General features: G+C 46.4%; 1 protein-coding gene across 1 annotated transcript; it reads left to right on the top strand.

The window, feature by feature from the left end:
- The first annotated feature begins 57,982 nt into the window (after positions 1 to 57,982).
- Positions 57,983 to 124,037, top strand: LOC115462055 (zinc finger protein 2 homolog). Its single transcript, XM_030192103.1, has 7 exons — positions 57,983 to 58,091; positions 58,852 to 58,983; positions 59,908 to 60,015; positions 120,493 to 120,645; positions 122,234 to 122,320; positions 122,620 to 123,357; positions 123,442 to 124,037. The coding sequence occupies exons 1-7, from the start codon at positions 57,983 to 57,985 to the stop codon at positions 124,035 to 124,037; spliced, it is 1,923 nt and encodes a 640-aa protein (XP_030047963.1).
- Positions 124,038 to 144,179: the final 20,142 nt, after the last annotated feature.

The following is a 144,179-nucleotide window of genomic DNA, read 5'->3' as shown; positions in this document are numbered from 1 at the left end:
GATCTTTTGGCATTCCTGGGTGGGAGGTCCACTAGGTCGTGCATGTATGACGGGGTGTCTCCGTAAATGATTTTATGAACTATCGTGCAAATCTTGAACGTGATACGTTCTTTAAGAGGGAGCCAGTGTAACTTCTCTCTTAGGGGTTTTGCACTTTCATATTTTGTTTTTCCAACTATGAGTCTGGCTGCGGTGCTTTGGGCGGTTTGAAGTTTCTTGATAATCTGTTCTTAACATCTATCATTCTATGGTGCGACCTCACCTTGAGTATTGTGTTCAGTTCTGGTTGCCAAGCCTGAAAAAAAATATGGTGAAATTAGAAAAGGCTAAAAGAACTACCAAAGTGAAAAAGGGTCTGGAACTCCTCTCATATGAAGAAAGGTTAAAAAGTTAGGACTCTTCAGCTTGGAAAAGAGATGACTGAGGAGAGATATAATTGAAGTCTACAAAATCCTGAGCGGTGTAGAATGAGTTGAAGAGAATCTATTTTTTACTCTTTCAAAAGGTAGAAAACTGGAGGAAATATATTTTCACTCAACCAATAGTTAAGCTCTGGAACTCATTGCCAGAGGATGTGGTAGCAGCAGTTAGCGAACCTGTGCTTAAAAAAGGTTTGGACAAGTTCCTGGAGGAAAAGTCCACAGTCTGCTATTAAGATAGACATGGGGAAGCCACTGCTTGCCCTGGGTTTGATAGAATGGAATGTTGCTACTATTTTACCTCCCTAGCGTTTCCTGATGTAACATTTATCCAGTCAATATTGGGATAATTGAAATCATCCATGATTTATTTATTTATTTATTGCATTTGTATCCCACATTCCCCCACCTATTTGCAGGCTCAATGTGGCTTACATAGATTTGATAACATTGTCATAGCTGGATATCAGATACAGTTAGTTATGTGTAGCGGTTAAGGAAGGGGAGAGGGAAGAAGGAAGAGAGTTGTTAAGGTAGTTATAGAGGGTGTACGATCATAACTGAGTGGACTTAGTGAGGTTATAGGTTTTCATTGTAGGCCTTGTTGAAGAAGTATGTTTTCAGAGATTTTTGAAATATAGTTGTTTCTTTGATTGCTTTCAGGTCTGTAGGTAATGCATTCTATATCTGCGTGCTCTTGTAAGAGAAGGTAGTGGCGTGCATCAGCTTGTATTTAAGTCCTTTGCAGCTGGGGTAGTGCAGGTTGAGAAATTTGTGGGATGATCTTGTGGCGTTTCTGGGAGGTAGGTCCACGAGGTTTAGCATATAGATTGGGGTGTCTGCATGAATGATTTTGTGTACAATCGTGCAGATCTTGAACGCAATGAGCTCCTTAAGTGGATGCCAGTGAAGTTTCTCTCTTATGGGTTTTGCGCTTTCATATTTGGTTTTTCCAAATATGAGTCTGGCAGCTGTATTCTGGGCAGTTTGGTTTTTTTTGATTGTCTGTTCTTTGCACCCGGCATATAGTGCGTTGCAGTAGTCCAAATGGCTTATTACCATTGATTGTACCAGGGTACGGAAGATGTATCTCGGGAAGAAAGGTTTTACTATTTTAAGTTTCCACATGGTGTAGAACATCTTTTTCGTTGTGTTATTATTACTACTACTACTACTACTACTACTATTTAGCATTTCTATAGCGCTACAAGGCGTAGGCAGCGCTGCACAAACATAGAAGAAAGACAGTCCCTGCTCAAAGAGCTTACAATCTAATAGACAAAAAATAAATTAATCAAATCAATTAATGTGTACAGGAAGGAGGAGAGAAGGGTAGGTGGAGGCGAGTGGTTACAAGTGGTTACGAGTCAAAAGCAATGTTAAAGAGGTGGGCTTTCAGTCTAGATTTAAAGGTGGCCAAGGATGGGGCAAGACGTAGGGGCTCAGGAAGTTTATTCCAGGCGTAGGGTGCAGCGAGACAGAAGGCGCGAAGTCTGGAGTTGGCAGTAGTGGAGAAGGGAACAGATAAGAAGGATTTATTCATAGAGCGGAGTGCACGGGAAGGGGTGTAGGGAAGGATGAGTGTGGAGAGATACTGGGGAGCAGCAGAGTGAGTACATTTATAGGTTAGTAGAAGAAGTTTGAACAGGATGCGAAAACAGATAGGGAGCCAGTGAATCGACTTGAGGAGAGGGGTAGTATGAGTAAAGCGACCCTGGCGGAAGACGAGACAGGCAGCAGAGTCTTGAACCGATTGGAGAGGGGAGAGGTGACTAAGTGGGAGGCCAGCAAGAAGCAGATTGCAGTAGTCTAAACGAGAGGTCACAAGGGTGTGGATGAAGGTTTTGGTAGAGTGCTCAGAAAGAAAGGGGCGGATTTTACGGATGTTGTAAAGAAAGAAACGACGGGTCTTGGCGGTCTGCTGGATATGAGCAGAGAAGGAGAGAGAAGAGTCAAAGATGACCCCAAGGTTTCGAGCTGAGGAGGCAGGGAGAATGAGAGAGCCATCAACAGAAATAGAAAACAGGGGGAGCGGGGAGGTGGGTTTGGGGGGGAAAATGAGAAGCTCGGTTTTGGTCATATTTAATTTCAGGTGGCATTGAGACATCCAGGCAGCAATGTCAGACAAGCACGCTGAAACTTTGGTTTGGATGCAAGGTGAGATATCAGGGGTAGAAAGGTAGATTTGGGAGTCATCAGCATAGAGATGGTAGGAAAAGCCATGGGATGAGATTAATGAACCAAGGGAAGAAGTGTAGATAGAAAAGAGGAGGGGACCAAGAACAGAACCCTGAGGTCCGCCGACAGGCAGAGGGATAGAAGTAGAAGAGGATCCACCAGAGTGAACACTGAAGGTGTGGAGGGAGAGGTAGGAAGAGAACCAGGAAAGGACAGAGCCCTGGAATCCAAGTGAGGACAGGGTATTGAGGAGTATGCTGTGATCGACAGTGTCAAAAGCAGCGGAAAGATCAAGAAGAATGAGGATGGAATAGAGACCTCTGGATTTAGCCAGTAATAGGTCATTGGAGACTTTAGTAAGCGCAGATTGTAGTGGGTCAAGAATAGCATGTGAGAAGAGAAAATCAAGGCAGCGGTGGTGAACAGCACGCTCAAGTAATTTGGAGAGAAAAGGGAGGAGGGAGATGGGTCGGTAATTAGAGGGACAAGTAGGGTCGAGTGAAGGCTTCTTAAGGAGAGGTGTGACCACAGCATGTTTAAAGGCAGCAGGGACAGTCGCAGTGGAAAGTGAGAGGTTCAGAATGTGACAGATAAAAGGAATAAGAGCAGGAGAGATGGCAAGAAGGTGAGTGAGAATGGGATCAGAGGAACAGGTGGTACATTTTGAGGAAGAAAGGAGAAGTGTAGTTTCCTCAATAGTAACTTCAGGAAAGGAGGAAAGGGAATGAGGGGAAGGAGAGAGAGGGGAACGGACTAGTGGAGGGAGAGGTGGCGAGGTAGAGAATTCAAGGTTTATCTTTTGAACCTTGTCGTGAAAGAATTCAGCAAGGGTCTGAGGAGATAATGAGGGGGGAGTTGGGGGAGGGGGCACCTTGAGGAGAGAGTTCAATGTGGTGAAGAGAAGTCGAGGGTTAGAGCCAAGAGAGTTGGTCAGTTGGATATAATAATCCTGTTTGGCGCGTAAAAGAGCAGATTGGAAGGAGGTCAGCAGGAACTTAAAGTGTAAGAAATCAGCAAGGGCCCGAGATTTCCGCCACAGGCGTTCGGCAGAGCGGGTACAGGAACGTAGGTAGCGGATATTAGAAGTCAGCCAAGGTTGGGGTTTTGTCCACCTTATAGGGCGGGTCATCAAAGGTACAAGAGTGTCTAAGGTAGGGGATAGAGTATTGTAAGAAGAAACAGCCTCGTTGACAGACGTGGATGGTGCCACAGTAGAGAGGAGGTTTGAAACATGGGAGGATAGAGATGAAGGGTCAATACCACGAAGATTCCTAGATAAATTAGATAAGATAAGACGGGACTGGGAGGGAGGAGATTTAAGTGTGAAAGTGATAAGATGGTGATCAGAGAGGGGAAGATCAGAGGCAAGGAAACTAGAGGGTGAACAGTTGGAGGAGAAGATGAGATCAAGACAGTGACCATTTTGATGAGTGGGGGAGGTGGAGCATAGTTGGAGATTAAAGGAGGATGTTAAAGCGAGTAACTTGGAAATATAAGAGTTAGAAGGATCATTAGCAGGAATATTAAAGTCACCAAGGATGAGAGAGGGGGAGGAAGGATCATGGAAGAAGGCAAGCCAGGCATCAAAGTCACTGAGAAATGATGAAAGGGACTTATCTGGGGGACGATAAATGACCGCTATTCGAAGAGGCAGAGGAGAGAAAAGGCGGATAGAGTGGACTTCAAAGGAGGAAAAACAGTGAGATTGAGGTGGAAGAAGGGGTTGAAATCTGGAGGAGGGAGAAAGAAGTAGTCCAACACTGCCTCCGCGACCAGCAGGGCGACGAGTATGTGAAAAAAGATAGATAACCGCCATGGCAGAGGGCTGCGACTGAAGCAGAGTCATCAGGGCAGAGCCAGGTTTCTGTTATGGAGAGCAGATGGAGGTGATGCGAGATAAATTGGTCCTGGATATAGGGGAGTTTGTTACAGATAGAGCGGGCATTCCATAGGGCGCAAGAGAAGGGCAGAGAAGAGGAGGGGAGCAGAGGAATAGAGATGAGGTTAGAGGTCGCTGTAGTCCAGTTTGCCAGCTTTACTAATTTCTGTAAACATTTCTTTACCCATCTGTTTGTTCTGTTCTGACTGATGGTAGTACAGCTCTACAAAAATACTCCTTCCCTTCATACATGGAATTTCTATCCATAAGGATTTCCCACTGCTATCTTTTTCATGTAGAATGTTTATTTTGTTTGACTAAATTCCGTCTTTAACATATAGCGCAACCCCCCCCCCCCCCATTTTGATCCATTCTATCATTGCAATATAATGTGTACCCTGATAACACAGTGTCCTATTGATTTTTCTCCTTCCACAAGGTCTTTGATATGCCTGCTATATCTACCTTTTCATTAAGTTCTATATAGTCTAACCCTCCAATCTTATTTTTTAGGCTTTTAGCATTTGTCTACAGACACTTCAAATTTGTGTTTTTTTCCTTGCATCTACAAGCTGTTGAGAAGTTGATGGGGATAATGTGCTCTGTGCTGTATGATAAAGGCTTCTCACAAGACCTGCTGGAGTCTGTCTCCCTTTTCTATACAAAATATTTGACACAGAAGATCAGAGAACTATGACTTCTGCATGAGGTCATGACATGTCAGCTGCACAGTAGTCAACTAAATTGTACATTTAACCCCTCCAAATGGTAACCAGAAATTTTTGCCTGCAATGCCTTTGCCTAGGGAGGCTATGAAGAGAAATGTCTGTATCAGAAAACCTCTATAATATAATATCTAATCAAGTGACAGGCCACTGCTGCCTCTTCTCTCTAAGCTTTGTTAGACAAATACACATACCTCAAGATATACACACACCTCCATGCACACATCACACTGCTCCATCAGATGACGAAACAGATGGAACCTCCTCATGGATTCTACAAATGCATTTTAAAAGTCATTTTCCTACTTCTTATTGACAGGTTATTCAATTGTTAATCCTGATGTTACATTCAAGATTAAAAAGGAAGATGAGAAATATTTCACTCAACAATTTGAGTGGGAGGGAAAAGAAATTCCAACAGACTTTACCAACAGTAAGTAAATGTTTTGGATTTAAGGGGCTTTGCATTTTCAGACCACAGGAGATGGGTCATTAACATAAAAATATTTGGAGATTTTAAAATCAGTTTCCTAATTTTAATATATATTTTTTTATTTGTATTTATCAACGTTAATACAGAACAAGCATCTACAGTACAAAGAAAAGCGTTATACAACAGGTATCCATAATTTCACAGCTGCCATAAGTATAACAATCATCAAAGAAAGCAGTCCCATACTAACTTTTTCTTATGTGAGAGTAAAATCACATCACCCCCCTTAGTAAAATCAAACATCCACATCTAAGAAGAAGCCAAACTAGCATACCAGCATACACACTCCTATTTCCCATCCCCAACCCTCTTCCCCCCTATCCCCGCCTCCCCCCCCTCTCAATCCTGTAGTTTCTGGAGATCTGGGGACTACACCACATCTAAGTGTCGTTACCAAAGAGATGCGTATTGCCTGTTAGACAAATTAGGGGATCGCCTACAGATCGTGCTCTCATGGTGAGCCACATCTGTCACTTTTGCCATCCAGCACGAGTATGGTGCTGGTTCCTCACTTGTCCAGAACTGTAATATTGTATTTTTGGCTACCAGCGTTGACATATAAAGGAATCTCCTCTGTGGTTGGGAGAGACCCTGGGTAATCAAGTCTGACTGACCCCCCCAACAATAATGCGGAATAGGACCACTCCACCATCAATTACAGCACCCTGTTGAGAGCAAGGAAAGCTCTGTTCCATAGGGTCATTTTTGTGCATTCTAAAAAGGTATGTAAAAAAAGTGCCAAGCCCTATCTGACATTTATGACACAAGTCTGAGTCCCACATCTTCATTTTTTTCCCCTTTCTCACGGGTGATATAAGCTCTATGTAGCAGTTTATATTAGGTTTCTTGCAGTTCTGCAGACTTAACCATTTCATATACGCGTTGCCACGTAACCTGAAAACGGTCTATGAATTGACCAATTTCCGTAAACTATTGACAACCTATCTCTTCGACAAGATATATCACAAAGATCAGCACGTGTAACTGTATAATCTTTAAAATATCCAGAAATGTCTTATAATGTCTTTTGCTTTAACACTATCATGTATTTCACCACCATGTAACCCAAAACCCTCTGTAAAACCAAATGTACATTCTCTTCTATTTCCAGTATCCATGATGAATTGTAAACCACATTGAGCCTGCAAAGAGGTGGGATAATGTGGGATACAAATGCAATAAATAAATAAATATAGAGTCGTGAACAGTGTGTAAAACTGAGGACGTGAGTAATGTGTTCCCATCTCCTAATTCCACCGGGAGAGAACGCCCTCTATCCTTCCCTACGGAATGGTCATTTTTACCACCTTATACCAAGTGGACAATCTATTCCCAGAGGGTGGCATGTTCTGAACCGCCCAGTCCAAGCTACCGTATGTCCAAGTGTCCCCATGTTTCGCCCTCATCTGCTGCCAATAGTGCCGGGCCTGCAGGTAGTGTAGCATGTGGTTATTGGTGATCTGCCAACGCTCTTTTGCCTGGAAGAAAGACATGAAGTTATCCTCACCTGGGAGGAGCATGTGTCCTATTGTACTGCAACCTTTCCCTGCCCACTGCTGAAAGACCGAAGGGCCCATACCTACCAGAAAATCCACATGTCCCACAAAACGTAAAAAAGGAGACACATAGGGGCTGCGTGCCTGTCAACTCCACCACCAATTCCAGGCCGCACGCAGTGGCCTAAGATAGCTAAACTGCCAGTTTAACTTTGTGCCTAAACCAGGTGGTGTATGCAATAAGTTTATAATCGCATAAGGTGAACACCATCTCTCCCACCAGTTTGCCTGGGTAAACTTCGACTGGCCTATAACCCCTTCAAAAACAATTCTCATCAATGCTGCCACATTATACATACGGAGATCCGGTAGATTAAGTCCTCCTCGCTCTCTACCAAGTACTAATGTTGGGTGTCCTATACGCGACCCCTTTTGCCTCCATATAAAAGAACGCAATATGGAATGAAATAATCGTTCATCTTGTCTTTTGATCCAGATGGGCATGGTTTGCAAGGGATATAACAACTTAGGGAGTAAGATCATCTTGACCAGTGCTACTCGGCCCAGCAGGGAGACCGGGAGGTCCCTCCACCTTAAACATAAGTGCTTGATCTTATCTATCTGATCCAATATGTTCCGCCTATACACCACAGCCGGATTAGTGCTGAGATATATACCAAGATAACGCATCGGGTGTTGTACCGGCAGGATGGACAGGCTCGCAAAGTGGAGGTTTTGATGGCTGCCTGAGAGGGGAAGAAGTTCAGATTTGTTGCAATTAACTCTTAAACCTGATATAGCTCTAAACTCTTTAACCAAAGTTAATGCTGTTTCAAGATGGAGAGGGGCATCTGCAAGGTAGAGCAAGATGTCATCAGCAAAGAGATCGATACGGATCTCCTGCCCTCCGACCTGAAGACCCCGAATCTTATCACTTTGGCGTATCTTAATCGCCAAAGGTCCTATAGCTAGTAAAAACAGCAGTGGGGACAATGGACACCCCTGTCTGGTACCTCTCTGTAAGTTGAAACACTCCGTCAGTTTGTTGTTGACTAGTAATCTCGCCTGTGGCCTGGTATACAAGACCCGAATCCAATCAACAAACTTACCCTGTAACCCATACTTCTCCATAACCCAGAATAGATAGTGCCATAAGATACTGTCAAACGCTTTTTCCATGTCCAGACCTGTGATGGCCTCTGTTCCCTCCTTCCCTCTATATACATGTATTGCTGCTAAGGCTCGGGTAAAATTCATGGCGGCATACCTACCAGGAACAAAACCCACCTGATCTTCATGGATAACGCTATGGAGAAAAACATTCATCCTCCGTACAAGAATAGCAGCTAAGAATTTAACATCCTGATTAAGCAGGGATATAGGGCGATACGAGCCCACTTGCGAAGGGTCCTTCCCGGGTTTGGGTAGCAGTATAATGTGCACTAGATTCTGATGGAGATCTGCCCCTTCCTGAACTAAGCAGTTATACATATTAGCCAGAGGTTGTGCCACTACATCCGACAATATTCTGGACCAAAACCGTCCGGGCCTGGAGCTTTTGTCAACTTTAATGCCTTAATATCCTGTCTGATCTCTGTTGCAGAGATGAGGCTGCTCAAAATTTGCGTTTGATCCGTGATAAACCTGGGGATCGGTAATTCTCTGAAAAAGGAGTCCCTTTGTTCTGGGTCTAATTCTCTCACTCCATATAAAGAACGGTAATATTGGACAAACTGGTGTTGTATTTGGTCTTCCTCATGAAATTGCCACCCTGCTCCATCTGTAATGGAAGTGATAACCTGTCTATTTTTGTGAGGACGCACTAGATTGGCCATGAGTTTTCCCGCCTTGCTGCCCCACTTAAACAGTTTAAAATCTTTGAAAATAAATATCCCTCTTGGCCCGACTAGTGAGCAGGTGGACAGTTTGTCTTCTTATCCCCACCATAACATCCTTAGAAGACTTGTCCAGACTGCTCACATACTGCCTTCGAAGAGACTGATATTCTTGTGATAGCATTAACAGCTCAGCCTCTAACTTCTTGCTGCTCGATGTATATGCCAGTATGTGTCCCCTTACAACTACTTTAGGTGCTTCCCAAAAAGTAAATGGCGATTACTGCACCCACATGACATGAACTTTATTTTTTATTCACATCCACATAATACCTACTCTAGACTAGATTATTTCCTAATCTCACAGTCACTATTCTCAATAGCAAAAGAGGTCCATATTATTGATAATTCCCTGTCAGACACTCTACTATATCACTTGCTATATCCTACACAACAGATTTGTTGGAGAGGGTGTGGAAGTTCTCGCCCTCACTGTACAATGATGCCATATTTTGAACCTACTTGAGGAAGAAATTGCTAGATTATCAATCCCACAATGAGACCCCAGACGTGGGCCCAGATATCCATTGTCCCCAGCTGGTGCATCACGTGGAGGGGCATAAACGCGAATGCCCATCTCCATGGGCGTCTATGTGCGAGAACGGGTACGTGAAGGGGCAGGACAGACCGTATTTTCGAAAAAAATGGGCGCCCATCTTTTTTTTCGATAATACGGTTTGTGCCGGGCAAATGCATCGGATTTGTGCGGATTTGAGCTGGGCGTAATAGTTTTTCAGCGATAATGGAAACCGAAGGCGCCCAGCTCAAAAACGAACAAATCCAAGGCATTTGGTCGTGGGAAGTGCCAGGATTCATAGTGCACTGGTCCCCCTCACATGCCAGGACACCAACCGGGCACCATAGGGGGCACTTGTAACAATTAAAAAAAAAAGGAAAATACCTCCCAAGTCCATAGCTCCCTTCCTTTGGGTGCTGAGCCCCTCAAATCCCCCCCAAACCCACTGCCCACAACTCTACACCATTACCATAGCCCTTATGGCTGAAGGGGAGCACCTACATGTGGGTACAGTGGGTTTTGGGGGCGGTAAATACCTCTCGCCTTCGACACCTTCATGGCCACACCTCTCCTACTCTCCTCCGCTCTCTTTTACTCCTTCTCTTACTCTCAGCCGGTGACGTCAATCCCAATCCTGGCCCTCCTCACCAACTATTATCCCAACTCTACAGATCTCACCGTGACCTCTCTAACCTCATCACTATTCCTCTATTCCCCTTTTCTTCTCTTGCGCCCTTTGGAATGCCCGCTCTATCTGCAACAAACTCCCATATGTTCATGACCTCGTTATCTCACGTCACCTCCATCTGCTCACCATAACAGAAACCTGGCTCTGCCCTGATGACTCTGCTTCAGTCGCAGCCCTCTGCCATGGCGGTTATCTATCTTTTTTCACATACTCCTCGCCCTGCTGGCCGCGGGGGTTGTGTTGGATTACTTCTCTCTCCCTCCTCCAGATTTCAACCCCTTCTTCCACCTCAATCTTACTGTTTTTCCTCCTTTGAAGTCCACTCTATCTGCCTTTTCTCTCCTCTGCCTCTTCGAATAGCGGTCATTTATCGTCCCCCTGATAAGTCCCTTTCATCCTTTCTCAGTGACTTTGATGCCTGGCTTGCCTTCTTCCATGATCCTTCCTCCCCCTCTCTCATCCTTGGTGACTTTAATATTCCTGCTAATGATCCTTCTAACTCTTATATTTCCAAATTACTCGCTTTAACATCCTCCTTTAATCTCCAACTATGCTCCACTTCCCCCACTCATCAAAATGGTCACTGACTTGATCTTATCTTCTCCTCCAACTGTTCACCCTCTAGTTTCCTTGCCTCTGATCTTCCCCTCTCTGATCACCATCTTATCACTTTCACACTTAAATCTCCTCCCTCCCAGTCCCGTCCTATCTTATCTAATTTATCTAGGAATCTTCGTGGTATTGACCCTTCATCTCTATCCTCCCATGTTTCAAACCTCCTCTCAACTGTGGCACCATCCACATCTGTCAGTGAGGCTGTTTCTTCTTACAACAATATTCTATCATCTGCCTTAGACACTCTTGCACCTTTGATGATCCGCCCTATAAGGCATACAAAACCCCAACCTTGACTGACTTCTAATATCCGCTACCTACGTTCCTGTACCCACTCCGCCGAACGCCTCTGGCAGAACTCTCGGGCCCTTGCTGATTTCTTACACTTTAAGTTCCTGCTGACCTCCTTCCAATCTGCTCTTTTACGCGCCAAACAGGATTATTATATCCAACTGACTAACTCTCTTGGCTCTAACCCTCGACTTCTCTTCACCACATTGAACTCTCTCCTCAAGGTGCCCCCTCCCCCAACTCCCCCTTCATTATCTCCTCAGACCCTTGCTGAATTCTTTCACGACAAGGTTCAAAAGACAAACCTTGAATTCTCTACCTCGCCACCTCTCCCTCCACTAGTCCGTTCCCCTCTCTCTCCTTCCCCTCATTCCCTTTCCTCCTTTCCTGAACTTACTATTGAGGAAACTACACTTCTCCTTTCTTCCTCAAAATGTACCACCTGTTCCTCTGATCCCATTCCCACCCACCTTCTTAATGCCATCTCTCCTGCTCTTATTCCTTTTATCTGTCACATTCTGAACCTCTCACTTTCCACTGCGACTGTCCCTGTTGCCTTTAAACATGCTGTGGTCACACCTCTCCTTAAGAAGCCTTCACTCGACCCTACTTGTCCCTCTAATTACCGACCCATCTCCCTCCTTCCCTTTCTCTCCAAATTACTTGAGCGTGCTGTTCACCGCTGCTGCCTTGATTTTCTCTCCTCACATGCTATTCTTGACCCACTACAATCTGGTTTTCGCCCTCTCCACTCAACCGAAACTGCGCTTACTAAAGTCTCCAATGACCTATTACTGGCTAAATCCAGAGGTCTCTATTCCATCCTCATTCTTCTTGATCTTTCTGCTGCTTTTGACACTGTCGATCACAGCATACGTCTCGATACCATGTCCTCACTTGGATTCCAGGGCTCTGTCCTTTCCTGGTTCTCTTCCTACCTCTCCCTCCGCACCTTTAGTGTTCACTCTGGTGTATCTTCTTCTACTTCTATCCCTCTGCCTGTCGGCGTACCTCAGGGTTCTGTTCTTGGTCCCCTCCTCTTTTCTATCTACACTTCTTCCCTTGGTTCATTAATCTCATCCCATGGCTTTTCCTACCATCTCTATGCTGATGACTCCCAAATCTACCTTTCTACCCCTGATATCTCACCTTGCATCCAAATCAAAGTTTCAGCGTGCTTGTCTGACATTGCTGTCTGGATGTCTCAACGCCACCTGAAATTAAATATGATCAAAACCGAGCTTCTCATTTTCCCCCCCAAACCTACCTCCCTGCTACCCCCGTTTTCTATTTCTGTTGATGACTCTCTCATTCTCCCTGTCTCCTCAGCTCGAAACCTTGGGGTTATCTTTGACTCTTCTCTCTCCTTCTCTGCTCATATCCAGCAGACCACCAAGACCTGTCGTTTCTTTCTTTACAACATCCGTAAAATCCGCCCCTTTCTTTCTGAGCACTCTACCAAAACCTTCATCCACACCCTTGTGACCTCTCGTTTGGACTACTGCAATCTGCTTCTTGCTGGCCTCCCACTTAGTCACCTCTCCCCTCTCCAGTCGGTTCAAAACTCTGCTGCCCATCTCGTCTTCCGCCAGGGTCGCTTTACTCATACTACCCCTCTCCTCAAGTCGATTCACTGGCTCCCTATCCGTTTTCGCATCCTGTTCAAACTTCTTCTACTAACCTATAAATGTACTCACTCTGCTGCTCCCCAGTATCTCTCCACACTTGTACTTCCCTACACCCCTTCCCTTGCACTCCGTTCCCTGGATAAATTCTTCTTATCTGTTCCCTTCTCCGCTACTGCCAACTCCAGACTTCGCTCCTTCTGTCTTGCTGCGCCCTATGCCTGGAATAGACTTCCTGAGCCCCTACGTCTTGCCCCATCCTTGACCATCTTTAAATCTAGATTGAAAGCCCACCTCTTTAACATTGCTTTTGACTCGTAACCACTTGTATCCATTCGCCTCCACCTACCCTCCTCTTTCCTCTACACAATTGATTTGTTTTCTTTATTTTTTGTCTAATAGATTGTAAGTTCTTTGAGCAGGGACTGTCTTTCTTCTATGTTTGTGCAGTGCTGCGTATGCTTTGTAGCGCTATAGAAATGCTAAATAGTAGTAGTAGTAGTAGTAGGTTTGGAGAGCTCCCATTTACCAGCACAAGTGTAATAGGTAGGAGGAGAATGGGCCTGGGTCCACCTGGGTGAAGTCCATTGCACCCACTAACAACTGCTCCAGGGACCTGCATACTGCTGTGATGGAGCTGGGTATGGCATTTGAGGGTGGCATACAGGCTGGAAAAAAAAGTTGTTAAAGTTGTTTTTTTTTTTGTGGGAGGGGGTTAGTGACCACTGGGGGAGTCAGGGGAGGTCATCCCCGAGTCCCTCCGGTGGTCATTTGGTCATTTAGGGCACATTTTTGGAACTTGTTCGTGAAAAAAAAAGGGTCCAAAAAAAGTGACCCAAACTCGCGGTAAAAACGCCTTTCTTTTTTCGATTATCGGCCGAGGGCGCCCAACTGTCCTTGGCTGATAAACAGGCCCCAGTCCCGCCTTCACCACGCCTCCGACACGCCCTCATCAACTTTGTTTGTTCCCGCGACGGAGTGCAGTTGAAGACGCCCAAAATCGGCTTTCGATTATACCGATTTGGGCACCTTTGCGAGATGGGCACCCCTCCCGATTTGGGTCGAAATCTGGGCGCCCATCACTTTCGAAAATAAGGCCGAAAGTTAACTCCCTTGTTCTCCAAAGCTCTTCCCCATGGTTTAGCTGGTTTGCAGTCAATAGTGGGATCTGCGTAGGTATTAAAATCCCCTCCCAAAACAAGTTGGTACTCTGAATGTGGGATCAGCTTGGCCACTATGTCAGAAAAAAATTTATGGTGGTATACATTAGGGCCATACAGCTTACAAAAGCCCAACTTGCAACCCCAAAGTTCACCTAGGAGTATAACATATCTGCCATCTCTATCTTGAATTATTTTGTGAGTATTAAACAGGAGCTGCTTGTGAATTAATATGGCCACTCCCCTTTGCCTAGAGTTAAATGATGAACAAACCACGTCTCCTACTCAGCTTCTTTTCAGCTTTGCATGTTCAGCGATGGACAAGTGAGTTGCCTGCAGAAAAGTAATGTCAACCCCTTCAGATTTCAACCAGGATAAAATTTTTGTATGCTTAACAGGAGAGTGTATTCCATCCATATTAAGGGATATAAATTTTAAATTCCATATCATCAAGCTGATCAATCCATAGACTGGTGGGTTGTGTCCATCTACCAGCAGGTGGAGATAGAGAGCAAACTTTTGCCTCCCTATATGTGGTCATGTGCTGCCGGAAACTCCTCAGTATGTTCTCTATCTCAGCAGGTGGTGGTCACACACAGCAGCAGCTCTGGCTAGGCCTCCAAGCCTAATCCTTAGGTTTTGTTGAGGCCTGGGGTTGAGGGCTCTTTTGAGCAAGTGCAAACCTGGTGGTGCCAGGTCCCTCCTTTTCTCCCCCCTCCCGCTGGCTCCGTTAAAAAAAAAAAAAAAATTTTAAACGTCTTTAAAGGCGTTTATTTCGACGTTTATTTAAACATTCATTGCAGCTACTCACTGGGACACCAGTTCGTTACAGCTCGGAGCGGCAAGCAGGTAATTTTACCTTTTTATAGCGGGCATGGGGTTCCCCGATTCTTCTCCTCGTGGCATATGGCGTCGGAGGGCGAGGGCGCAAAGGGTCGCTCCCCGGATCGCTGGAGCGCTTCTAGAGGGGATGCGGGGGTATTAAAGCCTGATTCGCCCTTGTTGGGTGACAGTTTCGTGACCGATGAATGTCCCGGTCCTTCCTCCGGCGTGGCGGTTTTTCCCGCCATAAACGCCCATCCCCCGCTCCTCGCCTCCGCCATCTTGGCCGGCCACGCGGCTCGGACGGCTTCTTCGTGGGCCGCCCTTGAGGTTGGAGACATTAATGCCATGAACGCCCTTAATTTGGGCGACGGCACAAAAGCGGCTAAAGTTAAGCGCCGTTCTTCCCGCGTGGCTCCTTCGCGGAGTGTCGCGCCGGACGCCATTTTGGATGCGCAGCATGTCTCTCCCCCGCTCTTGCGAGCGCCGGTTGAGAGTGCGTCTAGGGCTGTTGCCCAGGCTGCGGAAGTGCACAGTCTGGGGGGTTTCTCCCCCGAGTTTGTTTTGCTGCTGCATCAGGCTTTCCTCAGGCAAAACGCTGCCCCTGCTCCCTCTTCTGGTAAAGAGGTTGAGGTTCCCAGAGGTAAACGCCCTCGGGTTGATTTCCAGGCCTTGGAGGACTTTGTCTCCTCCGATGTAGATGAGGGCAGCGTGTCTGAGGTCTCCCAACGGTCCTTTGCGGATTCCTTGGAGGAGACGGATCCCCGCTCGGTTGGAGCGGATGACCCCTCTGCAGCGCGGCTTTTTAGCCCAGAGGATTTGCCCAACCTGTTGTTACAGGCCATGGACACTTTGAAGATTTCCTCTCCGGAGGACGTCTCTCCCTCAGCCCCTGTTGGCTCTGCCATTATGCTGGGGACGAAGCGCCCGCCTAGAACCTTCCACGTGCATGTTGCCATGCACACCTTAATTTCGGCTCAATGGGATGTCCCGAAAGCGAGCCTTAAAGTGGCTAGGGCTATGTCCCGCCTCTATCCTTTGGCTGTGAGTGAACGTGAGGCCTATCTGTGGCCTACCGTGGATTCTTTAATCACTGCGGTGACTAAGAAAACGGCGTTGCCGGTGGAAGGTGGCACGGCCCTAAAGGACGCCCAAGACAGAAGATTGGAGGCGGCCTTAAGGTCGTCCTTTGAGGCAGCTGCTTTAAGTTTGCAGGCCTCAGTTTGCGGCTCCTATGTGGCCAGGGCGTGCCTGACTATGGTGCAGCGGGCTTCCCCCTCGGATCATTCCTTGAGGGCTGATTGGCCGGCCCTGGAATCGGGCTTAGCCTATTTGGCAGACTTGCTGTATGATGTCTTGAGAGCCTCGGCTAAAGGCATGGCTCAGACAGTCTCTGCGCGGCGGTGGCTTTGGCTGAAACATTGGTCTGCTGACCACGCCTCTAAATCCCGCCTGGCTAGATTGCCTTTTAAAGGCAAGCTGCTCTTTGGGGTCGAGCTGGACAAAATCGTGACCGATCTCGGCACGTCTAAGGGCAAGAAATTACCAGAGGTCAGGGCTCGGGCTAGTACTCGTCCCGGTACCTCCAGAGGACGGTTGCAGGAAGCCCGTCGGTACCGCCCGGGCAAGTCGGGTTCCTCTGCCCCCTCTTCCTTCAAGAGGAATTTCTCCCCCAAGCAGCATTCCTTTCGCAGAGACCGCCGTCCCGGAGGTGCTCCCTCCGATCCTCCCCCAGGGTCTCGTACCCAATGACGGGGCCTTGGTCCACGCCCCAGTGCAGATTGGAGGACGGCTGTCCTCGTTTCTGGGCGAGTGGACCACAATAACTTCAGACGCGTGGGTGCTGGAAGTCATCAGAGACGGCTACAAGCTAGAGTTCTGCCGACCCTTAAGAGACGGGTTCGTACTCTCTCCCTGCAAGTCTCCGGTCAAGCTGTGGCAGTGCAGCAGACCTTGGACAATCTGATCCGCCTGGGCGCGGTCGTTCCGGTGCCAGAAAGTCAGCTTGGCAAGGGACGTTACTCCATTTACTTTGTGGTACCAAAGAAAGGAGGTTCTGTCCGGCCTATCCTCGACCTCAAAGGGGTCAATCGGGCCTTGAAAGTGCGGCACTTTCGCATGGAGACTCTCCGCTCTGTTATAGCGGCAGTGAAGGCAGGAGAGTTCTTGGCTTCCTTGGACATCAAGGAAGCGTACCTGCATATTCCCATCTGGCCTCATCCTGCGTTTTGCAGTCCTGGGACGACACTTCCAGTTCAGAGCCCTCCCTTTTGGGTTGGCTACTGCTCCGCGGACCTTTTCCAAAGTAATGGTGGTCATAGCGGCCTTCCTGCGAAAGGCAGGAGTACAAGTCCATCCTTATCTGGACGACTGGTTGATCCGAGCCCCCTCTTATGCAGAGTGCGGCAAAGCTGTGGACCAGGTAGTTGCTCTTTTGAGCTCCCTGGGATGGATCATCAACTGGAAGAAGAGCCAGCTGCGCCCGACTCAGTCCCTGGAGTATCTGGGAGTTCGATTCGACACCCAAGTGGGCAGAGTGTTCCTGCCAGACAATCAGGCTCAGGTGGACTAGTTCCTAGTAGCCTCTCCTCTTTGGGCTTGGGACTATGTGCAGCTGTTGGGCTCTATGCCGGCCACGATGGAAGTAGTGCCCTGGGCCAGGGCTCATATGAGACCACTATACTCTCTCTGCTGCAGCGCTGGACTCCGTTGTCGGAGGATTATGCTGTGCGCCTTCCCTTGGACCCAGCAGTGCGCAAGGCGCTGAGCTGGTGGCTGCAGACAGTCAAGTTGTCTGCAGGAATGCCTCTGGTGACCCCAGAGTGGATTGTCGTCACGACGGACGCCTCTTTGTCGGGCTGGGGAGCCCACTGTTTGGGAAGGACAGCGCAGGGGCTCTGGTCTCCTGCAGAGGCAAAGTGGTCTATCAACCTCCTGGAACTCAGAGCCATTCGGTTGGCGCTTTTGGAGTTCATCCCGGTACTGGCCTTGAAGCCAGTACGGGTCCTGTCGGACAATGCCACGGCTGTGGCCTTTGTCTACCGCCAGGGAGGTACCAAGAGCGCCCCTCTAGCCAAGGAGGCCATGAATCTATGCCAGTGGGCGGCAGCGAACCTGGAGCAGCTTTCAGCGGCCCACATTGCCGGGGTCACGAATGTCAAGGCGGTCTTTCTCAGTCGCCATACCTTGGAGCCCGGAGAGTGGCAACTATCTGCTCAGGCGTTCTTGGACATCACGAAGCGCTGGGGCCAGCCGAGCCTAGATCTGATGGCGTCATCGGCCAATTACCAAGTGCCGCGCTTTTTCAGCAGAGGATGGGACCCTCGATCCCTGGGAGTAGATGCTCTTCTCCAACAGTGGCCGACACAAGAGCTCCTCTATGTGTTCCTGCCCTGGCCCATGTTGGGCAGGGTGCTAGACCGGGTGGCAAAGCATCCCGGCAGGGTAATCCTGGTGGGTCCGGATTGGCCCAGACGTCCCTGGTATGCGGACTTGATCAGGCTCTCAGTCGACGATCCTCTGCGGCTGTCAGTGGAGCAGGGCCTGTTACATCAGGGTCCCGTGGTGATGGAGGATCCCTCCCCCTTTGGTCTTAAGGCCTGGCTATTGAGCGGCAGCGTCTGAGGAAGAAGGGCTTCTCAGACAAGGTCATCGCCACTATGCTAAGAGCGAGGAAGCGCTCTACTTCTACTGCTTACGCCAGGGTTTGGCGTATCTTTGCAGCGTGGTGTGAAGCAGGCTCACTTTCTCCCTTCACTGCTCCAATTTCTTCAGTGTTGGCGTTCCTGCAAGAAGGTCTGGAGAAAGGCCTGTCGCTCAGTTCCCTTAAAGTCCAGGTGGCGGCTCGGGCTTGCTTCAGGGGCCGCCTGAAGGGTGCTTCCCTGGCTTCGCAGCCAGATGTGGTGCGCTTTCTCAAGGGAGTTAATCACCTGCGCCCTCCTCTGCACTCAGTGGTGCCTGCGTGGAATCTCAACCTGGTGCTAAGAGCATTGCAGAAGCCGCCTTTTGAACCCTTGTCGAGGGCATCTCTGAAAGACCTGACGTTGAAAGCAGTCTTTTTGGTGGCTCTCACTTCAGCCAGAAGAGTTTCCGAGCTCCAGGCGCTCTCATGTCGAGAGCCTTTTCTGCAGTTCACTGAGGCAGGGGTGACTATTCGCACAGTGCCTTCCTTTCTGCCCAAGATTGTTTCTCGCTTCCATGTGAATCAGCAGCTCTGTCTCCCTTCCTTTCGTAGGGAGGAATACCCAGAGGAGTACTCTGCTCTTAAATGTCTGGATGTGAGGCGAGTCATCATCAGATACTTGGAAGTGACCAATGATTTCCGGAAGTCGGATCATCTGTTTGTCCTGTTTGCAGGTCCTTGTAAGGGTCTGCAGGCTGCTAAGCCTACAGTGGCAAGATGGGTCAAGGAAGCCATTGCAGCGGCTTATGTGGCCGCAAGGAAGGTGCCGCCTATCCAGCTGAAGGCTCACTCCACGAGAGCTCAGGCGGCCTCGATGGCAGAGGCCGGATCCGTCTCCTTGGAAGAGATATACAAGGCGGCAACTTGGGCTTCGGCTCATACATTCTCCAAGCATTACCGTTTGACGGTGGCTGCACGGGCGGAGGCCCGGTTTGGAGCTTCAGTGTTGAGGTCAGGGATTTCAATGTCCCGCCCTGGGTGAGTACTGCTTCGGTACATCCCACCAGTCTATGGATTGATCAGCTTGATGATATGGAAGGTAAAATTATGTATAATCATACCTGATAATTTTCTTTCCATTAATCATAGCTGATCAATCCATAGCCCCTCCCAGATATCTGTACTGTTTTTATTCTGGTTGCATTTCAGGTTCAAGTTTAGTCTTCAGTTACTTCAGAAAGACTTCGTGTTCAAGTTTTTTCACTTGGATTCTTCAAGAGTTGAGACGAGTTTGTGTTACAGTGAGCTGCTGCATTCCTCTCCCCCCCCGTTTTACGGGGCTGGATTGAGACATAAATTCTGCCGGCACTCCCTCCCGCTTCGTGCGGCTGTAGGGCAGCTTTGTACCCCTCCCGCTTCGGCGGTGTTAGGGTCAGTCAGCTCCTCCCGCGGTTGCGGTTGCAGGATAAGCCAGATCCCCCCGCATCGGCGGGTGTGGTGTCCCTCCCCCGCTCCGCGGGGATGAGCTGGACGGATTCCCCTCCCCCACTTGTGTGGGGATGAGCTGGGTTAATTCCCCTCCCCCGTTTCGGCGGTGGTGAGCTGGGCAGAGTGTCCCTTCGTGGGTGTAATTCTCTAAGTGCTGAGTCCTGCGGATGGAGCTTTGATATCGACATACTGAGGAGTTTCCGGCAGCACATGACCACATATAGGGAGGCAAAAGTTTGCTCTCTATCTCCACCTGCTGGTAGATGGACACAACCCACCAGTCTATGGATTGATCAGCTATGATTAATGGAAAGAAAATTATCAGGTATGATTATACATAATTTTACCTTAACCATAGCTAGTGGGCAGAGCGTTATCATGCATGCTGTACTCTCTTACTGTCCTACAGGCCTCCCAGCTGAGCCTGCTAGACTCTTTCAACCCCTGAGCAAAGACCTATCTTAAATAGCAACAACAAACTGTCCCAAGTAGACTTTCTATCCCCTTATCCCCTCTTCTGATGCCTTCCCCTACTACTACCCCATACTTGCCACCATCATACTCCCCCTCCCTCCCAGTCATCACATTCATACCATTCCCATCATCCCACCCCCTCTCCCAGCCCCTCTGGTAAAACCTCTCCTCCCTCATGCTCCAGAGAGCCATCCTCCCCCCTCCCCAAATCACACAGCAAAAAAAAATCCACCCTGCACCCTCTCTGCCCAAGTGTTCTCCCCAGTCCCTCTGAATGTCCTCCCCAACAAACAAACAAACCAAACCGTCCAGGAAATAAAAAAGTATAAAAGCTGGAGGCTCCTCGTGGCCCATTGACGGAACAAGGTTCTTCACATTCCAAACAAGCTCCCCATTCTCTCCGTCATGGCTGCTCCTCTGTAGTAGAGTTCCATGACCCATAGGACCACGATTATAGAATCTATTTTAAACCAATCTGTTGGGGATAGTATCCAGAATCATGATGAAAAAATGACCAGGCCCCTCATCTGATGGAGCACTCACTTAGCACGCTCCCTTGGCGCCTCTCTGTTAAAGTTATCCAGGAAGGCCTGGGCTGCTGACACTTCCGAAAACAGAACGGATTTCCCTGCATGCCATATCCGTAGTTTAGCTGGATACATAAGCGAAAACCGTATACCTTTTCTGTGCAGCGATGGGCAAGTTGGCGCCATAGCTCTGCGCATTTGTGCTACCGCAGCCGAATAGTCATTGAACAATAACAACTTGTGACCCTCATATTCCAAAGCCGACTTTCTGGAACGAAAGGATTTCAACAGCTGTTCCTTTTCCAGCCAGTTCATGTAGTGCGCAATGGCTGTGCGCGGTTTACTCTCATTCTCTCCTCGCATCCCAATCCGGTGTGCACGGTACATCCTTCGATGCCCAATTGCGCTGGCAACCAAGAACTAAAAAACTGATAGAGCTCTTTGTCTTGAACTGACTCAGGCAGCCTAATAACCCGCAGATTGTTGCGGCGATTCCTGTTCTCTTGCTCTTCCAAACGATCGCGTAGGGCTGCTGCCTCTTTTTGCAGTTCCACAATCTGTGACGCCATGCCATGTGCTGCTTCCTCCTGTGCCGACACCCGCTGCTCCACCTCAGCAATTCTCCAGGTCTGCGTGTCGAATTTTTCATTTATCTCATCGACCACTGACTGTATTTTGTTTAAACGGTCTTCCAACGCCGTTGCTATCATCAGTGAAATCTCCCTGGCTCAATCCCCCGGCTGCAGTGCATTCGCCTGTTGAGATTCCTGGCCCGCCGCCATCTTAGGTACTTTTAGAGATGGAGCTTTTTTGTTTTTCAGGCCTCTCTGGCTCCTCGTGGGCATACCTTCTCCCAGAGTGATCTCTCGTTCGCTCAGCCATACTTGAGCGTGAGTATACAGAGATCTGCAGACTTGGGGAAAATGCAGATATTTCACAGGTTTTTGCTGAGATTTGGCAGAGCTCACTTTCCTGCTGCTGTTCAGGTGGCAGGCATCACGTGACCCCCCCCCCCTAATTTTAATATTATCAGATTCTTGTGAATCCTTGTAAATATGTTTTCTCATCACAGGTCTTCCAATTGTAACATCTGTGTTCTCAATGAGCATTAAACAAGAGGAAGATTTCTCCTTCATGGATCATCCTGAATCAGAGATGTCTGAACAGACTCACCCTTCTGTAATGAGTAAGTATAAAACTCCTTCTACACATCTTTACTACGGTTAGCTGGGACTATTTAGGAATTCTGCACTGGTGGGTAAAAGGTCACTGTGTTTTATTGTACCTTATTTTGTATCACTTTTTTGTATTTAATGTTTATACATTTTTCAACAATTAACCAACAAATTCTGAAATTGTAAAAAGGAAACAATACAGCAATGCTGACAGAAGAAAAACTTGATATAACAGTCAATCAATTTTTAAAGAAAATAAAAGTAATATACTGCCACCACTAGTCCACAAAATTAGAAATAGAAAAGTCCTAAATCAAAAAGCCTAATTTAAACTGAAAGTCCCCATGTATCCTACCCAAAAACAGCATATAGACCCCCTACTCTACCCAGTGGCATCTCTAGACAGAAATATTTGGCTTGCCCACCTCCCCCTTACCTGGCTTGTCTCCCTGTTGCCACCCCAAAGTGACATTTTGATACATCATAATTATCCCTATACCTTTAAATAAGCTATGAAAGACACTACACGAGTCTCATTTTCGAAAGAGAAAAATGTCCAAAAAGTGTCATAAAGAGCATTTGAATGATTTTCTTCTCAAAACATCTAAATTGGTATTTTCAAAACCTAACACTTGGACATTTTACAGCCGTAATGGAACAAAACAAAACCTTTTAGGGCTACAACTTCAACGTCTTGGTCTAGACCCGTTTTTAGAATGAATAAGGAACAAAAGGATGCCCTAAATGACCATATGACCACTGAAGGAATCGGGGATGACCCCCCCCCCCCACCACCACCACCACCACCACCAAAGATGTGAAAAACAAAGTACATACCAGTCTGTATGACAGCTTCAGATGTTATAGTCATAAGTACATAAGTATTGCCATACTGAGAAAGACCAAAGGCCCATCAAGCCAAGCGTCCTGTTTCCAACAGTGGCCAATCCAGGTCACAAATACCTGGCAAGATCCCAAAAACGTCATTTGTATTATAGCAGAAAGCAGGTCCCTGGAGTATTGTAGTGGTCAGTGCAGTGCACTGTAGAGAGGAGGACTCAGGCCTATATCACACTCTACCTGTTACACTTGTGGTGGAAACTGTGAGCCCTCCCACACTCATCAGAAACCCACTGTACCCACCTATAGGTGACATCTTCACCCATAAGGGCTACTGTAGTGGTGTACAGTTGGAGGCAGTGGGTTTTGGGTTGGTTTTAGAGGGCTCAGCAGACAATAAGTCCGATATTCAAACTGTGGACCAGCATTGAATATCTGGTTTATTTTTGGCTGGTTTACAGATAATCGGCTAAGTCAATATTCAGACTTAGCTGGTTATCTTTAAACAGGCCAAAAGAATCCCATGTTTCATGCGGCCAAATATGGCCACTAAACCAGCTTTAAAAATCAATGGATAGCTGGTTACGTCGGACGATATAACTAGCTATCTGCTAGCCACTAACCAGGGATATTCAGTGGGGATAGCTGGTTAAGCGCTATTCAACCGGTCAGCAGCCATTTTGGCTGGTTAAATAGCACTGAATATCGGGGGGAATATGTTTAAATCTGTTTTATTAATTTTACGCAACAAGAAAATCACTGACAATCAACAGAACATGACAACCAGCTCTAGATGCAACAACACATGTGCAAAGCAAAAACAAAAAGGGGCTTTGGAGGACCTTTTACCCGCTGAGTTAAAAAGAGCCCTGCGCTGGTGGCTGGGGCCGTTTTTCCTGCGTGCCAGGGCCCTTTTTACCACAGTGGGTAAAAAAGACCCCAGGCACACATGGCCACGCGGTAAGAGAACCCAGTATCTCCTCTCTCTCTCTGTATCTTCCCTTCTAACTTTTGTCTAGCATCTTCTCTTTCTCCATCCAGCATCTTCCCCCTTTCTGCTTCCCATGTTCATCATCTTGCCTCTGTCTCCCTATCCCCCCTCCCCATCATTTTCCTTCCTTCTACTTTCCACCACAAGCCCAGCATCTCCCTCTATCTTTCTACTCCACACAGGGTCCAGCATCCCGCTTTGTGTCCCTATCTATTCTCTGTGCCCCTATTCCCTCCCTCACTGTGTCCACAATCCCTACCCCCATCCTATCCAATATTTTCCTTTTCTTTCTCCATCCATAAGCTAGTGTCTCCCCCCCACCCCATCCTATTGCCCAGTGCTCTGGCATCCCACTTCCCATCCCCCCCCCCATGCACAAGGATGTCTGCTTTCTTTACCCCCGCCTTGATCCAGAATTGCACCTCTCTTTTACCGGCTTCTTCCTCTGCTTTCCACAATGTGCAGCAGCAGCAAAAAAGCAAAGAGAAGCCACAAGGCCTTCATCTTGTCTACACTGCTACACACACTGCCGGTGCTGGTGACAGTTCTGGTCCCACCCTCTTCTGAAGTCACTTCCTGTTTTTGAGGGACAGGACCGGGATCTGCACCAGCCCCTTGGCTTTTCTTTGCTTTTTTGCCCCTGCTGCACATTGCAGAAAGCAGCAGTGGCAGAGGAATCGGCAGTAAAAGAACGAGCAGTGGAGGAGCCATATCATAAGTACATAAGTATTGCCATACTGGGACAGACCAAAGGTCCATCAAGCCCAGCATCCTGTTTGCAACAGTGGCCAATCCAGGTCGCAAATACCCAGCAAGATCTCACAAAAGTGCAAAACATTTTATACTGCTTATCCCAGAAATAGTGGAGTTTCCCCAAGTCCAATTTAATAATGGTCTATGGACTTTTCCTTTAGGAAGCCGTCCAAACCTTTTTTTAACTCTGCTAAGCTAACCACCGTTACCACATTCTCTAGCAATGAATTCCAGAGTTTAATTACACGTTGAGTGAAGAAAAATGTTCTCCGATTCGTTTTAAATTTACTACTTTGTAGCTTCATTGCATTCTCCCTAGTCCTAGTATTTTTGGAAAGCATAAACATACGCTTCACGTCTACCCGTTCAACTCCACTCATTATTTTATAGACCTCTATCATATCACCCCTCAGCCGCCTTTTCTCCAAGTTGAAGAGCCCTAGCTGCTTTAGCCTTTCCTCAGAGGGAAGTCATCCCATCCCCTTTATCATTTTCGTCGCCCTTCTCTGCACCTTTTTTAATTCCACTATATCTTTTTTGAGATGCAGTGACCAGAATTGAACACAATATTCAAGATGCGGTTGAACCATGGAGCGATACAAAGGCATTATAACATCCTCATTTTTGTTTTCCATTCCTTTCCTAATACCTAACATTCTATTTGCTTTCTTAGCTGCAGCAGCACACTGAGCAGAAGGTTTCAACGTATCATCAACGACAACACCTAGATCCCTTTCTTGGTCTGTGACTCCTAAAGTGGAACCTTGAATGATGTAGCTATAATTCAGGTTGCTGTTTCCCACATGCATCACTTTCCACTTGCTCACATTAAGTGTCATCTGCCATTTAGACGCCCAGTCTCGTAAGGTCCTCTTGTAATTTTTCACAATCCTTCTGCGATTTAACGACTTTGAATAACTTTGTGTTTTCAGCAAATTTAATTACCTCACTAGTTACTCCCATCTCTAGGTCATTTATAAATATGTTAAAAAGCAGCGGTCCCAGCACAGACCCCTGCGGAACCCCACTAACTACCCTTCTCCATTGAGAATACTGCAGGGGCATAGCCACGGGTGGGCCTGGATGGGCCCAGGCCCACCCACTTTCCCTCCAGGCCCGCCCGCCCATGTCGCTCACTCGCTCGCAGAAATTCGTTGTCCTCCCCGCCAGCGCTGCATTCTTTTCTTCGATCGTCACCGGCAGCACTGCCATTCACACAGGCAGCTCCGCCCCCCCTTTGCCGCGTCCATCTGGCCCTACGTAAACAGGAAGTGCATCAGAGTGGGCCGGATGGACGCGGCAGAGGGGAGTGAAGCTGCCTGTGTGAATGGCAGTGCTGCCTGTGTGAATGGCAGCGCTGCCTGTGTGAATGGCAGCACTGCCAGCGACGATCGAAGAAAAAATTGCAGGGACCGAAGCTGCCTTCTCTCTTCTGCTGCGCCGGTTCAAAGGGTTGCTGGCAGCGTGTAAGAATCACTGCTGCTGGCTGAGTCTGACCTGAAATCCTTCCCTCTGCCATGTCTTCCCCCCAACTATGATGTAATTTCCTGGGAGAAACGCGCAGCAGAGGGAAGGCTTCTGGGTCAGTCAGCAGCAGTGCAGCAGTTCTCTCTTACATGCTGCCAGCAACCCTTTGAAATGTGCTGCGGTGCCGTGATGCTGCATGGAGGGGGGGTTGGAGAGAAGATAAAATTGTTGAGCTGCTTGGGCATGGGAGTGGAGGGAAGGGAAAGAAAAGAGATGCTACACAGGGAGTGTAGGAGTGAGGGAAATTGTTAGGGAGGGGAGTAAGAGATGCAGGGGGGTGTAGGAGAGGGAGACATGCATGGGAGAGTAGAAGAAAGGGGATCATTATTGGGATATGGGGGGAGAGAGAGGGATAATTGCTGGATGTAGGGTAGGGTGGGGAGGGAAGGAGGGGTGAATGACAAAAGAAGGAGAAATGTTGGACCTGGGAGGGGAGGAAAAGGTACTGCACAGGGGAGAGAGGGATGAAGGAGAAATGTTACATGGTGGTGGAAGAGATGCTGCAAGGGGGGAAACAGATGTTAGACTTGGGATGCAAGGGTGAGAGAGAAGAGGAAAAGAGGGAACAATGTTGAACATGAGAGCGGAGGAGGGGGAAGAAGGAGGGAGATGTAAGATCCAGGGGTAGAAGACAGTGAGGGAAAAATGCTGGAATGTGGGTGGGAGGGAAGAGGGGGAGAAATGCTGGCCCCTGGGGGAAGGGGCAAGAGGAAAGAGAGAAAGGACAGGAAGATGCTAGTAGGGGATAGAGGGTGGAGAGAGGAGAAAGAGGGAGCAGATGCTGGGCGAGAAGGGTTGGAAGGAGGCAGACACTGGGATGGTGGAACCATGTGGAAGGCCAAGGGGGTGGTAAGGAAATGAACGAGAGGATGATAGTGATTACGGGGAGTAGATTGAAGATGGAAGGCTGGAGAAGGAGTTAGATGGGAGCTAGTGGGTGAAAGAAGCAGTGCATTTTTTCTAGCAAAAAAGGTGCCAGTACTCAAATGCTAAGCCACACTTCAGGGGTGGGGTGATCACTGAGGGACCCACCCTACAATAGCCAGGTCCCCTGCAACCAGTCACAGAATCTATGACAAGGCAGAATTGGTGTGTAGAGCCTGAGCTCTTTCATTAAATCTTGGGGTCCATGGGTCAATTTTAGCAGACAATGGAAAAGTTGCCGGTACTCAGTACCCCCAAGTACCCCCTCAAAAAACGCCCAGGAAAGAATGAGATGGAAATCAGATAGGTATCAGAAAAGTAAAAAGGAAAAGGATTAGAAGATGAAATTTGAGTGGACAGACAGAGAGCAGGAAAGAAAAAAAAAGATAGGAAAGAGCTAAAATGAAACAAACATCAATATGTCAGTGTAGTGAGGCAATGGAATGAGAGTGGAGAAAAGACAAATGAATAGCAGGTGCTTGAAGGAGAATTAACAGAAAGACAGGAAAGTGAAAAAGAGAAACTTGAACCAACATAATGGAAAAATAAAATGACCAGACAACAAAGGTAGAAAAGACATTTTATTTTGAATTTATTAACTGAAATTTGTTAGCTTGAGAAATGTGCATAGCGGATATCATTTTATTGTGTTCAGTAGAAAAAAGAAATACATTTCTGATTTTATTTCTCCACTGTAACATGCCGAGGTTCCGAGTTCAATTTTTGTCTACATAATTTTATTTCTAATTTGTGATCCCTTGTTCTGTATTTGGTGAGAGTCTGGGCCCTAGCATTTTTAACAGTAGTCCTGACCCTTGATGTAGCTGGTGGGGATCCCTAACCTACATCAGTTGAGCAGGGCCGTGCCTAGGGTCTCTGGCGCCCCCCTGCAGACTATCAGTTGGCGGCAGCGGGGGCCCCCCCCCCCCCCCCCGTGAAAATGATCGCTCACCACTTGCCACACTGACAGGAATTGTCAGCAATATTCTTAGAAATAAATTGCTATACATTGCAAAATAAGATAGCAGATGTAAATTCTCAAAGTGGACATATTCCAAACACTAAAATGAAAATAAAATGATTTTTTTTCTACCTTTGTTGTCTGGTGACTTTCTTTTTCTGATCATGCTGGCCCAGTATCTGATTCTGCTGCTATCTGTCCTCTTAACTCCGTTTCCAGGGCTTCCTTTCCATTTATTTCTTTCCTTTTCTCCTTTCTTCTTCATTTCTGGTCCTCAGCTTCTGCCTATTTTCTTCATCCATGTGCAGTTTTTCTCCTCTCTTCCTTTTCCCTCATTTCATCTCCTTCATCTCTCTTCCCTCCCCTCTATGTCCAGCAATTTCCCCTCTCTCCCTGAGCCGTGCCCTCCCATCCATGCTCCTCTGTCCCCTGCCCCCTCCATTCATCCTTTTCCAGCAATTCCCCTCTCTCCCTGAGCGCTGCCCTCCCAATCCATGCCCATCCATGCTCCTCTGTCCCTGCCCCTCCATCCATCCCTGTCCAGCAATTCCCCTCTCTCCCTGAGCCCTGCCCTCCCAATCCATGCCCATCCATGCTCCTCTGTCCCCTGCCCCCTCCATTCATCCCTGTCCAGCAATTCCCCTCTCTCCCTGAGCCCTGCCCTCCCAATCCATGCTCCTCTGTCCCCTGCCCCCTCCATTCATCCTTTTCCAGCAATTCCCCTCTCTCCCTGAGCCCTGCCCCTCCCATCCATGCTCCTCTGTCACCCTCCATTAATCCCTATCCAGCAATTCCCCTCTCTCCCTTCCATGACCCCCCCTCGCATCCATGCTCCTCTCTCTCCTCTCGCTCCCATGTCCTATCATGTCCCAGTTGGCCTGGCCTGGCCCGCCCTCTTCTCCCCTCCCCCTTCGCATCCATGCTCTCGTCTCTCCCCTGCCCTCCCGCTCCCATTGTTCAACTGCCCGCCCTCTTCTCTCCCTTCAACATCCCTTTTCTTTTTTTTTCTTTCTAAATTTACCTCCGTGGCGGTTCCAGCAGCGCAGCATCAGTGAAGGAGGCGGCGCTCCCGACGTCTCTAGCCTTCCCTTCGCTGTGTTCCGCCTTCTTCTGACGTCAGAAGAAGGCGGAACACAGCGAAGGGAAGGCTAGAGACGTCGGGAGCGCCGCCTCCTTCACTGACGCTGCGCTGCCGGAACCGCCACTGAGGTAAATTTAAAAAGGAAAAAAAAAGAAAAGGGATATTGGGGGGGGGGGGGGGGAGAAGAGGGCGGGAAGTTGAACAATGGGAGCGGGAGGGCGAGCGAGGTAAGCATGGTGCGGCGGCGCCCCCCAGAGGGAAGCGCCCCCCTGCCATGCTTACCTCGCTTACCGTGTTGGCACGGCCCAAGTTGAGGACCTCCTCTAAAAGCAGCCAAAACTCCCTTCTACTAAGCTTGGCAGATGGCGGCAACATCCTTGAGCCACCGATAACTAAGCATGCATGGGGGGTGCCAGCATTGTTGCTACTGCTGCCTGCCAAGCTTGATAAAAGGGATTTCTGACTGTCTTCGGAGGAAGTTTTCAGCTGGCAGAGCTTGGGGATCTTTGAGCTAAAGTATATTTTGAATTGGGAGGTACCGGGGGAGATGTGGAGAGTGTGGGGAGGAAGGGGGCAGGGACAGAGAGAAAATTTTGTGCCCACCCACTTTGGGCTCAGGCCCACCCAAATTGGCCGTCTGGCTTACGCCACTGGAATACTGACCATTTAACTCTACTCTGTTTTCTGGGGCACTTGCCATCCCGTAGCGATGCGTATGCACTGGGGTGGCAAAGGGGGGGGGGTACAACTAAGATTTTTTTTGTAGCTATTTGCCCTCCCTTGCCCCCACTCCCCCCATAGTAACTCCTGTGCACTCCACTAGCCAGAAATGTTTTCAGTTGGGAAGGTTCAGCAAGTGTTTACATTTGACCATTAACTTTAATCAAACATTTCCTAGGATTTTTCAAGAAAAAATGTAGAGCCCCTGCCCTACAGCTTACTATTAAAAATTTATTTTGTATCTCCAGAGTTGCAACTGAAATATCAGCAAATAATTAAATTGGATGGTGGTGAAACAATGTCAGGGGACCTTTTATCAAACTGCAGTAAAAAGTGGCTTTAGCATGCCCTTTAGCATGCCCTTTAGCATGTCTTTCCCGCATTCTAACGCCATTTCTACTGCAGCAGTAAAATGACTGCATTTACTATTTTTTGTATTAATGGGCATGCACCAATTTTCCTCTTAGTGCATGGTCATTAAATAAGTTTAGCCACCTGTTTTGTAAGTAGTAAGGGCTCCCTTGTAGCAATGTAGCTACACTATCTGATTAGCGTAGACATGCTCCCTCTGTGAAAATTATTTTTTTAAATATTTTAGTGCGTGGTTTGCGTGTGCACATTCAAGATTTACTGCAAAAAAGTAGCCACCAAAGTGGTCCTAATATTGATCCCTTCTGCTAGGGACTCCAAAAAAGCAGTCAGATTGCGTACATCAAGATGATCTAGAGCACCTGCCTTGCCAGAAAAGCATACACTTTTAGGAATATAATACACTCTAGATAATAGAGGCAGGGACTCAGGATCCATATGAAAGACCTCAATAAAATGACTGTTTATGCATTTCTTCAGCGAACATATAGGGGAATTTAGGAATTAGGGTTACAGCATTTCCCCTAACAATACCAGAAAAGGAGATCTATTAGGAATACCCTGATTTCCCCCTTCCTTAACAAGACCCACATTAGATGTCTAACCAAGACAATATTAGCACCAGAATCCACAGAGACTATAGAGGCCTGTAGTTAGTAATGTTATCATCTAAATTCTGTAACAGGCCAAAAAAAAACCCCTTGGGACTGTTGCTGTTCAGTAACTTCCTCACTACATAGCAATAGCTCTACCCTCTCCAGTTACCTTGTGAAAGTCTGAAGTGTTAATAAAACTGTCCATAGGTCCAATTACAGGAATATCCTTAGCATCTGTTGAATCTTTAACCTTCCCTTCCCTTTTCCTCCTATGACAACAAGGAATATAACAAAAGGAATATGAGGGAAGCCTTCATCGCTGCCTCTGAAGGGGCTCCAAGGGGGAAGGTCCCGTTTAGTCACACCCCTTTGGCAGATTGGATGTTCCAGATGATAGTACTGGGATTGGGCCTTGAACTGACTGCAGACACCCAGGACTCTTTGCAGTTTTCAGACCTCATCAAGCTATCCTGGAAACAGATTTCCAGCTTTCCTCCTCTTGCAGACACATCTCTCAAGGAAAAAGGGATCTCCAAGAATAGCTCGACTCCCGGGTATATCATATGTAGATCCACCAGATTAATGAGTGGTCTGACACTTCCATTGTTGCAGGAATTACCACTATTGTTAGCAGAATCTGTGGTACTTCAGGAGTCAAACACCACACACCAGAATGAGAGAGAAGTCTTCTTTATTTGCCAGCAAACAAAGTAGGACATCAGCGCTAGCTCTCTCCTTCTCTTCAGCTCTCTGTGTCTCCTGTCTTGGTTCCTTCTCGTCTCAGCTCCTTCTCTTACGTAAGCTGCTTCTGTTCTCATTTATATAGGGTCCTAACCCCTCTAGCCCCCCTTTCTCACCAGATGGTAAAGAATAGATTGATTACCCTGTCTTGAACTAATTATCTCTACACATTTACTCAAAATATCAGTTACATAGGTTTGAGATATTTCCTAAACTGACCTATGACCTGGGGCCTCTCAAACTAGACAATGTGGCACCTATCTCCTGCATTTTATTATTATTAAATTCTCAGATTCCCAGCTAACTTCATAACTTGAAATACTAACTGGACTCTGGCATTCATTAAGGGGCCAATCTTACTTAATGGCACACAGACATGGTTTGTTATTACTTTCAGGAGACCAGTCCTACACTTAGCTATAATCCATCAAGGAGAAGAGTTGACTTTTCCTGACCTCTTTCACCTAGCTAGGACTGTGGATAATTCAAACCAGATGATGACCTCTTAAACTGCAGACAAATCTCACTTGAAAAGTCAGACAAAGATGTAACACTGAATTGAAAAGATATTTACATAGAGAAATAGAACCTATTAATTAAACAGAATAAAACATATTTTAAAATAAGCAGAAATCAGAATTCCTTATAAGACAAAATCTAAATTATCTAGAATTATTTAAATCTACTCTATCTCCTTCTAAACAGCATTCAGTCTAATCTTTTAAAACAGCTTGCTTGCTGATCCCCTCGAGATTGTCCAGTATGCCTTACTTAGAATGGCATCCAGATGTGGTAAATAATACCTATGAACCAGCCTAACAATCCATCACTCAAAAAGGGACAAAGAAAGTTTCATTTCTCTCTGACCTTTCTAACCTCTAGTCTAGCAAAAGCTAGACATTGAGTAATTAAAACCAGATGGCTTCTACCACTTGCAGGACTGAACCAAACCTAAACAGAATTACCAAATTAATATGATTTCTCTGTCCAAGCTGCCTCATTCCCCCCTTTGAGACTAAAAATCAGCTTATGCAGAGATAAGTCTCACAACTCAAACTCTGGGGACTATAGTGATCCCAACTCCATCAAACTAATCAAGCAATAACATTCCAACAGTCTGTGCTAGTCACAGATTACTCTAATATAATATTCTCAGTCTTTGAGTTCTTATACCAGTTGGGATAGACCCTCAACTGACAAGGATCAAGCTCTCAAATTCCAGGAAAGCCAGAATCAGGGCAAGAAAGAGTCTCAGTATGAAGCCGAATTCCAGCAGCTCCTGCAGTATGCAGTTGACCCTTCTTTTCAGCTAGTAGATTCTGTGGTTCGGGTTAAGCGCAGCTTCAGTGGCTCCGCGGGATCACTTTCTGCTCTCCACTGTTTAGGCTCCGTCTGATCCGTGCTGGGCTCAGTCTGGTCAGCAGACTTGATTCGAGACCAATGGACCCATGGAGTTATCCCTGCGACCTTCACAGCTGTAGGGGTAGAAAGCAAAACAGTAAAAGGTCCTTTCCACCGGGGCCCCAAGGCTGGAGCCTCCAGTCTTTCACCCAAACTCTATCCCCTGGCAGGAAGGAATGTACCTGAGCCTGAAGGGACAGAGTTTATTTCTCTCACATAAGACTGAAGCTCAGAAATTATCCGGCCCAAGAGGGCTACCTGCTCCTGCACCTGGGCAGACCCTAAAGTCCCTATGTCTCCCTTAATTCCCTGCAAAATGGCTGGGGGCTTCCCATACACAATTTCAAAGGGAGATAGGGCCGTTCCTTTAGTTGGGGTGCATCGGAGGCGGAAGAGGGCTAGTGGCAGTGCCTTGTGGCCATTTCAGTTGGGTTTCCTGACAAATCTTTGCTAGGCTATTTTTCAAGGTTCTGTTTGCCCCGCTCAACCTGCCCTGAACTCTGGGGACGGTAGGCACAATGCAATTTCCAGGTAAATGCGCAATGCGCGGGACAGGGCCTGAAGTGTGGCTTCAACAAAGGCGGGACCATTATCTGAGCCTATGGCAAGGGGCAGTCCATACCTGGGGATGACATCCCTAAGGAGGGCTCGAGCTACTTCTGTGGCTTTCTCAGTGACTGTAGGGTATGCCTTCCACCCACCCAGAGAAAGTGCAGACCATGACCAAGAGGTATCGGAGCCTACCGCTCCTGGCATTTCTGTGAAGTCTATGACTAGGGACTCAAAGGGTGTTAGTCCTCTGGACTGAACTCCTGGTGAAATACGGGGTCCCTGATGAGCATTATTCTGGGCACAGAGAGTACATCGGGCAGAGGCAGTGGCAACCAGACTATCCAATCCTTCCAGGACCACTACTCGACTGAGTAGGTCGGGCTAGTGCTGTTTTCCCTAAGTGTGACAGGTCATGAGCTTAAGACACTACCGGCCAAGCTAGGTGGCGTGGCACCAGAACTCTGGTATCAGGGAGATGTAACCAACCATCAGGTCTCCTTACTGCCCCTTCTTCTTGAGCCCATTTCTCTGCCGTTTGGGTGTACATAGGCGTCCATTCTTGCAGTCGAATTTGGAACAGGGGGGGTCACAGTACCTGCGGGGGGTCCTTGAGCACCTTCCTTCGCCACCCCGATCAGCATGGCGGTTCCCTCGGGCCACTGGAGTATCTGTCCTTTGGTGTCCCCGGCAGTAAATGACAGCTACCTTTTAGGGGCCCAAACGGCCTCTAGCAACTGCAGTATTTCGGGTCCATACTTAACAGGTTGGCCTGCGGCATTTATGAGTCCCTTTTCCTTATACAAAGCTCCATGAGCGTGTAGAGTTGTGAAGGCATACTTGGAATCAGTATAAATGTTGGTCACCAGTCCTGCTGCTAGCTCCAGAGCTCGTATGAGGGCCACAAGTTCTGCTTTCTGGGCTGAAGTTCCTTGGGGCAGGGCCCTTGCTTCTATCACCTTGTCCTCTGTCACCACAGCATAGCCTGCCAATCGCTTAGAGTTCTCCATGTAACTGCTTCCATCTGTGAAATAAATTACATCTAGTCCCTCCAAGGAACATCTTTAAGATCTGGTCGACTGGAGTACACTTCATCCATGGTTTGGATACAGTCATGATTCGGTGGTCCCCAGATGCTGGCAAAAGAGTGGCGGGAGTTGAATGTGTAGCCAGTTTCCAGGTGTATCCGTGGATTCTCACATAAGCTGGCTTGGTACTTAACCATGCGGCTATTTGTAAACCAGTGGTTGCCCTTGTACTCCATGAGGGTGAGAACTGCGTGGGGGACTTTGGACAACCAGTTCTTGCCGCCAAGGTCAACTTGTCAGCTTCCTGGACAAGTAAGGCTGTTGCTGCAATGGCCCGCAGGCTGGGCCATCCTTTAGCCACATCCATCCAGCTGTTTAGACAGGTATGCAACAGGCCTCTGCCCGGATCCCATCATCTGGTCAGCACACCCAGAGCAACCCCCTGTCGCTCGTGGACTAACAGTGAGAAAGGATTCTCCACATCAGGAAGGCCTAACGCAGGGGCTTGGAGTAGGGCTTTCTTTATGGCGATGAAGGATTGTTGAGCAGTAGGTCCCCATTCAAATGGTTCCTTTTCACCCCCCTTTGTGGCCTGGTAAAGGGGTTTCGCCATCAGTGCAAAATTTGGAATCCAAATTCTGCAGAATCCGGCTGCTCCCAGAAATTCCCTAACTTCCTTCTGGACTTGGGTTGGGGAATTGCAGCAACCGCTTGCTTCCTACTGACATCTAGTCTCCGACTTCCCTGGGAAATGCAGAAACCCAGATACTTCACTTCTGACTGACAGAGTTGGGGCCTTCGAGCGTGAGACCTTATAGCCCGCATCCAAGAGTAACTCCAGCAATTCTCTGGTAGCCTCGAAACACTCTTCCTGGGTCACTGCTGCAATCAGGGGTCATCTACATACTGGAGTAAAACTCGCCTGGAAGGCTCAGATTTAAAAGTATTAAGGTCTTGTCCTAGGGCAGTCCCAAAAATGTTGGGGAAGTTCTTGAACCCCTGTGGCAGGCGGGTCCATGTATACTGAAGCTTCCGTCCTGTTACTGGGTTTTCCCATTGAAAGGCAAAAAGCAGTTGACTGGCGGGGGCCACCCGAATACAAAAGAAGGCATCTTTTAAGGTCCATGTCGTGAAATGGGTAGCTCCAGAAGGTATCAATCCAAGCAGGACATATGGATTAGGCACTACAGGGGTGTAATGAAATAGTGGATTTGTTGACCGCTCGTAAGTCTTGGACTGGCCGATAGTCCTCAGTCCCTGGCTTCTGGACTGGCAACAGTGGCGTATTCCATGGAGACTGGCAAGGTCGAAAATTCCATGGGATAACAGACGATTCAGATGTGCTTGAATCCCTTCCAGAGCCTTTCGGGGGAATTGGGTATTGACGAAGACGGATTGGCCGGCACCCGGAAAGTAAATCTACATGGACAGGAGGAATATTTCGGGCCAACCCTGGGGATTATCTTCTGCCCATACCCGTTGACCTGGAAGCTGTCGGCCAGGGGTAGGTCAACTTGGGCCATGCGACTGATGCAACCGCCATTCTTCTTCAAGGGGGCAACAGAACTCAATATGCCCTTAGGGCTGGATGTCGGGGGCCGAAAGGAGACCGAAAGTCTGGCCATCAGAGTCAAAGGAAATTTGGGGCCCTAAGCTTGGACAGCAGAGTCCCGGCCTAACAAGAGGGATTGGACAGTCTGGGCATATACAGGAATTCATGAGTGACTGTGTGTGAGCCTAATTGGCATCTACGGGTCGTCAGGAAGGGCCTCCGGTTCTGCACCCCCGTGGCTCCCACCACTCGGACAGTTTTCCAGACACAGGCGCTAATCGCTCCGTCAACAACAGAGTATTCGCTCCTGTATCAATCATGAATGGAATTGAGCGGCTCCCTATGGTTAGCTTGACCATGGGTTCCTGGGAGCCCAGTTTGTAGGAAACCCGGTCTGTCCTATTCATCCCATTCTGCCATCTCGGCTATCCCAATGATGTCAGATTCAGAAGGCTCATACCTTCCCTCTCGAACTCGGCCTCGGCTTCCTCGATCTCCTGGTCCTCTTCTCAGTCCCTGGCGCTTCTGGGGGCATTCATCTTCCAGTGCCCTCTTTCCTTGCAGTAGGCGCACTGGTCCCTCTCCAATCGTGGTCTGGGATTCTCCCCTCGTGGCCGGGATTGATTGAAGGAATCTCGAGGCCGTGCTGGCGGCCGGGGTCCCACTTCGGCTTCCATTGCTAGAGGTCGACCTCGTTAAGGTGGAATATAGTAATGGCTGCCGCCAAAGATCTTCCTTCTTCTGCATCTTCCGGTCAGCCTCTCGGCGCATCTCCTGATCCCTATTAACGAAAACCTTTGTTGCAATCTCAATTAGCTGGGTGGTATCATCCCTACGAATCCCTCTGACGCTGCAGCTTCTCCGGATATCTGGCATACTCTGGGCCACCAATGCACTATTCACCATTCTCTGGTTTTCTAGTGCCTCAGGGTCAAATGGGGTGTATGTTCTGTAGGCTTCAATTAGTCGCTCTAAAAAGGCCCCAGGGGATTCAGTTGCCCCTTGGAGAATTTCAGAGACCTTTGCCAGATTAATGGGCCTCTTCACGCCTTTCTTCATACCTTCCAGCAAGTCCCGGCAATAGCCGGACAACAGTTCATAGTGCTGGCCATTATTTGAATCCCAAGCTGGAGCTGCGCGAGGGAACCGAGCTTTAACCCATTCCTCTGGGTCCTGTGTTCCCTCGGGGACACGCGCTCGAGTGATGGCCTCAGCATTTTGTAAAATCTTCCGCCTCTCCTCAGTTGTGAAGAGGGTCAGGAGGAGCTGTTGACAATCAGTCCAAATTGGGTTATGGGTGGCCATAATACTAGCCACTAAATCCACCACTGCCCGAGGCTTTTCAGTATAAGAGGGGTAATGCGTCTTCCATTCAGGAGATCGGTGGTTGTGAAGGGTACATACTGGTAGGCCTGTATAACCTGACCCTGATTATTAGGATCCGTCGAGTGTTGGTTACCTGACGGAGGGGCAGAGCTCTTGAGGAGGTGGGAATGGAACCTGAGGTAGAGCTAGGAGCTACCCCCTTATCATGCTCAAAGGTGATTGCAGCGGGTCTAACCCATTCAGGGGAGGCGTGTTGAACCCCTGAGGGATGGGGAGGGGTACTCATAGACTGAGAGGTGATCACAGGTGATTCAGTCCATTGAAAGGGATGCTGGGCCCCTGATGAGTGGGGAGGGGTACTATAGGGAGAGGCTGGGCTGTCGGGAGTTGAGGAGTCAGGGAGTGGGGCCCAAAGCGGGTCATGGGAGGTTAGCAGTGAAGGATGTGGCAGAGAGGGTAGATGCTGGCTGAAAAGTCCAACCTAGGATGTGGCGGGGTTTGCACAGAAGGGGAGGAACTATCCGGAGAAGCCTGTGCTGGAGAGGCTTGGGCTGGACGCCGTGGATCTCTGGGGGTGGAACGGAACCTCAACAATGGGCCATAAGGTGGTGGCTCAAGATCTGAGGGGTCATCAGAGAGTATGGGTTTCTCGGACAGGGTAGGGGCGGAAGCCACCGATTAGGTGGTAGGCTTCCTGGGACTCTTTCCCTCCTCCAGTTTAGATTTTCTAATAATCTTTCTTTGAACGCGGCCCAGCATGAACTTTACCGGGGATCCCATATAAGTTTTCAACCAAGAGGGAGGGTCAGTCACAAGGCTGTCCCAGGAATCTATATAGGGGAGTTGTTCAAGATATCCTGGTTCTCCTACAACTATGCTGTAGACCTTCCGGATTACTTCAATATCTAAGCTGCCACCAGGGGGCCACCCCACTCCCATAGATGGCCACTCAACTTCACACAAAGTTCTTAGAGTACTTAAGCTTAAGTCTGTCCATAATCATTAACTAAAAATCCTTTCTTAAAATTCTTAAGCATACAATCTAGGGAGTACCAGTTTGACTAGACGATGTCCCCCCATAATGCTTACAGTTACAACACACAGAAAGGAAGGGAAATTTTTGGAAGTGTGGTAAGGGGTCCACACATCCAGAGACACAAGGTAGACAAACAACAATCGCTTCCTTCCGTCGCTGGCCAGTTGAACTCGCGTTAACTGGAACCGCAGCTATAAGAAGTCCACACTCATTTAACATTCATGCATCACACACACACTGTACAAAAAATCCCACCCACAATTTCAGATTGTTCAAATACAGATAAGCTCTGGCGGTTTCCCTGCTAGTCCCCACTAGACTAGAAGGTACTAAGGCCTTCGCTGAGAGTTGATCAGACTCCCCTTCCCTCAACTTTTGAGGGGCTGGTTTACAGTTTCCTAGGATTACAATACAGAATACAAAATACATACCCGGTCAATGTTCCTCAGTCAGTTGGGTGCCAGAAATTGATGCAGGGTCCGGGATCCCACTTCAGACACCAGGAATTGTTGCAGGAAATACCACTATTGTTAGCAGAATCTGTGGTACTTCAGGAGTCAAACACCACACACCAGAATGAGAGAGAAGTCTTCTTTATTTGCCAGCAAACAAAGTAGGACATCAGCGCTAGCTCTCTCCTTCTATTCAGCTCTCTGTGTCTTGTGTCTCCTGTCTTGGTTCCTTCTCGTCTCAGCTCCTTCTCTACGTAAGCTGCTTCTGTTCTCATTTATATAGGTCCTAAACCCCTCTAGCCCCCCTTTCTCACCAGATGGTAAAGAATAGATTGATTACCCTGTCTTGAACTAATTATCTCTACACATTTACTCAAAATATCAGTTACATAGGTTTGAGATATTTCCTAAACTGACCTATGACCTGGGGCCTCTCAAACTAGACAATGTGGCACCTATCTCCTGCATTTTATTATTATTAAATTCTCAGATTTCCAGCTAACTTCTAACTTGAAATACTAACTGGACTCTTGGCATTCATTAAGGGGCCAATCTTACTTAATGGCACACAGACATGGTTTGTTATTACTTTCAGGAGACCAGTCCTACACTTAGCTATAATCCATCAGGAGAAGAGTTGACTTTTCCTGACCTCTTTCACCTAGCTAGGACTGTGGATAATTCAAACCAGATGATGACCTCTGAACCAAACCTAAACAGAATTACCAAATTAATATGATTTCTCTGGTCCAAGCTGGCCTCATCATGGGTCCTATCTCTGCTTGAATGATTCTAAGAATAATGACTGGGCCACCAGCACATAATCCAATCGAGACCACGTCTGGTGCCACCTTTGACTGGTGTGTATAATCTTTTGTAGAAGGATGTAGTAAGCGCCATGAGTCTACTAAATTTAATGAGTTACACAGTGACTGTAGGCTGCTTGCTCCCCCCTGCGCGAGTCCCCTTCCCCGACCTATCTTTAGTTAAGATGGCCGACTGAGAGGGACATGCACCGACGAGCTCCGTCGAAAGCTCCCCAGAGTTTCCACTGCCCTACCCACCACAGATGCCGCATCTAGCGGCGTGAACCGACGAGTAACACCAAGACGAGCGTGAAATAAGAGGCGGACGAGAGCTGAGCTCGCGAATTGCTCCAGTGGCCCCCGATGGGAGATCAGCCGACTGAGCACCCTCACACGTGGACGACCGTGGACGACCCAACCAATGGCCAGATGCTGCATTTCGCTGACGTGTCGCACCAGGCCGGAATGTGGACCAGGAGGCGGACGGAGGGTTGAACTTGAGAGCTGCTCCGGTGGTTCCCAACGAGGTTCACCCCAACCCGAACACCCTCACACGTGGGCGGCTGAGGCCACCCAACAACAGCCTCGCACCACCAATACCGCGCACTGACAGAGTAGCCGACGAGGAGACAACCACGCGAGAGATGCGTCGACCTCCCCAGATCCCCGACAACCGAAAGCGAGAGGCCGACAGAACAACAAAACACCGCCGACCAGTCTCGCCACACCAGCTCCCGTCCTGAACCCACTGAAGGTCGGTGCCTAAGGCAGGACGAGACCACCGACTAGGAGTAGTGGACACGCGCCCACATCTGACACCGCATGAGATCTCTCACTGCTACCGCCTAACAATTAGACCCCGTGGAGGTGAGGTGCAGTTTGGGCACTACTGCCCAGGAGCTAGTGACAGACCACAAACTTTCCCCCAGTGTTGATCGGTAGTTGATCCAGAGACACCGCCGTCGCATCGGAGTTCCAGATCATTCAGAAATAAGTTTAAAACAGTGATCCCATCACAGGCCCCAGAGGAAACCCACCATCTACCCTCTCCACTGATCACCGGAGCAACCCGAGAGACACCGCCATGGACACCGGAGCACGATTCGGAACGAATTGTGAGGTAGATCCGGAGGAACCGTGGCCAAACGGCACTGCGCCGCACAGCAAGTAAAGGACAACGGACAATACCAGTGCTGTAAACCTAAAGATCTCCCACTGAACAACACCACAGAGCGCAAGGAGAGAATTAACACAGCAGCGCTGAGGAACCTACACCAAGGGTAACTTAAATAAAACAATCTGGCTGATTAAACGGGCTTACACCCAAGTACTATTAACTTTCACCACTGTCTACCAACCTCTGATTGCTTCCTACTGTCTACCAACCTCTGAGTGCTTTCTCTACATCTTTAGCAGTGTATATTATACGTTATATTATATTATAACAATGTATAATTGTATTGTACTACATTGAATTGTACTACTGCCTGCTTACGGTCTTAAGACCCCTAAACTGCTTCCTGCATCTTATAATTCCTACTGTTACCAACCTCTGAGTGCATTCTCTACATCTTTAGCAGTGTATATTATACAAAATATTATATTATAGCAATGTATAGTATTGTATTGTACTATTAAATTGTACTACTGCTTCCTGCACCTTATAGCATTACACTGACTGCACCACCTGTACTAATGTTCTAATTCGCAAACTCTGACCCTAAACACTTACACTGCACCACACTCCATAACACTAAATTGCACTACTGACCGTAAGTGTAGTTCTGATAGACTGCGGGCTTTGACCTCTAACTACTTTCACTACACCAAACTGCACTACACTAATTGCATTACTGACTGTAAATTTCATTCTCCGAGGACAAGCAGGCTGCTTGTTCTCACTGATGGGTGACGTCCACGGCAGCCCCTCCAATCAAACACTTTCTACGCAAAGTCCTTTGCTAGTCCTCGCGCGCACGATGCCGCACCGTGCGATGCGCGGCGTCTTCCCGCCGAACCGGCTCGTGCCGGCCAGTCTTCTTTTGTCCGCGCATCGGTACGGTCGTGTTTCGCCGTTTGCACCCCAAGTTGACCTCGTCCGTCGTCTTCGACTTGTTCAAAGAAAAAAAAAAAAAAAAGAAGAAGAAAAACAGGGGTGTCGGGAGGCGGAGGCCTTTTGGTTTTCTCCCTTCCCGTACTTCGAGTTTTTTGCCCCGGTAAGTTTGGCTTTCGTCGTCGGGGTAGGCCCTATTTAGGCCTCGGTCGAAGTTTTCTTCCCCCTATTTTTGTGGTGCCTTTTCGCCATTTCGAGTTTTGATCTTGCCGGCGTGATTTTTTCCGCCCATGACATCGAAGTCTTCCAACCGGCTTCAAGAAGAGTGCACCCAGTGCGCCGGGTAATCTCGCTCACTGACAGGCACGCGTCGTGTCTTCAGTGTCTGGGGCTGGGCCACCGCCCTCAGGCCTGTAGTCTGTGGTTTCCTCTTACAAAAGCGGACTCAGGTAGCGAGGTTAGCCCAGTGGAACATTTTGTTCCGGGCTCTTCGTCGGCATCGGCACCGGGAGTACGACTGCCTCGACGTCGTCGGCGCCCGGACCTTCATCCTCGCCCCCGATTGCATCGAGTGCATCGAAGGCAATCGGCCCCTCTGCATCGGGGGCGACATCGGAGGCTGCGTCGGTGTGGTATCGGACCTCCCCGTTTGCTGATGTCGTCGGACGGTGGTGCTTCGTCTGGAGTGCAGGTGAGGGCTGTCCATTCCCCTGCTGGTGGCGGTGAGCCTTCGGGTGGTCTCCCCTACCCTGAGGGCTCCTGCGGTACAGCCCCCCCCCCCCCCCCCCCGAGACCGACCCTCTTCGGCCTTCGGCCCCGAGGAAGAGACAGCTGGTTCTATGTCCTCCTCGTCGGTGCCGGGAAGCTCCGGTGACGTGCTTCGTTCCAAAAAATCGAAGAAGCATCGTCACCGGTCCCCTTCCCGCGTCGGCACCGGAGAGCTCTGGGTCGCCGAGGGAGTCGGCACCCACTAAGCATCGGCACCGAGAGGACCGCTCGCGCCTCTGTTCAAGAGGTGTCGATGCGCTCCCCTTTGGACAGCCCGAACAGCCTCCACTCCCGTAACAGGTTCTGACATCGACTCCTGCATCGGCTTCCATGTCTTTTTCCACAGCCGCTTTGCACGAGAGCCTCCGGGCCGTTCTCCCAGAGATCCTGGGAGAGCTGTTGCGCCCTTCCCCTCCGGTACCGGGGGTGCTTGCGCCACCGGTACCGTCGAGCCAGGCGCCGGCTGGCCCATTGTCCGGGGTGGAGGTCTCCGACATCGGTGCCCGCTTTGCGTACCGACTGCGGTAGCCTCCCGGAAGGCTCCCCCGACTACGTCGGCGGAGAGACGCTTCGCCGGTGCGGGCGAGGGAGTCTACCTCTCGACGCTCCCACCGTGGCCGTGGTTCCACGGAGTCGAGCCGGTGGCACGGTGCAGACACAGGTCTGTGAACTTGTGTCTGACACCGATGGTTGAGGCCCCTCGTGGGAAGAGGAAGAAGACATCAGTATGTTCTCTGACGCAGGAGTTCTGAGGGTCTACCTTCAGATCCCACTCCCGTCTCCTTGAAAGACAGAGCTGTTGCTCCTCCTGAGAGCCCTGTCCTTTCGCTTTCCCTTTGTCCAGGAGATGTCTAACGGCCATCCCCTTCCCGGTGGTTGTGGAGTGACAGAGCCCAAGGGCTGAAAGTTTGAGCTCCTGGACTATCCTTCTCCACCTAAGGACAAGCCGTCCACAGTAACCCACTGCATCATGTCCTCAAAAGACTATTGCTGGACGACTTGACCCAAGCCATGTAACTAATCCACCACATTTCCAAGAAGATCGAGGGGGTCCCAAGCTACCGGATCCATGGGGACCCAGAGCTGATGCCGCACTCAGTTGCCTCACGACTCTGGAGTGTGGATTTGGCCCTAAAGAAGGCCAAGAGTTCTAGAGAACATGCTTCGGCGCCCCGAGCAAGGACTCTAGAACCTTGGACTCCTTGGGAGGAAGGCCTACCATTCTTCTATGCTCGTGGCCAAGATTCAGTCCTACCAGCTCTACACGAGCATACACATGCGGAAACAATGTGCGCAGTTGGCGGGCTTGGTGACACGCTCCCCCCTGAGCAAGCCAAGCCATTTCAGGAGGTGGTCAGGCAGCTGAAGGCGTGCAGAGAAATTCCTGGCCAGAGGGGTGTATGACACCTTTGATGTTGCGTCCAGGGCCGTGCTCAAGGTGTGGTGATGCGCAGACCTCTCATGGCTGCGTGCCTTCCGCCCTGGAGAATAGAATCCAGCAGCGGATTGCGGACCGCCTTGCCGTGCGGATAATATTTTTGGAGAAAAAGTCGAGCAGGTGGTAGAGCAGCTCCACCAGTGGGACACCGCATTCGACAAGTTCTCCCGCCGGCAGCCTTCAGCCTCTACCTCTACAGGTATAAGATTTTTCGGGGAAGGAAGACTGTTCCCTACTCTTCTGGCAAGCGTAGGTACAATCCTCCTTCTCGACAGCCTGCGGCCCAGGCTAAGCCCCAGCCGCGCTCGCTCTCGTCAGCAGCGTGCGCCTCAGCAAGGCCCCTCGGCTCCCCAGCAAAAGCAAGGGACGAGCTTTTGACTGGCTCCAGCAGAGCATAGCCGCCATCCAAGTGTCAGTGCCGGGCGACCTGCCAGTCGGAGGGAGGTTGAAAGCTTTTCACCAAAGGTGGCCTCTCATAACCTCCGATCAGTGGGTTCTCCAAATAGTCCAGCAAGGATACACCCTCAATTTGGCCTCAAAACCTCCAAATTGTCCACCGGGAGCTCAGTCTTACAGCTTCCAGCACAAGCAGGTACTTGCAGAGGAACTCTCCGCCCTTCTCAGTGCCAATGCGGTCGAGCCCGTGCCATCCGGGCAAGAAGGGCTGGGATTCTATTCCAGGTACTTCCTTGTGAAAAGAAAACGGGGGATGCGTCCCATCCTAGACCTAAGGGCCCTGAACAAATATCTGGTCAACGAAAAGTTCAGATGCTTTCCCTGGGCACCCTTCTCCCCATGATTCAGGAAAAACGATTGGCTATGCTCTCTGGACTTGACGCCTACACGCACATCCCGATACTGCCAGCTCACAGACAGTATCTGCGATTTCAGCTGGGCACACGTCACTTCCAGTACGTGTGCTACCCTTTGGGCTCGCCTCTGCGCCAGAGTGTTCACCAAGTGCTTGGCTGTAGTAGCAGCGGCACTTCGCAGACTGGGGGTACACGTGTTCCCATATCTCGATGATTGGCTGGTGAAGAACACATCGAGGCAGGAGCCCTGCAGTCCCATGCAGATGACTATTCGACCTCCTGGAGCTACTGGGGTTTGTGATAAATTACCCCAAAGTCCCATCTTCTCCCAGTGCGAAATTCGAATTCATAGGAGCTCTGCTGGATTCTCGGACGGCTCGCGCCTATCTCCCAGAGATGAGAGCAACAACTTGTTGTCCCTCGTCTCACGGGTGCGAGCATCCAGCAGATCACAGCTCGGCAGATGTTGAGATTGCTGGGCCACATGGCCTCCACAGTTCATGTGACTCCCATGGCCCGCCTTCACATGAGATTTGCTCAATGGACCCTAGCTTACCAGTGGTTTTCAGGCTGCTGGGGATCTAGAAGACGTGATCCACCTGTCCATGAGTTTTCTCGAATCCCTGTATTGGTGGACAATTTGGTCCAATTTGACTCTGGGACGTCCTTTCCAAATTCCTCAGCCACAAAAAGTGCTGACCACGGATGCGTCCCTCCTGGGATGGGGAGCTCATGTCGATGGGCTTCACACCCAAGGAAGCTGGTCCCTCCAGGAACGCGATCTGCAGATCAATCTTCTGGAGTTACGAGCGATCTGGAACGCTCTGAAGGCTTTCAGAGATCGGCTGTTCCCATCAAATTATCCAAATTCCAGACAGACAACAGGTTGCCATGTATACGTCAACAAGCAGGGGGGCACCGGATCTCGCCCCCTGTGTCAGGAAGCCGTCAGCATGTGGCTCTGGGCTCGCCGTCACGGCATGGTACTCCAAGCCCAATTATCTGGCAGGCGTAAACAACAGTCTGGCCGACAGGTTGAGCAGGATTATGCAACCTCACGATGATCAGTGGTCGCTCAATTCCCGTGTAGTGCGACAGATCTTCCAGGTGTGGGGCACCCCCTTGGTAGATCTCTTCGCATCTCGAGCCAACCACCAAGTCCCTCAGTTCTATTCCAGGCTTCAGGCCCACGGCAAGACTGGCATCGGATGCCTTCCTCCTGGACTGGGGGGAGGGTCATGCTGTAGGCTTATCCTCCATACCTCTGGTGGGGAAGACTTTGTTGAAACTCAAGCAAGGACCGAGGCACCATGATTCTGATTGCTCCTTTTTGGGCCGCGTCAGATCTGGTTCCCTTTCTTCTGGAGTTGTCCCTCTGAAGAACCGTGGAGCATTGGAGTGTTTTCCGACCTCATCACGCAGGACGAAGGGGGCGCTTCTGCATCCCAACATCCAGTCCCTGGCTCTCACGGCCTGGATGTTGAGAGCGTAGACTTTGCCTCTTTGGGTCTGTCAGAGGGTGTCTCCCGCATCTTGCTTGCTTCCAGGAAAGATTCCACTAAGAGGAGTTACTTCTTTCTATGGAGGAGGTTTGCCGTCTGGTGTGACAGCAAGGCCCTAGATCCTCGCTCTTGTCCTACACCGACCCTGCTTGAATACCTTCTGCACTTGTCTGAGTCCGGTCTCAAGACCAACTCTGTAAGGGTTCACCTTAGTGCAATCAGTGCATACCATTACTGTGTGGAAGGTAAGCCGATCTCAGGACAGCCTTTAGTTGTTCGCTTCATGAGAGGTTTGCTTTTGTCAAAGCCCCCTGTCAAGCCTCCTACAGTGTCATGGGATCTCAATGTCGTTCTCACCCAGCTGATGAAACCTCCTTTTGAGCCACTGGATTCCTGCCATCTGAAGTACTTGACCTGGAAGGTCATTTTCTTGGTGGCAGTTACTTCAGCTCGTAGAGGCCGTGAGCTTCAAGCCCTGGTAGCCCATGCCCCTTACACCAAATTTCATCATAACAGAGTAGTCCTCTGCACTCACCCTAAGTTCCTGCCAAAGGTTGTGTCGGAGTTCCATCTGAACCAGTCAATTGTCTTGCCAACATTCTTTCCCCGTCCTCATTCCTGCCCTGCTGAACGTCAGCTGCACACATTGAACTGCAAAGAGAGCATTGGCCTTCTATCTGGAGCGGACACAGCCCAACAGACAGTCCCGCCCAATTGTTTGTTTCTTTTGATCCCAACAGGAGGGGAGTGGCTGTGGGAAACGCACCATATCCAATTGGCTAGCAGATTGCATTTCCTTCACTTACGCCCAGGCTGGGCTGGCTCTTGAGGTCATGTCATGGCTCATAATGTTAGAGCCATGGCAGCGTCGGTAGCCCACTTGAAGTCAGCCACTATTGAAGAGATTTGCAAAGCCTGCGACGTGGTCATGCTGTCCACACATTCACATCTCATTACTGCCTGCAGCAGGATACCCGACGCGACAGTCGGTTCGGTGCAGTCAGTGCTTCAGAATCTGTTCGGGGTTTAGAATCCAACTCACCCCCCTAGGCCCATGTTTGTTCTGTTCCAGGCTTGCACTCTCAGTTAGTGGTAACTTTTTTAGGTCAATCTCAGTTATGTCCTCGCCGTTGCGAGGCCCAATTGAACATGGTTGTTTTTTTGAGTGAGCCTGGGGGCTAGGGATACCCCATCAGTGAGAACAAGCAGCCTGCTTGTCCTCGGAGAAAGCGAATGCTACATACCTGTAGAAGGTATTCTCCGAGGACAGCAGGCTGATTGTTCTCACAAACCCGCCCGCCTCCCCATTGGAGTTGTCTTCCCTTCTCTTGTCTTGCTACATATGAGACTGCCGGCACGAGCCGTTCGGGCGGGAAGATGGCCGCGCATGCGCGGTGCGCATCAGCGCGCGAGGACTAGCAAAGGACTTTGCTAGAAAGTGTTTCCGATTGGAGGGGCTGCCGTGGACGTCACCCATCAGTGAGAACAATCAGCCTGCTGTCCTCGGAGAATACCTTCTACAGGTATGTAGCATTCGCTTTAATCACTGATTCTCTGCATTGTAGACCACTAACTGATCTCCATCAGCTCCCACAGTATTAGAGAAATCATCATAAAAATGAATATTAACAAATTGCTCTTCATAATCTATTTCCTTCCCCTAATTTACCATGCACTAACAATCCCTCTCACAGACAATAAAATACCTACAGTACAAAAACTCTGCGGACAACCTATATACAATACACCTGTCCAAAAGAATAGTAACCAATTAAAAGGAAATCTACTACACACGAGCACAACCAACAGAAAGGTAAGAAAGGACATAATAAAACCAGATACCAGGAGGATAGGCAACTAATAAAAATTAAATTCATTTCCGTCACCAACAGACCCCTACCAATCAATCCAACTGGGTTATATAAATGCCAGATCAGTAGTTAACAAAACAACGACAATCACTGACTGGATCACAACAGACAATCTTGATATTTTAATCATAAGTGAAACCTGGGTTCATGACCTTAAAGTGAAAGTGAAGTGAAATGGGACTTGATATACTGCCTTTCTGAGGTTTTTTGCAACTACATTCAAAGCGGTTTACATATATTCAGGTACTTATTTTGTACCAGGGGCAGTGGAGGGTTAAGTGACTTGCCCAGAGTCACAAGGAGCTGCAGTGGAATCAAACACAGTTCCCCAGGATCAAAGTCCACTGCACTACCACTAGGCTACTGCTCCCCTCAGACTACATAATTACCCACTGGACAAGGAAAGGTAAAAGAGGAGGAGGTATAGCTATATCTATAGATCCCACTTCACCGTTACAACTATAGCCGAATCCATACTTCCCTAACTTGAAATTGCCTCAGTTAGAACTAACCATACAAACCTACAAGACCACCTAAACGTAGCCCTGCTTTACAGACCACCAGGTAACTGGCAGGACTGCCAAACACACTTTATATCAAATACCTGTGTGTCCATCTCCAACATTCTTATAGTAGGGGATATCAACCTTCACCTTGAAGATCTTAACTCAATAAACGTACGAGAATGCAAGGAATTCCTCCAAACATGGGACCCTCACTGGCCAAATATGCAACCAACCCACATTAAAGGACACACACTAGACATCATTACATACAAATTCTCCTCAGACCTAAATCTCGTATTAACAGATACAAATTGGACTGCCATACCATGGTCCGATCACCACAAAGCAAACCTTTCCCTTCAATGGCGAATAAAGATCTACACCATAAACAAGAACGAATAACCTATACCACGAGGGGTAAAATAGATCTAAAAACATTTTGGCAACAATTCTACAATAATGAATGGTCTACACCAACAGAATCAAACCAATTTCTTCAAGAATGGGACAATAGATGCAAAAGCATATTAGACAACATAGCACCAATTCAATTCAGATCCTCACGCAGAAAGAACTTAATACCATGGTTTAACGAAGAACTGAAAAAACTAAAAACACAAGTTAGAAGATTAGAACGAGCTTGGAATAAAAAGAAAGACAATTCCACACTCAACGACTGGAAACAACTACAAAGGAAATACAAGTATGCCACTAGACAAACTAAAAGATTATACTACAAAACTAAAATCGGCCCAGACTACAAGGATACACACAAACTTTTCCAGCTTGTGAACACACTATTGAATACTACACCAGTTACCTCTAACAGCACAGACACCCCATCAGCAGACAACCTTGTGAAATACTTCAAAGAGAAAATTGTTAAGTTACGACTTACGCTACCAATCAATACCACTGAATACATAAAACTCCTCGAATGTCTAGACCTAATCCCTGGCGAATACCCAGCTGACCAAACCTGGACTCATTTTGACACGCTCTCGGATGATACCATCTCCCAAGCGCTCAAAAGATTTGCCAAATCCCAATGCAAACTTGACGTATGTCCTAACAACCTTATAAAATTCGCCCCAAAACAACTCATATCAGATCTCCCAATACATCTGAATTATATGCTACAAAATGAACTTTTCCCAAAGGATAAAGGAAATATTCTACTGACCCCTATACATAAAGATCCAAAGAAAAGTACAAACGACTTAACCAACTATCGCCCAGTAGCATCTATCCCTCTGATAACCAAGCTCACAGAAGGCATAGTGACCAAACAGCTTACCAACTACTTAAATAAATTCTCAATTCTCCATGATTCTCAATCAGGATTTAGGTCAAACCATAGTACCGAAAAAGTACTAGTTACTCTCCTGTCTAAATTCAAACAAGCAATTGCAAACGGCAACAACATACTCCTCTTACAATTTGACGTCCAGTGCTTTCGACATGGTTTACCATGGAATATTACTACACATCCTAGAATACTTCGGAGTCGGAGGTAACGTTGTTAATTGGTTCAGAGACTTCCTGACCACAAGATCTTACCAAACTATATCTAACTCAAATATGTCAGCTCCATGGACACCTGAATGTGGAGTACCTCAAGAATCTCCCCTCTCGCCAACCCGGATTCCTCTGCTTTCAGAAATATGCAAATTAGCTGAGTAAATGTAAATTCCATTTATTAGAGCTATGCTTCAGTCTTGGGGGAACCTTTCTTTCCAACTATTATTCGGTCACTACAAATTCACTCCCTGAGCCCATTTACTGTGGGACACCTGTGCCTCAGGGTATAACAGCCACCACCCCTGGATAGGACTTTCTTTACTCTCATTAACCTTACGGTCCTAGACCTCCACCCCATGGCTGTTTGTTCATTTTAAACAATTCACAGTTCCACCATCAATACTTTGGGGTCTTCCCTTACCCCAGGACTTCCAGCCTGCCTCAGCTTCTCACACACCCAGTTCCAATATCAGTACTTTGGGGACTTCTTACCCCAGGACTTTCAGCCTGCTTATCTCCATCTAGGACATCTCCTAGGTTATGCTTCAGGTCTCCATCTCTTCTTCTTCGGGCAAAACTCCCTCCTCTACTGAGAGGAAGCTATTTATAAGGTGTCCAATAAACCTCCCCACCTCTTGGGACCTCGCCCCTCTGGTTCTAGAAAGATCTGGGTCTAGAAGTCTCTTCTCACTCCCCCAGCTATCTCCCTGGAGCTCCCTCTACTGGCCCATGCAAATCAACACTCAGCTAGATCCCTGGAGCTCCCCCTAGGGACCAGAATGGGCATTTTCCCAGCTTTCAGTGGGAGAGCGCCCTCTGGTGGCCTCCTCAAGTAAGGGCAGACACTGTGGTTATCACAATTCGTGGGCGGATGCATTTCAATTAAAACTTAACGCAGAAAAAACACTATCCAACTTATTTTTGAAAGAGAGAGACTCCCATATTTCGACCCAAATTGAGAGATGGGCGTCCGTTTCCCTTGGGCACCCAAATCGGTATAATTGAAATCCAATTTTTGGCATCCTCAACTGCAGTCCGTCATGGAGACGAACAAAGATCACTGGGGCGTGTCGGAGCGTGGTGAAGGCGGGACTGGGGCGTGGTTATCGGCCGAGGAGAGATGGGCATCTTTAGCTGATAATCGAAACAAGAAGGGCGTTTTTGACGAGAATTTGGTCCGCTTTATTTGGACCCTTTTTTTTCAGGTCCAAGTCCCAAAAAAGTGCCCCAGCTGACCAGATGACCACCGGAGGGAATCGGGGATGACCTCCCATGACTCCCCCAGTGGTCACCAACCCCCTCCCACCAAAAAAAACCCACTTTACAAACTTTTTTCCCAGCCTGTTTGCCAGCCTCAAATGCCGTACCCACCTGCATGACAGCAGAATGTGTTCTATCGTCTGACAGCCTTTCCCTGGTTCTGATGTGGGTCTCGGGTGAGTGTGACACCTTTTCTGTTAAGGGCACTGCAGAGTCACATCAGCAATGCATTGTGGTGGGTGTAGGGTATTGGGCTCCGTGATTCCACTAGCTTGTGTTAAATGCTCACGATGTTGGTAGTTGGTAGGCTCTACTCCCATGGTGCTTTTCCCTCTGCTTACTGGGTCAGAGTGTGCCCTGTTTTGTTTCCGGTAGTCCATGAGGTAGTGGCCATTTGTGTAAGACACTTTTAGTTCCCTTTCATGTGTTAGCCACATTACAGCACTTAGTTCTTACCTTGAATGTTGCTGAAAGAGGGCATTGTACACCATTCTGCCAGCTCGGACCTACTGCTAATCCCAGTACCAGCGAGACTCGTTGCCAGTGGGGCACAACCTCTGATCTGCAGTTAACTGTGAGTAAAGGTGCTTATTCAAATAAAGAACGTTTTCAGCGAGATTAGTCTTCAGGTGTGAACTGCTGTGCCAAGGTTATACACCAGCAACAAGTCCTGTCCCTGGAGCACTTTTAGTGGGTACTGCAGTGCACTTCAGGCAGGCAGACCCAGGCCCATCCCCCCCTACCCGTAACACTTGTGGTGGTAAATGGGAGGCCTCTAAAACCCACTGTACCCACATGTAGTTGCCCCCTTCAGCCCTAAGAGTTATGGTAGTGTTGTACATTTGTCCCTCCCACGACCAAATGGCTTGGATTGGGACGTTTCTGAGCTGGGCGTTTTTAGTTTCCATTATCGCAAAAAAAAAAAAAATAAATAACGCCCATCTCAGAAGGGACCAAGTCCATGGCATTTGGTCCGTCCAAACCGTATTTTCGAAATGAAAGATGGACGCCCATCTTTTTCGATAATACGGTCTGTTCCGCCTCTTCACATACCCATTTTCGGACATAGACGCCCATGGAGATGGGCGTTCGATTATGCCCCTCAATGTCTTATACTCACTTCACAATATAACACAAGTAAATTCACTACAATATCCACTCCAAACGTCTCCCTTCCCGTCTCTGATACCCTGAAAATTCTAGGAGTTACTATCGACTGAAATCTTACACTCGAAAGTCATGTGAAAAACACAACTAAGAAAATGTTCTATTCAATGTGGAAACTCAAAAGAGTAAAACCATTCTTCCCAAGGATCATTTTCCTCAACCTGGTACAGTCAATGGTGCTGAGTCATCTAGACTACTGCAATGCACTCTACACTGGCTGTAAAGAGCAAATCATCAAGAAACTTCAAACAGCCCAAAACACTGCAGCCAGACTCATATTTGGAAAAACAAAATACGAAAGTGCTAAACCCTTAAGAGAAAAACTACACTGGCTTCCTCTCAAAGAACGTATCATGTTCAAGGTATGTACCCTAGTTCAAAAAATCATTCACGGAGGCGCCCCGGCCTATATGTCAGACCTTATCGATCTGCCACCCAGGAATGCTAAAAGATCAGCTCGCACATTCCTCAATCTTCACTTCCCTAGCTGCAAAGGACTAAAATGCAGACTAACACATGCTTCCAACTTTTCCTACACGAGTACGCAGTTGTGGAATGCATTGCCACTCAACTTAAAAACAATCTTTGAACGATCCAACTTTCGTAAATCTCTAAAGACATATCTCTTCAACAAGGCTTACAGCAATGATCAATAACTAAAACTGTAACATATCACCACTCTACCTCTATTCTGAATGATTTCTCACTAGATCTCAGTGGCGTAGCAAGGAGGGCTGCCACCCGGGGCGGTTCGCCGTTGCACCCCCCCCCCCCCGGGTGCAGCACGATGACACCCCCCCTCGGCGCATCAACACCCTCCCCCCACCCAGTGCCTACCCTCCTCAGCTCCCTCCAGCCAGCTCCCGCACCCTACATTTTAAAGAAATTTCAGAAGCCATGGAGAGGCGAGGCGCAGCGCCTCGCGCCTGCATGTAAAAGAAGCGTGGATCCTCATCGGGCCTTCCTTCAACGCTGTCTGTCCCGCCCTTGTGGAAATAGGAAGTTGCATCAGCGGAGGGCGGGACAGACAGCGTGAGGGAAGGCCCGATGAGGATCCACGCTTCTTTTACATGCAGGCGCGAGGCGCTGCAACTCACCTCTCCACGGCTTCCGAAATTTCTTTAAAGGTAGGGTGCGGGAGCTGGTTGGAGCCGGAGGGAGCTGAGGAGGGTAGGCAGTGGTTGGGGGGGGGGTGTTGATGCGCCGAGGGGGATGTGTCATTGTGCTGCACCCGGGGGGGGGGGAGTTGGCAGGGAGCACCCCCCCCCCCCCCGAGCTGCCACCCGGGGTGGACCGCCCCTCCCCCCCCCCTTGCTACACCACTGCTAGATCTGTCTGCTTAATTCAATTATGACATCCATGTTTCTATGTAATACCTGTTGTATCCTTACCCTGGAATGGAATGCCATAACAGAGCATTGTAAGCCACATTGAGCCTGCAAATAGGTGGGAAAACGTGGGATACAAATGCAACAAATAAATAAATAAATATCTAGTTGTGTATCCATGGCCTGGTTAAAGTCCCCTGCCCACATCCATGGTGCATCCGAGTGCTGAAGGCCTAAGGAGACTAATGTTTGAAAAAAGGAAGGCGAAGGGGAATTGGAACCATATACTGCGCACAAATAAAGCCTCTGTCCCTGAATGTTCAAGTGGAGCAGAACCACCCTTCCCTCCATATCTTTGTAAATCAATTTAGACTGGCACGGAAGACCTTTTCTAATTAGTATAGCCACTCTGCTTCTCTTAGTTCCTGAAGATGAGTAGTAGCATTCCCCAACCCCTATGTTGTTTCAACTTCTCATGCTCCAGCTCTGTCAATTTGGTCTCCTGTATACAGGCAATAGCAGCTTTATGATGTTTAAGCTGGGTTAAAATCTTGGTCCTCTTTATTGGGGATGAAATGCCTGAAACATTCCAGGAGATCAAACGAATTGTTGATTTATATTTCTAAAATGTCCTCCGTGCCACTCATAACATTTCTGTCATTTTGTCCCCCAGAAGCCCAGCCCCTCTCCCTGGGGTATCTATAAGTCCCGTTGCTCCACAATTTCCCTTGACCTTTCCACCTTTTATCTCTTCCTCTAACCAGCCCTGTCTGACATTCCTGAAGCTTCCCTCTACATCCTCTCCCCCTCCCCCCTCTTATTTCCCCTAACCCCCCTTCTCTGCCTAATCCTCCCTATTTCCCTTCCCTACCATCCCTTAACCAACTTTCAGAACCACCTCTCTCTCTCCGAGAGATATGTCTGATAGGAGTCTAGACCAGTGGCGTAGCAAGGGCGGGGCGGTGGGGGCGGTCTGCCCCGGGTGTCATCGGGTGGGGGGGTGCTCCGCTCCCGCTGCTCCGGCCTTAAAAAAAATTTTTCGAAGCGCCGGAGAGTGGCAGGCAGCGCGCCTTGCGTCTGCCCTGCTAGTAAAGAAGATCTCGCTGACGTCGTCGCCCTTCCCACATTGAGTCCCGCCCCCTCTGAGGCAACTTCCTATTACCGCGAGGGCGGGCGGGACTCAGTGTGGGAAGGACGACGACGTCGACGAGATCTTCTTTACTAGCAGGGCAGACGCGAGGCACGCTGCCTGCCAATCTCCGGCGCTTCGAAAAAAAATTTTTAACGCAGGACAGGGTAGGAGCAGCAGGAGAACGGATCTCAGCTGTCGGGTCGGGGGGGGGGACTCAGAGAGGAGAAGGGGATGGGGAGGGGTGGGGGAGCTCAGAGGGGTGCTTAAAGGGGATTAGGGAGGGTGGGAGAGCATCAAGGAGGGGAGAAGGGGATTGGGGAGGGGTGGGGGAGCTCAGAGGGGTGCTTAAAGGGGATTAGGGAGGGTGGGGGAGCTCAGATGGGTGCTCAGAGAGGGGAGAAGGGGGGGGGGGAGGGGAGTGCTCAGATGGGAGAAGGGGTCTGAAGCTAGAACTGGGGTCTGACAAGGGGCAGGAGGGAAAATGGGTCCATGCCTGGGGCAGGTGGGAGAATGGATCTGGGACTGAAAAGGGGGGATGCAAGGCATGTGGTGGATGAAGGGGGCTGAAACTCTGGGGACTAGGGGCTTTAAAGGGTCCAGGGAGAACTGGCTGGGGCTGAAGCTCGGGACTGGTGAGAGAAAAGGGCTGGGGTTGAAACTAGGGCTGAAAGAGGACAGGGAGAAGTGGCTGGGGGCTGAAGCTCGGGACTGATGGGAGAAAAGGGCTGGGGACTGGTGGGATAGTGGGGCTGAAAAGGGGGGCAGGTGGGAGATGTGGGCTGGGGCTGGAACTAGGGGCAGGTGGAATAAGGGGGCTGGAACTGGGGGCTGAAAAGAGGGGGCAGAGAGAGGGGATAGAAGGGGGGAGCGTGAGGGAGGGCAGACCCTGGATGGATGGTAGAGGAAGGGCAGACGGATTGAAGGGGCAGAGAGAAAGGGCAGATGGTGGGTGGAAGGGGAGAGAGAAAGAGGGCAGACTGGGGCAAATGGTGGATGGAAGGGGCAGAGATAGAGGGCAGATGTTGATGGAAGGGGGAGAGAGAGATGGCAGACTGGGGCAGATAGTGCATGGAAGGGGCAGAAGTGGATGGAAGGGAGATAGGGCAGACAGTGGATGGAAGGGGCAGAGAGAGAGGGCAGACACTGGATGGAAGGGGCAGAGAGAGAGCGAAGACGGATGCTGGATAGAAGGAAGACAGTGAAAAGATGAGGAAAGCAGAAACCAGAGACAACAAACTGTAAATATATATTTTTATTTTTTTGCTTTAGGATAAAGTAGTATTGTAGCTGTGTTAATAAATGTTTATAATAGAACATGTAAATAAGGTAATCTTTTTATTGGAATAATTTTAATACATTTTACTTTCGGAGAACAAAACCCTCTTCCTCAGGTCAGGATAGGACACTGTAACAGTACTATACTGAATTGACCTGAGGAAGGAGGTTTTGGCCTCTGAAAGCTAAATGTATTAGTCCAATAAAATGATATTATTTGTTTTATTTCTATTTGTTAATTTGTAAAGTGGTGATTGGTATTTGTTAGTTTTTTCAAATTTACATCTGCTGTCTTTATATTTTGCACAGTACTAGAGGACATTTTCTGTTTCTGTGGTGTTGCATTGTATGCAGAGTCTGGTATCTTGGGGGTTCAGTTTAATTTTTGTCTAAATAGAAAGTTTATGATTACTTATTCTATAGTGGATTAGGGTGTATCTGTATTTGTGAAAAAGACATGGCTTTCGGTTGGCATTGACTGTGCAGGATCCACGATCTGTACTAATCTGTTTGTTTTCGTTTTACAATAGGTGAATTGATGTTCTAGTGCTCACTGTAGTGTTTAAGATGCTTTCCTTTTCCTTGTGTGACTCGTACAAATTACTGCTTATGGTATGGTAGAATTGCTCTATAGGTCCTGAGTGTTTTGTATTCTCGGTGTGCCTAGTACTGGATTTCGTGGGGGGGGGGGGGGGGTTAAAAAATGACCGGCCCCGGGTGTCAACTACCCTAGCTACGCCACTGGTCTAGACACCTAGACCTCAGAAAACCTCCCCCCTTTCCAACATTAAATATATGTCTACTTTATATCTTGACATCAGTATTAGAACTTACAGAATACAACTTATTTGATTGTAACTTCAGTCCACCAACTCTGCTTTTCTTTAGTCACGCTATCAGGCAGGTTCCAAGCTTTTTATCCACTTTTCCGCCTCCGCCGGCTCAGCAAACAAGTACTAACAGTTGTGGTATTGGATCCGCAGGGTAGCCAGGAATTGTAACGCAAAGCGGAATTTCTTTTCTACAAGTTGTATTCATATGGTAGAAAATGTCCGCCGCTTAGTAGCAAGTTCTGCCGAGTAGTCCTGAAAGATTCTAATCATTTGACCCTCAAATCGGGTTTCTTCCCTTTTACTTTTATATAAGCTCAACAGGTGAGCTTTCTGTGCGTATCAATGAAATTTCGCTATGATCACTCGTGGCTTATTGGCATTTGGTCTCAATGGGCCCACTCTGTGCACTCTATCCATGGCTATCCCCCCCTGGCTGGCTACTTCCGGAAAGTGCGCCAGTAGTCAGGTCTCTAGCGTCGCGGACAGCGATGTTTCAGCAATGGATTCGGGAAAGCCCACAAAACTTAGATTTTCCTGCTGCGCTCTGTTCTCCAATTCCTCCAACTTACTATGTTGGGCTTGAGTCAGAGCCTCCAATCGGTCTAGCTTTTCACTGTGGGCCTGCAATAAGTCCTCTACGTCAGAGACCGGCCCTCCAATTCTCCTGTGCGGCGGGGCAACTCCGCTGTGTTTTGTGCTATCCAAGCTATTTGCTCCAAGAGCTGCAGGAGTCAGGGGTCTAGGGCCTTTACCACCGCCTCCGTAAGCTCCGCCATGAATTCCGCGGAGGTCAACCTGGGTGGAGAGCTGGGCGCCATTTTGTCTTCATCTTGTTTGCTGCGGTCAATGCCTCTTTGCAGTGGTTTTGCAGACATTGGTGACTGTAAAGTTATCAGAAATTTGTCCATGTGTTCCCTGATCAATCTGGCGAGTTTTTATCCAAAACAGACTTGCTGCAGTCAAAATTTCAGAGTGCTGAAGTGGGTCCGTTCCCCGCAGCGATCCGAGGTGGATCCGCTGTTGCTCACGACATCACGTGATTTTGATTGTGTTTTTTAAAATTATATTTGTAACTTAGCATTTTATTTATGAACCAGTGAGATGCTTTGCAAATTCAGCAGTATATCAGGATTGGCCTAATGGTTAGTGCAGTGGGTTTTGATCCTGCAACGTGGGTTCGATTCCCACTGCAACTCCCTGTGACATTGGGCAAGTCACTTAACCCTCCATTGCCCCAGGTACAAAAACTTAGATTGTGAGCCCTCTAGTCACAGAAAAAGTACTTGCATATAATATGTACAGCGCTGCGTACATCTAGTAGTGCTATAGAAATGATTAGTAGTAGTAGTAAGAAAAAATGAACTTACTGGGTGCTGAAGACCTCTCTGACTCTGTCTCATAGAATCCTAATGATTTAGCACATTTCCAGGTAATAATGTCAGCCAGAATCTGATATCTGATCTGTAGCAACAAAACGAACAATAGTCTGTGTAAAAAAAACCCCACAGAAATTTCCATCATATTTATGCAGCGGCATCCGCAAAAAAAAGCTATTTGTAACTCTTGAGGAAAGAATCTGTCCACCTCAGTACTAAGATGATCATGTTCTGGGGTAACTAACCTATTGTATCTTTTTCCTATAGTAGGCTCCCACAATGTGAAGCCTGACATTTTAATCCGATTTGAGCAAGAGGGATTCAAGACTGAGCCTCTGGGATCTGAGGAAAAAGGAAATCTGACTAGCGCACGCATATGTGAGGAACAGCATGAAACAGGTGATATAGCTTGAATTAAAACTAGTAATGAGGCAATACAAACTTTTCCTACAAGAAAGACACCTCCCATGGACCAGAGACAATGTGGGGATTATGTGCTTTTTGTTCTATTTTCCGTATTTCTGCTTTTCTCCTTTCCTTATCAGATCTGCTTTTTTACTTCTCATTCCTTTCCTTTCTGTTATTCTTCCCCTATCATTTTCACATGTCTCTCTCCCTTCTCTTCATCTCCTTTCAACACCTGATGTCTCTCATCTCTTTTCACTTTATTCAATCTTGGTCTTTTCTGGAAGAGGCTGGAAAAAAGGAGGAAAACAGCCCCCACTGAGATTAGCAGGAAGAGTGCAGAAGGATGGTCAAATTGGGAGTACAAGGAGGGAAGGGGGCAGGAAGGACCATATTGATAACAGTAGGAGGTAGGAATGAGACTGAATGGCTGAACAAGGCATCAGGAGGATGGAGAGAGGAAGAAAGGAGCAGAAGAGGGGGAAGTAAAGGCCCCCTACCCCAATAGAAGTAAGAAAAATGATGGCGGCAGATAGGCCCCTCACCGTTCAAACCACCAGGAGGTGGAAAGAGAGGATAACCAGTAATATCCATGTTAGGAGAGAGGAAAGTTGAGTAGCTACCCACTGGCAGTAGCAGGGAGAAGGGAAATGGGAAGATCCATATTGGTGGTACCAGGTTGAAGAGAGGTGGGATTCTATAACAAAGGGCATATTCATTACCATAGTATTGTAGGAACCTGTTTGTGTTGAAAGTCATGGTTCATTATCAGAGCTGCTGAGTCCTGTAACTCATTCCACCAGGATACTTACATTTTCAGTGCTCATAAAATTCCCTTCATCTCAATATAAGTATTAATTTTCTTAGTTCCTAAGGTCTCCTTTAAAACCTGAAGTTATTTTTCCATTCTTCTATCAGGCAGCTGGAGTGAAACTACTGACTCCACAGTAGAGATCCTGAAAATGGAAGAAGTTCCTGTCAGTGACCAGCTGGAGGGAGGAGAGGAGGATTCTGATATCGAGAGCGGTGAGCCAAGAATTCCTTTATACTAAAATCCTTGCTGTGGAGTATGGAAAAATTAGGACCTACCTGATAATTTTCTTTCCTTTAGTAACAGCAGATGAATCCAGGAACTGGTGGGTTATAGCCGCCTACCAGCAGGTGGAGATAGAGAACACTGAAAGAAGGCAGTGACCCTGGACGTCCAGCTCCTTCCCTGTTCAGTATATGAACATTCCAAAGCAGAACGAAGAAACAGAACACAAACTTTCCTCACAGTGAACAACTGCCCCTTAAACCCGAGCAAACAACTTGAACAAAGGAGGGAGAATCAACCTCCTGAAATAGAACTGTCATCGTAACATCTCTGCTCTTGTATATTACAATTCTGCCATCTAGAAAACAAAGGAACGGAAGGACAGACAGCCAGATAGGGATCCTGGATTCATCTGCTGTTACTAAAGGAAAGACAATTATCAGGTAAGTCCTAATTTTTCCTTCCTTAGCATCAACAGCAGATGAATCCAGGAACTGGTGGGATGTATCAAAGCACTCCCTACACCTGGTGGGAACGAGTAGCTCCTCGGGAGAGAGCCTGTGCTCCAAACCGCAAATCCTCCTGCGCCGCCACATCCAATCGGTAATGGCGCACAAAATAAAAATGAAAAGCCCAAGTTGCTGCCCGACAAATCTCTAAAAGAGAGAAGACACTCGTTTCAGCCCACGAAGAGGCCATCACCCGCATGGAACGTGCTTTAAACGCCTCCGGGGGAGACCTACCTGACGTCAGGTAAGCAGAAAAAATGGCTTCCTTAAGCCAGCGAGCTATGGTGGCTTTAGATGCAGGAAACCCGCGCCTAGGACTCGTCAACAAAACGAAAAGATGATCGGAACACCAAAATTCATTCGACGTGCAAATACTACAGCAGCACTCTGCTAACATCAAGCAGGCACAATTGTCCAAAGGAATCCAGGAATTCCTCCTTCCGAAAGGACGGGAGAAAAATCGGCTAATTGATATGGAAAGTCAAAACAACCTTGGGAAGGAAAGAAGGCACAGTTCGAACTGTAACTCCAGATTCTGAAAACTGCAAAAAAGGATCTAGACAAGAAAGAGCCTGAAGCTCCGACACTCTCCGCGCTGAAGTGATGGCAACCAAAAAAAAAAAAACGTTTTCAGTGTCAAATCCTTCTGCGAAGCACGCTTAAGTGGCTCGAACAGAGGTTTCTGAAGTGCCATTAGAACTACCCCCAAGTTCCAAGAAGAGCATGGAAAATGCAACGGAGGACGAAGATGTAAGGCCCCCCGCAAAAACCGAATCACATCTGGATGAGCAGCCAGAGAGGACCTCTCCATTCGTCCCCAAAAAGAAGCCAACGCTGCCACTTGAACCCGAAGGGAATTGTAGGCTAGCCCCTTCTGTAAACCATCCTGCAAAAACTCCAACATCTGCGAGACAGAAGCCAGCAGGGGTGAATAAGATCTCGCAGCGCACCACAACTCAAAGGTGCGCCAAACTCGAGTGTAGTCTGCGGAGGTGGAACACTTGCAGGCCTGCAGTAGAGTAGCAATAACCGAGTTAGAATAGCCCTTCTTTCTCAGCTTTGCTCTCTCAATAGCCCGAGGCGGTAGGGATCTTCCATAGTCACTGGCCCCTGATGCAGCAGGTCCAGCGTCAGGGGTAGACAAAGAGGAGCTGCCACTAACAATCATTTGAGATCCGCATACCAAGGTCGGCGTGGCCAATCCGGCGCGACTAGTATCACCAACCCCTGATGCCGACGAATCCGAAGGAGAACTCGTCCTATCAAAGGCCAAGGAGAGAACGCATACAGGATCTCTCCTTCTGCTGAAAAAGTGATCTACCTTGGCCTTTACGTTGGACGCTATGAGATCGACCAGAGGAGTCCTCCACTTGTGACAAATCAGAAGAAAGGCTTCCGCCGCCAGTTCCCATTCCGCTGGGTAAGATGATGCCTGCTGAGGAAATCGGCCTGGACGTTGCTTTGCCCCGCTATATGAGCGGCAGAGAGAAGGACTAGGTGACGCTCCGCCCATTCGAGAATGGTGGCCGCCTCTGCGGCCAACGCTGTGCTCTGAGTGTCTCCCTGCCGATTGATGTATGCTACTGCCGACATATTGTCGGAGAGAACTCGGACTGGGTGCCCTTTCAACACTCAGTGGAAGGCAAGAAAGGCCTGAAAAATTGCTCTCAACTTCAGGCGATTGATGGACCACTTCGCTTCCGTTGTCGTCCATTGACCCTGTGCATAGTGGTTGAGGCAATGCGTCTCCCAACCTGTCAAACTGGCATCCGTGATAACCACCAGCCACTGAGGGGGAGCCAGCGGCATCCCCCACCGCAAATTGACATTGGAAAGCCACAAATCCATGCTGAGTTTTGCTGCAGGAACCCAAGGGAGCATCCATTGATATTCCAGAGATATCGGCGTCCAGTGACTCAGAAGGGAAAGCTGCAGAGGTCGCATATGAGCTCTCGCCCAAGGAACCACCTCCAAGGTGGTCGTCATCAACCCCAGCAGTTGGACATAATCCCAGGCCCGAGGAACACGCAATAGCAGATGCACCTGAGTCTGGAGTTTGAGTCACCTACTGTCGGGAAGAAAGACCGAATCCAACGCAGTGTTGAAATGAATGCCCAAATACTCGAGAGACTGCGAGGGGGTCAGATGACTCTTGGGGAAGTTGACCACCCAATCGAGAGACTGCAGAAGATCTATTACCCGGGCAGTCACTAGTCGACTCTCTCCTTCCGAATTCGCCCGGATGAGCCAATCATCGAGATATGGATGAACACGGATACCCTCTCTCCTGAGGAAGGCCGCCACAACCATCATCACCTTGGAAAAGGTGTGAGGTGCCGTGGCCAGACCAAACGGCAAGGCGCGAAATTGGAAGTGACGACCTAAGATTGCAAAGTGTAGAAACCACTGATGAGGCGGCCAAATTGGGATATATATGTACGCCTCTTTGAGGTCTAAAGACGTGAGAAATTCCCCTGGCTGCACTGCCGCTATGACTGACCATAACGTTTCCATACGGAAATGCCGCACCTTTAGAGACTCGACTCTGTGCAAGTCGAGAATCGGACTGAAAGTTCCACCTTTTTGGGGAACCACAAAATAAATTGAGTACCGACCGAAAGTCTAGAACCCATTGATGTGACATTATCTTGGCCCACTCTTCAAGGAAAAGGAACAAAACGACCCCCTATACAGGGAGGTGTAGAGTGGACCTGCGCCACATCATTGGGAGGGATGTCCTGGGCCCCCCTGTCGTTAGCTGGAACAGCAGAGTGCTTTTCAGAATGAAAGGAAAACTTCTGCTGAAAACGGGACCGCTGAGCCGAACCCGAGGTCTGCCCTGGATGATACTGCCGGGCCTCCCAAAACCAAGGTCTAGAGGAGAAAGGAGGAGCTCTTGGACGCAGACTTCGGCCTATCCTCAGGAAGATGCTGAGACTTGGAATCACCAAGATCTTTAACAATCTTTTCCAAATCCTCTCCAAACAAGAGTTTCCCTCTAAAAAGCAACCTAGCCAAACGCTGCTTTGAAGCCATATCAGCTGCCCAATGACAAAGCCAAAGGAGGCGTCTCGCCGACACTGTTAAGGACATCTGTTTGGCCGATGCCCTAACCAAATCATATAGAGCATCAGCCATGAAGGCCAAGGCTGATTCCATCCGCGGGGCGACCTCGGGGAGAGAACCAGGACCCTCCGGGGGCTGAACAACCGCTTGCTGAAGCCAAGAAAGACATGCTCTGGCAGTGTAAGAACTGCAGATAGCAGCCTGCAGCTCAAGCGCCGAAACCTCGAAAGACCGTTTCAAGGAAGCCTCCAAGCGACGGTCTTGCATATCCTTTAAGGTGACCCCCCTCCTCAACAGGGAGAGTAGTCTTCTTAGTAACGGCAGTAACAAGAGAGTCCACCTTAGGAAGCCCAAAAAGAGCCAGATGCTCCTCTCGAACCAGGTACAGGCGAGCCATAGTTCTAGCCACCTTCAAGGAACCATTCGGATCCGACCACTGAGCAGAGATGAGCTCTTGGATGGACTCGTGGACTGGAAACGCCCAAGACGGCTGCCTAGTGCTGTCCATTTTGGGATTATAAGAAGATGTATGAGCCATGCTAGGATCTTCAATGCTTAGAGCCTGCAAAGCCTCCAAAATGAGGGACGGGAGTTCATCCCAATGGAAAATATGGACTCCCTTAGGGTCATCCTGCTCCTGAGGCGCCCCCTCTCCGTCGTCTAGGCCCTCCAGCCGAGAGGGCCTTCCAGAATCTTGAGACTCCCCAAAAATGGAAAGTAAAGTAGACGGAGGAGGAAGAGAGACTTCATCAGACTCAGAAAACACCCGCCTGCGCTTAGGGCCAGGCGCGTCCGCAGGAGAAGGCAGCAAACCCCCAGAAGAAAGAGGAGCCTGTGAGACTAAAGAAGGACTAACAAGGCCAGAGCCCAAGGAGCCCTCAGGCAGAGCACTCTTCATAAGAAATGCCTTATGCATCAGGAGGACGAACTCAGGGGAAAAGGAATCTCCCAGACTGTCTGCTGCCAAAACGGAAGCAGAAACGGAAGCAGGGAGCACGACGGGCGCATCCCTCATCTGCACTACAAGCTCGGGCTGCCCCTTGCCCATACCATCGGCAGCAACCTGAAGCCGCGAGTCCCCCTGCGCGTCCAAGATGGCGCCACCGCCAAAGTCAGAAGGGTGGGAAATCTTCTCCGCTGACACTGCTACGCTCCCCAAGCCCAACGCCTCTAAGCAATTCGTGCTGCAGAGCCCTGCCGCGGTTCTCCGTTTGCCGCAGCGGGAGCAGCGTTTAACAGCTTCCGCTGCCATACTCAGAGTTGCCAAATTAAAAAAAAAAATTCCCACACAAAACAGCCCAAAACCCGCACACACCCCACCCCCGCCATCATCAACCCCGCCCCTTCCGTCATCACCCCCAACCCCGCCCCTTCCGTCATCAGCCCCACCCCTTCCGTCACCCCCGCCGTCAGCCCGCCCCCACCGTCATCGCCCCGCCCAATACGTTAACAAACCCCGCCCAAAATGTCACAAACCCCACCTCTGTCGCCATTAGCCCCACCCCCCGCCGGCCGAAAAACCGCCCCAAAATCCGCACAAAAAAACCAAAACGAGCCCAAAAAAACGCAACCCGCCGCGGGCAAAAGTTTCCCGCGGCGGGTTGCAGAAAACCGCCCAATTGGGCAGGAAAACCACCCATCTGGCAACCGTGGCCATAATGACGACGCTGGCCAACGGATGCGAAGGCAAGATGGCAGCGGCGCGCTAACAAAAACTCACTCTGCTCAGAGCATTGAAGCCGGGAACCCTCCCAGGAGGAGCCAGCCGAACTCTCCACACAGCTGAGACCCAGTTGAGAAGAGCTCGGGTCTGCCTGCAGCATCTCTCACCAGTGAGGAATAAAAGGAGCCTCAATTAAACTTTTTTTTTTTTTTAAACACTGTGAGGAAAGCTGAGAGGCTAAAGAGAGCAGGCACAGAGCAGCCACCAAGAGAGAAACTGGGAGGAAGGGAGAGATGGGGTAAGGCAGGGACCTGGAGTCCAAGTATGCCTTTAAAGCGGACACCTCCAGCCACACACCCCCTGCTCAACTGGCCAAACTCAGGAGCCTCCCACAGTAATGAATCCAGGAGCTGGAAGGCGGATTCAACCCACCAGTTCCTGGATTCATCTGCTGTTGATGCTAAGGGATGATAAATTTTCACAAAGACAGTAAATGTTACTGGTGAATTTCAGTAACATTTTTGTTTCTTAGTGATTAGAATTCAGTTTTCTTAAGCTACCAGGTGTGAGGTTGTTAGCACCGAATTCTTAATGGTGCAGAGCTCGTTATTCAATTAAATTGCACGTGCATCTTGGGCGCACATACAAATTTGGGGATGCATGTCTGGAAACCATATATAGAATCCAGGGGAAACTGTCTTCTAAACAGTAACATTGCCAAATTCTGTCTTTCTTCACTATTTATCAACACCAAGGATACCCTGTGCTGTCAATCCCAACTCTCCCCCCTATTAATTACCTAAATTCAACCTCCCCCCCCCCCCCCCACCATCCAGCTTATTCCTCCAATGTGCAAATGGTCCCAAAGGTTTTCCAGTTTGTCTGTAGAGTGATGTTAGAATGCTCTCTCTCGTTCTCTCTTTCTCTGTGTCCCACTCCACTATCTCTCTCTCTCTCTTATATGTGCCCCCATCATCTCTCTCTCTTTCTCTCATATTGCCCCCTGCCTTCACCCATTCTCTCTGTCTCTCTCTTTCGTGTGCCCCCCATCATCTCTCTCTCTCTCTTTCTCTCATATTGCCCCCTGCCTTCACTCATTCTCTCTCTCTTTCTCTCATGTGTGTCCCCCGCCTTCACCCATTCTGTCTGTCTCTCATGTGTGCCTCACTGCCTTCACCCATTCTCACTCTTTCTCTTATGTGCTCCCCGCTTTCACCCAATCTCTCTCTCTCTACCTCTCTCTCTCTCTCTGTGCCTTCACACATCTTTGGTTCATTTATATATCAATTGAGCATAAAGAAGCAGAGGAAGAAAAAGCTGAAAAAAAAAGTGGATTCCTCTTTTGTTTTAGTTGGACTCATCGTGCCTCACCTGGCTTCAGCTACAAGTCCTCCAGCGAGATCCCTGCTGCAACTTCTCTAACTGTGAGCTTGAGCCACACGGTGCCAGAAGTTTGGATTGGTCTTCCAGTATCAAATCTCATGAGACTTGTAACCGAGGCACCAATCCGAACTTCCGGTGCTATGTGGTTCAAGCTTGCAGTTAGAGGAGATGTGGCAGAGAAGCAGGGATCTCATCGGAAGAATCTGTTTCTACTGAACTTCTGTGGGCCAGAAAAATTAAGCTGACAGACTGGATTGGACAAAACTGCTCTATATAGAACTGGGCAAGTCACTTACCCCTCCATTGCCCCAGGTACAAAATAAGTACCTGTATAGAGTGTGTAAACCGCTTTGATTGTAAACACAGAAAGGCGGTATATCAAGTCCCATTCCCTTTCCCTCCTCTTCCCTTTCTCTAAAATGCTTGCTGAAATAGTCATTTTAGCCATAGTTACAAAATCTCTGGCCAGTTCACTTTGTCCATGCCCATTTTTAGAATGGCTTCCCATGTTTTAAGGTAGGCTGGCCTAATAGTACGGTAGCAGGAGGTATTAATGCTTCATACAGCCTGGTAAGCAGCCTCTTTGTCCCAGATTTATCCAAGACCTCCTTAAATGGGGTCATCTTAGCTGCAAGATCTACTTGTAACTTATAATGTTCCCTAATTCAACAAAACTGACTTGCTTACCTTTTTCTTTTATTAATTGTCCCATTCATTAAAGGCGCATTTTATCCTTCCTTCTCTAATCTTCACAAGACAACCTTTGCCCAAAGGCCTTATTATAACTTAGAGAATCCCATTGAGTAACCTTTTTAATCCACACCAGTTTCTTTACATCATTCTAGATATGCAGCTTACATTAGAATCTTTTTTTGTTCTAATTCCGAGTAGGTAAGGTATCCAGCCTAAATAAGCCAATCTGCACCCATTGCTTCTGATACCCAACTCTCGCCCATTCGGCAAGCACTTTTAGTTGAGCTGCTCTGTAATATCCCACCAAGTTTGGCACACCCCTTAATTTTGGCTAATATAATATAATACTTCCCATTGTATTCTCTGGGGGTATCTTTTCCAAAGAAGCCCAAAAATACGCCTCTGCAGGATCCTGAGATTTTACTGGGAATTTCCAGTGAGAGTGACAAGAACTTATAAACCAATCTGAGCTTGCCTTTCATCCAAACCATATCAAGTATCTAAGTCCCTGAAAATATCTCCTAGCAGAGAATAATTCAGTCTGTATGTACTCACAAGATCGACTGCTATCTTTACCCCCAGGTGCATGAGACACCCAGTTGCCCGTATAAAGGGAAAAGCATCTGTAAATTAGAAACCACTAGCCTGTGCTCAAAATTAACAATTGTTTATGAATATATCGATATACAAGGTCATACAAGCCTTAATGGGAGACAAGGTATGTTCTAAATTCTGGACAGAGGCCAGCTCCTTACATAGGAAATGTGGTATCTTGAACACACAGGATTAAAAAAATACATAAAAAGATTCCTTATTACAGGTGTGTAGGTTAGTTTACTAAAGACTGCATACATATGGATTATATCTTCCAGATAGTCTCCTTTACCCCTTGACCATCTGATTACCCAGTATTTATTGGAGGGCCACTTGATAATATGATCAGTTTTGATATTGGCTTCGAAGTAAGTGGACTTAGGAAATCAAATACACTAGTGTTTAACTTTAGAAAAGGAGATTACGATAAAATGAGAAGAACGGTGAAAAAAGACTGAAAGGAGCAGCTGACAGGGTAAGAAACTTGCATCAGGCATGGATGCTGTTCAAAAACACCATCCTAGAAGTACAGGATAAATATATTCTGCGTATTTGAAAAAGGGGAAAAAAGACCAAACGTCAGCCGGCGTGGCTAAACAGTAAGGTAAAGGAAGCTATTAGAGCCAAAAAACAATCCTTCAGAAAATGGAGAAGAGAACTGACTGAAGATAATAAGATAAAACGTAAGGAATGTCAAGCCAAATGCAAAGCGGAGATAAGGAGGGCAAAGAAGGACTTTGAAGAAAGTTAGCGTTAGAAGCAAAAACGCATATTAAAAATATTTTTAGGTACATTAAAAGCAGGAAGCCGGCTAAAGAATCGGTTGGGCCGCTTGACGACGGTGGTGTTAAAGGGGCGATCAGGGAAGACAAAGCCGTAGCGGAGAAATTAAATGAATTTTTTGCTTTGGTCTTCACAGAGGAGGACTTGGGAGGGACACCGGTGCCGGAAAGGTTATTTGAAGCAGGTGAGTCTGACAAACTAAATGAATTCTCTATAAACTTGGAGGATGTAATGGGTCAGTTCTGCAAACTGAAGAATAGTAAATCACCAGGACCAGATGGTATTCATCCCAGAGTATTAATAGTTCTCCGAGGACAAGCAGGCTGCTTGTTCTCACGACTGGGTGACGTCCGCGGCAGCCCCCACCAACCGGAAAGAAGCTTCGCGGGACGGTCGGCACGCAGGGCACGCCCACCGCGCATGCGCGGCCGTCTTCCCGCCCGTGCGCGACCGCTCCCGCCAGTTCCTTTTTTTCCGCGCCTGGAGAGAGTCGTGCCTTGCCGCTCTCTCTACTTCAGCCGCCGGATTTTGCGATCGCGTATACGCGGATCGTGCTTTTTTCTACTTGTTTCTCGGTTTCGTTACCGCCCGGTTTCCTTTTTACAAAAAAAGAAACCCTGCGCGTGTGGGACACGCGCTCCCTTTTTTCCCTCGCTTCCAGCGGGGACGTCACGTTGCGGCCTAGTGGCCGCTCGGTCGTTTGTTTTTCGTGGTGTGATTTTAGCCACCATTGACGACTTTGACTTCGCCGACGCGATTTTTCCGTCGATGTCCTCGAAGGTCCCGAGTGGATTTAAAAAGTGTGGTCGCTGCGGCCGGCCGATCTCGCAGACCGACACCCACGCTTGGTGCCTCCAGTGCCTCGGGCCGGAGCACAATCTCAAGTCGTGTTCTTTGTGTCTCGGTCTCCGGAAACGGACTCAGGTTGCGAGGCAAGTTCTGCGGGACCGTCTTTTTGGAACTTGCGCCGGCCCCTCGAGGGCATCGGTATCGACGCCCGGCCCTTCGGTACCGGTATCGATGCCCGAGACATCGGCACCGATGGCAGCGACCCCAGGAGAACAGGTCCCGTCGGCCCGCCGGTCCTCCGGTGAGAGTGGGGGTGAGAGGCCGCGTGGGCAGTCGGCCCCGGTCACGCCCTCAGCTCGTGGCCCACGGGACCGAACCCTGTCTGACCCGGTACCTCGAGACCGAGGAGGATCGACCTCCTCCTCCTCCATGCCCTCCGGCGCCGGTGACGTGCATCGAAAGAAAGACAAAAAGCGTCGTCACCGGTCGCCTTCGGTGCATCCCGATGTCGGAGAGGAGGCGACGCCGAAGCGTCATCGTCGTGAGGAGAGATCTCCGTCGGTTGTGGAGGTACCGACGGGTCGGGGTTCCGGCACCTCGGTGCCGTCTCCTGGCCCAGCAGCTTCCGGCACCAACACCCTTACCGGCCCCACCGCCTTTCCCGGCAGCGGGCCTGGACGAGTGCCTCAGAGCCATCCTTCCGGGGATCCTGGAAGGGCTGATGCGCCAGGCTGTGCCGCCAATGACTGTGGCGCCGGCGAGCTCTAGCCCGGCGCCGGGGCTGTCGACACCGCCGCCGCTTGCGGTGCCGGTCTCGACCGCCACGCAGGTGGAGTCCCCGTCGACGTCGATGGAGGGAGCTCCGTCCCCGCCGGCGCGGGAGTCCACCGCTCGACGACACCGAGACCTCGGTGCCTCGACGTCGAGCCGGGCCCGGTACAGGACTCAGCTACATGAGCTAATGTCCGATACCGAGGATGAGGACTCGTGGGGGGAAGAGGAGGACCCTAGATATTTCTCCTCAGAGGAGTCTACGGGCCTCCCCTCGGACCCCACGCCTTCACCGGAGAGGAAGCTCTCACCTCCTGAGAGTCTCTCCTTTGCCTCCTTTGTGCGGGATATGTCTATCAGCATTCCCTTCCCCGTGGTCTCTGTGGAAGAGCCGAGGGCCGAGATGCTCGAGGTCCTCGACTATCCATCACCACCTAGAGAGTCCTCCACGGTGCCGCTGCACAATGTCCTGAAGGAGACGCTGCTCCGGAACTGGGTGCGACCATTAACTAACCCCACCATTCCCAAGAAAGCAGAGTCCCAGTACAGGATCCACTCTGACCCAGAGCTCATGCGGCCCCAATTGCCCCATGACTCAGCGGTCGTGGATTCTGCTCTCAAGAGGGCACGGAGTTCGAGGGATACCGCCTCGGCGCCCCCGGGGCGGGAGTCTCGCACTCTGGACTCGTTTGGGAGGAAGGCCTACCAATCCTCCATGCTCGTGACCCGCATCCAGTCATACCTGCTCTATATGAGCATCCACATGCGGACCAATGTGCAACAGCTGGCGGACCTGGTCGATAAGCTCCCGCCGGAGCAGTCCAGGCCTTATCAGGAGGTGGTCAGGCAGCTGAAGGCATGCAGAAAGTTCCTGTCCAGGGGTATTTTTGACACCTGTGACGTGGCATCTCGTGCTGCGGCCCAAGGTATAGTGATGCGCAGGCTCTCATGGCTGCGTGCCTCTGACCTGGACAACCGCACCCAGCAGAGACTGGCTGACGTCCCTTGCCGGGGGGATAACATTTTCGGTGAGAAGGTCGAGCAGATGGTGGACCAACTGCATCAGCGGGAAACCGCTCTCGACAAGCTCTCCCACCGGGCGCCTTCAGCATCCACCTCCACAGGTGGACGTTTTTCCCGGGCCCGGCAGGCTGCACCCTATTCTTTTGCGAAGCGTAGGTACAACCAGCCGGCCCGAAGGCCTCGTCAGGCACAGGGACAGCCCCAGCGCGCTCGTTCTCGTCAACAGCGTGCGCCTAGGCAGCCCCCTGCGCCTCCACAGCAAAAGCCGGGGACGGGCTTTTGACTGGATCCACGGGAACATAGCCGCCCTACAAGTGTCCGTACCGGACGATCTGCCGGTCGGAGGGAGGTTAAAATTTTTTCACCAAAGGTGGCCTCTCATAACCTCCGACCAGTGGGTTCTCCAAATAGTGCGGTGCGGATACGCCCTGAATTTGGCCTCCCTGCCTCCAAATTGTCCTCCGGGAGCTCAGTCTTTCAGCTCCCATCACAAGCAGGTACTTGCAGAGGAACTCTCCGCCCTTCTCAGCGCCAATGCGGTCGAGCCCGTACCACCCGGGCAGGAAGGGCAGGGATTCTATTCCAGGTACTTCCTTGTGGAAAAGAAAACAGGGGGGATGCGTCCCATCCTAGACCTGAGAGGCCTGAACAAATTCCTGGTCAAAGAAAAGTTCAGGATGCTTTCCTTGGGCACCCTTCTGCCAACGATTCAGAAAAACGATTGGCTATGTTCCCTGGATTTAAAGGACGCATACACTCACATCCCGATACTGCCAGCTCACAGACAGTATCTCAGATTCCGCCTGGGCGCACGGCACTTTCAGTATTGTGTGCTGCCCTTTGGGCTCGCCTCTGCCCCACGAGTGTTTACCAAGTGCCTCGTGGTGGTAGCGGCCTACCTACGCAAGCTGGGAGTGCACGTGTTCCCATATCTCGACGATTGGCTGGTCAAGAACACCTCGGAGGCAGGAGCCCTCCGGTCCATGCAGTGCACTATTCAACTTCTGGAGCTGCTGGGGTTTGTGATAAATTACCCAAAGTCCCATCTCCAGCCAACTCAGTCTCTGGAATTCATAGGAGCGCTGCTGAATGCCCAGACGGCTCAGGCCTACCTTCCCGAAGCGAGGGCCACCAACCTCTTGGCCCTGGCTTCGCAGACCAGAGCGTCTCAGCAGATCACAGCTCGGCAGATGTTGAGACTTCTGGGTCATATGGCCTCCACAGTTCATGTGACTCCCATGGCTCGTCTTCACATGAGATCTGCTCAATGGACCCTAGCTTCCCAGTGGTTCCAAGCCACCGGGAATCTAGAAGATGTCATCCGCCTCTCCACCAGTTGCCGCACTTCACTGCTCTGGTGGACCATCCGGACCAATTTGACCCTGGGACGTCCATTCCAAATTCCGCAGCCCACGAAAGTGCTGACGACGGATGCATCTCGCCTGGGGTGGGGAGCCCATGTCGATGGGCTTCACACCCAGGGTCTGTGGTCCCTCCAGGAAAAGGATCTGCAGATCAACCTCCTGGAGCTCCGAGCGATCTGGAACGCACTGAAGGCTTTCAGAGATCGGCTGTCCTGCCAAATTATCCAAATTCGGACAGACAATCAGGTTGCAATGTATTACGTCAACAAGCAGGGGGGCACCGGATCTCGCCCCCTGTGCCAGGAGGCCGTCGGGATGTGGCGTTGGGCGTGTCGGTTCGGCATGCTCCTCCAAGCCACGTACCTGGCAGGTGTAAACAACAGTCTGGCCGACAGACTGAGCAGAGTCATGCAACCGCACGAGTGGTCGCTCCATGCCAGAGTGGTACGCAAGATCTTCCGAGCGTGGGGCACCCCCTCGGTGGACCTTTTCGCCTCTCAGACCAACCACAAGCTGCCTCTGTTCTGTTCCAGACTTCTGGCACACGGCAGGCTAGCGTCGGATGCCTTTCTCCTCCATTGGGGGACCGGCCTCCTGTATGCTTATCCTCCCATACCTTTGGTGGGGAAGACCTTACTGAAGCTCAAGCAAGACCACGGCACCATGATTCTGATAGCGCCCTTTTGGCCCCGTCAGATCTGGTTCCCTCTTCTTCTGGAGTTGTCTTCCGAAGAACCGTGGCGATTGGAGTGTTTTCCGACTCTCATTTCGCAGAACGACGGAGCGTTGCTGCACCCCAACCTTCAGTCTCTGGCTCTCACGGCCTGGATGTTGAGGGCGTAGACTTCACTGCGTTGGGTCTGTCTGAGGGTGTCTCCCGGGTCTTGCTTGCCTCTAGGAAGGATTCCACTAAAAAGAGTTACTTTTTCAAGTGGAGGAGGTTTGTCGTGTGGTGTGAGAGCAAGGCCCTAGAACCTCGTTCTTGCCCTGCACAGAACCTGCTTGAATACCTTCTGCACTTATCGGAGTCTGGCCTCAAGACCAACTCAGTAAGGAATCACCTTAGTGCGATTAGTGCTTACCATTATCGTGTGGAAGGTAAAGCCATCTCTGGAGAGCCTTTAGTCGTTCGATTCATGAGAGGCTTGCTTTTGTCAAAGCCCCCTATCAAGCCTCCTACTGTGTCATGGGATCTCAACGTCGTCCTCACCCAGCTGATGAAACCTCCTTTTGAGCCACTGAATACCTGCCATCTGAGGTACTTGACCTGGAAGGTCATTTTCTTGGTGGCGGTTACTTCAGCTCGTAGGGTCAGTGAGCTTCAAGCCCTGGTAGCTCATGCTCCATATACCAAATTTCATCACAACAGAGTAGTGCTCCGCACCCACCCAAAGTTCCTGCCGAAGGTGGTGTCGGAGTTCCATCTTAACCAGTCAATTGTCTTGCCAACATTCTTCCCCAGGCCGCATACCCGCCCTGCTGAACGTCAGTTGCACACATTGGACTGCAAGAGAGCATTGGCCTTCTACTTGGAGCGGACACAGCCCAACAGACAGTCCGCCCAATTGTTTATTTCTTTCGACCCTAACAGGACTAGGGGTCGCTGTCGGGAAACGCACCATCTCTAATTGGCTAGCAGATTGCATTTCCTTCACTTACGCCCAGGCTGGGCTGACTCTTGAGGGTCATGTCACGGCTCATAGTGTCAGAGCCATGGCAGCGTCGGTGGCCCACTTGAAATCAGCCACTATTGAAGAGATCTGCAAGGCTGCGACGTGGTCATCTGTCCACACATTCACATCTCATTACTGCCTCCAGCAGGATACCCGACGTGACAGTCGGTTCGGGCAGTCTGTGCTGCAGAATCTGTTTGGGGTGTAAATCCAACTCCACCCTCCAGGACCCGAATTTATTCTGGTCAGGCTGCACTCTCAGTTAGTTGTTCTTCGTAGGTCAATTTTCTGTTGTACCCTCGCCGTTGCAAGGTTCAATTGACCTGGGTTCTTGTTTTGAGTGAGCCTGAGAGCTAGGGATACCCCAGTCGTGAGAACAAGCAGCCTGCTTGTCCTCGGAGAAAGGGTATGATACATACCTGTAGCAGTTGTTCTCCGAGGACAGCAGGCTGATTGTTCTCACCTACCCTCCCTCCTCCCCTTTGGAGTTGTGTGTTTCATCTTTTGCTAGTCATTCAACTGGCGGGAGCGGTCGCGCACGGGCGGGAAGACGGCCGCGCATGCGCGGTGGGCGTGCCCTGCGTGCCGACCGTCCCGCGAAGCTTCTTTCCGGTTGGTGGGGGCTGCCGCGGACGTCACCCAGTCGTGAGAACAATCAGCCTGCTGTCCTCGGAGAACAACTGCTACAGGTATGTATCATACCCTAACTGAAAAACGAACTTGCGGAGCTACTGATAGTAATATGCAATTTATCCCTAAAATCAGGCGTGGTACCGGAAGATTGGAGGGTGGCCAATGTAACGCTGATTTTTAAAAAAGGTTCCAGAGGATATCCGGGAAATTATAGACCGGTGAGTCTGACGTCGGTGCCGGGCAAAATGGTAGAGGCTATTATTAAGAATAAAATTACAGAGCACATACAAAAGCATGGGCTAATGAGACAAAGTCAGCGCAAATTTAGTGAAGGGAAGTCTTGCCTCACCAATCTACTGCACTTTTTTGAGGGGGTGAACAAACATGTGGACAAAGGGGAGCCGGTTGATATTGTGTATCTGGATTTTCAGAAGGCGTTTGACAAAGTGCCTCATGAAAGACTCCAGAGGAAACTGGAGGGTCATGGGATCGGAGTTAGTGTATTATTTTGGATTAAGAGCTGGTTGAAAAATAGGAAGCAGAGAGTAGGGTTGAATGGTCAGTATTCTCAATGGAGAAGGGTAGTTAGTGGGGTCTCTCAGGGATTTGTGCTAGGATCGCTGCTGTTTAACATATTTATAAATGACCCAGAGATGGGAGTAACTAATGAGGTAATTAAATTCGCAGATGACACCAAGTTATTCAGGGTCGTCACGTCACAGGAGGAATGTGAAAAATTACAACAGGACCGCACGAGACTGGGAGATTGGGCGCCCAAATGGCAGATGAAGTTCAATGTTGACAAGTGCAAAGTGATGCATGTGGGAAAGAGGAACCCAAATTACAGCTATGTCATGCAGGGTTCCACATTAGGAGTCACGGACCCAGAAAGGGATCTGGGAGTCATCGTTGACAAGACGTTGGAATCTTCTGCTCAGTGTGCTGCGGCGGCTAAGAAAGCATACAGAATGTTGAGTATTATTAGGAAAGGGATGGAAAACAAACATGAAGATGTTATAATGCCGTTGTATCGCTCCATGGTGCGACCGCACCTCGAATATTGTTTTCAATTCTGGTTGCCACACCTCAAAAAAGATATAAAGGAATTGGAGAAGGTGCAGAGAAGGGCAACAAAAATGATAAAAGAGATGGGACGACTTCCCTATGAGGAAAGGCTTAGACTGCTAGGGCTCTTCAGCTTGGAGAAAAGGCGGCTGAGGGGTGCTATGATAGAAAGTCTACAAAATAATGAATGGAATGGAGCGGACGGATGTGAAGCGTTTGTTTACACTTTCTAACAATAATAGAACCAGGGGACACAAGATGAAGCTAGAATGTAGTAGATTTAAAACAAATCGGAGAAAGTTTTTCTTTACTCAGCGTATAGTTGGACTCTGGAACTCATTGCCGGAGAATGTAGTGACAGCAGTTGGCCTTGCCGAGTTTAAAGGGGTTTGGACAGATTCCTGAAGGAAAAGTCCAGTGATCATTATTAAATTTTTTGGGTTCTGCCAGGTTCTTAGGGCCTGAATTGGCCACTGTCGGAGACAGGATGCTGGGCTTGATGGACCGTTGGTCTTTTCCCAGTATGGAGGTGCTTATGTGCTTATCAAAATATGAATGCCTTACAATGTTTCTCTTTCCATGAATGTCTGTATGTCAAATAACTGCATACCCTGTGCTATGTACGTTTTAAGACAGTGAGGTAATGCACATCCAGCAAATACTAATACTACATTAATACATATATTTGTAAGATAGAATTTTTTTTCACACACCCTTCAGCATAGTAACATAGTAGATGTCGGCAGATAAAGACCTGTATGATCCATCCAGGCTGCCCAGGAAGATAAACTCATTACATATGGCATGTATACCTGTTCTTGATTTATCTTTCAAGATTGGGATAATCAGTGTTCTCCTTTATTGTGAACTTGACCCGGGTCAAGTTCACAATAAAGGAGAACATTGATTATCCCAATCTTGAAGGCCCAGTGTTGCTTCTTTTTGTTGTTGTATTGGTTTGTATGCTGTTTTACCCTCTGTTTTGTGTTTCTTGATTTATCCTTGCCATTTTTAGGGCATAGACCGTAGAAGTCTGTCCAGTGGCACTAGCTTTGTTCTAAAATTTCTGAACTTGTTGTCAAAGCCCCTGAAATGTTCCACTCCAGCCCAACCAAATCTAATCCAGCCTACATCAGGGCACAGATCGTAGAAGACAGCCCAGGACTGGATTTCCTACCTGATCTCCACTAATCTTTGGATCCGATCCTTCTGTGTTTCAGCACTTTTTTTTTTTTTTTTGTAATATTGATGACAAATCAAATTAAACATAGCCAACATTTTAAATATTACCATATGGCCAAACACAAATTGCATACAATAACAACAGCTGATAAAGTATGTCATCAGCTTTTAACAATTCCCCCCCCCTTACCCCTTCCAAAATTCACCCCTACCCACTGCTGAGGTAAGCGGAATTGAATTGGAAAAGTAACAGTCTGCAAGATACTAATACATTGATTGCGCACTCAACATACCCCTTTCCCCCCAAAATCCCTCCCCTTCTCCAGAAAAATAAATGGCTCCATCCGCCTGGTTTCTTGGCAGTCAGAGACCAAAATATCCAGCATAGAATTAACCTCCTCCTAAAACCTCATAACACACCCCTCTGAGCTGGAAAGAAACGTTTGCAAGAGATTAAACAAAAGACCCCTGCCCTTAGGCAACAATATATCAAAATATGCCTCCCACACTTTGAGAAAGTGAATCCTCCTTTAAAAAAACAAAAAACCCTTGCCTCCCTCGTGGCAAGCAGGTGGACTTGATTCTGCCAATGCCAAAAGGTCGGGGGCAAGGGTGACACCCAATATTGCAGGATACATTTCCTAGCTAGTATCTACTAGTGTAAGCTTACGGAACAATAAAGTGAGTTCCTTCAAGGCTCCTCAAATAGTGCCAGTTGATCCAATACCAGCAATTCCACTGAGCCCTGAATAGAGCAACCAAAAATATTTTCCAGAAAGTGCAACACAGAGGCCCAAAAAGCATGGATCCTCCCACAACCTCAAAAAGCATGTACAAAAATACCAGTTGTATCCCCACATTTAAGAGACAGAGGTGAGTGCCCCGCCCCCATCTTAGACAACTGGAGTTGTGAAAAATAAGCCCGGATCTGCCCGCAACACTTTAACCTGCTCTGTTGTCTCCTTCTGAAATAGGATCACCACACTCCCTTTCTTCCTCTGGCCCGCTGCCAAGATACAATCCTCCACCCACTATTTCTGCAACTTAGATATTCCTCTGTGTTAAGATGCGTTTCCTGTAAGAAGACCCTATCCACTCTGACCCTTTGTAGTTGTTGTGAAATTTTTGTGCTCTTAACTAGGGAGTTAATTTCCCCAACATTCCAGGTAAAATTCTTCAGCTAAAAAATAACAAGTATTTAGACTAACCAGAGCAAGATCAAACCTATTCAGAAGAGAGACCGTCACAGCCTCTAGTCTCCCAAGTGCCCAGGGCATCTAAAAGGCAAAATAAAACAATTTAACAAAAAGGAAACCATTCCAGCATCGGAGCAACAAATCGGCCCACAAAAGTCCATACCAAAAAGAAAACACTCCCCACCCCACAATCCCCCCTTTCCTTTAATACCCCAATTCCCTCTTGAAACCAGGCCCAACCTAAAGGGCCCTCACATTAAATACCTGCCCTCCTCCAACCTCATGACCCAAGAAAGGCTGTAGATCCCCCCCCCCCCCATGTTATTCCTATACATCCATTCTCACATGCATAATCTGTCCCTACATACAAGCAGGCATACATATTCATCGTCCCATAAATACATGCAGGCATATCAGTATCCCAGAAAGACATATCTATAGACATTTGCATTCAGAACAAATCTCCCCATACACAACATACCCCCCCCCCCCCCCACACACACACACACACACACCAGAGCTCCCAGAAAGATCCTATAAGTTCCACACAATGCAGGAGACCAATAAGGAGCACCAGTTCATCTTGCATCAATGGGGAATCCTTCCATTCTGATCAGCTCCTAAGTTTTTAAGTAAAACAAAACCGGACTCTAAATTTCAACAGACACTCAAACCCATTTATACACCCCCCCCCCTAAACAAACATACAAAAGGCAAAGAAAAAAGCAATAGTGTAGCCTTGTCCCTGTCCACCAAATAACAGGTAAGGGTCACTTGGGTCCTGTGACCCTCAGCACATCTAGGAGTCCAAGCCCTGCCAGCTGGCAAGAAAAAGTCCAAGGAGCCTCCCACCATCAGACAGATGCTTCTCCGCAGAACCTGATTGTGTACTCGGGGATCCCAGAAATGTCTATGCAGTGTGCGGCCCTAATGTGTGATTTTTAGGTGAGCTGGTTACAGCAGGGCGAAGGAGACTAGCTTTTCAAACAACTGGGAACACACAGATGAAAAGGCTTGTCTCTTAGCTGCAACTTCCACCAAATATTCTTGAAAACAGAGGATTTTTCTATTCTCATTGAAAAGCATTTTACCACCCCAAATTGCATGATCTGGGCGTAGTTCAGAACTTTCAGGATGACCACTTTGAGGTGCAGATTAGAAAACTGTGGGGCTCCCAACCGGTGGGCTCTCTCAATGCGCAGAGGACCCAGGTGGTCAGATAGATTAAGTTCTGTCACAAACCAAGTTTCCAAAAATCCGAGGAGTTCAGGCTCCAAGATAGACTCTGGGAGCCCGACCAGGTGCAAATTGCTCCTCCTGGAGCGATTTCTCTAAATCTTCCAGGCGCTCCTGACACACCTCAAGGGCTTTATGTGCCTGGAAGAGCGACTCCTCTGCCACCTGCAATCGGGCCTCCAGCTCCCCTGTAAGCTGCTGCTGCTATAAGAATTCGCAAACCATGTCCTCTAACGGTCCCTGGACTTTTCTAAGTTGGTCTTCAAGAGACTTCAAATGCTTGTCCAGCAATGCCTCCATCAGCTCTGCTACCTTAGAGAGACCCATGCAGAGCTGGGAGAAGGACCTGTCGGTTTCGCAGGGGCGCCATATTGTCATTGGGCGGTCGATTCCACTCCCAGTCTTTACGAGCGAGTCTAGCTGCCATCTGCCCATACAGAACTACCTCTGCTCCGCTGAGACTTCAGGGGACAGGAAACAGTAATTCCTTGGCAGGGTTGATCACAAGCAGGCAAAAGATCAGGTTTTTTTAGAAGGAGGGCAGCAGGAGAGCCAACTACCCGCATCCTCTCTCCTACATGGTGTTACCCCGATGCTTCTAAACAGGATTCCTTTGTGTTTGTCCCACATTTTTTAATTCTGTTACGTTTTCATCTCCACCAACTCCCGCAGGAGGGCATTCCAGGCATCTACCACCCTCTCAGTGAAAAAAATACTTCCTGACATTATTCCTGAGTCTGCCCCCTTTCAACTTCAATTCATGCCCTCTAGTTCTACCACCTTCCCATCTCTGGAAAAGGTTTGTTTGCGAATTAATACCTTTTAAGTATTTGAACGTCTATCATATCACCCTTGTTTCTCCTTTCCTCCAGGGTATACATGTTTAGGTTAGTAAAACTCTTCATGTACATCTTGCTGCTTAAACTCCCTAACATTTTCGTTGCTTTTCTCTGAACCGCTTTGTCTTTTACATCCTTAGCAAGATAAGGCCTCCAAAACTGAACACAGTACTCCAAGTGGAACATCACCAGTGTCTTGTATAGGGACATCAACACCTCCTTTCTTCTGCTGGTTATACCCCTCTGTATGCAGCCTAGCACCTTCTGGCTGCGGCTACCGCTTTGTTGCACTGTTTCGTTAGCTTGAGATCTTCAGACACCATCACCCCAAGATCCCTCTCCTGAGCCAAGCTTACCAATCTCTCCCCTCCTATCCTGTACATCCACTACACTTCTTGGCATTAAATTTTAACTTAATGTCACATGTATTATGAAACCTGTATTACTAGCTACAATTAAAACTTAATGCATTATAAATTATTGTGAATAGTTCTCAGAACAAGTGCATTACATTAGGTTGAAAATTTGAAATCAGAAGAAATTTGGTACCCTAATATTAGAGATTACATTTTAACTGCCAGACCCTTGACCATTCTTCTAATGTCTGGAGATCTCTTCTCGTGGTTTCTGGTCCCTCGAGGGTATCCACTCTGTTGGCTATCTTCATATCATCCGCAAAAAGGCAAACTTTTTTCCTTCTAACCCTTCAGCAATGTCTCACTCAAATATATTAAACAGATTAGGCCTCACACCGATCCCTGAGGCACTCCACTACTCGCCTTCCTTTCCGCAGAGCCGATTGATTCCATTTACCACCACCCTCTGCTGTCTGTCGGTGAACCAGTTTCCAATCCAGTTCACCACTTTGGGTCCTAAGTTCAGCCCTCTCAGCTTATTCACGAGTCTTCGTTGTGGGACTGTATCAAAGGCTTTGCTGAAATCCAAGTAGATTACATCTGTCGCACGTGCGTCATCCAGTTCTTTGGTCACCCAATCATAGAAATCAATCAGATTGGTTTGGCAGGATTTTCCTTTGGTAAAGCCATGTTGCCTTGGATCTTGTAACCCGTTGTCTTCTAGAAAGTCAACTATCCTTTCCTTTAGCATCGATTCCATTATTTTTTCTACCACTGATGTGAGGCTTACTGACCTGTAGTTTTCCACATCTTCCTTGTCTCCACTTTTGTGAAGAGGGACCACATCAGCTCATTTTCAATCCCTTGTAACTTCTCCTGTTTCTAAAGATCTATTAAATAAATCCTTGAGGACCTGCCAGGACTTCTCTGGGCTCTCTCAGTATCCTGGCATGTATCCCATTCGGCCTCATAGCTTTGTCCACTTTCAGGTTTTCAAGCTGTTTTATAAACGTTTTCTTCCATGAACGGTGCAATATATACTCCATTCCCTGATATATCCTCAGCCACCAACCACGGTCCTTCTCCAGGATTTTCTCCAGTGAACACTGAAGAGATGTATTTGTTTAGCACGTTCACTTTATCCTTATCACTCTCCACATAGCTATTCTCAGTATCTTTCAGTCTTGCAATTCGATTCCTATTTTTTCTCCTTTCCCCAGTATATCTAAAAAGTCCTGTCACCTCTCTTTACATCTTACAGTGCACCTTCTTCCTCCTTAGTCAAGCAAACCTTTAGAGCTCCAATTTGTCATGAAATCCTAGGCGAAGTCTTGCATTTCTCTCACCAATACTTGCAAGGAGATCCTAGGGCTAGAAATCGCAAACATGATATCATCAGCATCTTTGCTTCTAGATCCCTAGTAACTATCTGTCAAATATCTGCATTCCTTCTAACTTGTTCCTCTAGAAGCTCCATCATGAAGGCAAAGAGTACAACTTTGTCTTCTGCTTCTCCCTTACTTGAAAACATTTGAATGGATGTTGTTAACCCGAATTTTGATACATTCTGTTCAACTTTACCTGGATGATAGAAGCATAGAAACAGAGAAAAATGAAGGGAAAAAAAAAACATATGGCCTATCCATTCTGCCCACCCATGCCATCTACTTATCCCTTCCTTTCCCTAAGAGATCATATATACTTCTCTCAAGCTTACTTGAATTCAGATACAGTCTTCGTTTCCACCACCTCCACCAAGAAGCCATTACACAAATTCAACATCCTTTCTGTGAAGAAGTATTTCCTCAGGTTACTCCTGAGTCTTCGCCCTTTCACCTTCATCCTTTGCCCCCACATTCCAGAGCTCCCTTTCAGTTGAAGGAGAGTTTTCTCCTGTGCATTTATGTTGCAGAGATATTTAAATATCTCGATCATAGAGTTCGGTGACATCATCAGTAAGATGGCAGCATGAACAGGGAGCTCCGAGCAAGCCCAGAATTACTTTGTTTAGAAGTGCCTTACCCCCTTTCCAGCGAAGCATTTGAGAGTGAGTGCCTGCATTTTATATTGCCTGCTATGCTTTCCAAAATGTTGAAGAAGCACACTGGGAGATTAAAACTTATTTTATAGCAGTGTGTCATGATGACCAGGCTGGCCCATGTGACATGGTGGACTCTGAGTCATGCTGCAGGACTTAAAAAGTGCTTTTCATTAGGATTCTTCCATGCACGTGCCTGAATTGAAGGCCCTCATTCAAAATCTTCTTGGGGGCCTGGAAGATTTGGGACATGTGTAGATGGTGTTGAGAGACAATTAGATGACCAAGCTACTACCTTCCAAGAGACAATCAGCAAAGTTGAAACACATTCTGTCCAGATTGAATCTCTTCTTGAGAAAATCGATGATATAGAAAACAGCCCATCACACTAACCTCAGGTTCTGGGGAGTTCTGGAATAGGTGGGCACAGAAGATTGTGGACTTATTCGCAAACTGTGCATGAAATTTCTTGAGAGAGACTCTACAAACTAAACAAACTTAATTCTGGCTGAGGACATCTGCATAGACAGGGTACATCGGGCCCTCGGTCCTTCGAGGGGCCAATAGTCCTAGGGACATTGTTGTTTGTTTTCACTAATACGCAGTAAAAGAACTTAAAGAATGCTCATAATGAAGGTCTTTTCCCTTACCAGGGCACACGTGTGGAGATATATCGAGGTTTATCAGCAGCTACTTTGCAAAAGTGCAGAGAGTTTGTGGCTGTCGCTACTTTCCTGCACAGAGAAAGAATTTGATATAAGTGGCTATTTCCTTTTGGCCTGATGTTCTTTATTGGAGGGAAAACCCGTCATTTGAAAATTCTTTCGGAGGTCCAGGCTGTGTAGAAAAAAATGGGCTTGTCAAAGGCTTCAGACCTGGGCTCGCCGGACCATTCTACTTCCCACCCAGTGACACCCAATTAGTAGCAGGTGCTGGAGAGAAATAATTGCCTCAAAGGCCAATCTTTGGAACATACGGGAACATCAGGAGCTGCAGCCAGAGGGACTTTTCTGTTGCTCTCAATCTCAGTCTGCGAGCCAGTTTGAAAGAGTTCATTTACTGATGGCAGGCTCCATCCTATATGTATTGTTGTTATTGCATGATATTATTGGTTTGTTTGTAACCCACTCAGATAACTGGATGGGCGGGCTAAACATTTTGTTAAATAAATAAATCTTGTTGGGGTCAAAAACAAAAAGCTGGGTGAACTTTCTGTGGACTTTAGACCATTCCAACTAGAAGGCCAAGACTCTCTTGCAGCCTAGAGTGTATGGTGTGCTTTCAACTTAGTAGGCATGTGACCTTGGGAAAAATTGTTTGCAGAACAATTGACCGGTTAAGGTGACAATCCAATACTATCTTAGGAAGGAACTTTAAGATGCATTCACAAAACCACTCTGTTGTTATAAGGTCAACAGGCTACTAAGGCCTAGAGCTCATTGATCTTACATGCTGAACTGACCATCACCATAAACAAGATCTTCCAGGTCAGCCTTCAGCTGACATGCATCAAAGTGGGTCAAAAGGAGTGTTCATCATCTGGGTAAGAACAACGTTGAGATCTAATGACACTGTTGGGGCTTTGATGGGAGGTTTTAGTAAAAGCAAGCTCCTTATAAAGCAAACAACTAAAGACTGAAAAGAGATGGGCTTATCCTCCACACTGTGACACTAAACTCCAGTTATACCAAAGTGGGCCCTTATGGAGTTAGCATTGAGACCTGATTCAGACAAGAGTAGAAGATATTCAAGCAGGAAAGGAAAGTGGATCTAGGACCTTGCCTTCACTCCAGACAGCAAACCTTTTCCACTTGAAACCATATGACCTTGTAGTGGAATTGCTCCTGGAAGCAAGCAGAACCTGAGAGACACCCTCTAGTAAGACCAAAGAGTCCACCTCTAATCTCTCAAAATCCAAGCTGTGAAGGCCAGGACTGGAGGTTGGGATGCAAGAAGGACTCCTTGTTTTGAGTGTTGAGGGTTGGAAAGCATTCCAGTCTTCATGATCTTTGGAGGCTAGCACCAGCAGTAGAGAGAACCATATCTATGACAGCCAGTATGGTGCAATGACAATCACGGTTGCTCAATCTCGCTTGAGTTTCTCCATTTGAGACGTTGGAGGATACGCACACAGAAGACCTTTCCCTCAATCTAGGAGAAAGTCAGCCGAGGCTAGCCTTCCATGTAAATCCAATGTAGAGCAGAACTGAGGAACTTTGTAGTGGAGGTGAGTGGAAATGATTCATCAAGGGAATGCCCACTCTCAAAAGATCCTTCAGGCAGCACCCATGTTCAAGGACCACTCATGCAGTTGCATGATGAATTGGTCTTTCTGCCAGACAGTTGCTGTTTTTGCCTTCCACCATCCCCTGACTGCTTCTTGATACAGGAGATACAAACCCAGGCTTCCCTGCTTTTTGAAATAGTACATTGCAACTTGATTGTCTGTTTGGATCAAGATAATTTGGTTTGTCAGTGTTTGCAATGTTGAGGAATTTGGAACAGGAATCCCTATCCAAATTGCTGCAAATTAGCCACCAAGACAGAGATTGCTTGAGGGAAGGCATGACAGCGATAACATCCCAAAGGCTCCCTGTGGCCTTAGACCATTGGGAAGACAGGAGCTATTGAGCTGGCCTCAAATTGAAGCGTACCATGGGTATAACATGTATGCTGGAGGCCACTTGACATAGCAATCTCAACATCTGCTGAGCTGATTCCTGCTGAATCTGCTGAATCTTTCAAACCACAGAGATGAGAGCATCTATTCACTCTGTTGGGAGGAAAGCACTGGCCTGAGTTGTTTAGCAGGGCTTTTTTAAACTCCCATTGTTGGGATGGGCAAAGGTGGGATTTAGGGTAGCTTATAATGTTGATGAGAGGAGGAGTGGCCTAGTGGTTAGGGTGGTGGACACTGGTCCTAAGGAACTGAGTTCGATTCCCACTTCAGGCACAGCTCCTTGTGACTCTGGGCAAGTCACTTAACCCTCCATTGCCCCAGGTACAAATAAGTACCTGTATATGTAAGCCGCATTGAGCCTGCCATGAGTGGGAAAGCACGGGGTACAAATATAACTAAAATGAAAAAAAAATAAATTTTGGGTTTACACACTTGCAGTAGAAGCTCTGATGGTAATCAGATGATCGACTGGTATTATTTTTATTGATCTGTTGATTCATTCATTTGTTTTTTGAACTGATGAATACTGAAGGTTGGCCCCTGATTTTAGATATCCTGTGAGGGGTTGATATGTCACAAAAGGGAAGTGACATCATTCCAGATTTTAAATACAAATATAAGCAAGGCGTTCCACAGCCATCTTTGAGGCTTGCTGAGCACGGAGCAATTATATCCCGCTATAAAAGTGAGTAGTTCTGTTTTGTGGGTTTTGCTGACAAGTATTTTTCTTTTAAAAGCATTGCAAAAGTCTGTTGTTGTTTTTTTGTTTTTTTTTGCATTTTTGTACAGCTTGGTCCATTCCACCTTGATGCAGCAGTAAGCGAAACGCTGGCCACCATCAGTGGGACCTTGTTGACTTTTTACCTATTATAGTAAGTTCTGTTTTTTAAAATTTGTTCACAAATGTTTTGAAGTTCTATAATTTTGTGACATTGTGCAATTGGAAGGTTTTTTTATGCCTGTGAAGTGATTGACCCGTGATTTCCTGGCATATACATTAGTAATGCTGATGTTCAGGCTCTTAGGCTTTTTCCTTCCAATTTGCTAAATTGTAGTATTATTCTTGAAACATAGATTTGCATGTTTTACTGTTAAAGTTTCCCACGTTACAGTTTGATGTTTCCTGAAGAGTATTGTGTTTATATGTAGTTCATAAGAACCCAGCAGCTTTAGCACCAGAATGTTTCTGCACATTGATTCTTTTGTACCTTCCTCTGATGTCAACTCGAAAGGGAGGTGGGTGGGTTTGTGAGAACGATCAGTCTGCTGTCCTCGGAGAATGCCTGCTACAGGTAAGTATCTTCGTTTTCTCTGAGGACAAGCAGGCTGTATTATACTCACAAGTGGGGTATCCCTAGCACCCAGGCTCACTCAAAACAACAAACAGTGATCAACTGGGCCTCGCAATGGCGAGGACATAACATAGATTAACCTGAAACTATATACAAACTAGCTGAGAGTGCAGCCTGGAACAGAATAAAACGGGCCTAGGAGGGTGGAGTTGGATTCTGTACACCTTTTCCTTTCTGAACTGAGGAACGCAGTCGCGTAGCATGCGGGAAGGCACTCCGCACATGAGCAGTTGGGCATGGGATGTGCTTTAGAAGACTTTAGCAAAGTTTTTGCTATGGATTATGCCGGTTTCCGGGCCGACGCAGATTGTCGACTCACTTGTGAGAATGATCAGCCTGCTGTCCTCGGAAAATACCTGTTACAGGTAAGTATCTTCGCTTCCCTGTCAGGCTCTTGCATCAGTGGTCCCTTTAGTTCAGTACCATTCAAGTTGGCGACTACACCTGGACATTTTTCCAAAGTGTGATGGTTTTGGTGTCAGCCACTTTGAACAAGGAAAAGGTTCTAGTGCATCCTTACTTGGAAGATTGGCTTATTCGAGCAAAGTCAGCTCAGGAGAGCATGCAAGCTACCGAGCATGTGGTGTTGTTATTAGAGGAGCTAGTCTGTTTGGTGAACCATGCCAAGGGCAGGCTACTTCCTTCACAGGTGATTGAATATGTAGGAGTGTGGTTTTACACAATTCTAGTATATGTTTTCCTGACAGAAGAAAGAGTAGAGAAATTGCAGAGACAAGTCTGTGGCTTGCTCGATGTGGTCAGAACCTAGGCATGTGATTTCCTTTAGGTCCTGGGTTCCATGGCAGCGATGAGAGATGGTCCTGTGGGCCAGGGCTCACATGCACCCCCAGTGGCAACGTTTGCTGTCTCATTGGTCTCCACAGGTGTACCACAGGTGTGGTTTTCTCCAGGGGGGGGGGGGGAAGTGGAGCAGAGCTGGACTGGTAATGGCAAAGAGCATATATCCTGAAGGGCTTCAAGTATGGAGACCCCAAGCTGAACAGTGGTCACCACAGATGTGAGTCTCCAAGGTTGAAGGGCCCATTGCCTGGGGACAGGGGGTCAAGACCTGTGGACTGAGGAGGAAATCGACCTGGTCGATCAATAGATCGGAAACTTGTTTTCAGGGGATGTTGCAGAACTAGGTGGTTTGAATCCTCACTGACAATGCCACTGTAATGGTGTAAGTCAATCACTGGGGTAGAATGAAGAGCCTACAAGTAGCTTAGGAAGCTGTGCTGTTGCTGGACTGGGTAGTCTCACTTACTGGAGTTTTCGGCGGCTCATGTGACCAGCGTGGAAAATGTGCAGAGAGAATGAGCCACAATCTGCTGGATCCTGATGAATGGAGTCTTGGTCATGAAGCCTTCATTCATATAGTGCAGTTAATGGATCTCATGGCGACAGCAGCCAATGCAAAGATGCCTCATTACTTCAGCTACAGAAAAGAGATGGGCAGAAGGTCTTGATGCCTTGGTTCAGCTTTGGCCTGTAAATGGTCTCCTGTTTGTGTTTCCTCCATGACCTCTTTTAAGCCAGATCATCCAGAGGACAGAGAGACACAAGGGACTGGTGGTACTGGTGGGCCCTGATTGTCCAAGACCTTGGTATGAGATATGGTGCATCTGGTGGCAGATGCTCCACTTTAACTTCCAGTGTTATAAGATCTCTTATTGCAAAGACCTATGAGGATGCAGGATCCCTTTTTGTATTGACTTACGGCTTTGTTCTTGAGAGGGTGCGTTTGCTGAAGAGAAGGTACTCTGGCAGGGTGATCTCCACCATGCTTAAGTCTAGGAGGAAATCCACATCCTTGGGCTACATCCATGTGTGGAGAATCTTTGAAGAGTGGTATTCTGAGAGACAGAAGGGCTTTTGAAGGTGTTGGTCATGACATTTTGGATTTCATGAAGGATTGACTGGAGAAAGCTTTAGCCTTATCATTCCTAAAAGTTCAAATTTTTTCCTTAACCTGCTGTCTTGGTCCTGTGTTGCCCTTGAATCTGGATATTGTATAGTTCCTTTGGGTGGTGTGGAGGGGCATAATCGAACGGGGCGCCCAAGTTTTCCTGAGGGCGTCCTCGCAGGACGTCCTCGAGAAGGGGCGGGGAAACCCGTAGTATCGAAACAAGATGGGCTTCAATCTTTCGTTTCGATAATACGGTCGGGGACGCCCAAATCTCCACATTTAGGTCGACTTTAGAGATGGTCGTCCTTACAGATGGTTGTCCCCGGTTTTCAGCGATAATGGAAACTGAGGGTGCCCATCTCAGAAACGACCAAATCCAAGCCATTTGGTCCTGGGAGGAGCCAGCATTCGTAGTGCACTGGTCCCCCTCACATGCCAGGACACCAACCGGGCACCCTAGGCGGCACTGCAGTGGACTTCATAAATTGCTCCCGGGTGCATAGCTCCCTTACCTTGGGTGCTGAGCCCCCCAAAACCCACTCCCCACAACTGTACAACAGTATCATAGCCCTAAGGGGTGAAGGGGGGCACCTAGATGTGGGTACAGTGGGTTTCTGGTGGGTTTTGAAGGGCTCACATCTACCACCACAAGTGTAACAGGTAGGGGGGGTGGGCCTGGGTCGGCCTGCCTAAAGTGCACTGCACCCACTAAAACTGCTCCAGGGACCTGCATACTGCTGTCAGGGAGCTGGGTATGACATTTGAGGCTGGCATAGAGGCTGGCAAGAAATATTTTTTAAAGTTGTTTTTTTTTAGGGTGGGAGGGGGTTAGTGACCACTGGGGGAGTAAGGGGAGGTCATCTCCGATTCCCTCTGGTGGTCATCTGGTCAGTTTGGGCACCTTTTTGAGGCTTGGTCGCAAGAAAAAATGGACCAAGTAAAGTCGGCCAAGTGCTTGTCAGGGACGCCCTTCTTTTTTCCATTATCTGCCGAGGACGCCCATGTGTTAAGCACGCCCCAGTCCCGCCTTCGCAATTCTTCTGACACGCCCCCGGGAACTTTGGTCGTTCCCACAATGGAAAGCAGTTGAGGATGCCCAAAATCAGCTTTCGATTATGCCAATTTGGGCGACCCTGGGAGTAGGACACCCATCTCCCGATTTGTGTCAAAAGATGGGCGCCCTTCTCTTTCGAAAAAAAGCCTGAAAGTTACTTAGACCTCCAGAACCGTGCTTGGTTCCTCCATGGGATCTCAATGTGATGTTATTGGCTTTGGTGAGACCACTGTTTGAGCCTCTTTCACAGGCCACCTTGAAAGATGTGATGCTTAAGGCTTTTTTCTTGGTAGCGATCTGCTCAGTGAGACCTAATTTGGAGCTGCAGGCATAAGTATGTAAGTATTGCCATACTGGGACAGACCGAAGGTCCATCAAGCCCAGCATCCTGTTTCCAAAAGTGGCCAATCCAGGTCACAAGTACTTGGCAAGATCCCAAAACAATACAATATATTTTATGCTGTTTATTCTAGAAATAAACAATGGCTTTTTCCCAAATCCATTTTAATAATGGTCTATGGACTTTTCCTTTAGGAATCCATCCAAACCTTTTTTAAACCCCGCTATGCTAACCGCTTTTACTACATTCTCTGGCAATGAATTCCAGAGTTTAATTACACGTTGAGTGAAGAAATACTTTCTCTGATTCGTTTTAAATTTACTACTTTCTAGCTTCATTGAGTGCCCCCTAGTCCTAGTATTTTTGGAAAGAGTAAACATGTCTACCTGTTCCACTCCACTCATTATTTTATAGACCTCTATCATATCTCCCCTCAGCCGTCTTTTCTCTAAGCTGAAGAGCCGTAGCTGCTTTAGCCTTTCCTCATAGGGAAGTCATCCCATCCCCTTTATCATTTTTGTTGCCCTTCTCTGTACCTTTTCTAATTCCACTATATATTTTTTTGAGATTTGGTGACCAGAATTGAACACAATATTTGAGGTGTGGTTGCACCATGGAGCGATACAAAGGCATTATATTGTCATTATATTTGTTCTCCATTCCTTTCCTAATAATATATATCACTCTATTTGCTTTCTTAGAGGCCACCGCACACTGAGCATAGGGTTTCAACGTATCGTCAACTATGACACCTAGATCCCTTTTCCGGTCGGTGACTCCTAATCTGGAACCTTGCATTATATAACTATAATTCAGGTTCTTCTTTCCCACGTGCACTTGCTCACATTAAATGTCATCTGCCATTTAGATGCCCAGTCTCCCAGTCTTGTAAGGTCTTCTTGTAATTTTTCACAATCCTCTTGTGATTTAACAACTTTGAATAACTTTGTGTTGTCAGCAAATTTAATCACCTCACTAGTTACTCCCATCTCTAGATCATTTATAAATATGTTAAAAAGCAGCAGTTCCAGCACAGACCCCTGGGGAACCCCACTAACTACACTTCTCCCTTGAGAATACTGACCATTTAACCCTATTCTCTGTTTTCTATCTTTTAACCAATTTTTAATCCACAATAGGACACTACCTCCTATCCCATGACTCCAATTTCCTCTGGAGTCTTTCATGATGTACTTTGTCAAACGCCTTTTGAAAATCCAGATACACAATATCAACTGGCTCACCTTTATCCACATGTTTGTTCACCCCTTCAAAGAAATGTAATAGATTGGTGAGGCACGATTTCCCTTCACTAAATCCATGCTTTTGAATATGCTCTGTAATTTTGTTCTTTATAATAGTCTCTACCATTTTGCCCAGCACCGACGTCAGACTCACTGGTCTATAATTTCCCGGATCTCCTATGGAACCTTTTTAAAAAATCGGTGTTACATTGGCCACCCTCCAATCTTCAGGTACCACACTCGATTTTAAGGATAAATTACATATTACAATAGCTCCGCAAGCTCATTTTTCAGTAATCAATACTCTGGGATGAATACCATCCGGTCCAGGAGATTTGCTACTCTGTAGAACTGCTCCATTACATCCTCCAGATTTACAGAGAATTCATTCACTTTCTCCGACTCGTCAGCTTCGAATACCATTTCCGGCACCGGTATCCCACCAAAATCTTCCTCGGTGAAGACCAAAGCAAAGAATTCATTTAATCTCTCCGCAACGGCTTTGTCTTCCCTAATCGCCCCTTTTACTCCTCGGTCATGTAGCGATCCAACCGATTCTTTTGCCAGCTTCCTGCTTTTAATAAACCTAAAAAAATTTTTTACTATGTGTTTTTGCATCCAACGCAATCTTTTTTTCAAAGTTTCTCTTAGCCTTCCTCATCAGCGCTTTGCATTTGACTTGACATTCCTTATGCTGTTTCTTATTATTTTCAGTCGGTTCCTTCTTCCATTTTCTGAAGGATTTTCTTTTAGCTCTAACAGCTTCCTTCACCTCACTTTTTAACCATGCCGGCTGTCGTTTGGTCTTCCGTCCTCCTTTTTTAATACGCGGAATATATTTGGCCTGGGCTTCCAGGATGGCGTTTTTGAACAGCATCTACGCCTGATGTATATTTTTGACCCTCGCAGTAACTCCTCTAAGTTTTCTTTTCACCGTTCTTCTCATTTTATCATAGTCTCCTTTTTTAAAGTTAAACGCTAACGTATTTGATTTCCTATGTATACTTACTTCAAAGCTAATATCAAATCCAATCATATTATGATCACTGTTATCAAGCGGCCCCAGCACCATTACCTCCCACACCAGATTATGCGCTCCACTAAGGACTAGGTCTAGAATTTTTCCTTCTCTCGTTGGCTTCTGTACCAGCTGCTCCATAAAGCTGTCCTTGATTTCATCAAGGAATTTTACCTCCCTAGCGTGCACCGATGTTACATTTACCCAGTCAATATCGAGGTAATTGAAATCACCCATTATTATTTTGTTGCCTAGTTTGTTTGCGCCCCTAATTTCCTTTAACATTTCTCCATCCGTCTGTTCATCCTGGCCAGGCAGACGGTAGTATACTCCTATCACTATCCTTTTCCCCTTTACACATGGAATTTCAATCCACAGTGATTCCAAGAAGTGTTTTGTTTCCTGCAGAATTTTCAATCTATTTGATTCAAGGCTCTCAATTTACAAAGCTACCCCTCCACCAATTTGATCCACCCTATTACTATGATATAATTTGTACCCCGGTATGACAGTGTCCCACTGGTTATCCTCCTTCCACCAGGTCTCAGAGATGCCTGTTATATCTAATTTTTCATTTAGTGCAATATATTCTAACTGTCCCATCTTATTTCTTAGGCTCCTGGCATTCGCATATAGACATTTCAAAGTATGTTTGTTGTTCCTATTTACATGATGCTTAGTACTTGACAGTATTAATTTGCAATCATTTGTCTGATTTTTATTTTTATTTAAGGCCCAGGCTAAACATATTCCGCGAATTAGAAAAAAAAGACGGAAGTCCAAAAGATAGCCAGCATGGTTGAAAAGTGAGGTGAAGGAAGCTATTAGGGCTAAAATAAACGCCTTCAGAAAATAGAAGAAGGAACCATCTGAAAATAACAAGAAGCAGTGTCAAAGCAAATGCAAGGCGCAGATAAAGAAGGGCAAGAGGGATTACGAAAAAAAGATAGCATTAGAGGCAAAAAAACATAGCAAAATTTTTTTCAGTATATTAAAAGCAGGAAACCGGCAAAAGAATCGGTTTGGCCGCTGGATGACCGAGGGGTAAAAGGGGTGATCAAGGAAGATAAAGACGTAGCGGAGAGATTGAATGAATTCTTTACTTCGGTCTTCACCGAGGAAGATTTGGGTGGGATACCGGTGTCGGAAATGGTATTTCAAGCGAACGAGTCAGAGAAACTTACTGACTTCACAGTAAACCTGGAGGACGTAATGGGGCAGTTCAGCAAACTGAAGAGTAGCAAATCTCCTGGACCGGATGGTATTCATCCTAGAGTACTGATAGAACTGAAAAATGAGCTTGCGGAGCTACTGTTAGTGATATGTAGTTTATCCTTAAAATCGAGCGTGGTACCGGAAGATTGGTGGATGGCTAATGTAACGCCAATTTTTAAAAAAGGTTCCAGGGGAGATCCTGGAAATTATAGACCGGTGAGTCTGACGTCGGTGCCGGGGAAAATGGTAGAGGCTATTATCAAAAACAAAATTACAGAGCACGTCCGAGGACATGGATTACTGAGACCAAGTCATCACGGCTTTTGTGTGGGGAAACATTGCCTGACCAATTTACTTCAATTCTTTGAAGGAGTAAACAAACGTGGACAAAGGGGAGCCGGTTGATATTGTGTATCTGGATTTTCAAAAGGCGTTTGACAAGGTACCTCATGAAAGGCTACAGAGGACATTGGAGAGTCATGGGATAGAAGGAAACGTCCTATTGTGGATTAAAAACTGGTTGAAGTATAGGAAACAGAAAGTGGGGTTAAATGGGCAGTATTCACAATGGAGAAGGGTAGTTAGTGGGGTACCTCAGGGGTCTGTGCTAGGACCGCTGCTTTTTAACATATTTATAAATGATTTACAGATGGGAGTAACTAGCGAGGTAATAAAATTTGCTGATGACACAAAGTTATTCAAAGTCGTTAACTCGCGACAGGATTGTGAAAAATTACAGAAGGACCTTACAAGACTGGGAGACTGGGCGGCTAAATGGCAGATGACGTTTAATGTGAGCAAGTGCAAGGTGATGCATGTGGGAAAAAAGAACCCGAATTATAGCTGCGTCATGCAAGGTTCCACGTTAGGAGTTAGGGACCAAGAAAGGGATCTGGGTGTCATCGTCGATAATAAACTGAAACCTTCTGCTCAGTGTGCTGCTGCCTTTAGGAAAGCGAATAGAATGTTGGGTATCATTAGGAAAGGAATGGAATACAGGTGTGAGGATGTTATAATGCCGTTGTATCGCTCCATGGTGCGACCGCACCTTGAGTACTGTGTTCAATTCTGGTCGCCGCATTTCAAGAAAGATATAGTAGAATTGGAAAAGGTGCAGAGAAGGGCGACTAAAATGATAGCGGGGATGGGACGACTTCCCTATGAAGAAAGACTAAGGAGGCTAGTGCTTTTCAGCTTGGAGAAGAGACGGCTGAGGGGACACATGATAGAGCTATGTAAAATATTGAGTGGAGTGGAACAGGTGGATGTGAAGCATCTGTTCACGCTTTCCAAAAATACTAGGACTAGGGGGCATGCGATGAAACTACAGTGTAGTAAATTTAAAACAAATCGCAGAAAAGTTTTCTTCACCCAACGCATAATTAAACTCTGGAATTTTTTTCCGGAGAATGTGGTGAAGGCGGTTAGCTTAGCAGAGTTTAAAAAGGGGCTGGACGGTTTCCTAAAGGACAAGTCCATAAACTACTACTAAATGGACTTGGGAAAAATCCACAATTCCAGAAATAACATGTATAGAATGTTTGTACGTTTGGGAAGCTCATCAGGTGCTCTTGGCCTGGATTGGCCGCTGTCGTGGACAGGATGCTGGGCTCGATGGACCTTAGGTCTTTTCCCAATGTGGCATTACTTATGTACTTATGACACCTGATCTACTACGGTCTCTTTTGCAACCTCACTATCAGGATACCCTGTCTTCCCTGTTTTGGTGATATCTTTGAAAGGGAGTGGAAAACATGAAAAAGGATCTGCAGAAGCTAGAAGAATGGTCTAAGGTTTGGCAATTAAAATTCAATGCGAAGAAATGCAAAGTGATGCACTTAGGGAGTAGAAATCCACGGGAGACGTATGCGTTAGGCAGTGAGAGCCTGGTATGTACAGACGGGGAGAGGGATCTTGGGGTGATAGTATCTGAGGATCTGAAGGCAACGAAAAAGTGTGACAAGGCGGTGGCCGTAGCTAGAAGGTTGCTAGGCTGTATAGAGAGAGGTGTGACCAGCAGAAGAAAGGAGGTGTTGATGCCCCTGTATAAATCGTTTGTGAGGCCCCACCTGGAGTATTGTGTTCAGTTTTGGAGGCCGTATCTTACTAAGGATGTAAAAAGAATTGAAGTGATGCAAAGAAAAGCTACAAAAATGGTATGGGATTTGCGTTCCAAGACTTATGAGGAGATACTTGCTGACCTGAACATGTATACCCTGGAGGAAAGGAGAAACAGGGGTAATATGATACAGACGTTCAAATATTTGAAAGGTTTTAATCCGCAAACGAACCTTTTCCGTAGATGGGAAGGCGATAGAACTAGAGGACATGAAATGAGATTGAAGGGGAGCAGACTCAAGAAAAATGTCAGGAAGTATTTCTTCACGGAGAGAGTGGTGGATACTTGGAATGCCCTCCCGCAGGAGGTGGTGGAGCTGAAAACGGTAACGGAATTCAAAAATGTGTGGGATAAACATAAAGGAATCCTGTTCCGAAGGAATGGATCCTCAGAAGCTTAGCAGAGATTGGGTGGCAGAGCCGGTGGTGGGAGGCAGGGCTAGGGGTTGGGAGGAGGGGCTAGTGCTGGGCAGACTTCTACGGTCTGTGCCCAAAAAAGCCCAAAAATGACAGATACAAATCAAAGTCAGGTATACACATAAAGTAGCACATATGAGTTTATCTTGTTGGGCAGACTAGATGGACCGTACGGGTCTTTTCTCTGCCATCATCTACTATGTTACTATGAAAGATACCTTATCCCGAACCATGCGCTTTTGAGCGACAGTCGGCCTTCCCCCCATTTCTAGTTTAAAAGCTGCTCTATCTCCTTTTTAAATGCAGATGCCAGATGACAACCAGTGTTTATGCATGAGTGACTGGGGTCCTCACAGAGTGGCGGGCGCAGCTCTGTCTGACTTTTTGGGCAGACTGGATGGACCATGTGGGTATTTATCTGCTGTCATTTACTGTGTTAAGTACAGGATTAGGAATCTAAAGGAATAATTGTGTTTTGTACCATACTGCTTAAAGGAAAGTAAGGAGCGTTTTGTTTGCTTTCTCATTGTGTCCGGTATGGAATACTGCTTTAACTTGTATCAGCTCCTCGAAGGGGAAAAGAGAAGTTATATTTGGTCAGATTCTGAATATGAGTTGTTCTGGTGAAACACTAGATTGTGGGGTTAATGGGAAAGACTCACATGGGACTAGGCTACACCGAAGCTGTGCATCTGGGAGTAGGGTGCAAGGCTGTAGGTAGAGTCCTTTCCAAAGTATCAGCCAGATCCAAGCCAACTCCCTCAAAGCAAGCCCTCTGCTGGAACAGACGTGGAGACTGGGATACAGGTGCGAGAGTTACCCCTACTGGCGACAGTATATAAGTACATAAATACATGAGCATTAAGTATCCTGTTTCCAGCAATGACCAATCCAGGTCACGAGTACCTGACAGGATCCCAAAAGAGTAATAGATTCCATGATGCCTGTCCCAGGAGTAAGCAGTGGATTTTTCCAAAGCCCACCTTTTAAAAAAAAAAACTGCTATGCTGACAGCTTTTACCATATTCTATTTCAATGCCATTGCTTAATTATCAGAGAGGAATCTTTATACTAAACTGTGATATAAAGAGGGGCATAATCGAATGGGGACGACCATCTGTAAGGGTGCCCATCTCTGAGAACGGCGCCGCGAAGGGGCAGGGCAACTCGTATTATTGAAACAGGATGGGCATCCATCTGTCGTTTTGATAATACAGTTGGGGACGCCCAAATCTCAACATTTGTGTCGACCTTAGAGATGGGCGACCTCGGTTTTCGGCGATAATGGAAACTGAGGACACCCATCTCAAAAACGACCAAATCCAGGGCATTTGGTCGTGGGAGGAGCCAGCATTCGTAGTGCACTGGTTCCCCTTACATGACAGGGAGCCAGCCGGGCACCCTAGGGAGCACTGGAGTGGACTTCATAAATTGCTCCCTTACCTTTGGTGCTGAGCCCTCCAAAACCCACTCCCCACAACTGTACACCACTACCATAGCCCTTAGGGATGAAGGGGGGCACCTACATGTGGGTACAGTGGGTTTCTGGTGGGCTCATATTTACCACCACAAGTGTAACAGGTGGGGGGTGGGCCTGGGTCCGCCTGCCTGAAGTGCACTGCACCCACTAAAAACTGCTCCAGGGACCTACATACTGCTGTGATGGAGCTGGGTATGACATTTGAGGATGGTGTAGAGGCTGGAAAAATTGTTTAAAAACATTTTTTTTTTTTTTGGGGGGGGGGGGGGGGGGAAGGGGGTTGGTGACCACTGGGGGAGTAAGGGGAGGTCATCCCCGATTCCCTCCGGTGGTCATCTGGTCGGTTCAGGCACCTTTTCGAGACGTGGTCGTGAAAAAAAAGGGACCAAGTAAAGTCGACCAAATGCTCGTCAGGGACACCCTTCTTTTTTCCATTATTGGCCGAGGACGCCCATCTATTGACCACGCCACCGGTCCCGCCTTCGGTACGCTGCCGACATGCCCCTGGGAACTTTTGTCATCCCCGCAACGGGAAGCAGTTGAGGGCGCCCCAAATCGGCTTTCGATTATGCCGATTTGGGCGACCTTGGGAGAAGGACACCCATCTCCCGATTTGTGTCGGAAGTTGGGCGCCCTTCTCTTTCGAAAATAAGCCAGATAGTGGCCTTAATGTGTCTTATGTGAGTCTTTCCCATTCACTAAGACTATTTTTAGTGCAGCTGGAAAATGGCCAATTTCCCATTTTCAAAATTAATGGCCTCATGGTAATTTTGCCATTAATGCGTGGCCATTAAAAAAAAGTGTTTTTTGGTGGTAATTAGTGCATGGGAATGCAGATGAACTAACTGATTAGTGTAGATTTGCCTACTCTGTGCCAGCAGACACACCCCCTTGGCAAAAAAATAATGCTTTTTAGTGCACACAGTTTGTGCATACATGTTTCAAAATTACCACAGGACGCCTGAGTGCATCCCAGGGGCGTAGCTACGGGTGGGCCTGGCTGGGCCCAGGCCCACCCAATTTCAGCCCAGGCCCGCCCAGCACCCATTGCCGGCCACTGCTGCTTTTCCTGTTGAGCAGCAGGGCCGGCGCTACAAAAAGAAGAAGCGCTAACGGCGCTAAGGACGAGAAATGTTTAAAAAAAAAAAAGCGCGGCACCGGCAGGCACTGTCTCGGCAGCCTTGAGGCATTGGCTGCTGGCTCGCAGGCTCCTCCCGTCTGCGGGCCTCGTCGAAGAAAAGAGGGAAAACATGGAAGGATGGGGAGAAAAGAGGGAAAACAGATGGAAGGATGGCAGAGAATAAGGGAAAACATGGAAGGATGGGGAGAAAGAGGGAAACATGGAAGGATGGGGAGAAAGAGGGAAAACAGATGGAAGGATGGCAGAGAATGAGGGAAAACATGGAAGGATGGGGAGAAAGGATGGGGAGAAAAGAGGGAAAACATGGAAGGATGGGGAGAAAAGAGGGAAAACAGATGGAAGGATGGCAGAGAATGAGGGAAAACAGATGGAAGGATGGGGAGAGAAAGAGGGAAACGGATGGATGGGGAAAGAGAGACTCTGGATGGAAGGATGGGGAGAGACTGGAAGAATGCAGAGAGAAAGGTGAGAGACTGGAAGGATGTGGAGAGAGAAGGGACACTGAACAGAAAAGGGTAGAGTGATACAGAGACACTGGTTAGAAAGAGGGAGAGAGACATTAGATGGAAGGATCAGGAGAGAGGATAGATGGATGGAAGGATGGGGAGAGAAAGAGGGAAGACGCTGGATGGAAGGGTAGGGAGAAAGAGGTGACACTGGACGGAAGGATGCAGAAAGAAAGAGGGGAGACTACTGGAAGGATGGGGAGAGAAAGAAGAGAGCTGCTGGATGGAAAAGGAGAGTAGTGAAAGACTGGAGAATAAGAGGAAGGGGCATGGGGAGAACAAGGGTGAGAAAAAGATGAAAAGCCATAAGTAGATGAAGGAAATTAAAGAATGGATAGTAAGAATGAATTAAATCAGGACAGAGAGAGAGAGGCAGAAAAATATTGAAGAAAGCAAAGAAAAAGGAGAGAAAAATGAGAAATGGCCAGGAAACCGTGGCAGAAGAGTTAAGCGAAAACGAAGGAAAGCAGAATCTAGAGACTGGGAGCGACACAATGAGAAAAAGTAAATGGCCATACAAGAAAGGTAAAGAAAATAATTTTATTTTTAATTTAGGATAAAGTAATATGGTACCTGTGTTAATGAAGTTTCAGAGACCAATACTTCCTTCCTTAGGTCAGGCGAGGATACCGTAACAGCATTATACTGACCTGAGGCAGGAGGTTTTGGCCTCTGAAAGCTCATTGAAAAGGGTGTTAGGCTATTAAATAAATTTTCTGAAATCTGATGCACTGAAAAGCAGCACTTTACCCTGTGTGACAAATGCATCTGATTAGCGTGACTAAATTTTGCTGGGGGAGGGGGGTAGAGAGAAAATTTTGTGCCCACCCACTTTGGGTTCAGGCCCATCCAAAATTGGCAGTCTGGCTACGCCACTGGTGCATCCTGCAGTAAACATGTGCTGGAGCTTACCACAGCTTGGTAAAAGGACCCCTGTGTGAAGAAATATTGTTTTCTGATTGGTTAATTTTTGTATTTGAAATTTCAAGTATAAAATTCCAAACAGTGAATTTGGAAAACACACTTTCTCCCGGACTCTATAAAAGGCGCTCAAATTTGCGGGCAACTAATTTGGGTAACATGCCAACTAATGTCAATAATTGGGCACTGCAAACACAGAAGAAAGCGGACCGCCGCGATGGAGAAACCAAGAAAAGAACACAGCGAAGGTGACAAGATGGATGAATCCAAACAAACCTCTACTGGACTCAGAAAAAAAGTTCACAGCAAGAGTTTATTTTTTAAAAACTGGATTTGACACGAGTCGTGTTTCGGCCGTTCAGGCCTGCCTCAGGAGTCCCTGTATGGCAAACTGCTATTGGTTCTCATAAGGAGAGTCTTGTGCAAACACTGGATTTCTCTAACAACACCTTAGGAAAATGGAGAAAGAAAACTTCTGAGCTTCTTGATGAGAGTGTGAGGGTCACTGTTCTCAAAGCAGTGACGCTCACACTCTCATCAAGAAGCTCAGAAGTTTTCTTTCTCCATTTTCCTAAGGTGGTGTTAGAGAAATCCAGTGTTTGCACAAGACTCTCCTTATGAGAACCAATAGTACTTTGCCTGAACGGCCGAAACACGACTCATGTCGAGTCCAATAATTGGGCACTAACAGTCAATTATTGATGTTAATTGACACCAATTTGGATTTGCTTGCGCATCTTGCAACACGTTATTCTATAAAAATGTGTGCCAGAATCCCATGGCGTGCAACCCGAAAGGGATGTAGCTATGGGAGGGGCATTCTGGAAATGTCTGCACAGTGTTTTAGAATACCGCGGATGCTTGCTGAAAAAATGGCATAAAGCGTAATTTGGACATTTTACTTGCCAAAATGTTTGTCCGCACTGCATTCAAATCACAAGGGAGCGTGTTAAGGGTTGGATTTTGGCGTTCCTAACACTTGGACATTTTTCTGCCATAATGAAACAAAACAAAAACATTCAGGACTAAAAGATGTTTTGAGCTAGAACTGTTTTAATAATGACTAATTAACCAGTCACTAGGGGATTCTCTTATGTTAAACTGGAGTTACAACATTACAACTATTACTAAAGTATGCTCCAGAGAATTATTTTGACTATCTTAAATTAGCTTTAATCATCATAAGCATAATTAAAGTGTAAACCTTAAAAGTAATCACTTGGACCTCACACATACCACTCATACTCCGATTTTTAAGAAGGGTTCCAGAGGAGATCCGGGAAATTATAGACCGGTGAGTCTGACGTCGGTGCCGGGCAAGATGGTGGAGGCTATTATTAAGAATAAAATTGAAGAGCATATACAAAAACATGGACTGATGAGACAAAGTCAGCACGGATTTAGTGAAGGGAAGTCTTGCCTCACCAATCTAATGCATTTTTTTGAGGGGGTAAGCAAACATGTGGACAATGGGGAGCCGGTTGATATTGTATATCTGGATTTTCAGAAGGCGTTTGACAAAGTGCCGCACGAAAGACTCCTGAAGAAATTGCAGAGTCATGGAATCGGAGGTAGGGTATTATTATGGATTAAGAACTGGTTGAAAGATAGGAAGCAGAGAGTAGGATTGCGTGGCCAGTATTCTCAGTGGAGGAGGGTAGTTAGTGGGGTCCCGCAGGGGTCTGTGCTGGGTCCGTTGCTTTTTAATGTATTTATAAATGACCTAGAGATGGGAATAACTAGTGAGGTAATTAAATTCGCCGATGACACAAAATTATTCAGGGTCGTCAAGTCGCAGGAGGAATGTGAACGATTACAGGAGGACCTTGCGAGACTGGGAGATTGGGCGTGCAAGTGGCAGATGAAGTTCAATGTTGACAAGTGCAAAGTGATGCATGTGGGTAAGAGGAACCCGAATTATAGCTACGTCTTGCAAGGTTCCGCGTTAGGAGTTACGGATCAAGAAAGGGATCTGGGTGTCGTCGTCGATGATACGCTGAAACCTTCTGCTCAGTGTGCTGCTGCGGCTAGGAAAGCGAATAGAATGTTGGGTGTTATTAGGAAGGGTATGGAGTCCAGGTGTGCGGATGTTATAATGCCGTTGTATCGCTCCATGGTGCGACCGCACCTGGAGTATTGTGTTCAGTACTGGTCTCCGTATCTCAAAAAAGATATAGTAGAATTGGAAAAGGTACAGCGAAGGGCGACGAAAATGATAGTGGGGATGGGACGACTTTCCTATGAAGAGAGGCTGAGAAGGCTAGGGCTTTTTAGCTTGGAGAAGAGACGGCTGAGGGGAGATATGATAGAAGTGTATAAAATAATGAGTGGAATGGATCGGGTGGATGTGAAACGACTGTTCACGCTATCCAAAAATACTAGGACTAGAGGGCATGAGTTGAAGCTACAGTGTGGTAAATTTAAAACGAATCGGAGAAAATTTTTCTTCACCCAACGTGTAATTAGACTCTGGAATTCGTTGCCGGAGAACGTGGTATGGGCGGTTAGCTTGACGGAGTTTAAAAAGGGGTTAGATAGATTCCTAAAGGACAAGTCCATAGACCGCTATTAAATGGACTTGGAAAAATTCCGCATTTTTAGGTATAACTTGTCTGGAATGTTTTTACGTTTGGGGAGCGTACCAGGTGCCCTTGACCTGGATTGGCCACTGTCGGTGACAGGATGCTGGGCTAGATGGACCTTTGGTCTTTCCCAGTATGGCACTACTTATGTACTTATGTACCTCTCATTCATTACATTTAACACTGTTTTCTTGACGTTATTTCTATGAAAAACCTCGATGTTATGTAATACAAAAATACATAGTCCTTCAAATGGGTCCACTACGAAAAATCAATTGTGTATGTTTTCATGTGCATAATCAAACTCTTTTCCGTAATTTGTATTACTACTACTACTACTATTTAGCATTTCTATAGCGCTACAAGGCGTACGCAGCGCTGCACAAACATAGAAGAAAGACAGTCCCTGCTCAAAGAGCTTATAATCTAATAGACAAAAATAAAGTAAGCAAATCAAATCAATTAATGTGTACAGGAAGGAGGAGAGGAGGGTAGGTGGAGGCGAGTGGTTACAAGTCACAAGCAATGTTAAAGAGGTGGGCTTTCAGTCTAGATTTAAAGGTGGCCAAGGATGGGGCAAGACGTAGGGGCTCAGGAAGTTTATTCCAAGCGTAGGGTGCAGCGAGACAGAAGGCGCGAAGTCTGGAGTTGGCAGTAGTGGAGAAGGGAACAGATAAGAAGGATTTATCCATGGAGCGGAGTGCATGGGAAGGGGTGTAGGGAAGGACGAGTGTGGAGAGATACTGGGGAGCAGCAGAATGAGTACATTTATAGGTTAGTAGAAGTTTGAACAGGATGCGAAAACGGATAGGGAGCCAGTGAAGCGACTTGAGGAGAGGGCTAGTATGAGTATTACTCTTCCAAACTCAATGTCTTCATATAGCAAATGGGGTTGCAATGGGAGCCACAGTTGCACCAGTAGCACCCTCTATAGCTTGCTTATATATGACTATGACTATATTTTTGAGACAGTATGTGTATCCCTCTGGTTATAGTGATTATATCCTAATGTGGAAACGCTTTATAGATTATATTGTTATGATTTGGAGGGGGCCTACTGAGATGTTGCAAACTTTTATTCATTACGTTAATCATTGTGATCCACATATTAAATTTACGGTTAACATTCATGAATCTGGAATTCAATTTTTGGATATTAAAATTATGAAGTCATCCGAGCATAAATTTATTACTACCCTTTATAGAAAAGAAACAGAAATACTATCTGACATCATTCTAGCTTTTACCCTAACTCTCCAAAGAAGAGAGTACCTTTTGGTCAGTTTCTGCGACTCAGGCGTCTTTGTTCTACAGTTGATGAGTACAAGTTTCAAGCAAGGAGATGACAGATAGATTTATTCAATGGGAATATCCAGTGAGGGTAGTGAAAAATGCATATAAATGGGCATTATATGGCCACCGGGTATGGCTTTTTTTGCCCAAACAAAATGTAGGAAGAAAACCCCCCAGTGTGTGTCTTCCCATACTCTTTTTGTGCAACTGCCATTGGTAAAATTATTCATAAACATTAGAGTGTGTTGGCGGTGCAGTCTGGGCTTCAAGAACACCCAAAGGTGACGTATAAGCGGAAGGCTAATATTGGTGAACTTTTGAAAGCACTGCAACTTGATCAGCTGAATGGAGAACATTCCCCTTGTGGGAGATGCGTATATTGTAAATTTTCTCTCACCACTAATAATGAATGGGACCACTAAAAAGTGTTATTTCAAAAACAAGACCACCTGTGATACTCATCAGGTGGTGTATTGCATATTATATTGGGCAGACGAAAAGGAAATTAAAACAGAGAATAACTGAACACTTAAGCAATATTAGAAATAAAAGCATAGCAGCTCCTTTAGTAGCTCATTGGTTGGAAGTGGGTCACTTAATTGATGACTTGCATTTCACTGCATTATTACAAGTCAAGCTGAGGAGAGGAGGTGATATAAGCGAGGCGCTAGAGACCCAGGAACAAAAATTTATTTTTTCTTGGCACACAGTGGCCCCCGAGAGGTTAAATTTGGAAATGAGTGGTGATTGCACCTTTGGGTTTTTAATGACATTCACACGCGGGGGAGCATCTGTTTCCTTTATAATCTTGGAACTATTTAGGTTGGGTATTCCAACATAGGAGCGGATTCAGTAATGAGCGAGATTTGGAAGTGACCTCTTCGGTAAGCAGTAAAAACATAATATTGGTTGATGTGAGAATTGAATTAATATTTGTATGATATTTAGTTTAGCTAGATCATGTGTATGCCTTTGATTGTAGGGTTGTTATTATGATCCTCCTGATGAAGATATCAAAATTCAGTTCCATATTGGGGAACATATAATGAAATGACTATGCTTGTTGATTTAACTGATGGAACCTTAGTGCTTAGGAGACAACTAAGAGAGACAAGATTTGGGAATTCGCTGTTTTAGTGATGTCGTTTCAAAGAAGTCATCAAGCCTAATTGGATTGCAAGGAACTTGGCGAAACACATTTGCTTTATACGAAGACACTAAGACACTGAGTGTGGAAGAGTAATACGAATTACAGCGTTAAATGTAATGAATGAAAAGTGTGAGTGGTATGTGTGGGGTTTGAGTGATTACTTTTAAGGTTTACACTTTAATTATGCTTATGATGAATAAAGCTAATTTAAGGTAGTCAAAATCATTCTCTGGAGTATACTTTAATAATAATAATGACTAAGCAACAAAAAAGTGTACTAAATGACCAGATGACCACAAGGAATAAAATAATAACCCCCTCCCCCTAAAGATGTGAAAGAAACAATACATACCAGCCCTCTATGACAGCCTCAGATTTTATGGCTGGTCCTGTTAGAGCAGCAAGGAGGTTCCTGGTTTAGCCTAGTGGTCAGTGCAGTATGCTCCTCCTACATCCCAATGGCTTGATTTTGTGCATTTTTCACTTGGATTTTTTTTTCTGTAAATGTTCCAAAAAAGATAGGTGCACTGAGTACAGCAATGTCTTGCAAATGGCCATTTTTGAAACAAAAAGATAAACGTTTTGCTGTTTCAAAAATCTCTATATTCTCCACTTGAATTTTTGAACATTTTGAGCAAAACGTCCAAAGTCGGGTTTAAACGTCATATCAAAAATGCCCCTCCACATGCACTACCAAAGGAAAACAATACAAAAGAAAATAGGTGACATAGCTCACATTAGGAAGAGGAGATGAGAAATCAAAATAAAAATTAATAAGGATAACTAAGGAAGCTACCCGAGATGTAGCTTGTGCTTCATGGAATCCCAATACCTCCCAGCTATAAATAATTGAACAGTTTATCCAAAAGAAATCTCTCCAAATGTGATGGATCAAAAAAGATATATTGCTTCCCTCGCCAAGATATTAAACATCTATATTGGAACGCTAAACATTTATATTGGAACTTAAAAAAAAAAGTATATTCTGCTGCCAAAACTGTAAATCTCATGCCCAGAAACACTTTCCATCTTAGATGTGTGGAACAAGCCACATCGGGGAATATCTGAATTTTCTGACCACAAAAAGATAATCATTCTTGTTAAAGTAAGACTTCAGTATCAATAATTTATCTTTCTCAGCAAAGAGAGTGTAACATGGAGCATAGCCCTAAAGAAAATATATCTGAAGAACCTTCTAAAAAATTTGTTGATTCAAAACTACCTCCCTTGAGAGAGCCAAAAGCTCCTTTAGTCATATTCTGCATACAAGAGCAATTAAACACATAAATAACAAGAGGAAATTTGTATGTTCTCAAATTTAGAAATAACAAAAACCTCCTTAGAATATCTAGGCAGCAGTATATCTGCAGAAAGCAACCTTATATGTGGAAAACTTAATCATCTTAGATTCCTGGTTCTTAGAGGATTTTTCAGCCTCTCAATCCATAATTGGGTAGAAAGTCTATTCTTAATCGCCAAAGATCCAGTAATCTGCAGTGTTGCAACCTGAGGTTCCAATACCTGGAGGTTTTTAATTGACTAATTCTCTCAGCTCTAACCCTCGTCGTCTCTTCGCCACCCTTAACTCCCTCCTTAAAGTGCCCTCCGCTCCCATCCCCCCCCCCCCCCCTCACTCCTCAATCACTGGCTGACTACTTCTGCGACAAGGTGCAAAAGATCAACCTTGAGTTCACTACCAAGCCACCTCCTCCTCTTCACCCTTCAACCCTCTCCCTCAACCAACCAACCCAGACCTCCTTCTCCTCCTTTCCTGATATCTCCGAGGAGGAAACCGCCCGCCTTCTTTCCTCCTCAAAATGCACCACTTGTTCCTCTGATCCCATCCCCACCAACTTACTTAACACCATCTCTCCTACTATCACCCCCTCCATCTGTCATATCCTCAATCTCTCTCTCTCCACTGCAACTGTCCCCGACACCTTCAAGCATGCCGTAGTCACGCCACTCCTCAAAAAACCATCACTAGACCCTACCTGTCTCTCCAACTACCGCCCCATCTCCCTCCTACCCTTCCTCTCCAAGATACTTGAGCGCGCAGTCCACAGCCGCTGCCTTGATTTTCTCTCCTCTCATGCCATTCTCGATCTGCTTCAATCCGGTTTTCGCCCTCTTCACTCGACAGAAACAGCACTCTAAAGTCTGTAATGACCTGTTCCTTGCCAAATCCAGAGGCCACTACTCCATCCTCATCCTCCTGGATCTATCCGCCGCTTTTGACACTGTCAATCATGACTTACTTCTTGCCACACTGTCCTCATTTGGGTTCCAGGGCTCTGTCCTCTCCTGGTTCTCCTCCTATCTCTCCCACCGCACCTTCAAAGTTCACTCTCATGGATCTTCCTCCACCCCCATATCTGTTGGTGTTCCCCAGGGATCGGTCCTTGGACCCCTTCTCTTCTCAATCTACACCTCTTCCCTGGGCTCCCTGATCTCATCTCATGGTTTCCAGTATCATCTCTATGCTGATGACACCCAACTGTATCTCTCCACACCAGACATCACCGCGGAGACCCAGGCAAAGGTATCAGCCTGCTTATCCGACATTGCTGCCTGGATGTCCAACCGTCACCTGAAACTGAACATGTCCAAGACCGAGCTTATCGTCTTTCCACCAAAACCCACTTCTTCTCTTCCTCCACTTTCTATCTCAGTTGATAACTCCCTCATCCTCCCCGTCTCATCTACCTGCAACCTTGGAGTCATCTTTGACTCCTCTCTCTCCTTCTCTGCGCATATCCAGCAGATAGCCAAGACCTGTCGCTTCTTCCTCTTTAACATCAGCAAAATTTGCCCTTTCCTCTCTGAACACACCACCCGAACTCTCGTCCACGCTCTCATTACCTCTCGCCTGGACTACTGCAACTTACTCCTCACTGGCCTCCCACTTAGCCATCTATCCCCCCTTCAATCTGTTCAGAACTCTGCTGCATGTCTCATATTCTGCCAGAACCGATATACTCATATCACCCCTCTCCTCAGGTCACTTCACTGGCTTCCGATCAGATACCGCATTCAATTCAAGCTTCTCCTTCTTACCTACAAATGCACTCAGTCTGCTGCCCCTCACTATCTTTCTACCCTCATCTCCCCTTACGTTCCCGCCCGTAACCTCGTTCACAGGATAAATCCCTCCTCTCAGTACCCTTCTCCACCACCGCCAACTCCAGGCTCCGCTCATTCTGCCTCGCCTCACCCTATGCTTGGAACAACCTTTCTGAACCCTTACGCCAAGCCCCCTCCCTGCCCGTCTTCAAGTCTTTGCTTAAAGCCCACCTCTTCAATGCTGCGTTCGGCACCTAACCCTTACCGTTCAGTGAATCCAGACTGCCCCGATTTGACTGCCCCTATCGGACCGACCGTTCACTTATCTATTAGATTGTAAGCTCTTTGAGCAGGGACTGTCTCTCTTTGTTAAATTGTACAGCGCTACGTAACCCTAGTAGCGCTCTAGAAATGTTAAGTAGTAGTAGTAGTTTAACAGAGAAAAATGTATTACTCATCTCTTATACGGGTCCTTTTACTAAGGTGCACTGAAAAATAGCCTGCGCTGGTGTAGACGTGTATTGGACGCACTCAAGTCAATTTTTCAGCGCATCTGCAAAAAAGGCCTTTTTTGTCTGAAAATGGATGTGCAGCAAAATAAAAATTGGTGCGCGTCCACTTTGGGTCTGAGACCTTACCGCCACCCATCAACCTAGCGGTTAAGTCTCACGCATTAACGGGGCAGTAATGGTCTATGCGCATACAATGCAGATTACTGCCCAGTTAGCACCGCGTGCCAGAAAATTTCTGACTCTTAGTAGACGCGCATAAAAAATGAAATTACTGCTGGGGCCATGCAGTAACTGGGTGGTAATTCAAAATTCACGTATGTAGTACGCCTCTACAAGGCATAATGTAGCTACGGTTTTCTAGGGATAAAAGACAGTTGCCCCACAGTTCCCTAAATCAAGGCTTCAGTGCTAGTAACTACAATTCAAATGTCTTTTAAACTACTGTCTAGTAAAGAATCTGCTTCCAAACTTAGGGCTCCTTTTACAAAGCCACACTAGCGATTCTGGTGCGGCAAATGTGACAAAGCCCATTCAATTCCTATAGGCTTCATCTCATTTGCTGCGCCAGAATCACTAGTGCGGCTTTGTAAAAGGAGCCCGTTGCAGTAATCACCCCATTTTCATTTTAACTGTATCTGCAGTACTAGAGGGGGACACAAAGGAGGTACTTGGCATGGGTGGTGGAATTCTCTCTGTGAAGCCAACAGACGCCTGCTCTTGAGATGCAGCTACTATCAAAGTTCCCACTGGACTTTATTCCATTCGATAGGGCCCTGAAGAGGGGTACTTGAGGGAACCACACCTTTAGATTTAACCTTCCTCTTCCCCATTTTAATCACTAGAGAAAAAAACAATTACACCTTACTGTTCACAAAAGAATTCCACGCACTTCCAGTGAGTCAAAACCAGAGACAAGCTCCTTCACTGCTCCAAGGGGTTCTAAGGCCGCAAACGTCACCTAAAGTGTCTACCACGCAGCTTCCTCACTGTTGATAGAAGCGCTTTTCTCACTGCCAACTCTTTCCTCCTGAGGACTGCAAATGGGGCTATCTTTTAGGTGTTCCACTCTCTGCTTGATGACGTTACTTATGATGTCTGCTATGCGGCTCCATCAGTGCCGACAGAGGGGCAGGTAAACCTAACTCATCAGTTAGCCGGCCACCAACTTTCCTCCACCTCCAATTTGTTTTAAATTTGTTTTATTTATTTATTTTTTTAGATTTTGCTCACACCTTTTTCAGTAGTTGCTCAAGGTGAGTTACATTCAGGTACACTGGATAGTTCTCTGTCCCAAAAGGGCTCACAATCTAAGTTTGTACAATGGAGGGTTAAGTGACTTTCCCAAGATCACAAGGAGCAGCAGTGGGATGTGAACCGGCCACCTCTGGATTGCAAGACCGGTACGCTAACCACTAGGCCACTCCTCCACTTTTGGAAAGAGAAAGCAAGCAATTCGTGTCTACCCATTCCACTTCACTCATATTTTATAGACTTCTGTCATATCTGCCCTTAGCCGTCTCTTCTCTAAGCTGAAGAGCCCTAACTTCTTTAGCCTTTCCTCATAGGGGAGTCATTCTATCCCCTTTATCACTTTGGTAGCCCTTCTCTGTACCTTTTCTAATTCAGCTATATCTTTTCTGAGATGTAGTAACCAGAATTGTATACAGTATTCAGGGTGCGGTTGCTCCAGGCTGCGTATAGAGGCATTATGTTGTTCTCTGTTTTATTCTGCATTTCTTTCCTAATAATTCCTAACATTCTATTTGCTTTATTGACCACCGCTGCAAACAAGCAAGATGGCCAACAGGTAGGGACCCCAGGTGAGGAGCTCCCGAAGTCCAGAGAAACAAACGTATCTGGACCACCGTGTGCCATCTCCAACCGGATCGGAATGGACCGGAACTAAATCGGAACGGGTCCGCAGTCGAACCGAGAATTGCGGGACCGCGAGGAACAGCACAGCACAGGTGAGCAAACCCAAGACTGGCCGGGTTGGCCTGGCCGTAGCTGACCTCGGTGTCCCTGCGTAATCCCGACCAGACCAGACGGCCCGTCTGGGACTGGCTAAGCCTGTCGGATCGGCCCAAGCCTAGGGGACCGAGCTGAGAACTGGTCCATAACAAAACAGGATCGTAGCCGGTCGGGATCCCTGGACCGGAGCGGTGCCGCGGCTCTCTGGAGCGAACAAGCGAGCCGACCGCAGCTGACCTCATGGCCCGACACATCAGACCGGACAGACCCATCTGAACCGGCCGATTAGCGAGCGGACGGAGAGTGCGAGTCCGGAAGGAGTCAGACAGCTGAGTTGCGACTGTGGACCCGGACCAACACCCCCGCCTGTCCACATTCTCCCACCTGGCCATCTGGGCTAGCGGAGCTGAACAGTGAGCGAGCGGCGAAAGGCTAGGGGAGCTGGGACGCCACTCCCCACAACCCGACTGCACAGCACCTTACCACACCCCGCAGCGGAGGCAGAGGAGACAACCTAGAGCAAGGAGGCGAAGGCAGATTCCTGTGCCAGAACCTGGGGTCTGTGGGCTCGGCCACGTGGCCCTGCTGAAACAGAGCCGTTTTTTTTTTTTTTTAAATCTTCTGCCGATCCGACGAGCAGGACCAGCGGAGTTGCAGTGTGGAGGCCGGCAGACCCGAGCGTCGGAACTCCCCACAACGGCAGCAGCGCTGGACTAGCAACAACGCTCCAGTACACGCTGCAAGTACCATCCGGTAGAGAAAGAGGTACGCGCTGTACAGCTGGTAACTACTGATCCGGTGGAGCGGTGGACAGAGGAGCACCCCAACCACGGAAGAAGGATAACATAGCCCTTAAGAACTGAATATAACGGCTTACTTTGTTTTAAATGCACACACACGCTCACAGCTATGATTTAAAAGTTTTATACTTTACTTTGCTCTACTTTAAATAGAAGGCAAACAAGCCGCCATGCCAGAATAGCACCACTCCTTGCAATGATTTAAAGGTAAATGCTTTTGAATATCTTAAATATTTTACACAGAAGGCAAATGAGCTGCTCAGCTAAAATAACACTATTTTCTGTAAAGATTTAAATGCAATTGCCTTGCTTCGCTTAAATACAAAGCAAGTGAGCAGCTTTGTTCTTATTACAAAGCAAAAATTGTCGCTTGCACCACTAACAGCTTTCATTTAAATGCAACTAACTCACCTTGCTTGTTTTGACCTTTAGACAAATCAGCCACCTTGCACAGTAAGTTAAAAGGATAACGCTTACTATTATGCTTTAATTGTAAATGCAGGCTTTGCTATGCTTTGATTATAAACCAAACATGATCAGCATGAACTGTTGCCAAGCTTAAATGTAAATGAAGGCTTTGCTTCGCTTTGAATGTAAACCAGCAGATTGATTGTTATAGCGCCTAAGTACTGATATGAACACCAGCAAAACACTCCTAACCATTTACTGTCTCACCCTACTCTTACACGCAAACACAATCCATGACCCAGATAGCTACAACCCCATAACTCACAAAACATACAACACTTACATACACATAATGTCTACCCTAAAGAACATACATAACAACCCAACCACAATACACCAACTCTATGTACAACCTACTAATAACTCACCAGACCAAAGACACAATAACCAACCAAAAGGAAAAATCTCCACATAAGAAAACCACCAACAGAAAGAGGAAAACAACAACAACAACATATTCAACCACCGAGGAAACAGACAACTAATAAAAATAAACACATCGAACCCCCCCACAGAACCATACCGCTCAATCCAACTAGGATACATCAATGCAAGATCAGCAGTAAGCAACTCAGTAGATAGACTGGATTACCACAGATAATTTAGACCTTCTATTCATCACAGAAACCTGGTTCCACGGCCCTACTGACCCCGCCATCCTAGAGACATGCCCACCAGAATACAAAATCACCCACTGGACAAGAAATGGAAAAAGAGGGGGCGGAATAGCCATAATTTACAAACCCGAGTTCACTATCACAACCACGGGTGAATCCACCTCACCACAACTTGAAATTGCCTCGACAAGAATCAATCATCCAAACCTACAAGGACACCTCAACGCAATCCTATTCTACAGGCCACCAGGAAAATGGCAAGACTCCCAAACGCCAAGTCATGGACTTCATCTCGAACACATGTGTCTCTGCCTCAAACATCCTTATAATAGGAGACATCAACCTACACCTTGAAGACGACACCTCAACAGGCACATGAGAATGCAAAGAATTCTTAAAACTCTGGGATCTACACGCACCTAACACTCAACCAACACACACAAAAGGACACACACTAGACATCATTACACACAAATTCGACCCAGACTCAACTATCCTACTTACCGACACAAGATGGACACCTACACTATGGTCAGACCACCACAAAGCACATGTCTCCCTCTACTGGCGAAAAACACACATAAACGCAATCAACAAACTTGAGCGAACAACATACACCACGAGAGGAAAAATAGACACCACAATATTCTGGCAACAGATCTACCAGAACGAATGGTCAACAAATGCTGACACCATCCAATTCCTCCTAGAATGGGACGATATATGCACAACAACATTAGACAAAATCGCCCCAATCCAAACCAGAACATCACATAGGAAAAAATCAAATCCATGGTTCACCGAAGAGCTGAAAAAACTTAAAACACAAGTCAGGAAACTAGAACGCGCATGGAACAAAAAGAAAGATGAACAAACACTAAATGCCTGGAAACTACTTCGGAGGAAATACAAATATACCATAAAACAGACTAAAAGACTACATTACAAAGCAATGATAGGACCAAACTACAAAGACACTCACAAACTCTTCTACCTCGTGAATAAATTGTTAGACACCACACCAGTTACAAACAACAGCAAAGACATACCAGATGTCGACAACCTTGTGAAATACTTCAAGGAGAAAATTATACAATTACGACTTAAAATACCCACCAGCCCTATTGAACATGCCACACTTCTAGACTGTCTAGACCCAGAAGACGGAATATACCCAGCAGACAGAACCTGGACCGAATTCGAATTACTATCAGAAGACCTCATCTCTGAAACACTTAAAAGATTTGCCAAATCCCACTGCAAACTAGATATATGCCCAAACAACCTCATGAAATCAGCTCCTCAACAATTCATAATAGACCTAACGAACCACGTAAACTTCATGTTACAAAACGGACTTTTCCCAAAGGAAAAATTCTACTCACCCCAATACCTAAAGATCCAAAGAAAAGCGCAAGCGAAATAACCAATTACAGACCAGTAGCATCTATACCACTAATAACCAAAATAACTGAAGGGATGGTAACAAAACAACTCACAAACTATCTAAACAAGTTCTCAATACTGCATGATGCCCAATCAGGATTCCGGTCGAACCACAGCACAGAAACAGTATTAATTACCCTAATGACTAAATTTAAACAAATGATTGCAACCGGCAACAATATATTCCTCCTACAATTTGACATGTCAAGTGCCTTTGATATGGTTGACCACGGAATCCTATTACACATACTTGAATATTTTGGCATCAGAGGAAATGTCCTAAACTGGTTCAAGGGGTTCCTAACCCTGCACTCATATCAAGTCACATCAAATTCAACTACGTCTGCTACATGGACACCTGAATGTGGAGTACCGCAAGGATCACCCCTCTCACCAACTATTTTCAACCTAATGATGATCCCCTTGGCAAAACTCCTATCAAACCATAATCTTAACCCATACATATACGCCGATGATGTAACAATATACATCCCTTTCAAACAAGACATTAAAGAAATCTTCAATGAAATCAACCAAAGTCTACACAACATGAACACCTGGGCAGATGCATTTCGATTAAAACTAAACGCAGAAAAAACTCAATGCCTGATACTCGCCTCCCAATACAACACGAATGAATTTACCGCTATAAACACACCAAAAATAAACCTTCCAATATCAGAAACTTTAAAAATCCTTGGAGTCACTATTGACCGCCACCTAACACTTGAAACTCATGCAAACAACACAACCAAAAAGATGTTCTACTGCATGTGGAAACTGAAAAGAATAAGACCATTCTTCCCAAGATCTGTCTTTCGCAGCCTAGTGCAATCCCTCGTACTCAGCCATCTGGATTACTGCAACTCACTATACGCAGGTTGTAAAGAGCAAGTACTGAGGAAACTTCAAACAGCCCAGAACACAGCAGCCAGACTCATCTTCGGAAAACCAAAATACGAAAGTGCAAAACCCTTACGAGAGAAGCTACACTGGCTCCCACTCAAGGAACGCATTACTTTTAAAGTATGCACATTAGTCCACAAAATCATTCACGGTGAAGCCCCAGCCTACATGTCTGACTTAATAGACCTACCACCCAGAAACGCTAAAAGATCATCCCAAACTTTCCTCAACCTCCACTTCCCTAATTGCAAAGGCATAAAATACAAAGCGCTGCATGCATCAACCTTTTCTTATATGAGCACGCAATTCCGGAATACACTACCACGCAACCTGAAAACGATCTACGAACTAACCAACTTCCGCAAATTATTGAAGACTCATCTCTTTGATAAAATTTATTGAAAGGATCTAAACACATGAAGTCCACACACACTGTCAGTAATGCATCAACACATTCTCTTGGAATTTTCATCCCCCTTTAATTTTACCACATTTATAGCTTTACTTACAGAAAAATGTTATACTGAATGATCTCCTACTATTGTTTTGTTGCCCTATCAGTTTCCCGTTGTCTCTTTCCATTGTTCCACTGTTCTTTTCCCTCAACGATACTCTGACTTTGTTTTCGCATAACTCCTCATAATGTAATCCATAACCGAGTTGTAACAAATTGTATTTCCATCATTTACAATGTATTGTAAGCCACACTGAACCCGCAAATAGGTGGGAAAATGTGGGATACAAATACAATAAATAAATAAATAAATTAAATAAATAAACTGAGCAGAGGATTTCAATAAATCAAATCCTTTTCCTGTGTGGTGGGACAAAACATTCTTTGGATTTGTAAGCGATAGGAGGAAGTGCAAAAGTGGCAGTGTGAGGCTTAAAGGTGAAGGGAACAAAACATAGAAACTAATAAGGATAAAGTGGAATTACTCAACAAATATTTCTGTTCTGTGTTCACGGAAGAAGGACCGGGAGTAGGACTGCAGAAGACAAATGCGTGAGGTAGACCTTGACCAAATTTCAAAAAATCCAAATATACACGAAGTGATGGGGCCAGGGGGTAGTGAAGGTACCTAAGGAAGTTCTGGTGGCTCCCTGGCTGACCTTTTCAATGCTTCTCTAGTGGTCCCAGAAGACTGGAGAAGGGTGGATGTTGTCCCTTTCCACATAAATGGATGTAAGGAGGAAGTTGGGAAATACAGGCCAGTTAGTTTTACCTCAGCAGTAAATAATGTTAACGCTTCTAAAACAGAGGATAGAGAGATTTCTGGAATCAAACAGGTTGCAGGATCAGAGACAACATGGTTTTACTAGAGGAAGGTCTTGTCAGACTAATCTGACTAACTTTTTTGACTGGGTTACCAAACAGTTGGATTTAGGGGGAGTACTTAGATTTCAGTAAAGCTTTTTTTGTCACGGTTCTGCATAGGCAACTGATAAATAAACTGAGTGCTCTCGGTCTGGACCAAAAAGTCACTAAATGGGTTAGAAACTGGTTAAGTGGAAAAAGACAGAGGGTGATTGTAAATGGCGTACCCTCAGAGGAAAAGGATGTTACCAGTGCTGTGCTACAGGGATCGGTCCTCGGTCCGGCTCTTTCTTTGTGAGTGATATTGTGGAAGGGCTGTCGGGTAAGATTTGCTTTTTTGAAGATGATACAACACTCTGTAATAGGGTAGACACTCCTGATGGCGTAAATAGAATGAGGAGGGATCTAGCTAAGCTAGAAGAATGGCCCAGAAATGGGGTGTGGCCATGGAAGGAACATGTGCAGGTCATTGGTGTTCCATAAATTTACATGCAGTATTATAGAATACAGCTGTTCTATGCCTAAGTTAGGCGCAGGCCTTTATTTAGTTGGCGTAACTGATCACACCTAAATTTATCCCTAGATCCGGGCGCTACATGTATTCTATAAATTGTGCCTAAGTTTAGGCACAGTTTATAGAATACCACTAAGCATGTTTCTTCCCCGAGGTCCGGAGAACCTTTCTAAGCTTATCTCACGAGATCCAAGATGGCGTTGCTCTGTTAGGACGCTCCGAACCTCGCTCTCAAGATGCCGAAGTGTAGGGGGAGAATAGCGGGCAGAGCTTCCCCACCTCAACCCCCTTTACCGGGTCCAATTGACCAATTTTTGAGGCCACGAGCAGTTGTATCTGAATGCGGAATGCCACCAGTAGGGAACGTCGGCGAAAGGGAGATTTCGGCTTCCCCCGGTCTCAAAACAACTTTGAGCCTCGCAGTGCGAACTCTGCCTCCCCAACCCCTCGGCGCAAGTTCCTTCCTCTCTGACCCGACAGGGTCCCCCTTGGAAGAAGGCACGGACCCAGGAGAACGCCGGGGAGAAGCGTCGATTCTATCTGAGGAGGGAATGGAGGGCAGTCTGCCCACAGTGCCGGTGGGAAACGAAGGAAGAGAAACTGAGAGTCGAAGTGAAGATCGTGAGCAGTGTTCAGCAAGGTTTGAACTTCCTAAAGAGTTAGCAGTAAAACCAAAAGAAGTGACTCTAGATGTTTTGTGGGACTTAATGTCTAACCTGGGACAGATTTTCCTTAAACAAGTTAATGAGGTTTTACCAAAAGTAAAGCATATTGAAATGGAATTGCAAAAAAAGGAAGAAGAGACTAAAGTTTTGAATGAAAAAGTAGAAAAAATTGATCAAAGGGTTATGAAGTTGGAAACAATACAAACTACGATGTTAAAAGATGTGACGAATATCAGGCAAAAAATGGAAATATTTGATAATTTCACTAAAAATCATAACCTGAGATTTGTCAATTTTCCTAGGTTACCAAATGTTCTTCCCTTGGATATGTTGAAACGTTATTTTTCTGAAGTTTTGAATATCTTGGAAAAGGATTTTCCACCCTTTTCACAAGTATATTATGTCCCAGGAAAAAATTTGAATCAAGAAAAACCGATAGATGTCTCTCTTTTGCTTGAGACCTCTGACTCTGACTTGGCGACGGCTGCTACTTTGGTGGCGACTGTCGCATTGATGCCTGATAAGAACTGGATTTTCCGTCTGTTTTTCCAAAATAAAGAGAAACCCTTTTTGGGTTTCAGAATAATGCTATTTCCTGATGTCTCTAAGGAGACAAGAAGACGGAGGAAACAATTTTTGCTCCTTAAGCCGGAGGTTTTGAACTTGGGGTGTACCTTCTTTTTAAGGTACCCCTGCAAGTGCATAATAAGGCTTGGGAGTAAAAAATACATGTTTACTGAACCTGTCCACGTTTCAACACTGATAACCTCAGTTAAAATGGAGAAGCACTAAGGAGAAGATGTACAATTTCTTAGCAGAGCAAGAATTGCCGTTTAATTAGTTCCTGTGTTATATTTCTCCCCTAGATTATTTAATCTTGGATCTCCATTTATGGACTTGAGAGTCATAAGGTTTTGAAAAGTAAAGATTTATTTACTTTTTTTTCCCCTTTTTGCTTTTTTTTTCTTATATTCACTTGTGTAATTCCTATTATTGACTCTATCCTAACCAAGATGTTTCTTGTAAATATTGTTTAAATGAATAAATAATAAAATTAAAAAAGCATGTTTCTTCCCCATATATAGAATTATAGACCTCAATATGTATTCTTTGGAAGAAAGATAAGCTAGAGAGAGGATATGATTGAGACACTGAAATATCTCATAGGAGGCAGGTCTCTTGCAACTAAAAGCTCTGGAATGAGAGGGCATAAGATGAAGTTAAAGGAGGATAGACTCAGAAGTAATCTAAGGAAATACTTCTTTACAGAAAGGGTGGTGGGCGTGTGGAACCACCTCCCAGTGGAGATGGTGAAGACTAGGACTGTATTTTTATAAACTTCTTTTATTTTATTCTGGGAACAGTGGAGCATGTGCTGATTGTATCTTTACACCAGGGGCGTATCTGCGTGGGGCCTCAGGGGCCTGGGCCCCCGCAGATTTCGCCCTGGCCCCCCCTACCGCTGCCAACCCTCCCCCTCCGTTGCTCGCCTACCTTCGCTGGCGGGGGACCCCAACCCCCGCCAGCCGAGGTCCGCGTCCTCCTGCCGCTGCCGGCTGCCTTTGGTCCTTTCATTTTTCCATTGAAGCTGGCGCCGCCGCCGACGAAAAAGTTTCTTTTGAATCTGACGTCGCTGCACGTTGTACGTGCAGGACGTCAGACTCAGAAATTGTTTCTGAGTCTGACGTCCTGCACGTACAACGTGCAGCGACGTCAGATTCAAAAGAAACTTTTTCGGCGGCGGCGGCGCCAGCTTCAATGGAAAAATGAAAGGACCAAAGGCAGCCGGCAGCGGCAGGAGGACGCGGACCTCGACTGGCGGGGGTTGGGGTCCCCCGCCAGCGAAGGTAGGCGAGCAACGGAGGGGGAGGGTTGGCAATGGCAGCGGCTGGGGGGAGGGGGATCGGCAATGGCGGCGGCGGGGGGGGGGGGGCTATAATGTGCCCCCTCACTCTGGCCCTGGCCCCCCCTACCGCCGCAGGTCAGATACGCCCCTGCTTTACACTTGGCAGTTCCTGTTTATAGGAATGAGCCTTGGACTGATTTCAGACACCCATAGCTATTTCTGCAATTTTCAGACCTCACTGACCCATCTAGGAAACAGACTCCTGGGTTTCCTTCTCCTGCAAACAGATCTATAGCAACCAGATGAAGGACAGACTGTATCAAAAAACTACTGATAGCACAGATTTCCATTATGTTTATGCTGTAGCAGAATCTACAACAGAGCTGGAGGAATAACTTAATGGCTAGTGCAGCGGGCTATGATCCTGGCAACCTGGGTTCAAGTCTCACCAAGTTCCTTGTGACCATGGATGGGCAAGTCGCTTAACCCTCCATTGCCCTGGGTACACAAATTTAGATTGTGAACTCTAGGGACAGAGTACCTGCATGTAATGTGTAGATTACCCCTCATTTTTTTGTCTATACTAAGGGAGGTGCCTATGAAAACAACATCATTCTGTGCACTTATAGGGTCTATGGGAATATTTTTTTAATGCCAAAGGAAGATCCACCGTAGTGGAGAAACACTGGAATCCCATGGAGAATGCAAAGAGAAAGGAACAGTGGGAAGTGGACTCTGGATCCTCAGGGACAAACGAGAGACATGTCAGAAATGCAATAAAACGGTATTTATTGATGATTGAAGACTCGTCACAGTACTGTGTTTCGGCCAAAGGCCTGCCTCAGGAGTCTAAAGTAACACATAAAAGAAATATACAATGTACTAAAAAGGCAGATTTTACAGCAAAGGTATTATATATAAAAAGTTAAACTTCAATCATAAATAAATACTGTTTTATTGAATTTCTGAAATTTCTCTCATTTGTCCTGGGGAGCCACAGTCCACTTCTCACTGTTCCTGTTAATTTTTTTTTTAACGTATTGTACTATCTTTTTCCTATAACAGGCTCCCACAATGTCAAGCCTGCCATTTTAATCCAGTTTGAGCAAGACAGATTCAGGACTGAGCCTTCAGGATCTAAGGAAAGTGGAAATTTGACCTGTACAGACACACGTGAGGAACTGCATCAAACAGGTGATATAGCTTGGATTAAAGCTGGTAATGAGTTGATTCAAACATGACCTATAAGAAAAACAGCTTCTCTGGACCAGGCACAGTGAGAATGAAGTGTTTTAATCATGGTCCCTGCTTCTAACCTTTGTTTCTCTTATTTCTACTTTTCTCCTTCCACTTTCTGATTTGCCTTTCTTTCCTCTCTTTTTCTTACTCTTCCTTACCATATTCCCATATGTGTCTGGTCCTTCCCCTTATTTTTCTTTCATCACCTACTGTCTCTCATCCTGTATCAGTTTTTGTAATCCTTCTTGTATTTCTTACTATTTCTGGCCTCTCTTAGTGCTGCTCCAAGATGCTAAACTTTCCTTCCACCTACCCAGTAGCAGGGGCTTAGGCAGACCTGCCATTTTGGGTGGGCCCAGAGTTAACCTAGGTGGGCCCTTCCAACCCCCATCCCTACCCCTGTACATACATACAATATAGTTTTGGGGTTTTTTTAATGACCCAGCGTCTGCCCATTTCTCTCTGAACCTCCTCCCCGGTTCTGCCTCAGAGCCGTTGGCCATTTTAATTCCTATAGGCAACCTGCACTGCCCTGCAGGCTTCTCTCTACCACGTCCCCACCAAAGAAACAAGAATTGACATCATTGAGAGCAGGACATGATAGAGAGAAGCCTGCAGGGCTGGCACAGGATGCCTATAGGAATTGCTGCCGGCAGTAGCTCTGAGGTAGACCAGGAGGGGGTGGTTCTAGAGAGAGATGGGCAGATGCTAGGCCGCGAGTGGAGAAGAGGGAGAGAGAGTAATGAGGCGCTGCCACTGAAGAGTTTTGGGGGGCCTCATGGGCTGCTGACTGGGTGGACCAGAGGCAAGAATGGGTGGGCCTGTGCCCACCCAGGCCCACCCTTAGCTACGCCACTGCCCAGTAGCTTGTGGGTTTTGTTCTCTGTGAGCCGCATAGAGCTGCCAGTACGAGAGAGGCAGGCAGGATAGATTTACTGTAGGAGGCTGGAGAAAATACAGCCCCCACTGGGATCAACAGGAAGAATGAGGAAAGATGGCCAAATTGGCAATTCTAGGAGAGATTAATATAGGAAGGACCACACTGATAGCTATAGAAGGTGGGAGTGAGGCTTTTTTTTTTTTTTTTTGTTAAGTCCTTCTTCCTCTGCTGTTATGGAATTCTTGTCTCCCCTATTACAGAATCTAATTTACCTTTTTTTAATTTCTTTTGTAATGGCTCTTTGTCTTTACTCAAATTATTCTAGTACAGAGACAAAAACATGAATTGTATGAAAAGGCAAATTAAATAAAAAAGGAAGATTGTGAAATCTTCCACTGGAAGTACCAGGGGAAGGTGGGCAGGAGACCCAAATTGATAGCACCAGAGTGAAGGGAGGTGGGATTCTATAACAAAGGGCATATTATGCAGCAGTTCTAATTACTATAGTATTGTAGGTACATGGTTCATTTTCAGAACTACTTAGGATCCTAAACTTCTTCACCAGGACACTTACATTTTCAGAGATCATAAAAAATCCCATTATGTCACTTTTTAACCAAGTTTTGCTTTTTGAATGTCTTACGCTTTCCTATAAAACCTAAGTTTATTTTTCCATTCTTTTTACAGGCAGCCAAAATTATACTGCTGAGCTTACAGTAGAGATCCTGAAAATGGAAGAAATTCCTCTCGGTGAGCAACTTGATACCAAGAGTGGTGAGCAAAGAATTCCTTGCTATGTGCTGTAGAGTATTTCTAAATTTTCACATAGAGATTTTGGTTAGTGAATGAAATGAGAGTGAAGGGAATCGCTGCATTGACTGGAGGGGAAGACGAAATGTCCAGAACCAGTGGATGAGATCAGGATGGTGTATTTATGCCTCTTCATGTGCTATTGCCCACCTACACCTGTCTAAAAGCAAGTGACTTTAAAGACTTCTGTGGGGATATTTGCCTGTATATGTTTTACTCAGTAGTTTATAATTTATGTACATATTTTCATTTTTATTCAACAGATGATGGACTTGGGAATAAGAAAATGAAAGTGTGCAATGGGCAACAGAAGGAGGAATGGAAGTACAAAGACCCCTCTAGAGTGAGCCTGGATCCTTCAGTAGGAGGTATTAGTAATGTAAGACTACCTAGAAGGAACGAAAATACCACAAAAGGAGAAAGCTTGACTGTAAATATTGAACAAGAGAAAACTTCCACCAACTGCCCAAATCTCAGACAAAATCAGAGAATTAGCAGAGAGAGACTATGTCAGAGCACTATATGTGAGGAAATGGTCACTGGGAAGTCAAACCTGACAAGACAAAAAACAATTCAGAGACAAGACAAATTGTTCCAGTGTACGGAGTATGAAAAATCATTTGCATATAAATCACAGCTTAGAAGTCATCAAAAAGTTCCCAAAGAAAGAAAACCATTAAAATGTTCTGTACATGATAAAAACTTCAGTCACGGTTATGAACTGAGAAGACATGAATTAATCCACGGTAGCAAGAGACAAGTACAACAAACGAACCTCAAGGGAGCAAAGTTATTTAAATGTTCAGTATGTGATAAAAGCTTCGCTCAAAACAATAACCTCAGAATTCATGAAAGAATTCACACCAGAGAAAAAACACATAAATGTTCTGAGTGTGGTAAAAGCTTTAATCAAAAAGATCAACTCAGAATTCATAAAAGAATCCACACTGGAAAAAAATTATATAAATGTTTTCAATGTGGTAAAAGATTCAATCAAAAAGGTAACCTTAGAATTCATGAAAGAATCCACACTGGAGAAAAACCGTATAAATGTTCTGTATGTGGTAAAAGTTTCAATCAAAAAGGTAACCTTGGAATTCATGAAAGAATCCACACTGGAGAAAAACCATATAAATGTTCTGAATGTGGTAAAAGCTTTAATCAAAAAGATCAACTCAGAATTCATGAAAGAAACCACACTGGAGAAAAGCCATATAAATGTTCTGTATGTGGTAAAAGTTTCAATAACCTCAGAATTCATGAAAGAATCCACACTGGAGAAAAACCTTATCAATGTTCTGAATGTGGTAAAAGTTTTAATCAAAAAGATCAACTTGGAATTCATGAAAGAATCCACACTGGAGAAAAACCATACAAATGTTCTGAATGTGGTAAAAGTTTCAATCGAAAAGGTAACCTCGGAATTCATGAAAAAATCCACACTGGAGAAAAACCATATAAATGTGCTGAATGTGGTAAAAATTTCAATCAAAAAGGTAACCTCAGAATTCATGAAAGAATCCACACTGGGAAAAAACCATATAAATGCTTTGAATGTGGTAAAAGTTTCAATCAAAAAGCTAACTTCAGAATTCATGAAAGAATCCACGCTGGAGAAAAACACAATAATGTTCTGAATGTGGAAAAACTTAAGACACAAGTTTTCTCTCGGAATTCATGAAAGAATCCACACAGGAGAAAAACCATTTATGTGTTCTCTATTTGATAAAAGCTTCACTCAAAAAGGAACACAAATTCATGAAAGAATCCACCATGGCGAAAAATGTGGACAAATGTGCTAAGGCAGAGGTTCTCAACCCTTCTCAACCCAGTCCTCGAGCCACGTTTAGCCAATCAGGTTTTCAGGATAGCCACAATGAATAAGCATGAGACAAATATGCATACAATGGAGGTAGGACACACAAATGTATCTCATGCATATTTATTGTGGGTATCCTGAAACCTGACTAGCTAGGTGTGTCTGAAGGATTGGGTTGAGAGCCCCTGTGCCAAGGTGACTTTCCTTAGGGGAAGGTAAGCAAAACTGAAAATATCTTTCTCTCTGATGACTGTAAGTAAAGGAACTTGAACAGGAAGAAACAACAGTTAAGCAGGAACCGCTGAGAAAAAAAATCAGTAAAGAATATTGTAGGAGACTATGGGCTCTGTTTACTAAGGTGAGCTAGCATTTTTTAGCGTGTGCACAAAATAAGCACGTGCTAACTGTGTGGGTGCCTACACAGTTAGTGTGCGCCAATTGTTAGTGCATTCTAAAAGCACTAACGCGGCTTAGTAAACGGCCCTAAAACTGATATTGAAGAGCGCATTAACGTCATAGAATAAGATACTGGCAGTTAATCGACTGACATTTCCTGCAGTCTAATATAGCTTTGGTATTGTAGACTGGTCCTAGATGTGCGAATGAAACTCATCAGTGTCCACAGTGAACGGGGACGACCATCTCTAAGGGCGTCCATCTCTAAGGACGTTCCAGCGAAGGGGCAGGGAAACCCATATTATTGACACAAGATGGGCGTCCATCTTTCGTTTTGATAATACGGTCGGGGACGCCCAAATCTCAACATGTAGGTCGACCTTAGAGATGGTCGACCTGAATGTTGAGATTGTCGACCTTAGAGATGGTCGTCCCCGGTTTTTCGGCAATAATGGAAACTGAGGACGCTCATCTCAAAAACGACCAAATCCAAGGCATTTGGTTGTGGGAGGAGCCAGCATTTGTAGTGCACTGGTCTCCCTCACATGCCAGGACACCAACCGGGCACCCTAGGGGCCACTGCAGTGGACTTCAGAAATTGCTCCCAGGTGCATAGCTCCCTTACCTTGGGTGCTGAGCCCTCCAAAACCCACTCCCCACAACTGTACACCACTACCATAGCGTTAGGGATGAAGGGGGGGCACCTACATGTGGGTATAGTGGGTTTCGGGTGGGTTTTGGAGAGCTCAAATTTACCACCACAAGTGTAACAGGTAGGGGTGGCCTGGGTCCGCCTGCCTGCAGTGCACTACATCCACTAAAAACTGCTCCAGGGACCTGCATACTGCTGTGATGGAGCTGGGTATGACATTTGAGGCTGGCATAGAGGCTGGCAAAAAATGTTTTTAAATTTTCTTTTTTTGGGTGGGAGGGGGTTGGTGACCACTGGGGGAGTATGGGGAGGTCATCCCCGATTCCCTCCAGTGGTCATCTGGTCAGTTTGGGCAACTTTTTGAGGCTTGGTCATGAAAAAAAGGGACCAAGTAAAGTCAACCAAATGCTCATGAGGGACGCCCTTCTTTTTTCCATTATTGGCCGAGGTCGCCCATCTCTTAACCATGCCCCCGTCCCGCCTTCAGTACAGTGCCAACACGCCCCCGTGAACTTTGGTTGTCCCCGCGATGGAAAGCAGTTGAGGACGCCCAAAATCGGCTTTCGATTATGCCGATTTGGGCAACCCTGAGAGAAGAACGCCCATCTCCCGATTTATGTTGGAAGATGGGCATCCTTCTCTTTTGGAAATGCCCCTGAAGGTCATCTGTAAAAATCAGCGTATGCCAAGACTGTATATTCCTAGAGCTAAAGGTGAAATGGGTGTCATAGAAATAGATTACATCTATTGAGCTACTATCATAGGCTTCCAGGCTTACATAATGGCATCATTAGGTCCCAATGCACAAAAAATGTTGAAAAATGAAAGAAAATTTCCAGAATCCACTTCCATTATTAAACTTGGGCAAGTGTTCTGATGAGTAGAAGGAATGGGTGAAATGCCATTGCTACCAAAAGGGGAGGAAACAACAGAACTTGCAAAGGAAGAGAAAAAACTCTTTAAGGAATTAGGTCAGCAGGGATAAAATAACAAGTGGCAACTACATAAGTACAGTGGGAAATACAAATTGTTACTCCAAGAACCATTCGTGGATTAACATTGGACACATGAAAGGTTAAGGAGAGGTGAATTGAAACCTAAGGATGAGTGATTGACAGTTGCAGTCTAAGACAGCGAATTACAAACAAGATGGTTTACAACAAGCATTGAAAAAACTGATGCAACAGTATGTAAATTCTGTAAGAAAAAGCTAGGAACACACATCTCATGGCTGGCTGCAAAGTGCTAATGGCATAAAATTTTTATACAGAAAGGCACAACAAGGTGGCACATCCATTGAAAGCTCTGCAGATCTCTCTCATGAATATCCTGAAAACCTGACTGGCTGGTGTGCCTCCAGGACCAGGTTTGGGAGCCACTGCTGTAAGCATTACAACATCAGTGTACCAGAAAAGCATTGGGATCATGTCTGTAAGAGAACTATGGGACATAAAGAGGTTATAATAATCTGGGACATCCTCATCCCAATTGATAAAAAGCTGGATACAAGAAAATCGGATACAGTGGTAAAGAGAAAAACACCAGAATGCATTTATTATAGAAGTGTCAGTCCAAGTAATCATTCTGTGAATCATGTGTAAAGAGAGACGATCCTCGAGTACCAAAACTGGAATCAGAGACCAAGAAGATGCGACAGAAAGATACAGAAATATTTCCAATCGTTGTGGGCACCACATGTTGTATTAAATTAAATTTCACCACACCTGGATATGTTGCCTATAAGCATTACAGTGTATGAACTCCAGAAGGAAGCTGTCTTTGGCATGATGCAAGCATTATGGTAAAAGTTAGCAGTAAATCTAAGAGACTGAGATCATACTTCACTTACCTTGCCTTAAGAATATAGTATAAGAGTAGCCATACTGGGTCAGACCAGTGGTCCATCTAGCCCAGTATCCTGTTCTCCAAACAGTGGCCAAGCCAGGTCACAAGTACCGGGCAGAAACTCAAATCATGGCAACACTCCATACTACAAATCCCAGGGCAAGCAGTTGCTTCCCATGTCTGTCTCAATAGCAGACTATGGACTTTTCCTCCAGAGTCCAAACCTTTTTTAAACCCAGATACACTAACTGGTGTTACCACATCCTCCTGCAAAGAGTTCCAGAGCTTAACTATTTGTTGAGTGAAAAAATATTTCCTCCTATTTGTTTTGAAAGTATTGCCATGCAACTTCCTCGAGTATCAACTAGTTTTTGTACTTTTGGAACGAGTAAAAAATCGATTTACCTCTACTCGTTCTACACCACTCAAGATTTTGTAGACCTCAGTCATATCTCCCCTCATCCGTCTCTTTTCCATTCTGAAGAGCCCTAACCTCTTTAGCCTTTCCTCATATGAGAGAAGTTCCATCCCCTGTATCATTTTGGTCGCTGTTTGAACTTTTTCTAATTCCGCTATATCTTTTTTGAGGTACAGCGACCAGAACTGAATGCAATACTCAAGGTGTGGACACACCATGGAGTGATACAAAGGCATTATAGTATTTTCGGTTTTATTTACCATCCTTTTCCTAATAATTCCTAGGCTTTTTTGGCTTCATTGCTGTCATGGTATGTTTAAAATTAACCCACCTGGAGATGTTGCGCCCAAGAGAAATGATTTAAATGTTCTGAATGTGCTATCATTTTGAATTGAAAATAAAGAAGTGTTACAGCAACCAAAGTAAGTTAATGGGGTGTTAAATATTTGCTGGTGCAAGAGACCATTATAGAATGTGTTAGGGTAGAAATGCTGGAGGATGGATGGGAAGAGATAAAGGGATTATAAATGAGGGATGTTTTAATTGTACTTGAGTTTTATGCTATGTGAAGTTGTCTTTTTTTTTTTTTTTTTTGTGACTCAGCCCTTTTGAATTTTCAGTCTTGTCATTGTGCTTTAATTCTAGATCTATGTTGACGTGGAGGGGCATTTTTGAACGGGGACGGCCATCTCTAAGGGCGCCCATTTCTAAGGACGACACCGCGAATGGGCGGGGCAACCCATATTATTGAAACAAGAAGGGCATCCATCTTTCGTTTCGATAATACGGTCGGGGACGCCCAAATCTCAACATTTAGGTCGACCTAAATGTTGAGATCGCCGATTTTAGAGATGGGCGACCTCGATTTTCGCCGATAATGGAAACTGAGGATGCCCATCTCAAAAATGACGAAATCCAAGGCATTTGGTCATGGGAGGAGCCAGCATTCGTAGTGCACGGGTCCCCCTGACATGCCAGGACACCAACCGGGCACCCTAGGGGGCACTGCAGTGGACTTCACAAATTGCTCCCTTACCTTGTGTGCTGAGCCCCCCCCCCCTCAAAAAAAAACCCACTCCCCACAACTGTACACCACTACCATAGCCCTTAGGGATGGGGGGCACCTAGATGTGGGTACAGTGGGTTTGTGGTGGGTTTTGGAGGGCTCTCATTTACCACCACAAGTGTAACAGGTGGGGGGGGGGGGGGAAGGGCCTGGGTCTGACTGCCTGAAGTGCACTGCACCCACTAAAAACTGCTCCAGAGACCTGCATACTGCTGTGATGGAGCTGGGTATGACATTTGAGGCTGGCATAGATGCTGGAAAAAGATTTTTTTTTAATTTTTTTTTTTGGGTGGGAGGGGGTTGGTGACCACTGGGGGAGTAAGGGGAGGTCATCCCCGATTCCCTCCGGTGGTCATCTGGTCAGTTCGGGCACCTTTCGAGGCTTGGTCGTGAACAAAAATGGACAAAGTAAAGTTGGCCAAATGCTCATCAGGGACGCCTTTCTTTTTTCCATTATCGGTCGAGGACACCCATCTCCTAAGCACGCCCCAGTCCCGCCTTTGCTACACTGCCAACACGCCCCCTGGAACTTTGGTCGTCCCCGCGACGGAAAGCAGTTGAGGGCGCCCAAAATCGGCTTTCGATTATGCCGATTTGGGCGACCTTGTGAGAAGGACGCCCATCTCCCGATTTGTGTCGGAAGATGGGTGCCCTTCTCTTTCGAAAATTCACCTGTAAGTGGCATGTTTTACATAATATGATCAAGGAAGGGCACTGGAGTTGTAACAGAATTGTGGATGCCAGCAGAATTGGGTTATATTTGAAGTGCTGTGTCCTAACAACTATAAGTATTTATGTATACGAAGGGTGGGTTGGTGTTGGTGTGTGTGTGTTGGTGTGAGGAGAGTGACAGTAGTGTGTTTTTGTATATGATATGTTTATATGTGCAGTCTACCACATCTATCCCGCTAACAGTCGGTGTACCCCAAGGATCTGTCCTAGGACCTCTCCTCTTCTCCATCTATACCTCTTCCCTTGGTGCTCTGATCTCATCCCAATGCTTTCAATACCACCTTTATGCTGATGATACCCAGATCTACCTCTCCGCACCGGATATCTCAGCTGAAATCCAGACCAAAGTATTGGCCTGCCTGTCTGACATCGCTGCCTGGATGTCTCACTGCCACCTGAAACTAAACATGACCAAAACCGAGCTTCTCCTCTTTCCCCCTAAACCTGCCTCTCCTCTCCCCCCGTTCTGTATTTCGGTAGATAACACTCTCATCCTCCCTGTCCTGTCTGCGCGCAACCTTGGAGTCATCTTTGACTCCGCTGTCTCCTTCTCTGCTCATATTCAGCAGATTGCCAAAACCTGTCGTTTCTTTCTCTATAATATTAACAAAATTCGCCCTTTCCTCTCTGAGGACGCTACCAAAACCCTTACCCACACCCTTATCACCTCTCGCCTAGACTACTGCAATTTGCTTCTGGCTGGTCTCCCGCTCAGCCATCTATCTCCTCTTCAATCTGTCCAAAACTCTGCTGCGCGTCTTATATTCCGCCAGAGTCGCTATACTCACGTTAGCCCTCTCCTCAAATCGCCTCACTGGCTCCCTATCCGCTTCCGCATACGGTTCAAACTTCTCCTTTTGACCTACAAGTGCATCCACTCCGCAGCTCCTCAGTACCTTTCTGCTCTCATCTCTTCCTACACTCCTCCCCGTGAACTCCGTTCGCTGGGTAAATGTCTCCTGTTGTCCCCCTTCTCCCCCAGTGCTAACTCCCGGCTCCGTTCCTTCTGTCTCGCTGCTCTCTATGCCTGGAATAGACTCCCTGAGCCAGTACGTCAGGCTCAGTCTCTGGCTGTCTTCAAGTCTAGGCTTAAAGCCCACCTCTTTGCTACTGCTTTCGACTCCTAACCATGACTCTCTTACTCAACACCCTCACTTATCACCATTACCACTGCAATTTCCCCACCCTTGGCTGTCTGTTCGTCTGTCCAATTTAGATTGTAAGCTCTGTTGAGCAGGGACTGTCTTTTCATGTTAATTTGTACAGCGCTGCGTAAGTCTAGTAGTGCTATAGAAATGTTTAATAGTAGTAGTAGTAGTAGTAGTAGATGTGAATATATGTAGTGACCACAAGTATTTTGTGTTTTGGTATATTCTCCCCTATGTATTAGGGGGAAGATTTGACTGAACTAATAGAAATTATTTTTATCAGTGCAATTGGATTTTAAAGAGATTTCAGTTTTAGGAAATTTTAATATACATATTGTGAAGGTTTATACTAACGCCTCTCTGCTTCTTTCTTTACTGCAGAATGCAGGCTTCTTGCAGATGGTACAGGTACCAGCACCTCAGAATGGAGAGCATTTTTAAAACAATGGTTCAAAAGTAGTGGGTAATGACCCTGTCAGTGGCGTAGCTAGAGTAGTTGACACCCGGGGCCGGTCATTTTTTAACACCCCCCTCCCCCCAAATCCAGTATTAGGCATACCGAGAATACAAAACACTCAGGACCTATAGCGCAATTCTACCATACCATAAGCAGTAATTTCTACAAGTCACACAAGCAACTTAAACGCTACAGTGAGCACTAGAACATCAATTCACCTATTGTAAATGAAAACAAACAGATTAGTACAGATCGTCGATCCTGCACAGTCAATGCCAACCGAAAGCCATGTCTTTTTCACAAACACAGATACACCCTAATCCACTATAGAATAAGTAATCATAAACTTTCTATTTAGACAAAAATTAAACTGAACCCCCGATGACAGACTCTGCATACAATGCAACACCATAGAAACAGAAAATGTCCCCTAGTACTGTGCAAAACATAAAATTTGAAAAAACTAACAAATCCGATCACTACTTTACAAATTAACAAATAGAAATAAAACAAATATAGAAAATAAAATACCATTTTATTGGACTAATACATTTAGCTTTCAGAGGCCAAAACCTCCTTCCTCAGGTCAATACAGTATAGTGCTGTTATAGTATCCTATCCTGACCTGAGGAAGGGGGTTTTGTTCTCTGAAAGTTAAGTCAAAATGTATTAAAAATTAGTCCAATAAAATGATTACCTTATTTATATGTTCTATTTATAAACATTTATTAACACATAAACACAGATACAATACTATACCCTAAAGCAAAAAACTAAAAAAAATATATATTTTATTTACAGTTTGTTGTCTCTGGTTTCTGCTTTCCTCATCTTCTTTTCACTGTCTTCCTTCCATCCAGCATCTGTCTTCGCTCTTTCTCTGAAATCCAGTGTCTGCCCTCTCTAATGTCCCTTCCATCCAGTGTCTGCCCTCTCTCTCTGCCCCTTCCATCCACCATCTGCTCTCTTTCGCTCTCCCCCTTCCACCCACCATCTGCCCTTTCTCTCTGCCCCTTCGATCCGTCTGCCCTCCCTCTCCCATCCATCCAGGGTCTGCCCTCCCTCAAGCTCCCCCCCTTCCAACCAGGGTCTGTCCCCACTCTCTGCCCCCTCTTTTCAGCCCCCTCTTTCCACCTGCACCTAGTTCCAGTTCCAGCCCACATCTCCCACCCTTTTCAGCCCCACTATCCCACCAGTCCCCAGCCCTTTTCTCCCATCAGTCCTGGGCTTCAGCCCCCAGCCACTTCTCCCTGTCCCCTTTTCAGCCCCTAGTTTCAACCCCAGCCCTTTTCTCTCACCAGTTCTGAGCTTCAGCCCCAGCCAGTTCTCCCTGTCCCCTTTAAAGACCCCCGTCCCCACAGTTTCAGCCCCCAGTTCCAGTTTCAGACCCCTTCTCCCATGAGCACTTCCCTCCCCAGTCCCCTTATCCCCTCTGAGCACCCCACCCCTCCCCAATCCCCATTCTCCCCTCTGAGCACCTCCACCCTCCCCAATCCCCTTCTCACCTCTGAGCATCCCTCCTCTGAACTCCCCCACCCCTCCCCAATCCCCTTCTCACCTCTGAGTACCCTTCTCCCCCACCCTCCCCAATCCCCTCTGAGCACCCCCACCCCTCCCCAATCCCCATTCTCCCCTCTGAGCACCCCCACCCTCTCCAATCCCTTTCTCCCCTCTGAGCACCCCTCCTCTGAACTCTCCAATCCCCATTCTCTCCTCTGAGCACCCCCACCCTCTCCAATCCCCTTCTCCCCTCTGAGCACCCCTCCTCTGAACTCCCCCACCCCCTCTCCAATCCCCTTCTCCCCTCTGAGCTCCCCCCCGACCTAGTCCCATCCCCCCTCCATTGAGAGCCACAGAGCCCTCTTCTCCTGCCACCGCCTGCCTTTTTTTTTTTTTAAATCCGTGCAGCCACGCAGGCAGCGCTTCGCGTCTGCCCTGTGTGTGCTGTGAAAGAAGTAAATTGCCAGCGCTGGCTTCGGGCCTTCCCTCGATGTCCCGCCCTCTTGTGAGGTAACTTCCAATTTCCTCGGGGGCGGGACATCGAGGGAAGCCCCAAAGCCAGCGCTAGCGATTTACTTCTTTCACAGCACACGCAGGGCAGACTCGAAGCGCTGCCTGCGTGGCTGCACGGATTTAAAAAAAAGAAAAAGGCAGGCGGTGGCAGGAGAGAGACGCGACGGAGCACCCCCCACCCGTGGACACCCGGGGCGGACCGCCCCCACTGCCCCGCCCTTGCTACGCCACTGGACCCTGTGCCCTTATTGAATTACTTTTTCTTTCTAGAGAGTTATAGGTCTTGGGGTGGCCACTTTGAGAAGGTATTGGAGAGGGAGAAAAATTGTGAGAAAAAGTTTTAGCTGCCTGGACAAATAATTATATTTATTTAAAAACTTTTATTCCACTTAATCCAAAGTTCTTAGCAGATCACAAATATATATAAAACATCTTATAACATACAAGGATATATTAACAGATATTATTTCTTAATACAATTAAACATATCCTAAAAAGGAGCCAAGATGTCATTCAATACCCCTTCTAAATGCTTGCAAAAAAGTAGATTTAAGTTCTTTTTTTAAAACTCATTTAAGTCCTGAATCTTTCTCATTCTAAGAGGCAACTTGTTCCAGCATAAAAGATCTGTAACATGAAAAATTTGTTCCTAGATTCATCAGATCTTATTAAAGGATTTATTTGTTTTCAGTATTTATATACCACCTTGACCTAAGCGATTTACAATTTTCTTTTTTCAGGTACTGGTACTGTCCCTTATGGGTTCACAATTCAGTATAATACTGTACCTGAGGCAATAGAGGACTAAGTGACTTGCCCAGGGTCACACAGAGCTGCAGAGGGAATTGAACCCAGTTTTCTAGGATATCAACCCACTGCTGATTGTTAAGCAGCAGCAGGAATTGAACTTAGTTCCCCAGGTCTGCAACCCACTGCACTAACCTTTAGGCCACTCCTGTACTCCAGAATGAGAGAGAACATCAAGCAGCAGTTGACCTTCTCATCTCAATGATCGAGTGGGCTGATAAATATGGAGTTTAGCAGCTAAGATCTTTGATATCTGTTGCATCAGTATTTTAAAGACTAAACAAAGAATCTTAAATTGAATCCTATTTTCAGTAGGCAACCAATGCAGTCTCTTCAATACTGGAGAAATATGCTCATAACGAATGTTACCAGTCAAAACCCTTGCAACTGAATTCTAACCATCTACAATGTCTTCATTTGTGTGGTTCAGTTTTAAGACAAAAGAGGAGAGGGCTTATTCGAGATTGAAGGTCCTAGATTTCAAAAGAACTAACCTTGCCAAGATGGGAGAACAGCTGAAAGAAGTAGAACAGCAGTGGGCAAAATTGAAAGGAGCCATCTTAAAGGTGACATACCTTTGTTAGAAAATTACATAAAACTAAGAGGAAAAGAAGACCTCTCAGGTTCACTTTTATTAGAGCTGCTGAGCTCCAACCTTTATTGTAGCCTGCTCTGGGGGAAGGCTTTCCTCAACCATCATCTTTCACAACATAATTTTAAACCAGGCAGACGGTTAGTGCAGGGGCGTAGCCACGGGTGGGCCTGGACGGGCCTAGGCCCAGCCACTTTTGCTTCAGGCCCGCCCAGCCTCTTCTGCCCACTCTCCCCGTCCGCGTGGTCTGCTGACTTTTACTGCCCTAAAGCGCCGTTCTCCCTCCAGCACCGGCGATTCCCATAGCCAGCCTTCTGCCAGCAAGCGTTGTCGGGGCCTCTTCTCAGGCGCGTCTCACCTTTGCGGAAAACAGGAAGTTGCAGAGTAGGCGGGACGCGCCTGAGAAGAGGCACCGACGACGCGCGCTGGCAGAAGGCTGGCTATGGGAATCGCCGGTGCTGGAGAGAGAACGGTGCTTCAGGTCAGTAAAAACGACCAGAACTGACCATGTGCAGGGGCCTATCTCGGGGGGAGGGTAACGGGTGGAGAGAAAATGCGGCGGGCGGTAGCGGGTGGGGAGGAAATGCGAGGCCTGTGCCCACCCAGTCCACCTCCAGGCCCATCTAAAAATTGAACTCTGGCTACGCTACTGGGTTGGTGATACCAGGAAGCACCTCCCACAATAGGCAGCTTGCTTCTGAGGCTCTGCTTGTATCAGAACTGTTGAAATCTCGATCTCACTGTGGGCCTGTGTTCCCATCGGAGCTGCTGGGCTCCCACTCTCACTGTGGGCCTGCATTTACTTTAGATCTGTTGGGCTCCCACTTTTACAGCAGTCTTCACATTTATTGGTACTGCTGAGCCCCCGTTTTTTACAGTGTTCTACATTTTTAGGTTTAAAATTTTTTATTGATGACAATCATAAGCAGAAATTCTCCATTACATGTCATTGTGCATTTCTGTATACATTTCTCCAATAAGAAACCTTCAAACATAATCTGAGATACAGTAATCATATTTTATATTTCCCCCTCCTCCCCCTCTCATCTAAATTAATTAAACCTTAAAAACGTCTTTATATACCTCCACCTTATGTAGTTATACATTAAGGTTATGTATAACTACATAAGGTGGAGGTATATAAAGACGTTTTTAAGGTTTAATTAATTTAGATGAGAGGGGGAGGAGGGGGAAATATAAAATATGATTACTGTATCTCAGATTATGTTTGAAGGTTTCTTATTGGAGAAATGTATACAGAAATGCACAATGACATGTAATGGAGAATTTCTGCTTATGATTGTCATCAATAAAAAATTTTAAACCTAAAAATGTAGAACACTGTAAAAAACGGGGGCTCAGCAGTACCAATAAATGTGAAGACTGCTGTAAAAGTGGGAGCCCAACAGATCTAAAGTAAATGCAGGCCCACAGTGAGAGTGGGAGCCCAGCAGCTCCGATGGGAACACAGGAAGTTTGTGATCTGCATTCCATGTAGTTTAGTAGACCTTTATTAGGAAGGTCTACTAAACTACATGGAATGCAGATCAGAAACTTCCAACACAGCTAGTGCATGAAGCACAGTTGGCCTCTTACTGGTCGCTCAACTGTGATAACCATTATGATCAGTCATCCCACTTTAACTTTACCTCTCCACACAATCCATATCTACCTTAGTGAGAATTAACATCTTGAATCATCCCACCTATATATCACTCCCATACCGTAACCAAAATCAACAAACAAGTCTTAGGAGATGTAAACATAGATCCTAAACTCATCTAATGATTAAACAACTACTCTCCCCCCTTCCCACCCTATCCCCCCCTACTTCCCATTTCCTAATTCCTTTACTATTAAGATTAGCAACAACCTCCCCTCCCCCTTAACTACCCTTCTATCCAGTGGCTCCGCATCCCCCCCCCCCCCCCCCCCCCCCCCAGTTCTGAGCTCCTGGCCTCCTCCATTGCTTGTATTCCTTTATTCCACACCTAAAAGTCTTGATCGTGACTAAGAGAAAGAGTTTAGTACTAAGCTTCTGGCTTGATGGGATAAAGCTTGAATATAGGAGTCCCATACCAACAAAAATTGTTGTTTTCGTCTAAATGTGAGTCTGGCATATTGCGCCTCCAACAGCATCAAGTTATGCAACCTACTCCTCCACTGCCAAAAGGAGGGGGCCAAGTCGCTAGTCCACACCCCCAGAATAACTCTCTTACCCAGCATTCCGGCCTTCCGCAGTAAACTCTTCAAATGTCTATGCTGTGATCCAAAGTCTTCAAATCGGTCTAATAGCAATCCCGTTGGGGACAATTTGATGTGTCTTCCTCCCAAACTTCTTAAATAGTCAACTATGTCCACCCAAAATTTCCGAACCAGGGGACAATTCCAAAAGGCATGTATAAAAGAGTTAGTTTCTATCTTACATTTTTTACAAATTGGGCTATCTATTTATCCTGCCTTGAAAAGCCGTTCTTGCGTAAAGTAGGCTCTATGTATCATACGAAAATTGCATTCCCATAGCTCTGCGCTCACCGACCCAGATGGTATCCGACCCACTAATTGGTGTAGATTAATCGCTTCCCCTTGGATATCTAAATCCTTCTTCCACTTGTCCTGCAGTTCCTTTTTCTCCGGAGGAAGTTGTATATCCTCCAATGCCCTTTTCAGGGTCGACACCGAAACTCCACGGTCCTGAACGGGTTCAAAAAAGTTTAATAATCTCTGTCTAAGGGGGAATCCCTCTGCCTGTAAGGCCATAGTGCTAATATAATGTTGTGCCTGTCGATATGCAAACATATCTTTACTCTCTACCTTCCCGGAGCGCAATAATGTCTCCCATGATATAAGTTTCTTTTCCCCATCTAATAGATCCCAACATATTCAATCCCAACCTTTGCCCATTGCTTAAAGCTCTGATTCTCCCTCCCCGGGGTAAACTCTATGTTACCAACCAACGGCAGTAAATCTGTTGGTCATTTCCTTTCAGTGAGGGAATCAAATATTTCCATGTCAACCTAAGTGATTTCAGAAGGAGACCGGGCCTTTGTTCCTCGGGGATCCGAGTCCCCGGACACTGGACCAAAGATAAAATATTCCAATTACCATATAAAGCTTGCTTCAGTGCTCTAGGTGTGTATTGTTGAGTGTCTAGCATCCAGTCTCCCAAATGTCGTAAGAGGCCAGCCCAATTGTAACTCCGCATATCTGGAATTCCCAGTCCTCCTTGTCTCCAACCTCCGACAAAATATTTAAATAGAGTTCGAGGTTTCTTCCCTTGCCAGCAAAAATGGGATACCATTTTATAAAGCTCGTCTACCTCCCTCTTTAGAAGTCTAAGGGGCAAGGTTTGCAACGTATAAAGCCACCTAGGAAACAAAATCATGCGAAACAACTGGATACGCCCGTGTAACGTAATCGGCAATAAATGCCAATTGGATAAGGATTGTTTCATCTGATCCAAGAGACATCTTACATTAAGATCCTGTATCAAAAACGTTTTATAGGGCAGTTTAATTCCTAAATATTGAAAATGGCGATTAGCCCATTTTAAAGGAAAGTTGTCTTCCCACTGTCTTCGTATCAAGCTGTTAGTAGGCAACGCCAGTGACTTATCCAAATTTAACTTAAACCCAGAGAAATCCCCAAATTCCTCAAAGCTCTCCATCAGCACGGGCAGGGAATCTCTGGGCTCAGTCAAATGGACTAACAAGGTGTTCTACACATTTATTAGAGCTGCTGAGCTCCAACCTTTATTGTAGCCTGCCCTAGGGAAGGCTTTCCTCAACCATCATCTTTCACAACATAATTTCAAACCAGGTTGGTGATACCAGAAAGCACCTCCCACAATAGGCAGCTTGCTTCTGAGCCTCTGCTTCTTTCAGAGCTGTTGAAATCTCACTCTCACTGTGGGCCTGTGTTCCCATCGGAGCTGCTGGGCTCCCACTCTCACTGTGGGCCTGCATTTACTTTAGATCTGTTGGGCTCCCACTTTTACAGCAGTCTACACATTTATTGGTACTGCTGAGCCCCCGTTTTTTACAGTGTTCTACACTTTTATTAGAGCTGCTGAGCTCCAACCTTTATTGTAGCCTGCTCTTGGGGAAGGATTTCCTCAGCCATCATCTTTACAACTATTTACAATGTAATTCTCCATAGAACTAGAGCAATGATGTTCTACCAGATATAGCAACTATACAAACGATCTTAAACGGAGATATAGCACGCTATAATACAAGGAAGCGCTGATTATTAGTAGCATAATTATGCATTACACCCTTAAAGAAGTGCTGTTGTTAAAGTAAGCAAGTAAATGAACTATTACGATTGAACAGTATTAAGTAGCAGTTTCTAACTGACAATATATGGCGATCAAACTGCAGTTTCTAACTAACAACAAGTGCGGTCTCTATCCAACATTGCCCCGGGTTTACTCGGACTAATCTCTGGGACCTGACGGATGCCGAGCTTTCATACTATAACTGTGCAGTGAATATCCTTCAGGTTTCTGTTTCCAAACAATCCTCAAGGGCGGTCAAACGACAGTTTCAACTAATTATGATTGTTCTGTCAACACATAACCAGCTGATGTGCAAGGACTGTTGCTTCAGATATATATGACTGTTCTCTCATAAAGCTATATTATCAGCTGCACTCTACTATCAGTTGATGTATTCTTAGTCTAACCTCCTCAGAGTTGTAATATCAAGATGGATTCCACTAAATTCTTCTTCTTTATCTACTTACTTACCTTAATGCATCACATGCTGACCACCCCCTTACCAGAAACTAACAGCATTCCTACTATCTACAGACCTTACCGGCCTTCTAAGCATAATGCTCTTCGCCATAATAATAATAACAATCAAAAAAATGGAATTCATACCTCACTTGAACAACATTGAAACAAAGGAAAAAATGAGCACAATAAACCTTCACTTCTAATCAATAGACAATTAAGAAAAATCAACCTTGTCCCAGATCTTACTGATCCCTATCAAATAATCCAAATAGGATATACAAATGCAAGATCAGCCGTCAACAAGGCAACAATATTAACAGATTGGATCAAGGATGACAACCTAGACCTACTGATTATAAATGAAACATGGATCCACAATCTCAATGACCCAATACTACTAGATCTCTGCCCTCCAGACTATAAAATTTCTCACTGGCCAAGAATTGGAAAAAGAGGAGGAGGCATTGCAATAATTTACAAGTCACAACTCACTATAACAACTGTATCTGATTCCATGACACCACAGCTAGAAATTGCCTCAATTATTATTAAACATCCTTCCTTGTTTGATCATCTAAACATCATCTTATTTTATAGACCACCAGGAAACTGGCAAGAATGCCAGCCTTATCTCACGGATTTCATCTTGAATGCCTGCTTGTCTAATTCTAATCTCATATTGGGAGACATAAATTTGCATCTTGAAGACCTCAATGCAAAGAACACACAAGATTGCAGTGAATTCTTCAAACTATGGGAATTAAATTGGACTAATACTCAAGCAACACATGTTAAAGGCCACACATTAGACCTATTCACATACAAATTCTCTTCTGACCATACCTTTATAATAACAGATACAAATGGGTCTGAAGTACCATGGTCAAATCACTTTAAATTAAATATATCTATGCATTGGCGGATAAAACATCTGATCCAGAAGCAGGAGTGACAAACTTTCACCACAAGGGGTCAGATTGATCCAATACTTTTTTGGCAGAAGTTCTATGCAAATGACTGGACTACTTAAACTGATTCCAACCAGTACCTTCTAAAGTGGGATAACAGATGCAAATACATACTTGAAGCAATAGCACCATTACAAATAAAAACAACAGGAAGACATAACTCACTTCCTTGGTTCAACGATGAGCTGAAAAAATTAAAAACTCAAACAAGAAGACTCGAACGTGCATGGAATAAAATGAAAATTGAACAAATGGTCACCGCGTGGAAACTAATGTTAAGGAAATACAAATACATCATCAGACAGACTAAAAGGTCATGCTATAAATCCAAAATTGGACCACATTACAAAGATTTACACAAGTTATTTCAATCTGTTCATAACCGGTCACTTCAACTAATTCTGATACTCCATCAGCAAATGATCTAACCACATATTTCAATCAAAAAATCATCAAATTAAGATCCAACTTATCAACTCTTCAAATTACCCAGGCACAACACACCTCACCAGAACAACAATAATCAAAACAATGAAAAAACCACCCCACGGGGACAAACATATCACAAAGGAAAGAAAGGACATAACAAACCTACACAACAAGAGAACAGACAACTTAAGAAAATTATCACAACCACGAACGTAAAAGACCCCTACCAAACAATTCAGGTGGGATACATAAATGCTAGATCAGTAGTAAATAAAACAACAACAATAATTGATTGGATTACAGCAGACAATCTTGACCTATTACTCATCAGCAAAACATGGATCCACGACCACAAAGACCCCATAATCCTAGAACTTTGCCCCCCAGTCTACAAAATTACACACTGGACAAGGAAAGAAAAAAGAGGAGGTGGCATAGCACTAATCTATAGATCCCACTTCACTGTAATAACAACAGCTGAGTCTATAACACCAAAACTCGAAATTGCCTCAGTTAGAATCCACCATGCTACCCTGCTCGACTATCTAAATGTAGTCCTGTTTTATAGACCACCAAGAAACTGGCAAAAATGCCAGTCAGAATTTATGGACTTCATATCGAATACATGTATATCCAGCTCCAATCTACTCCTAATAGGTGATATAAACCTACACCTGGAAGACCCTAATGCACCCAATAGAAGGGATTGCAAAGACTTCCTACAATTATGGGACCTTAACTTGCCTAATATGCAAGATACACATGTCAAAGGACACACAATTGACCTCATTACCTACAAATTACCCTTAGATACAAACCTTTTAATAACAGATACAAAATGGACGGCCATACCATGGTCAGACCACCACAAATTAAACGTAGCCCTTCAATGGCGGAAAAAAGACACACAACCCAAGCAAGAATGTACAACCTACACCACTAGAGGACAGATTGATCCTGTTACATTCTGGTAACAGATTTACAAAAATGATTGGATAACACAGACAGACTCCAAGCACTATCTCCAAAACTGGGACGACAGATGCAGGAACATACTAGACGAAATTGCTCCAATACAAACAAGAACCACACGAAGACACAGCTCAATACCTTGGTTCAACGAAGAACTGAAAAAACTAAAAACAAGTCAGGAGACTCGAGCGAGCATGGCAAAAAATAAAGAATGAACACGCACTCAAAGCCTGGAAACAAATGCAAAGACAATACAAATATACAATAAGAAAAACCAAAAGAGCTTTTTACAAAACTAAAATAGGCCCAGATTACAAAGACACACACAAACTCTACCAACTCGTGAATAAACTTATAGACACCACACCGGTTACCACAGCCAGCACAGATACCCCATCGGCAGACCAACTTGCCAAGTACTTCAATGAAAAAATTATAAAACTCCGATCCACACTACCACTCAATACCACTGATTATGAAAAATTTATGGATTATCTGGACCCTATTCCTGGGGAACACCCAGCAGACTGAACCTGGAATGACTTCGATTTGCTAACCGAAGAAACCATCACTCAAGCACTCAAACAAATTCTCCAAATCCCACTCCAAACTGGATACCTGCCCCAACAACCTAATAAGGTTCGCCCCCAGACGATTCATAACAGACCTTACGTCACATTTGAACTACATGCTACAACACAGACCTTTCCCCAAGGACAAAGGAAATATTTTACTTACACCCATACCCAAAGACTTAAAGAAAAAATTAAACGATACAACCAACTATCGACCAGTTGCATCCATCCCTCTGATAGTAAAACTAATGGAAAGTATGGTAACCAAACAACTCACCGATTACCTAAACAAATTCACAATATTACATGAATCACAGTCAGGATTTAGATCCAACCATAGTACCGAAACAGTGCTGACCACTCTCATAACCAAATTTAAACACCTAATTGCAACTGGAAATAATGTGATTCTCCTACAATTTGATATGTCTAGCGCGTTCGACATCGTCAGCCACCAAATACTCCCGAACATCCTAGACTACTTCGGGATTGGAGGAAACGTATAAGGATGGTTTAAAGGCTTCTTAACAGCTAGATTTTACCAAATGATCTCAAATTCAAAAACATCAACACCATGGAAACCTGAATGTGGAGTACCACAAGAATCACCGTTCTCACCAACCCTTTTCAACCTAATGATGACACCTTTAGCCAAATCATTGTCCAACCAAGGACTTAACCCGTACATCTATGCCGATGATGTTACAATATACATCCCGTTCAAACAAGACATAACCAAAATCACAAATGAAATCACACATAGCCTCCAACTAATGAACTCATGGGCGGACGCATTCCAACTTAAGCTAAACGCAGAAAAAACACAGTGTCTCATCCTGTCTTCACAATACAACACAAACAAACCCAAGACTATAAACACCCCAGACTACACTATCCCAGTCTCAGACAGCTTGAAAACTCTGGGAGTCACTATTGACCGAAATCTAACACTTGAAGATCATGCAAAAAACACAGTAAAGAAAATGTTCTACTCAATGTGGAAACTTAAAAGAATCAAACCTTTCTTCCCAAGGGAAGTATTCCGCAGCATAGTACAATCAACGGTGCTAAGTCATCTAGATTACTGCAATGTCACTTATGCCGGATGCAAAGAACAAATCATCAAGAAGCTGCAAACCGCCCAAAACACAGCAGCCAGACTCATATTTGGGAAAATGAAATATGAAAGCGCCAAACCCCTAAGAGAAAAACTGCACTGGCTCCCACTAAAAGAACGAATTGCGTTCAAAGTCTGTACCCTGGTCCACAAAATCATCTACGGAAAAGCCCCAACCTACATGTCAGACCTTATAGACTTGCCTATTAGGAACGCAAAAAGATCATCACGTACATTCCTCAATCTCCACTACCCTAGCTGTAAAGGAATGAAATACAAATCCATATACGCGTCCAACTTCTCATACATCTGCAAGCAGCTATGGAACGCACTACCGAAGGCCGCAAAAACAACGCAAGACCTAACCATCTTCTGAAGACTACTGAAAACAGTCCTTTTCAAGAAGGCCTACCACAAACATCCAGCTTAAATACTAAATATTAACATTATACATGATCTATAGAAATGCGAACTTCTATCACTTGACTGTTCAACCTCTTTGCTATTAATGATCAAACACTACCTCTTTATCCTTATGCTGAACAGAACTTCTCAATAGTCGATGAACTAATGTCTATTACAATCTAACCTATTACTCAGGAACCTTCTTGCACTACCATAATGTCTTCTTTACCATGTATGTATTACTCAGGAACTTCTTGCACTACCATAATTTATTCTTTACCATGTATGTATCACATGGTATATATATATATATCACGATCTGTTCCATATACACTATGTCCCATATATGTTACCATGTATGTATACACCATGAATGTTACCATGTATGTACGCTCCTTAATGCAATACCAATTGTAATTCTGTTACCTGGAAATGGCAACCGCCATTTCGGCAAATGTAAGCCACATTGAGCCTGCAAATAGGTGGGAAAATGTGGGATACAAATGCTACAAATAAATAGATAAAAACTAACTAGTCTAATTACGAAACATTTATTGATTACTTAGACCCAATTACTGACGAATATCCAGCTGACCAAATATGGACAAATTTCAACTCCCTAACTGAGGATACAGTCACCCAAACGATCAATAGATTTACTAAATCCCATT

This window comes from Microcaecilia unicolor, chromosome 2 (assembly GCF_901765095.1).
Source record: "Microcaecilia unicolor chromosome 2, aMicUni1.1, whole genome shotgun sequence".
Taxonomy (NCBI): Eukaryota; Metazoa; Chordata; class Amphibia; order Gymnophiona; family Siphonopidae; genus Microcaecilia; species Microcaecilia unicolor.
Note: the sequence above shows the minus strand (reverse complement) of the source record. Positions and strands in the feature narration are given on the sequence as shown.

Bases quoted from the DNA above. Each gene is read 5' to 3' on its own strand.
- LOC115462055 (XM_030192103.1), top strand. From the start codon at position 57,983: ATGAATTCCGCGGAGGTCAACCTGGGTGGAGAGCTGGGCGCCATTTTG. The intron at 58,092-58,851 runs GTAAAGTTATCA...TTTTTCCTATAG, and splicing joins TTTTGCAGACATTGGTGACT to TAGGCTCCCACAATGTGAAG. The intron at 60,016-120,492 runs GTGAGCCAAGAA...TTCCTATAACAG, and splicing joins GGATTCTGATATCGAGAGCG to GCTCCCACAATGTCAAGCCT.